At 32.0% G+C, this 144,179-nt stretch overlaps 9 protein-coding genes and 6 long non-coding RNA genes across 21 annotated transcripts; 7 read left to right on the top strand and 8 right to left on the bottom strand.

Moving 5' to 3' along the window:
• The first annotated feature begins 4,218 nt into the window (after nt 1-4,218).
• Nucleotides 4,219-4,752, top strand: LOC146912250 (uncharacterized). The gene has a single exon (XM_085720707.1). It carries the CDS (start codon nt 4,219-4,221, stop codon nt 4,750-4,752), a length of 534 nt encoding a protein of 177 aa, XP_085576833.1.
• Nucleotides 4,753-9,846: 5,094 nt separating this feature from the next.
• Nucleotides 9,847-45,751, bottom strand: LOC146912251 (paired amphipathic helix protein Sin3-like 2). 4 transcript variants are annotated; one of them, XM_085720111.1, is made up of 11 exons: nt 38,114-38,175; nt 37,939-37,981; nt 37,068-37,253; nt 12,511-12,691; nt 12,330-12,428; nt 11,895-12,207; nt 11,009-11,145; nt 10,722-10,797; nt 10,606-10,635; nt 10,256-10,457; nt 9,847-10,123 (listed from the first exon to the last, which is right to left on the bottom strand). In XM_085720111.1, exons 2-11 carry the CDS (start codon nt 37,977-37,979, stop codon nt 9,964-9,966), a joined length of 1,425 nt encoding a protein of 474 aa, XP_085576237.1. In that variant the 5' UTR covers nt 37,980-37,981; nt 38,114-38,175; the 3' UTR covers nt 9,847-9,963. The 4 variants fall into 4 exon arrangements, with proteins under 4 accessions (XP_085576237.1, XP_085576236.1, XP_085576235.1 ...); XM_085720110.1 differs by lacking the exon at nt 37,068-37,253 and adding an exon at nt 12,796-12,981 and having other exon boundaries at nt 38,114-38,159; XM_085720109.1 differs by lacking the exons at nt 37,068-37,253; nt 37,939-37,981; nt 38,114-38,175 and adding exons at nt 12,796-12,981; nt 13,582-13,624; nt 13,706-13,738.
• Nucleotides 42,153-43,996, bottom strand: LOC146912252 (uncharacterized). Its single transcript, XR_015016472.1, has 2 exons — nt 43,866-43,996; nt 42,153-42,486 (listed from the first exon to the last, which is right to left on the bottom strand). It is a non-coding gene; the product is annotated as an uncharacterized LOC146912252 (long non-coding RNA).
• Nucleotides 45,752-47,436: 1,685 nt separating the features above from the next.
• LOC146912253 (F-box protein At4g09920-like) lies at nt 47,437-49,405 on the bottom strand. Its single transcript, XM_085720113.1, has 3 exons — nt 48,335-49,405; nt 47,935-48,131; nt 47,437-47,719 (listed from the first exon to the last, which is right to left on the bottom strand). The coding sequence occupies exons 1-3, from the start codon at nt 49,313-49,315 to the stop codon at nt 47,704-47,706; spliced, it is 1,194 nt and encodes a 397-aa protein (XP_085576239.1). The 5' UTR covers nt 49,316-49,405; the 3' UTR covers nt 47,437-47,703.
• A 3,451-nt stretch (nt 49,406-52,856) lies between these two features.
• Nucleotides 52,857-57,495, top strand: LOC146912254 (phosphopantothenate--cysteine ligase 1-like). 2 transcript variants are annotated; one of them, XM_085720115.1, is made up of 10 exons: nt 52,857-53,132; nt 53,842-53,999; nt 54,085-54,208; nt 54,300-54,344; nt 54,443-54,528; nt 54,987-55,039; nt 55,190-55,249; nt 55,528-55,629; nt 56,014-56,133; nt 57,206-57,495. In XM_085720115.1, the coding sequence occupies exons 2-8, from the start codon at nt 53,852-53,854 to the stop codon at nt 55,558-55,560; spliced, it is 549 nt and encodes a 182-aa protein (XP_085576241.1). In that variant the 5' UTR covers nt 52,857-53,132; nt 53,842-53,851; the 3' UTR covers nt 55,561-55,629; nt 56,014-56,133; nt 57,206-57,495. The 2 variants fall into 2 exon arrangements, with proteins under 2 accessions (XP_085576241.1, XP_085576240.1); XM_085720114.1 differs by lacking the exons at nt 52,857-53,132; nt 53,842-53,999; nt 54,085-54,208; ... (3 more) ...; nt 55,190-55,249; nt 57,206-57,495 and adding an exon at nt 56,592-57,190 and having other exon boundaries at nt 55,552-55,629.
• An 11-nt stretch (nt 57,496-57,506) lies between these two features.
• Nucleotides 57,507-58,124, top strand: LOC146912255 (peptidyl-prolyl cis-trans isomerase CYP26-2, chloroplastic-like). Its single transcript, XM_085720117.1, has 2 exons — nt 57,507-57,662; nt 57,833-58,124. The coding sequence occupies exons 1-2, from the start codon at nt 57,595-57,597 to the stop codon at nt 57,933-57,935; spliced, it is 171 nt and encodes a 56-aa protein (XP_085576243.1). The 5' UTR covers nt 57,507-57,594; the 3' UTR covers nt 57,936-58,124.
• Nucleotides 58,013-59,435, bottom strand: LOC146912256 (uncharacterized). The gene is made up of 3 exons (XM_085720116.1): nt 59,290-59,435; nt 58,910-59,109; nt 58,013-58,407 (listed from the first exon to the last, which is right to left on the bottom strand). The coding sequence occupies exons 1-3, from the start codon at nt 59,405-59,407 to the stop codon at nt 58,306-58,308; spliced, it is 420 nt and encodes a 139-aa protein (XP_085576242.1). The 5' UTR covers nt 59,408-59,435; the 3' UTR covers nt 58,013-58,305.
• Nucleotides 59,436-60,704: 1,269 nt separating this feature from the next.
• On the bottom strand, nt 60,705-67,745 carry LOC146912257 (ABC transporter B family member 15-like). Its single transcript, XM_085720239.1, has 7 exons — nt 67,498-67,745; nt 67,147-67,201; nt 66,879-67,057; nt 65,875-66,332; nt 64,681-65,221; nt 63,019-63,966; nt 60,705-62,353 (listed from the first exon to the last, which is right to left on the bottom strand). Exons 1-7 carry the CDS (start codon nt 67,735-67,737, stop codon nt 60,950-60,952), a joined length of 3,825 nt encoding a protein of 1,274 aa, XP_085576365.1. The 5' UTR covers nt 67,738-67,745; the 3' UTR covers nt 60,705-60,949.
• A 2,363-nt stretch (nt 67,746-70,108) lies between these two features.
• LOC146912258 (uncharacterized) lies at nt 70,109-71,282 on the top strand. Of its 2 annotated transcripts, none has more exons than XR_015016222.1 (4): nt 70,109-70,429; nt 70,532-70,602; nt 70,907-70,991; nt 71,097-71,282. It is a non-coding gene; the product is annotated as an uncharacterized LOC146912258 (long non-coding RNA). The 2 variants fall into 2 exon arrangements; XR_015016223.1 differs by having other exon boundaries at nt 70,111-70,429; nt 71,112-71,282.
• A 1,326-nt stretch (nt 71,283-72,608) lies between these two features.
• LOC146912259 (uncharacterized) lies at nt 72,609-79,105 on the top strand. 2 transcript variants are annotated; one of them, XR_015016220.1, is made up of 5 exons: nt 72,609-76,723; nt 76,826-76,899; nt 77,204-77,288; nt 77,394-77,579; nt 78,906-79,105. It is a non-coding gene; the product is annotated as an uncharacterized LOC146912259 (long non-coding RNA). The 2 variants fall into 2 exon arrangements; XR_015016221.1 differs by having other exon boundaries at nt 77,409-77,579.
• Nucleotides 79,106-83,859: 4,754 nt separating this feature from the next.
• LOC146912260 (uncharacterized) lies at nt 83,860-85,332 on the bottom strand. The gene is made up of 3 exons (XR_015014328.1): nt 85,000-85,332; nt 84,806-84,905; nt 83,860-84,119 (listed from the first exon to the last, which is right to left on the bottom strand). It is a non-coding gene; the product is annotated as an uncharacterized LOC146912260 (long non-coding RNA).
• Nucleotides 85,333-88,795: 3,463 nt separating this feature from the next.
• On the bottom strand, nt 88,796-91,364 carry LOC146912261 (uncharacterized). Its single transcript, XR_015016240.1, has 4 exons — nt 91,123-91,364; nt 90,963-91,047; nt 90,221-90,416; nt 88,796-88,964 (listed from the first exon to the last, which is right to left on the bottom strand). It is a non-coding gene; the product is annotated as an uncharacterized LOC146912261 (long non-coding RNA).
• Nucleotides 91,365-93,987: 2,623 nt separating this feature from the next.
• LOC146912262 (ABC transporter B family member 15-like) lies at nt 93,988-110,532 on the top strand. Its single transcript, XM_085720154.1, has 7 exons — nt 93,988-94,321; nt 94,692-94,746; nt 95,117-95,295; nt 96,439-96,896; nt 97,355-97,895; nt 107,007-107,942; nt 108,688-110,532. Exons 1-7 carry the CDS (start codon nt 94,079-94,081, stop codon nt 110,089-110,091), a joined length of 3,816 nt encoding a protein of 1,271 aa, XP_085576280.1. The 5' UTR covers nt 93,988-94,078; the 3' UTR covers nt 110,092-110,532.
• Nucleotides 101,063-102,355, bottom strand: LOC146912263 (uncharacterized). The gene is made up of 3 exons (XR_015016241.1): nt 102,214-102,355; nt 102,018-102,106; nt 101,063-101,465 (listed from the first exon to the last, which is right to left on the bottom strand). It is a non-coding gene; the product is annotated as an uncharacterized LOC146912263 (long non-coding RNA).
• Nucleotides 110,533-132,378: 21,846 nt separating the features above from the next.
• Nucleotides 132,379-141,651, top strand: LOC146912264 (ABC transporter B family member 15-like). The gene is made up of 7 exons (XM_085720240.1): nt 132,379-132,761; nt 134,116-134,170; nt 134,727-134,905; nt 135,735-136,192; nt 136,825-137,365; nt 138,224-139,123; nt 140,010-141,651. Exons 1-7 carry the CDS (start codon nt 132,519-132,521, stop codon nt 141,411-141,413), a joined length of 3,780 nt encoding a protein of 1,259 aa, XP_085576366.1. The 5' UTR covers nt 132,379-132,518; the 3' UTR covers nt 141,414-141,651.
• Nucleotides 141,652-144,179: the final 2,528 nt, after the last annotated feature.

The following is a 144,179-nucleotide window of genomic DNA, read 5'->3' on the forward strand; positions in this document are numbered from 1 at the left end:
TTAAAATTCTGGAAAATATTAAAAAAAAAATCGAAATTTTCATTAGTATTTTTCGAAATTTTCATTAGTATATATGTCGACCTTAGGTTTTTTCAGTGTATAAATATACAAAAATTCCCGGTTTATAAAAACACAAAAGTTCCCGGAAAAAATACTAATGAAAATTTCGAAATTTCGAAAAATAAACAAAAAACCTAAGCTCGGTTTATAAATACACATATTTTTTCCCTTATTCTCGGTTTATAAATACACAAAAATACACTGAATTTTTTTTGGAAATAAATACACAAAAAACCTAAGCTCGGTTTATAAATACACATATTTTTTCCCTTATTCTCAGTTTATAAATACACAAAAATACACTTAAATTTTTTTGGAAATAAATACACAAAAAACCTAAGCTCGGTTTATAAATACACATATTTTTTCCCTTATTCTCGGTTTATAAATACACAAAAATACACTTAAATTTTTTTGGAAATAAATACACTGAAAAAACCTAAGCTCGGTTTATAAATACACATGATTAATCTTTTTAATTTTTTTAAAAATTTTGAAATTTTTTAATATTTTTTTCAATTTTTTTATTAATTTTTCATTTTTCCAGAATTTTTTAATCTTTTTTATTTTTTTCAGAATTTTTCATTATTTTTCATTTTATTAGATTATTTTATTTTTTAATCATTTTTTATTTTTATTAATTTTTCGAGAATTTTTAATTTTTTTCCGTATTTTTTAAGATTTTTTTTATTTTTCTAGAATTTTTAAATTTTTTCCGTATTTTTTCATTTTTATTAATTTTTCATTTTTTCAGAATTTTTTAATATTTTTTTTCAATTTTTTAATTAATTTTTCCAGATTTTTTTAATATTTTCAGAATTTTTTTCAATTTTTTTATTAATTTTTCAATTTTCCTAATTTTTTAAATGATTTTAATTATATTTTTCATTTATTTAATTAAAAAATGATTTTTTATTTATTTTTAATTTAATAATTACCCATGTGGCATGCCACATGGGCGTTGACCAGTCAAAATTGAAAAAAAGGACCAAATATGCAAAGGGGCTAAAACATAGGGGACCAAAATTGTAGTTTTCAAACTTAAGGGGCCAAAATCGCAACTTTTTGAAAGATAGGGGGCCAAAGTTGCAGTTTAGCCTATTTTATATTAGGTTTTAGATCGATTCAATTGAATAGAAAAATTAAGTTGTTGATAAGGAAATTTTTTTTTTTTTGACTAAACTTACCAATTGCGATATTATATGTTTAAATAATTGTTTAACAATACTTGTTTTTTCTTCCTTAAAAAAAAGAGTTTAATTAGAATACTCTGACAGTGTAAAATCATTTTACACTATTAACCAATTAAAATGATTGAATTAGCTTCTCTCTCTAAAAAAAAACTAGGACAAACTTGGAACGAAAGACTTATAAATATGTGATGTGATATTGTATATGTTAGAAAATTGAATTTATTTTATAGAAAAAGATCTGTCTTTGAATGATTTATTTCTTTATGCTAAATAAAAAATAGGTAATCGATAAGGAAAAGTAATAAGACATCGACAAAGAAAAGTTTTTAAAAATTGATGAGACTTATCTTTATGATATTGTAGTCTAGGATTTTTTATTTTTTTTAAAGTATCGTAGCGGCTATAAATTTACTTTAAGGTCAATAAATAGAGAATTCAGAGTTTGAAATCTAAGCTCTACAAGTATTATATGATGTTTTTACCAATTGAAATTTGTTCACGGGTATGGACACAAAGGTTTGAACTCTGACACAATCTACCAATTGTGTCAGAGGTTTGAACTCTAATCCCTACATCTAATATGCAATATCTCTATTAAGTGTCAACTGAACTAAACTCACGGCAAAAACATATTTAAGTATTCTACGACTTTTAATATCAAATGCTTTTTTATTTATTTTTTGATATATTACACGAGATCTCTTCATTCCCGATTAAAAACATTGTTTGAGAGTTTACAATCTCATGAAATTCAGAGCCTACTTTTTAAAGGCCCCCCTCCCCCACTTCTCCCTAAACTTTTTTTTTGACAGGTTCTCCCTACAACTTTGTTTGTGTGCTTGAGAAACAACTAGAAAATTCAGCAACAATTTACTCCAACGTGGAAGGACTCGTTTGGTTTCAAAAGGTAGTGTATAGTTCCATGATGATTAATTGTATCCAAATCTCTCACATGGTACTCGTAAAATAAAGGATGATATTGGTCATATCCTTCAATCTGAGTCAATGATCATCTACTACCTTACTCTATTATGAATAGAAGTCCTTAATAATTTTTCGTTTATCAAATTTTTTGGTGAATTGCAATTAATATTTTTAATCTCATAAGTCATAATATTATATGTGCAATTTAGTTTGGAACTTTGGAAGAAATATTTGTTTTGTTTTTTAAATGGTCTATTTTGAAAAGTTGTTCTAATAGAGAAAGAACTACTATTCGTAAGTACAATTCATATAGTAAACAGAACTCACAACACCTCTCTTTTCTACATTGTTTTTGGTTACACTCTCTTTTCTACATTTTATGTGTGAGTTTGATTATTAGCCTTTTTTTTTGAAAGGATTGTTAGACTCTTTAAAAAAAGTACAAATAAGAGTTATTAAAAAATAAATTTATATTAATTGAGAAAATAGAAGATCCAATTCATATATTAATTGGCATATTATTTAAACATATCAAAATAAATATTATTTAATTATTTTGTAAATACACATTGCTTAATTATTATCTCTTTTTCCATCTTTTTTTAAAAATGTAAATATTCTCATATATTATGTCTAAATATATTTTTTTTAAAAGAAATATTGTATCAAAATAGTTATGATCATCATCTCAGACTTTGTTTTATGCTCTATTACTTGGGACACTATCCCCTTCAATCTACCCAATTTTTTTTTCAATAACATTAACACCTCTTCTTGGATCACTCTAGGTGGTTCGTAAACAAAGATTTTTTTTAAAGGATCATAAAAAAAGAAGTTATATTTGTTACTACATTGGAGTATATTTTTTGAAATTCCTTTCACTTGGATAAGACCATTTTCCTTGCTTTCATCACCAGTCCTTATCCAATGTTCATTTTGGAGTAGTTATTTTTCAAAGATATATATATATATATTTTTTTAAATTATAGCAACTAGCAACAGTCAAGAGATGATGAAGTCATTATTTTTTACCCAAGATGAGCTTTACTTTGACATGTTCTTGTTAAGGTTTCTGAGCTAAGTAACCAAACATACAAATAATTGTATAATATAGTACAGATGTTGTACTAATGTCGTAACAATAGAATATTAAACCATATTGAAGAACACTCACTGATTTGTACCACAATAACCTCAATGATGAATTTTTTGTACATATATACATTTACTAGGCACACGATTTATACACAAATTGACATGTTACCAACAACTACAAGCTGTGTACTTTTTGAGAAGAGCAATAAACAGCAACCAAGCCTTATCGCCCACTAAGTGGGGTCATCTTATTTTTCACCGCATCCAGACGACGATGCAACAACCCTTGCTCATTTGACAATGTACCCGAGCTATACAACGCGTTGCTTCCAGACAACGGTCCAACATTCACACTATTTCGTATTTGAACCATATCATATAGATTCCACAAAGTTTTATGTTGGTTGTCGATGTCTAACACAACCATCTCTTTTTACACGGACTTGAGACCGGCCTTGGCAAGATTATGTAATTTGAGAAGACCAATAAGCTATCTAATTAGAACTGAAAATTAACTAATCAAATTAATTAGTAGAATTGGTCATGATGTTGGGCCATGATTACGGGCCAACCTGTTTAATTATTGAAAATTGCTTTTTTGACATAGAATATTTCCTATTGACACAAGTAAATGACCAAATTATCCTCAACGGTAATTAACTACCGTTGGTTAAAGCGCCAGTAGTTAACTGCCGCTGGACTCAGCGGTAGTTAACTACCGCTGGAAATTGTTTTCTTTACTATCCCACTTGCTTTCCTTTACTCTGCCACTTTTTGACTTTTCCAGTTTTCCACTTTTTGGTGGCCCAACCTTGCCTCCATCTTCTTCAACCCTTCAACTTAGTACCAATTCCAACAGCTTCAATTACTTCAATGACAGTAAAAATGGAGGACTAATTGCTGGCATGGCTCAAATGTCGGCAACTGCTTTACTACAACAGCACAAATGGGTGCTACTGCAAGCAATAGTGGGAACTCTTCCATGATGCAGAAAAGCTTTGTTAGTAGCATGGTTAGTCCTAATCATGTTTCTGGTTCCATCATGATGCATCATAACCAAAATCAACCCTCTTATGAACACTTTAATCCACTACAGCATGATTTATCCAACATGGCTGGTGTTAGTGGTGGAGGAGCATTTACTAACCAATTGTTTCAAAAAGAACAACAAGAAATTTCATTATTGTTTGATAACAATACCAATGTGTCTACAATGAATAATGAGATTGGAATGTTTAGCCATGGATTGATGAAGAATGTTGCACAAGAGGTTAGTAATTGTTCAAATTTGATACATGGAAGTGATGTGGCAACAGTCCATGATTTCTTGGGAATTAGAGGTTCAAGCTCAAGTTTGCATGAACCACAGCAACAAAGATTGGAAGCATTAAGTCAACAGAGGTTGGAAATTATGAATAATTTTCATCATCATCTTCCACATGAGGATTCAGCAATGGAGAAATCAATTTGGGATGTTTGAGTGGTGAAGAAAAATCATGTTATGAATTTTTTTAACAGAAACAACCCATTTTCCAGAAACAAGTGGAAAACTGGAAAAGTGAAAAAGTGGCAGAGTAAAGGAAAGCAAGTGGGATAGTAAAGAAAACAATTTCCAGCGGTAGTTAACTACCGCTGAGTCCAACGGCAGTTAACTACCGGCGCTTTAACCAACGGTAGTTAATTACCGCTCGAGGTAATTTAGTCATTTACTTGTGTCAATAGGAAGTATTCTATGTCAAAAAAGCAATTTTCTTAATTATTTGGGCTTAGATGGTGGCCCATTTGTATCTCCAGATCTTCCTAAATCCTGTCACTGAAAGCTCTTATTCTTAGTTCCATGTCAAAATCAGCTAGAAAAAGGTAACATTGCCATGTGGTTCTTAAAATATATCCATAAGCTCTTAAAAGCAGCTTTGACAATGAGATGCATGCAGCATAATTGATGCCTGGTCTATTCATGGCAATAAAAACAAGTTTGGGTTAAACAATTTAAATATGAGCTTAATTTCTCGATATGAAGCACGGATATATACATATATGAACACGATACAGATACTGACATGTCAACAACGATAATAATTTAATAAAATCACATAATTCAGTAGAATCATATGTGTTATGTCGGTTATGTCGGTGTCAGACACAGTGTGTCCGACACCGGACACACCTAGAAATATCCGAGAAGTTAGGGTTAAGCAATTTGAATATCAGTATCATTCGCCTTATAGAAACATCCGAGAAGTGTAAAAGTGTATCGAAACAAAGAAAAAAAAAGATTTGTTGTGACACATGACGTACGACTGACGTATAAGTGTCGGCCACTGACATGTATTAGAGACCAGAACACACTTAATGTCAGAGATGTCTGTACTTCATAGAAAACGAACTTATTCAATAAGCTATTGAGAGGGTTTAGTTAATTACTTATGGGCATTTGATAAATTATTTTCGTTTACATAAACACTTGTAAGATTGTTTGAGACTTATTTAATCAAATTCTCTATAATAGAATAGCTTGTGAAAAGTCCCCTTGAGCATAGCTTAATTGATAGGGACATGCATTTTATATGCATGGGCCGGGGTTCGAACCCCGGACACCCCACTTATTCACCTTGAAAAAAGTGAATTCTAACCACTAGGCTACTTGACAAAAAAAATGGAATAGCTTGTGAAAATAATTTATTCCTCAACTCAAGGTATTCTAATTCTTTCATACCAAGCTTTCGAGGTTCTTTTGGCAATGTATTCTTCACCTTCATCCTCTTCATATCCATCACCTTCCTTCAATTGTTCATCCTCATAATCATTGTAATCCTCGTATACCTGAAGAAAACAAATGGGACACAAAAACACTACAAAATATGAGGATGATTGATGAGTGTTGGAGCTGATGAGTAGAGGTGTTTGGACATGATGATGAATTTCTGGGCAGCCACTTTAAAAGTGTTTTATTTCAATTTTCCTTTTTTGTTTTTTTTAAAGGACTTTTTATTTGTTTTATTGAATAATGTTTTTATCTAATTTAGATAATTTTTAGTTTCATATATTTAATTTAAATGATATTTTTTTTAAGAAACTAAATTAGCGCACTCAAATTGGCACTGTGGAGAATCAGACCCCAGGACTTTGAGGAGAAACACACTCCAAGATTTCAAGTCAACACCACCAGACCAACTCAAATGGATTTATTTAAATGATATTTTAAACATTTGGCATGTCACACCATTAAACGAGTCTATGCGGCATTCAAGTGGCTCGTCTAAATGGCAACTCGGTTTATCTAGTCATCAACAATTTATATTAGAAACCATACCTACAAACGTAGGCAACTCCGTTTATCTAGTCATCAACAATTTATATTAGAAACCATACCTACAAACGTAAAAAAAACGTTGAGAATGAAAAATATAATAAAAATGGATTGAAAAGCATTAGTCATTCTTGATTGCGCTTCTAGTAGTGGGTTGCAAGAATTTGATATTTGTCCGACCAAACTCTACAAATTGATTAGTGATAATGTAAAAGGAGTCTTTACTTCTCGTTTAATTGTTACTTTTAATTTTCTTTTCCTTCGAGCATAGACCCTCTTGCACAAAAAAAAAAAAAAAAAACTTATATAATTTCTGCAATACAAACAAATAAAAAAACACCCTAGTTCCTTAAAAAAAAAAAAAACATCCTAGTAAAATGTATCAACTTAAACTAGATGTATCTACACATGCTTTTAAAATGTTGATTCAACAAACATCATCTCCATCTTCGTCTTCTTTTTTATTTAAGTTGTTGTAGCATTCTCCAACACAGATTGTCTCGTTTAATTGTTACTTTTAGTTTTCTTTTCCTTGGAGTTTAGACCCTCTTGCACACCAAAAAAAAAATATCTTATATAATTTCCGCAATACAAACGCATAAAAAACATCATGGTAAAATGTATCAACTTAAACTTAACGTATCTACACATGCTTTAAAATGTTTATTCAACAAACATCATCTCCATCTTGGTCTTCTCTTTATTTAAGGATTGTCCAACATAGATTTTCTCTTCGTGAGAATGATTTTGGGATATATTTTTACTAAAGATAAACTCATCTTCTTTGCTTTTGATAGATTAACTTGGCCGTGTACAGGACAATCTAACTTCAAAGAAAACTAAAGGCAAGATTTGGTCTATGTTGTTTGAGACAGTGGTAGACCATCTTTAGTGTAGGACTTTTTTTTATTGGTTTTGTATAAGTTTTCTTAACTGTAAATATTCAAATATATAACATTGTTACTCGTTAAATATTGACATTTTTTTTCAGTTGAGATTCGAACAAGAGTTCATCACATTGTTAAAGACTAATCTTTTCCACCAAACTCAAGCTCTCTTGGAACAACTCCAACGTCAACTTTTTTGGTTGCATCAGCTAGCGTGTCACATGAAAAAAAGAGAATTTCGCAAAGAAAATTGTTGGAGTCCGCCAAGGTGCCATAACAGTGCGTTGGTTTTCTACAAGTTTTGTTAACGGTAAATATTCAAATTTAAAACATCGTCGATCGTTAAATATTGACATTTTTTAAGTTGCAATTCGAACAACAATTCATCATATTGTTAAAGACTAATATTTTCCACTAAATTCGAACTCTCTCAAAGCAACTTCAATGACTTTTTTGGTTGCATCCGCCAGCGTGTCACATGAAAAAGAGAATTTTGCGAAAAAAAATAAAAAACTGTTAGTCTACCAAGATGTAATAATCGCGCGTTCACAGACGAACAACATTTTGTGGGGCCCAATGTCAATAAAATGTTTACTTAAGTTGTAGTAATTTCAATTAAAGAAATGATATTTTGACAACCACTTTTTGACAACTTTTGGACAACTTTCTCTCTCATACTCACATGATGTTGTTATCATCTCTCTTCTTTTTTCTCTCTCCATTGTTTTTGACCAATAAGAAGTGAGAAAAACAAGGTTGTCAATAAAGTTGTCATCAAATGGATGTCAAAATATCATTACTCTTTCAATTATCAATAAAATAATGACATGTGAGGTAAATTTATAGGATTCAATGTGAGTTTTTTTAAGTTGCACCGTTAACCTAAAATATGGGTAGGATGCATCAAGATGATGTGGCTTCAATGGAGCCTGCAAAATATCAATGATCGAGTTCACCATTAAATGTACTCTTAGTACTATATGTTTATTATATTTAGGATAAGAAAATAACATATTTAACTTATAAATATGACCGTAAAACTATCAAATAAAGTGAAGATAATAAAAGTCATGAAATATGGACACTTTTTTAGTTTTTAGTTGTTTATTTTCAAGATTGGAAATATTAGCCTCACAATAGTGGCTATAGTTTCACGTTTTGAGACTGCCCCTCTTTGTTGGAGTTGGATCAGACTATTATATTGTATATACATATATTTTCTGGGAATTTAAAAAAATTGATTTTGTTACGGACAAGCAATGTACTCCATTAGAATTGAAAAACTAACTAATCACATTAATTAATTTTTTCTAATGTCTGAAATCTCATATTCTTAGTTCCATGCCAACATCAACAAGAAAAAGGTAACATTGACATGTTGTTCTCCAAATATATCTATTAGCTCTTAAAAGCAGCTTTGACAATGAGATGTATGCAGCATAATTGATACCTGGCCTACTTATGGCAAAAAGGACGTGTTTGGGTTAAACAATTTAAATATGAGCTAATTCAATAAGCTATTTGAGAGAGTTTAATTAGGTACTTATTCTTCAGTTGAAAACAACTTATGAGCATTTGATAAATTAGTTGAGTTTACCCACTGACATAAACATTCATAATACTGTTTTAGACATTTTTTGACAAGTTCTCCATAATAGAATATAGCTTATGAAGCAATTTATAAAAATAACTTATATACTATAAACGTTGAAATAAGTTATTTATCCACACAATCCTAAATAGGATACTAATAGCTAGTAATATAAGTGCTTATGTCATTAGTCCTTAAGGATTGAAGCTATTTCTTAAGAGATTTCCCTAGATTCCCAAAATGACTACAATGACCAATATCATGATACTAAAGTATAAATAATATATATTTTGAAGCTAGCCATGGCCTATGGGCCGGTTTGAATTGACTTATTTAAGCTTATAAAAAATAGTTTATGCAAATAAATAAGCTTTTATGTTAATTCATAATTTCTCACTAACAAAAATTGTAAATTCATAAGCTGTTTTTTCATAAACTATCTCGACAAACTTATGAATAATATATAAAAACTTATTTATTTGCATGACCTGTTTTGCATAAGCTTAAAATTATGTCAATCCAAACAGACCCTAAGCAAGGCAAAAAGTACTTATGTAGGAAGTGTTTAGTAACAAAGTCATTAAATAAGAGCTCATTTCCTTCTTTTCTTTATGTGCAACCTTAAGTATTATCTATCTATTTCTTTTAGGATGATCATGCAATAAGAATGTTAAATTAATCTCAAGATTCTTAAACTATTTAATAATTTTTAAATAGAAATTTAATTTAAAAAAAAAACTAAAAGTTGTAATCAACAGCTAATCAAGGTTGATGTGGACCGGGCCATGACATGTCAACCAAAGCTTATATAGATGTCTACTTAATTTCCACATCATTATATCATTTAAATTATTAATTTACTAAATCCCTGATATCTTAAAAAAACTAAACTCTAATACTTGTTCAAAAAATTAAAATTAAATAAAAGAAAAATAAATAGATAATAATTAGAAGACCAATCCATGCGCACTGCCTCCACAGTGATTGCTGGCTACGACCGCTGCAACCTGCGACGGCTGACTTGTCACCGCGCGCAATGTGTATAACAATGTCCAGCTTAGGCCTACATCAGAAATAACAATGTCATCACACCTAAATGCATGTCAACACATTTCATTTTAAGACAAAACAATGGTTCCAAAATGAACATTCAGGAGGCAGGACAGTTGATAGAAGCTGATAACGCAAGTTTTACCTGTCGTCAGTAGGTAGAAGCTGGTAGCCCGGAGAACAATGTTTGCCGACGCTAAGGTCAAGTTCTTGAATGGATTTTCCCATGTATTTCTCCTTGTATGTTTCTTTCTCTTCACATCCATCCATCTCACGCTTGGGTTCTTTGTCTTCGTCGTCCTCCACCTTGGATGATTCCGATAAATGACCATCAGTAGCGAGTGGCTCTGAAATCAATCGATTTGAAACATTAGAATCAACCAAATAGATGAAAAGTGAATTGTAAATTACGCAGTTAATTCAACATCATATCATTTGAATGACTCTTTAAACGAAGTAAAAAATTGCAATGATATTTATGGTACGTCGACATACTTTCACTCGCGACACCAGCAAGAAACCCGTCTGCAAAAACAAATACGCAGAATGAAACCTCAAGGCATGAGAAAATTCGAAAATAACGTTAAACAAAAGAGTTGCAAAACAATTACCAGTATTTTCACAACGCTCCAAATAATCATTGAATTCGCTCATGAGATCAGAATGCTTTCCAAGTAAATCAGTCACCTGAAATATATATTTCGAAAGTATATAAATTAAACTAGACCGCAATAGAACTCGCAAGGTAATGCTTCCGAGATAGTGAGACCTATTTCAATGAATCGGACCTTGATAAAAATAACATTGCATTAGAATACAACTGAAAACGCCAAAATGGAATACTACATAGCACTAATGATCCAAAGTCAGCAAAGATACACGAAAAGGAAGCACATACCATATTTTGTAAATCATTCTTTTTTATTATTCCATTGCTAAAATCATGAAGGCACTTCAAGAATGTTTGGTAGTCCTCAGCGCTGCTCAACCTCTCCTTAACTTTCGCACATAAACTTAACGCTTGACTATACATGACTGACACGAATACGGAAATTAAATAAATAACAAATTTTAGAATTGGTCAATATTATCTCAAATAAAAGAAGAAAGCTAACAATCAAGAAAGATGTTAACAGGACAAAGGAATACTAATAAAGAAACTTCAAGAAATCGAAATGGCTACACTTAATGATGCATACATTTTTTAACTTCAAATATGAAATTAACATTCAACATTGGTCCTAATAGTTAAGTTTTATGCATCTAAAATGATATAACGGTAATATAAATAGTTGAGTCAAATTCGATTGTTTTATAACAATTGATCTACGTACGCTAATCCTCCACTATAGTTCTCTTGTTAAACGAGCTTCTTCAACTGTGATAGAAACTGAATACAAAGAGAATGAATCTCTATTCTATATTCTGTAACTCAAAAGTTATTTGTGATCCAAGTATTGTGTATTTATAATCAAAAATCACTATTGACTTCTAGAGAATGGAATTCATATTCAATCTCTCTGTATCTAGTATCTACAATTTGAGTGTTTGAGAATACAGATAACTAGTTATAGTTTCATTTCCTCTTCTTAATTTTTTACGTGTTGGCACAAGTACCGACAATCATACTACTTTATGACATAGAACTAGATAAAAATCTACAGCATATTGAAAACGTGATGGTTTACACGCAAACTGAAATAACAGTAAGAACCTAAAATGTAATAAAAATAGATCACATGTTCAAGCAACATATTCATCCAAAGCATAGTATGATAGCTTACTCTTTAACACATCTTTATCATCATGAGAAGCTAAGTCAGAAGACAATCCATTAGCTTCAGCCTTCTTAACAGATTTCTTTTTGTTAGGAGAGCGTAGTGAGTTCAAATCATGTTTCCTTATATCCCTGATCTCACGTTTCCTTTGCTCCTTGCACAAGTTCATTGTTTCGTCGTCATCCAGATCAGGATGTTCAACACTCAGATCACGATGACCAAATGAAGCATGTTGAGTGGAAGGTTCTAGTGAATTATCCGGTAAGAATCTAGTGAACTCCTCAAGCAAATCACTATGGTCCTTAAAAAGGGTAGCAACCTAGAGATTTTTATGTAAAAAAGTTAAAATAAAAAGAGTAAACATTTCAACCAAAACATTTTTTAAAGAAAATTAGAAAAATACAACAAAGTGCTGAAAGTATATAGGACAAACCATATTACCTCACTGTAAACCTCAGTAATGGTCTTGTGTTCTTTGCGATACATATTCAAAATGTCCAAGAATGATTTGTAAACATGCTCGTCATTTTGGAATTGTTGCTGTAGAAAACAAATTTACCAATTACAGCTAGGAATTAACGATATCCGTAAACTCGCTTAGTAACTGAAAAAAGCACATTACCTTTATCTTGCCCACAAAACTAATAGCATCTTCAAATTCAACCTTTTTCTTTTGAGGAGTTTCATCCTCATCAAGTCTTATCTCATGTCCTTTTGGTAGGTAAGCGTTGAATCCATAAATCAAATTGCTGTGACCTTTGAATAGTTCCTTGACAGCAGCTATGACACCATGAGTGTCCGTCCTGGAAACAATCGCCACACAAAATACTGAGATCCCTTGATTGTAAGTACAATGTTCCCCGTTTCAAACTCATCACAAAACGTAAAAATAAGGTTAAGAACCTACTTTTGAGCCTTGAAATCTTTCATGACCTGAAGGAACATGTCATACTTTTCTTTTTGATCCGGAAACGTGTTTTTCACTTCCTTCAAATAAGATAAAGCATCAATGGTTGTCAGCTTCCTGGGAGTACTTGCACCTCCACCGCCATTAACAACTCCACCTTCACCACTGCCACCTCCATTTTCAGAGCTTCGTAGACAAAATGCAATGACAATTTCAGATATCCGGAATATCAACAACGAACAAGACATCTATTTCTCCAATATCAAAATTGATAATATTCCAGGGTTCAAAAATCTTAGTCCACAAATACATGCAAAGACATAGTTCTTCAAAACGCGACGAAAATTTCAGATATCCAAAATATCAACAAACTAACAAGAGTTCATAATATTCTAGGTTCAAAAATATTAGTCCACAAATACATGCAAACGCAGAGTTCTTCAATCCAAATTGTGTTAATTTCAACATTAGTCGTATTACTTGGCTAGTAAGTTTCATACACAAAAATAATGCAAATCAATATGATTTGGCCCCTCGGATTAGTCGGTTCTAGAGCCGGATACCGAGTTTTTTAAAAAAAAAAAAAAAAAACTCAAATCAAACACAGCCCTAATGAAACTCAATAAAAATTGAACACTATCAGTGAAAAAGGTATATATATGAATTCAAATTCAACGGTGCATGCAAAATTAGGGCACATCCAAAAACAGTGAAACAAAAAATTAGCTAAAAAAAAAAAAATCAAATTTACAAATTCAAATAATGATAATAATAAAGAAAACATACGAATCAGCACGTGATGAACCTACGGGACGTTTGAATTTCATCCCTGCAAAATCAAATCCAAAAAATGAACAATTCAATTGATCAATAACATTGAATTGAAAGTGAAAAGGGAAAAAAATTATACTTTATGAATTTCACAGGAAAACTGTATTGTGCTGAGAAAACAACTTGAGAGAGAGGGGTTATTGCTATGTTATATGGGTCGGGTCAAAACAATCAACCAGTTCAAATCCATTTTTTTTATTTTAAATATTTTAATTTAAGGCTAAATTACATTTTTTATTTATTTTTCTTTTTGACTAAAAATGAATGATATTGTCTTTATGGGCTTAACCCAGTTGATAGGGACAATGCATAATATATGCAAGGTTTGCGATTTGAATCTCGGACACAACAAAAAAGTACATCGTTAAAAACTAAAGTGATGAATTTGCGAACAAACTCACATCATCCAATTTTTAGCAAGATAAACAACGCAGCACAAAACAGCGAACAAAACAACGTCGCACTAAGATTGTGAACAAACTCACATCATCCAAATTTTAGCAAGACAAACAACGCTGCACAAAACGACGAACAAAACAACGTCGCACTAAGACGATGAAATCACGAAAGAAAAAACGAAATAGATGTGAAAATCACTTATTTCAATAAAAAGGGAAAGAGAAAAACGAGCTAGAGGGGTGATTTTGCGTCAAAAATTGACCATAGATCAGTCCTCTTTGGTGAATGATGAAGAAGAAACTAGGGGTTTGGTGACGACTTACAAGAGAAGTGGAAGAGATAAGAATGTAGTTAAATTACATGATGTCCTTAACTAATTATAAGTTTCATGTTGGTCTCCATAATTAATTTTCGTTTCAATTTGGTTCAAGTTTCCTCCGTCTACCAAATAAATTCATTCCATCTGTTTAATTCAAAAAAGGTTACCTTGGCATATGTGGACGCTGACATGTCAAGATTAGGTTGGGGATAGGGTTTTAAGGTGGCATAATCGAGAGGTACACGACTTTAAGAGAGATTTCTAGAGAGAAAAACTATCATTTCTTCACCTTTCTCTCTGAAACAAAAACACGAATGGAGGAAAGAAGAGGAGATGAATCGTTGAAGTTGGCTTGTACTCACGATTGCTAGTAAAGGACGACGATTAAGGATTGTTCATTTTTCTTCTTATGTTATTTACAATTTTTTTCAATTATCAATTTTTTTTTGTTTTTTTACAAAAGTTTTTTTTTATTATTCTCTTTTCTAAAATTTTACTACATTTTTTTCTCATCTCTTTTAAAAAAGTAAAAAAAAATGACTCGTTATTTAAATCAACAAAAAAACGTGATATATAATAGTTCCAGTTTCCAGCTTTTTTCCACCAAAACCTTCATTTTTGTTAGATCTAGAGAGTTAGCGAAAAACAACTCTTTGTCGTCGTTCTTCAGATTTCTCAGCAACTATGATGGCTTATCATAATTCTAGTCCGTTGATCTATCTTAATCTTTGATTATCAAATTTGTTTTAATTTTGTGATTTTGTACATTAATTTTCCCTTTCTTGCGTGATTTTTAGATTCGGTTACAAATGGATATGAATTTTCCCTTGCTGTTTCGTTTTCGTTTTTTAACCCTAATTTTCAACTTTTGTATAAATTTTGTAATTCTATTTAATCGATCGATGATAATATTGTTATTTGAATGTTTAATAAATTTTCCTGATTAAGTTTTGTGATTGATTACAAAGGTGATCTTAATCTTGGTTCTCCTTCACTTGTAAACCTAGCTGCACCCTCCCTTATATTTCTTCACTCTCCCTTTTCTTGTAAATCTAGCCACATCCTCCCTTTAGTTTCTTCATCAATCACTCTTCCTTATGTTTTTTTTCCTCATCTCTCTCTCATTTTTGTTTTTGACAAAAACACTTTTTTTTTATTCTTCAATTCTCCAAAAATAAAATTTACTACCATTTTTCCTATCTCTTTTAAAAAAGTAAAAAAAAAAAAAAACCTCCTGTTAAAATCAACAAAACATATATAGTCAGTTTTCCCGCTTTTTTCCACGAAAGCATTCATTTCTTCCTGTTACCGGAAAACCATTGAATTGTGAATGACAATGGTATTTTTTGTACCATCCATTTTAAATTGAGATAGGGGTAGTTGCTATTACTTTCATATTCTTCATCAATCACCGTTATCTCATTCTTCTTTTTGTTTTTCACCATAAAAAAAATCCTCAAATAGCCATATATCTTCTTCCCCACCCCTTTATTGCATCCATTCCATACCGTTTTCTTCCTTTTTATGACGTTGTTTGATCTTGTTTGTAACCAAACTATCAAAGAAATGGATCAAATGAAGTTCTCAGATTGAATTGGATTGGTGAATAAATGGGATTCTCAAATTTTGTTTTTCTATTTTGATCTTCTGTGTTGATTTGGTACTTTGTGCTTATTTTGACTTATTTTGTTAGTGTTGTTTGTTATTGTTATGCATTTAGCTATGATGTATAAATTAATTCTTTTTACTATAATTAATCATAATTGATAGCAAGGTTTTACAACTCAAGAGTTTACTTCAATTCGTTTTACATAGGTAAATTCACGTATACTAGTACAAGTTTATCTAAACTTAAAATAATATAAAAATTATTATATACATGACATATAAAAGTTAATATAATATTTATTTTGAGGGAAAAACTAATATAATATTGCAAATAGGTCAATAATGTAAAATATGACTTAATTATAAAGGAAAAGTATACTCAATCACCAAAATAAAAGTTTTGCTCAACTTAACATCAAAATACAAAATTAACTCGCAAAATTATAAGTTTCATAAGTTTTTAAATCATCCAAAAAAAGCAAGTTTTATAAGTTTCTTAACCTGTTCATAGAAAACAAAAATTGAGTGGGCTGGGCTTGGAAAAAATTGACCCAGGAAAAAATGAGTTAACAATGAGTTAACTTGCTTAAACATGCTGCATATTTCACTTTTAACAAAAAAACGCTTTTACATCAAAGTTAACTCGAATTTGGGACCTAAACTCGTAAACTCGGTCCGAGTTTACAAGTTAGCACGTGATTCGTGGAACATTGCTTGATAGTAAATATCATTTTCAGTTCTATAAAAATTGAATCAATTATTAAGAACATATTATGCAAATAAATAAGCATTTACGTATTATATATAAACTCCTTTAAAAAAATGTATTATTCACAAGCTAGTCAATGTAGTTTATGAAAAAAAAAACTTATGAAAATAAAATTTTCATTAGTGAAAACTTGTGAAAATTAGCAAATCAAAATGGGCCCTTAATGTTGTTGATGTTTTCTGTTGAATTTTAGTATCGTAACTGATGTAATTTACTAATAAAATAATATAACGTTAAAAAGTTTTACATGTGCTTAATTTAAATAGTTATTTGATAGATAATAGCTACATAATAGATAAATATAATGGAGGTTAAAATTTACAATCAATTTGTATTTCTAACATATATAATATTCATTCATTCTCACATGAGATGCTTGACATAAAGAGTCATATTTAATTAATGAAAAATGAAAAGATATGCATGCAAGATAAATTATTTCACTGAAGTAGTTGATTGTGTTATTTGTGATTGAAATACATGACTTCAAGGGATCTTGATCCTCTCCTGCCCTGCTCTCTCCTGCCATCCTTCCTGCTCTATTATCAGCTGTTTGATCAATCCATTGGTTGAAGGAGAGTTAATAAGAAAAGACCTATGGAAAAGTTCAATTAAGTCTTCGTACAAGATTTCATCTCCACTTCACCACGCACGGCGGCGGTAACAGATGACGGTCTTCAAACAATTTAACATCAACCCAGATCAGTATCAAGAAATAATTTATGCTTTATATCTCTATTCTTGATGTTTTTTGAAAGCAGTATACTTACAAAACATTATAAGAATGGTGAAAGGATAAATTATAAAATTATTTATCAAATTAGATTGTATATGTTGTATTCGGATATGCAAAACAGCCACTTTAAATGGTTCAGTGCATTGTTGTGTTGAGTGTTCTTAATTGGGATGTGAACATTTGAAACCGTAAATAGAACAAACCATAAAATATTGTAATCCTTTTATTTATTATGACAACAATGATGTAGTTGTTTAGAGAAAGAACATAAAGATGAGAATTGTTTTAGAGAAAGAACATAAAGATGAGAATTGTTAGAGATGAAAGAGAAGAGTTGATAGCAAATAGGTTATGAGTAGCAGCAGGGCGGTGAGCGTGAAGAAGAAAACAAAACTGCAAACAATTCTCTCTCCTAATTTGCTTTGCTTTGAAATTATTTTTGCCTTTTATTATTCATCCGTTGGATTGATCCAACAGCTGAAAATAAAGCAGGAGGGATGGCAGGAGAGACCAAGGCAGGAGGGGATCCAGTCCCGACTTCAAGAGTCATGCTTACTTAATGATAATGATAGAAAATTAATTGCGTGTGATTTATCTAATATATTCAAAGAATGATTTTTTTAATTTAAAATTTATAATAAATTACTATATTTTATAGTTTTTTAATTAATAAATCATGCTTTCAACGAAGTCTAATATGTTGCTAAATTTCTCGTCATTGTTATTTGATTCAAACAAGTTGAGAATATATTAACAATACTAACTTTTGTAGTTGCTGTTTTTTTTTGGTGGTGGCCGGGGTTTGAACCCCGGACCTTGCATATATTATGCATTGTCCCTACCAACTGAGCTAAACTCACGAGAACTTTGTAGTTGCTATTTGTTAAAATGATTTAAGTTACTTACTTTTTAGATCATTCAATATAATTTTTTTTTGTTTATTAGGATTGATGCTTAATCAATTTAGAGAAAAATAATTTGTATTAATCATAGTTTTAAAAATCAGATCGGTCGTCAACTTGGTAAGGTGACTGCGCCACTGGTTCAACCACTGAACAAGGGCGGATCTGGACATAAAAAATCAGTGAGGCTAATTTTTTTCACCCAATTACTAAGAGAGATCATAAACCATTCAATTTCAGTTTCAATCTAAATGTTTCAGAGCAAAATGGTGGTGAAATTATCTTTTGACCATGTCGGTGTCCAAACGGAAGAAAAAAAAAGTGTGAGGCTGTGTTGGGAGAGGAAAACGATAAAACTTGGCTGAGAGGAGAGGTGAGGGTGAGAGAAATCTAATAGAAAATTGAGAAGATTGAAAGAAAACGTAGGGTGTTGGTAGTATTGGGCTGACTGAGAGTGTTTTTGATTAAAAATAGATAATATTTTTAAAAACATTGGGCTGGGCTGTGGACTGGTGTGGCTATTGCCACACCCTGCCTTAAGCAGATCCGCCCCTGCCACTGAATTATTGGTTGAACTGCATGACTGAACCGAATTAAACCACTGAATCATTGGTTGAACCGCATGGCTGAACCGAATTAAACCGAATAACTCATATAAAATTCGGTCTCTATAAAAATGTGTGTGTATTAAACTGAGTTGGATCATATTGAATTAGATCACTCAATCTCAAAAAATAAAAATAAAAAACTCATAAAACCTTGTCAAAACTCATCAAAATTAACCATAATAAGTGCATTGTATACCTACACAAAATCATACCATATTTAATTAAATATTAAAATTTATTTCAATTTTAATGCATATATTTAGAAAGATACAATTATATTAAAAATATGTATTTTAATTATATATATTATAATAAATTAGAAACATTAAAATTACATAATATAATTTAAGGTAAGAGTTAAATCAACAAATAGACTCATGTGAGCAATGACCTAGTGGTTGTGTTGTCATGATGGAATGTTTTTTTTTAATTTTTTTTATCAAAAAATAAAATAAATAAATAAATTACAACTTTTTTTTAATCAAAATAAATGAACAAGCATAAATAATAAGTGAAATGTATTTTTTTGCTTAATATGTACATGCTTATGGTATATGGTTTGTAGAATAACTCTATATATTGTTAATGTTTGGGGAATGGTTTCTGGACTAACTCTTCTTGCTCTTAATTGTACTGCATAAACACTATCACAAACATATCATTACAACACAGACATGTGGAGTATTAATGGACAAAAATAAAGAGCATGAAGGTAAGTAAGAAATTTGAAAATTAATACTTTGATCATTAGTGGTACATTGGTATTATTAATGAGAGAAAAAAAAATTAAGAATCTTAAACAGGACTGAGTACTATTGCTCAATATTTTTGTTTTGCCCTTATTTTTCACAAACGAAGATTGCTTCAGTCATTTTTTATAATTAATATGTTGCTATGTCCCCGTGAGATTAACTCAGTTGATATGAACATTACATAATATATGTAGGGGCTGAGATTCAAACCCGAAATACACTACTTCTTCATATTTAATATGTGTGAGCTCCAGACTAGACTACGTGACAACAAATTATTATTAATGTCATCAAATGCAACAACTATAATATGGATTGTGATTCAATGATTTTAATATGGAACGATCATTGTAGTTTTGCGTCTATCTTGTTCCAACCTTTATCTTAATCCTTATTGGTTGAAAATATGGGACCACTATTTTGTGCTCTCGTGGACCAATCATTGGTGGAAAAAATGTTTTTTTAAATCAAAATGTAAATTTTGACGAGTAAACCATCAAATTGGTCCATGTCTTTGTACCGAATTCTCAAATTAGTCACTGACTCTATTAATAACTTAAAATGGTCTCTGTCTTTGTCAAACGTTTTTCAGGTTGGTCCCTGACTCAATTAGTTGTTTTGCATTTTAAGTCATTAACGTACCAAATAAGATCCAAAAGGCACTATGCCATTAACCACTAAAAATATTCAAGACATTGAGCCATTAACATTCAAAATACAAAACAACTAATAGAGTCTGAGACCAATCCGAGAAACGTTTGACAAAGACAGAGACCATTTTGAGTTATTAATAGAGTTAGGGACAAAATTGAGAATTTAGTACAAAGACAGAGACCAATTTGATGTATCAATCAACGAAGTATATAATATAATTAATACAAAGAACACATCAGCTGACTTGAAAAATAACATGTGCACAAATATTGTCAAAAAAAGAAGAAGACTTCTTTGGTAAGTATCATCTTCCTATCCCCTTATTTTGAAGGTGGAAGCCAAGATTTTAATCATATATATGATATATAGACCAAAGACTAAACATAGTAAAAAAAGATATCTAATAGTTTCGTCCTCTCTTTTGAAGCGAGCTATATTTAACTACCGCTAAATTCTTTTGGTCATTTTAATGTGTTTTTAAACAACTTCTTATGTGGGAAAAACAATGTTCATTATGATATGTTTGAAAAACCATCAACTTTTATGTTTGTTCAAATGAAAATCTTTTTAAGCTAAGGGACAAACAATTTTTCTAAGAACATCTCAATTTTCTTTACAATTTTACCTATTACCTATTACCAATTTTTAATTGACTATCAAGTGCACTTGTTGCTTCATCCAAAAGTAACACCTTTAGATTCTTCAGTATAGCTCTAGCTATCACAATCCTTTGTTTTTCACCACGACTAATTTGAACTCCTCTGTCACCACATAATGCCTCATAACTATCTTCTAAACTTGATATGAAATCATGAATATTTGCAGCCTTTGATGCCTCAATAATCTCACTCTCATCATCTTTATCATCATATGCCCCATAAGTAATATTTTCCCTTATGGTACCACCAAACAATGTTGGCTCTTGACCATCAATTGTCACTATCACTTTAATTGGATCATAGAATCTCTCAATTAGTTCTATGATTGTCGATTTTCCAGAATCACTTTCACTGACCAAAGCCGTTGATTATTCAACAGTAATTTTAATCGAGAATCCTTGAAAGATCATCACAATAGGTCTAGCCGCATATGCAAAATCTACATCATGAAGTTCACTATTTCCTATTAATTTTTCTCGGCTTTGTAACCTTCTAATTAAAGGGGCTATTCACAATTAGTGATCAAATAAAATAGAAAGACTTGGGGTTCGAAACCCGTACACCCTACTTATTCATTTATAACCTCTAGGCTACTTGACAAAAATAAAATAAAATAAAAGTCTCGCGAAAAAAGCTAATTGGATTTTTATTTGAATAATTAATTATTTAATTAGCTGATATATTGAAACCTAATGACCGCTCAAAACAATTATTTATTCTGTATTGTTGCTTGAGAGACTACCATTCCTAATATCTTGATAAAAGTAGTATGATTATGATTTTAATCTTTATAGAGCACGTCTTTGTATTGATATTTATGTTTTTTTTAGTGGGATAGATCACTATGTTTTATACATGTCTTAATTTTTTATTCGAGTTTTGTTTTTGAATGAAACATATATTCTTTTCCAATTTCGCATCAACCCTATTTTAAAATTGCAGATTATAAAATTTGGATTGTCATGTTCTTTTATATACCGAAACTTTTATATTTGGTTTCGGTGTTCATCGTTATATGTATATATCTGTAAATTGAAAATTCATGTATGTTATGTATATTTGAAGTCTCATGCATAAAGTTTTGTTAAATAAGAATTTATATTGGAGTTGAATTTAATTATGATTCAAGTGATTTTCAGTTTTATTTTCAAAATAAATCGTTCAGTATAAAGATTACCTTCAAACACTTATCTCTTCGTTTGCACTGCACTTTGAAATTCATCTCTTCATTTACATTGATAATGGCGTCAGCTTCATGTTCGTCACGTTTTTCTGTTACATACCTTATGATTCTTCATTGATTCATACACGCTTTATTGATATTTCTACGATTGTTCTTGTGTTTAATCGAATTTTTCTCTGTAATGTAATGAATTCAGACCGATTCAAACCCTAGAAATTCATTCAGGTTCACTACATGTTTCATGGATTTGGTTAACACCAAGTCTTGTATGCTTCATATGTCTTCGTTCCAAGTCGATTCACATTGATTCACACACATTTTCTTGATGCTTTTATGATTAATCTTGTGTTTAAATAAACTTTTTCTCTGTAATTTAGTGAATTCAAACCCTAGAAATTCAAACCAATTAACTACATGATTCACAAATTTAGTCAACAACGATTCTTGTATGTCTTTGGTCCACACCGATTTACATTGATTCACACACGTTTTTTTTATTTTTTTTATTTTTTTTTTTATGCTTTTACGGTGATTCTTATGCTAATAGAATAGAATTTTTCTCTATAATTTAGTGAATTCACTTTAAGCAAAACTTCAAACTGATTCACTAACATGATTCACATATTCAGGTCAACACGGATTCAATTGATATGTCTTCATTCCACGTCGATTCACAGATTCATACATTGTTTGATTTTTTATGTATATATAGACAAAATTCTTGAATGTTTCATGCGACTTCGTTCCACATATTTAGATTTTTGGTTTACACATGATTCACATATATGGTTCACACACATTTTTCTGAATTGACTTAGAATAAAGTAAACACATGACTAAATTTTTGTAACTCTAGTGAATTCAGTTTTATACTTTCTAATTCACAGACTTTTATAGTAACTTTTTTTTTTTTTTCATGAGAAATGAGGATTTATTTATTGATTTTTTTTGGGTATGATTTTTCATTTTCTTATGATGTTTTATTGATTTCATTATTGCTCAGGAAAGTGAAAGGCTGAAATGAATAAGGAGACACTCTCTTGGATGACACAATTCTTGAAATGGCTATTTTGTTGCACTATTATGCACATAAGGATCACATTGCAGATATTGCTTATTTTGATGATATTGATGATGATGATGATGATAATGATTTGGTTCTTTTGGATATAACATGTAGCAGGATGAATTTGTCTAGGCAAGGGTACATGGATGAAGTAAAAAAAATTGCTGCTAAACTCATGGATTTTGTAGGCTGGAATGAAGTGATGGAAGAATATGGTTTTGTTGATAGTGACAAAAAAGGGTTTAGGAAGATTTTGAACCTCATGTGTGCCATTAAAGAGGAGAAGATCCAGAAGGAAAGGGAATCCTCAAAGATGGCATGCAAATAGGTATACTTTTATTAGATCTTTCTAACGAGTGCCTTTAGGACACTCTCGTTAGCAAGACCCTACTTTTATTAGATCTTTGAAATAAACATAATTAATCACTTATTGTTCTATGCTTTTACTCTCTTTGTTGTTCATGTTTCCCTTTTGAAAGAGATATTACTGTTGCATAGAAGTTACCTAGTGTGGTGTTTTAGAATTTTTCATTGATATTACACTTATTTTGTCATCAAATAGAACAAAAGTATTACTTTAAAACAACCATGAAAAAAATGATTTGGCTGTTGTGTAAATTTCATTAGCAAATAGTATGAAACTCATAATAAACAGACCATGCAGTTACCTCTAACGAGTTTTCCTCAAAGCTTAATCTACCGAATTTATTATCTCTTATCCATATTTTGTGGATCATTTGAAACATATATATTTTTTTGTTCAATACAATTTTTTTTACTAAAATTTATCAACTAATTTGTATGGTTGAAATCCATTATGATTGACAAATCCTTCATAAGTTTTTTGCTTCTTCTTTTTTTACGATAGAAACCCTTCATAAGTTTATATCCTTTACTAGAAAAAGAGGAATGAATTAGAGAAATGAAAAATCAGTGTCGATTTTCTTCTCTATAATTATGGTGAAAGAACAATGAGCCTTATATATGACTATTGGAAGAAACTCTAAAATTATGGTGAAATTACAATGAGCATTATTCACGAACAAAATATAAAATGGAAGGCGATAGATTCACGATAATATCTGGGCAATACAATTAAATTCTTTACACATAAATTAAATTGTTTAATAAATGATTAATAAATTTAGACAAATAATAAACCAAGAAAAAATATATTTTATTTATAAATATTGTGACGTTGCAGTGGAAGACTGTTATGTTGAGTATACAGATAATAAATGTATCAGAAGATAGAAGATAGTAAGTCTACTTTTTACTATTAATTACAATTTGAACTTCCTTCGTTAATAGTGGTTGGAAGTAATGTAATGATAAAGATATATGATACTTTTCTTTCTTTTTCCAAGCAATGAGTACATTTTTCTACCCACATGTTATATGACAAATGCTAACTTGTACACGAAACTCATTGTAGAAATACATATATGAAAAGTGTCATTGTAGAAATACATATATTAAAAGTTGTGCATTTAACATCTTAAAAGCTGATATATTATGTTCCAATACAAAGTAGTTATTTTTTTAGGTTGTTTAACATGCATCCTAAGGATACAAATTAACATGACCGTTGTTATATATAGTTTGAAGTAACTTCTTCTTCTTATGGTTTTGTTTGATCTTGTTTGTAACCAATCAAATACAATCCGAATTGGATTGGTGAACTTATGGTTCTTAAATTTTGTTTTCTTGTTTTGATCTTCTGCGTTGATTTGGCAATAGGTGAATTTTTTGTGCTTATTTTGACTTATTTATTAGTTTATGTCTCGATCAATTATTTTTTTTACCGTAATTAATCATAATTGATGCAAGATTTTATAACTAAGAGTTTACCTCAACTGGTTCTTTCTAGGTAAACTCGACACGAGTTTACCTAAAATTAAAATTATATAAAAATTATTATATACATGACATACAGAAGTTAATATGATATTGTAAATAGGTCAATAATGTAAAATATGACTTAATTATAAAGGTAAAGTATACTCGATCATTAAAATAAAGTGTTATGCTCATCTTAGCATAAAAATACAAAATTAACTAGTAAAATTATAAGTTTCATAAGTTTCTAAACTATCCAAGAAAGCAAGTTTCATAAGTTTATAAACTTGTTAATAGAAAACAAAATTTTTTCCTTCAAAAAAAAAAAAAGAAAACAAAAATTTAGCGGGTTGGACTTAAATAAATTGATCGAGAAAAAAAAATGTTGCTTAAAAAAGATGATTTATTAAAAGGTAAAATCGTTAAACTCGGACGAGTTTACAATGAGTTAACTCGCTTAAACTCGTTGCTGATTTCAATTTTAACAAAAAACGCTTTTACATCGTAAATAACTCAAATTTGGCACACATAAACTCGGAAACTCGTCTGACTTTACGAGTTAGCACATGATTTGTGAAACATTGATAGATAGTAAATATCATTTCACCTCTATAAAAATTGAATCAATTATTAATGACATATTATGGTAATAAATATGCTTTCATGTATTATTCATAACTAGTCAATATAGTTCATGAAAAAAAACTTATGAAGATAAAATTTTCGTAAGTGAGATTTTTTGAATTAACATAAAGGATTATTTACTTGTATAAGTTATTTTTAATAAGCTAAAAAATTAGCTAATCTAATCAGGCCCCTAATGTTGTTGATGTTCTTTGTCTAATTTTAATATGGTAATTAATGTAGTTTACTAATAAAATAATATAACGTCACAAAATTTTATATGCAGTTAATTTAAATAGTTATTTGATAGATAATATATACATAGTAGATAAATGCAATGCAGGTTAAAATTTAGAATCGTTTTGTATTTCCAACATATATAATATTCATTCATTCTCATATGAGATGCATGACCCGAAAGTCATATTTTAATTGATAAAAATGAAAAGACATGTATGCAAGATGTATTAGTGGTTCATGCAAGTATTGTTGTGTTGTTTATGATTGAAATACATGACTTCAAGAATCTTGCTTACGTAATGATAATGAGAGATTACATGTGATTTATCTAACATTCAAGATTGATTTTCTAATTTAAAATATATGATAAATTACTATGTTTTTATAGTTTTTTTTATTTAAAATCATGCTTTCAACGAAGTCTAATATGTTGCTACATTTCTTGTCATTGTTAATTGATTCAAATAAGTTGATAATCAATTTACAAAACTAACTTTTGTAATTATTTTTTCAAATGATTTAAGTTACTTACTTTTTAGATTGTACCTGAAATCTATAATTCAACTTTTGAGTGAAAGACTATAAGACAACGTACCTGAAATCTATTACTTGGAAAAGAGCTTGTGCCTTCTAATCATACTAATTCAACTTTAAGGTGTATGAATATCTTCAATTGTGTGTCTGTGTCAGACTTGGGTTCTTCTAGGAATTTCATAATTTTGTAGAAAGTAAGGTCATCAATTTTGTCAAACTTGGGTTATGTTGCAGGCTACGAGGCTTGTTTGTTTTATCTTAGTTTTATTCTTGCTATGTTCGCGATGGAATGATTTATGTTCTTTGTATTTCATTCTTTCTTTCTTTTTTCATATTTTGATCATGTTTTTCAAAGTGATGTTGAATACGACTCATATATAGACAATGAAGAGAGGTAGGGCGGGGAGTGTTGTTCAAACAAGTGAAAATATGATTGTTGATGTTAAAAATGAGTGCTTAGTTAAACTTGAATAACCCGAGTTCCTTATGCAATATCCATTATACATGGTCTAGTATTAATTGTATTAACAAGTAACTGTTGCATTATTAAAGAATGTGATAGGAAGGGTGCTGAAATAGGTGTAATAGCATACTCAATTGCAATATGTTTATCGGATTAGTTTTTTTAAGAATGGTGGATTTTTTTTATGGAAGTGTTATTGGTATGCAAACAATGGAATGTTAGAGGGTTCAGTATGAGTTAGACAATGATTTTATCCCCTCCTGTTTTGGTTTCTGATTGTTAATGTTCTCAAATTCGGTTTGGTTGCAATGCAATGTAATGAAATAAGGAAACTTTTTGTTTATTTGATTTGTTAGCCAGACTTGAATATATTCACATTTTTAGCCAATGCAATAGAATCAGCTTTGAAAACATCTTGATGTTGGTTACTGTGTTAGTTATATGCTATTTCTCTTTCTAAATTTGCTCTTACTTGAGTTTGTCTTGTCTATGATAGATCTAAGCATTCTGTTTTTGTCTTTGGTCTGTTATCAGCTGCAGAAACAAATGTTATTGTCAAACACTTAAATTTTGCACCTTTTATTTGGTTGAATTTTGAATAAAATTTTACTTTACTCTATACATTGATGTGAATCTATTTTCTGTTTTTGGCCGTGGTTAGCGGTTACTTTGATTTGATATGCTAGTTCTTTATACTCTAAAATATTGTCCTGGCTTTGATCTGAAATCATTTAATTGTTGCCATCATAGGTTAGATAGTCATTCTTTTCTGATGGCTAAACCAAAGGGTCCCAAACTAAATATGTTGTTCAAACAGGCTCCCTCAAAAAAAAAAAATGTTGTTCAAACAGGCTATCATTAACATGTTGGTAGTTTTGAGGATAAGGTGAGAAAGATTCACTCCCTGACTCATGTTTGTAATTTACGTCAATGGTCTATACCAGTATGCCAATGCTGCTGTGGTATTTGTTGAGAAACTGGGAGCTGAAAATACCAGAACCATAGTAAAGAAAAAAAGTGTAGTGATATCTAGTTGAATATTTATTCTGAGTAATGAATACTATCAATAGTAATCATAATATTATAAGAATAACAGTATCATTATATACATGCTAGAACACATTAGATTCTGCACACAATTATGGTTTGGTAGGCCCAATATCTAGATTCTGCACATTAGTTTTTTTTTTTTTTTAATTTATCGTGTTATTTTTCATCTGATACATAATATACACATAATTCTAAGAAGTGTTTGGATTTATTGAATGAAAAACATGAATAATAAATACAACTTTCTGATTTAGTTCCTACCAATATCGTCTTAATTATATGTAAGAATCATGGATCATTGGCATGCAACAAGGATTGTGAAAAGCATTTCCACAAGAAAACCATTTTTCAACATATGTAGCAAACAAAAAAATACTTCAATAAAATGATCGATGATTTGTACACTTATAGTTACTGTTTTGACTTGATTTAAAAGAAATACTCTAGCGTGTTCTAGCATGTATATTGGAAAAGTAATGTTGTCACATAACTTTGTACATTTCTATTGCAAGTTGCTCAGAAGATTGGTATAGAAGTCAAGTCTTCGAGATTTTTTGGAAAAACTCTGGTTGTGGTTCTGTGTCTATCATTGTCTACGGGGATCACGACAAACCAACTTTGATCACTTATACAGATTTAGCACTAAACCGTAAGTGAACTATGACCCATTGGATAAATAGTTATGTAGTGCAACTGATCTTGTATGAAGTATACTGTTGAATTTATAAATAGCTTGCTACGAAATCTCTTGAGAGATTTTTGGGTTTTATAAGCCTTATTGACTCATAAATAAGGTGCAGAGCTCACGGCTCGACTCTCTCCTGTTTTATCCATTGGATAAGAGTTGGATATCAAATAAATCTATAACTAAGGAGGAGTACATTAGATGGGTTTTAAGTTTTCTGAATTTTACATTTTCTAACTCATCCGAAAAAGGAAATTTTTTTTTGCCCCTGCAAAAAATGTATCAATTACTACAAGCGTTCTTGGATGGATGTCTATGAACACGTAATCAATCATGGCTTTCTAAAAGGTTATATTCATTGGATCTTTCATGGCGAGTACTCTATATATTGTTAAGATGAAAATTATTATATTTATTATATACATGACATATAGAAGTTAATATGATATTGTAAATAGGTCAATAATGTAAAATATGACTTAATTATAAAGGCAAAGTATACTCGATCATTAAAATAAAGTATTATGTTCATCTTAGCATAAAAATACAAAATTAACTCGTAAAATGTAAAATTATAAGTTTCATAAGTTTATAAACTTTCTAATAGAAAACAAAAATTTAGTGGGTTGGGCTTGAAAAAAAATTGATCCAGAAAAAAAATGTCGCACAAAAAAGATGTTTTGTTAAAAGGTAAAATCGTTAAACTCGGACAAGTTTACATCGTGCTAACTCGCTTAAACTCGTCGTTGATTCCAATTTTAACAAAAAACGCTTTTACATCGTAGATAACTCAAATTTGGCACACATAAACTCATAAACTTGTCTGAGTTTACGAGTTAACACATGGTTTGTGGAACATTGATAGATAGTAAATATCATTTCTCCTCTATAATAATTGAATCAATTATTAAGGACATATTATGCTAATAAAAAAAGCTTTCATGTATTATTCATAAGCTAGTCAATGTAGTCTATGAAAAAGAAACTTATGAAGATAAATTTTTGTTAGGGATAACTTTTGAATTAACATAAAAGATTATTTACTTGTATAAGTTATTTTTCATAAGCTAAAAAATTAGCCAATCTAAACAGGCCCCTAATGTTGTTGATGTTCTTTGTCTAATTTTAATATGGTAATTAATGTAATTTACTAATAAAATAATATAACCTCACAAAATTTTATATGCAGTTAATTTAAATAGTTATTTGATAGATAATAGATACAAAATAGATAAATGCAATTAAGGTTAAAATTTAGAATCACTTTGTATTTCTAACATATATAATATTCATTCATTTTCATATGAGATGCATGACCCGAAAGTCATATTTTAATTGATAAAAATGAAAAGACATGTATGCAAGATGTATTAGTGGTTCATGCAAGTATTGTTGTGTTGTTTGTGATTGAAATACATGACTTCAAGAATCATGCTTACTTAATGATAATGAGAGATTACGTGTGATTTATCTAACATTCAAGATTGATTTTCTAATTTAAAATATATGATAAATTACTATGTTTTTATAGTTTTTTTATTATTTAAAATCATGCTTTCAACGAAGTCTAATATGTTGCTAAATTTCTTGTCATTGTTAATTGATTCAAAAAGTTGATAATCAATTTACAAAACTAACCTTTGTAATTGCTTTCTCAAATGATTTAAGTTACTTACTTTTTAGATCATTCAATATCAACAAAAAAGAAAGAAAAAGAATTTGGTTGTTTATTAGGATTGATGCTTGGTCAATTTCAAGAAAAATAATTTGTATTAATATATTGTGTTATTTGTCGTGATATTTGTTAGATTTATTTGCTAGATTTTGTTAGATTTATTTGTCTGATATACAATGATGTGTCTTTCTTTATATTGATTGGTTGTACATGTATCTCTGCTAGACTATTTTTTTGATTTATAACTTAAATAATATTTTTATCTTCACTTAATATGATAAAGAGAGATACAACATTATTTTAGTCAACGTGGTTACAAAAAATCTCAAGAGCACTGCTGTCTGCTATCTAGTGCATAGTTTCTAGACTACCTCTTCCTACTCTTGATAGTAATGTATAAATAATAAGTGAAATGTATTTTTTTCCATGAAAACAACTTTTTTTATATCTTTTGTTATTGAAATAGCTTATACATGAGCACTTATATGATTAGTGTTCATGTTTGTTTTGTTTTTACAGTAATAAGCACTCATATATAAGCGATATTTAGTTAAGTTGTTTATCCAAACAAAGCCTTAATACTCCACCTTATGTATTCAATAATGAATTTAAGCAAAAAGAAATCTCGTAGACTAACCATAACGAGGTTCGACTCTTTGGATTCTTGCTGAGAAGGCCAAGGTTTCTCTTCACATTATGGATCTTTAGAGTACATAACGAGGATCATTTTATAAAAATAATTTGACTTTTTTTATATCTTTTGTTATTGAAATAGCTTATACATGAGCACTAACGAGGTCCAACTCCTTGAATTCTTGGCGAGAAGGCCAAGGTTTCTCTAACAATCATTTCTCCAATTATTTGAAGATCATTTTGATCCACATAAGCTGCAGTTCTTTGGGGGAGTACTAATTTAAATAAGACTCACTAGATATAAGGATCTTCACATTATGGATCTTTAGAGTACTAATTATTATTATACAAAAAGCTGGTTGAAGCCTTTGACATTATTGCCACCACCATCATCTTCTAAATGTATTGTTCTATCCATCCGCTGCATTAAACCTTGCACCAACACTTGCTTACACCCTTTAGTCTTCTAATTTCATCTGAGTAGAATAAGTTTTTAACAGACGTAAATTACTTTTCAATTTCAACTTCAATCAAGCAAAAAATACATTGAAAATTTTGTAAGATTCCATTCCTACAACATGATACTTATCATGATTAAACCAAAATGGGACATTGGAAAACTCTTGACCACCAATAATGACGCATAATCAAGATTTTCTTCATCCATCCATAAATTCCTACTAGAGAAAATCAAATAATATAGGTAACTGGTTTACCATAGACAATATATAACAATAAACATAAACAATATATATATATATATATATATATATATATATATATATATATATATATATATATATATATATATATATATATATATATATATATATAAGACATATTAAGTGAGAATGTATTTTTTTATGTGAGAATGGTAAGAATGCTTGTCAACCCTTGGATAAAAAATAGATGATTAAAATTAAAAAGACTCACATGTGCCTTTCTCTAGTCTACAATCTAAAAAAAAATTAAAAACAAATTCGAATGAGAAGTTGTTAAAAGTATCTTCTCAAAAAATAGATATTTTTTTGGAGGAGAAAGAAAGTAAATGTCAAAAGATTGAACCATTTTTGTAACAAAAAATCACTTTAATATAGTTGAATCTAAATAAATTAAATTATTAAAAAAAATAAGTTTCACTACTATAAACAAATGCAAAATAGATTCAAATTTTCTATAAAATCTCCGAAGCCCGAAGAGTAATATCTAAATTATTCAATATCAAAATCGCTTATATTTTAATCTGTAACTAGGCATGGCAACAAAACTCATACTTGTGGTTACCCGCCCAACCAAACCCAATTTGACGGGTTTTCCCCGTTTCGATTGGGTTTGATTGGGTTTGCGTTTTCCCCGATTTCAAAACACGGGTATGAGACGGGTAACGAGTATATAGGCACCCACCCCGAACCAATACTCAAATCCGTCCTGAATGCAAAAAATTACTTTATGTTGATATGCCATGTTATTTTGTTTGATAATTGCCGTGTTATAAAAACTACCATATTGATATTTAAATGAGAAACTAAATCAATCGATCTAACAAATGTTAAAATGAGCAAGCTCTTGATGAACCTATGGGACGTTTGAATTTCATCCCTGCATAATCAAAATCACAAATTCAAATCCAAAAATTAAAATTTAATTGATTAGTTTAATTCAATAAAAAAAATGAAAAATTCAATTGATCAATAACATTGAATTGAAAGTGAAAAGGGAAAAAAATTATACTTTATGATTTTCACAGGAAAATTGTATTGTGCTGAGAAAACAACTTGAGAGAGAGGGGTTATTGCTATGTTATATGGATCGGGTCAAAACAATCAACCAATTCAAATCCTTTTTTATTTTTTATTTTTATATATTTTAATTTAAGGCTAAATTACATTTTTTTTATTTTTCCGACTAAAAATGAATGATATTCATATTGATACAATGTCCTCGTGGGCTTAGTTCAGTTGGTAGGGACAATGCATGATATATGCAAGGTCCGCGGTTCGAATCCCGGACACCACACAAAAAAGTACATCGATACAATGCAAATTTGTTAAAAATTAAAGTGATGAATCTGCGAACAAACTCACATCATCCAATTTTTAGCAAGACAAACAACGCTGCACAAAATGACGAACAAAACAACGTCACACTAAGACAATGAAATCACGAAAGAAAAAATGAAATAGATGTGAAAATCACTTATTTCAATAAAAAGAGAAAGTGAAAAACGAGCTAGAGGGGTGATTTTGCGTCAAAAATTGACCATAGATCAGCCCTCTTTGGTGAATGATGAAGAAGAAACTAGTGTTTTGGTGACGGCTTACAAGAGAAATGGAAGAGATAAGAATGTAGTTAAATTACATGACGCCCTTAACTAATTATAAGTTTCATGTTGGTCTCCATAATTAATTTTCGTTTTAATTTGGTTCAAGTTTTCTCCGTCGACCAAATAAATTCATTCCATTTGTTTAATTCAAAAAATGTTACCTTGGCATATGTGGACGCTAGCTGACATGTCAAGATTAGGTTGGGGATAGGGTTTTAAGGTGGCATAATCGTGAGGTACACGCCTTTAAGATAGATTTCTAGAGAGAAAAATTATCATTTCTTCACCTTTCTCTGTGAAACAAAAACACGAATGGAGAAAAGAAGAGGAGATGAATCGTTGAAGTTGGGTTGTACTCAGGATTGCTAGTAAAGGACGACGATTAAGGATTGTTCATTTTTCTTCTTATGTTATTTACAATTTTTTTCAATTTTCAATTTTTTTTTTATTTTTTTACAAAAGTTTTTTTTATTATTCTCTTTTTTAAAATTTTACTAGATTTTTTTCTTATCTCTTTTAAAAAAAGTAAAAAAAAATTTTTGCGTTATTTAAATCAACTAAAAAAAACGTGATATATATATGATAGTTCAGTTTCCCCTTTTTTTTCCACCAAAACCTTCATTTTTGTTAGATCTAGAGAGTTAGCGAAAAACAGCTCTTTGTTGTCGTTCTTCAGATTTCTCAACAACTACGATGGTTGATCATAATTATAGTCTGTTGATCTATCTTATTCTTTGATTATCAAATTTGTTTTAGTTTTGTGATTTTGTACATTAATATTCCATTTCTTGCGTGATTTTCAGATTCGGTTACAAATGGATATCGTTTTCGTTTTTTCAACCCTAATTTTCAATTTTTGTATAAATTTTGTAATGATATTTAATCGATCAATGATAATGTTGTTATTTGAATGTTTAATAAATTTTCCTGATTATGTTCAGATTTTGTGATTGATTGTAGAGGTGATCTTAATCTTGGTTAGATATTCCGCTTTCGTTGCAATGTTGTCCTTCTCCTTCACTTGTAAACCTAGCTGCACCCTCCCTTATATTTCTTCACTCTCTCTTCTCTTGTAAATCTAGCCACATCCTCCCTTCAATTTCTTCATCAATCACCTTTATCTCACTCTTCCTTATGTTTTTTTTCCTCATCTCTTTCTCATTTTTGTTTTTGACAAAAAGTTTTTTTTTGTTCTTCAATTCTCCAAAAATAATATTTACTACCATTTTTCCTATCTCTTTTAAAAAAGTAAAAAAAAAAAGAAAAAGAAAATCAACCTCTTAAAATCAACAAAACATATATAGTCAGTTTTCCCGCTTTTTTCCACGAAAGCGTTTATTTCTGCAACACCCCGTTTTTCCAATATATAAATATTATAAAATAAACCAGAGTTCATCACAAACAGGATGTCACATTTCGTTCTTAAAAATATCATTAAATATAAACAGAGTTAAAATCCACTCTTTATTTAAAACAACTGCTGTCAATAATTTCAAATATGCCGCAACGGAAAAATTATTAAATGTTCAAACAATACTTGACACTAAAGGCCTCAACGTCATCAACATAATTAATTCCATCTAATTAAAAATGGTCCAACAATAAATTTATAAAAAGAATACGTAACAATGGAAAATCAAATACAATTAATCCCCTCACGTTACGTATCAGAGCGACTCCTAAGACGACGCGAGGAATCAACTCACATCCGCGATTACTCCTGGTTTTCTGCACGTTACCCACGTAGAGGCAACATTCAAACAGAAGGGGTGAGATTTCACATTCAATAATAATAAGCATATAATTCATTAAAAAAATTTAACAACATAAATCAACAAAAGTACATCAGCAACATTACTTCACATAACTTCAACAACAATTCATCAGCAAAAACTTCGCTCAACAACGCGACAACAATGCAACAACAACAACTCAACAAATGCAGTATGCACGTGGTACCATCAAAGCATCAAGCTCTCCTCGCTAATGTCGTAATTCGGCTTGACAGGCTACAACCCCCTTCGCTTAAAATTAACAGAGCTACAACTCCCTTCGCTAATGTCATAATTCGACATGTCAGGCTACAACCCCCTTCACTTAAAATGATTATGTATTGACGCAACCAATGCAACAACAACAACAACAACAACGACGACTTCGCATTATGACTTCATAATTCATCAATCATGAACAACATCATATAACATCATATTCATCACCTAACAATCATTCACATATCTTCATTTAATCATATTCAACTATCCACAAAAGATTTGCCAAGTATTTGGTTTTAAAGATCATTTTTGACAAAGTTCGTCTCATAATATCATTTTACAAAACCAAGTTAGATTCATCACATCATAGGTTAAATACTCTTAAACACCTTAATTGAACTCCTAACACACAAGTTTTGGAGTTTGGAAACAAACCATAGGGTTTCGGGTTGACTTGGAAATAATTATGCTAAGTTTCCTTAAAATTTCTCCAAGACCTACTTGGAGTGTTTCCATCATAACTCAAAATCTAAAAATCATTTTCTCGTCAAACCAAAGCCATTGAAAATCTAACAAAATTATCTAAAACTTCCATGTTTACACCAAAAGCCAATTCAAAACATAAATGTGTGAAAAAGACGCAAGAATGCGAAACAGGGCATGTTGTCGGACAGGTAGTTCTCGGGAAAACTCCATTTTTCACCCCAAAATCCCAATTTTGAATCCCCTAAGCCCAAATTTGGTCCCAAAGTTTGTTTAAACGTTTCTAAACATGAAAGGACACTCAAATCCATATAAAACTTGAACCAAAACAACCTTTCAACAAAAATCACCATTTGACCCGTTTTTCATGAAAATCTTCAAGAACAACACAAATTCATAGCAAACTCTATGATTATGATTACCTATGGCATCAATCATCAACAACAACATCGCATACCAACAACAGCAGCAGTTAATCATGAATTCATTGAATTATCTACTTTTTCAACAATCAATTCCAAATCAAAACCTAATTTCTCTATTCATCAAAATCAGACAACAACAACCATGTTAAACCCTATTTTAGAATTATAAACCCATTATTAGAGAAGCTAGTCCCACCCTAACCTTAGATTGGTTGAATTCCGACTCTACAAGCTTGCTCCTCTTCTCTTCTCTGACTCCTCACTTTCTCCCTTTTTCTCCCAAAAGCAGTTTCTACGTATTCTGTATTCTGACTTTCTAATTTTCTATTCTTAACTTAGTTTTTCTCCCTTATTTCCATTCTACCAGCCCCTCAGCCTCTATATTCTATTTTAATTAATAATTCATCCACTAAATAAAGCTCATAATAGCTACTAATAAATACCAACATATAACATATCACAAATATTCAAATAATTTATATTAAAAGACACTAAAACTCAATAAAATAAATAAATAATAAATCAGGGCGTTACAACTCTCCCCCGCTTAGAATATTTTCGTCCTCGAAAATGCACCTCATTCAAATAACTCTGGATACGACTCCAACATCTTACTCTCCAACTCCCACGTCAAACTTTCACCAGCCGCTCCTTCCCAAACGACTTTCACAAGAGGTATCTCCTTGCCTCTCAGCTTCTTCACCTCACGACCTTCAATCCTCACGGGTAAGGTCTCAATCGTAAGAACCTTGATTGTAAGCACAATGTTCCACATTTCAAAATAATTACAAAACGTAAAAATAAGGTTCAGAACCTACTTTTGAGCCTTGAAATCTTTCATGACCTGAAGGAACATATCATATTTTTCTTTTTGATCCGGAAACGTGTTTTTCACTTCCTTCAAATAAGATAAAGCATCAATGGTTGTCAGCTTCCTGGGAGAACTTGCACCTCCACCGCCATTAACAACTCCACTTTCACCATTGCCACCTCCATTTTCAGAGCTTCGTAGACAAAATGCAATGACAATTTCAGATATCCGGAATATCAACAATGAACAAGACATCTATTTCTCCAATATCAAAATCAAAATTCATAATATTCCAGGGTTCAAAAATCTTAGTCCACAAATACATGCAAAGACATAGTTGTTCAAAGCCCGACAAAAATTTCAGATATCCAAAATATCAACAAACTAACAAGAGTTCATAATATTCCAGGTTCAAAAATATTCGTCCACAAATACATGCAAATGCAGAGTTCTTCAATCCAAATTATGTTAATTTCAACATTACTCGTATTACTTGGCTGGTAAGTTTCATACACAAAAATAATGCAAATCAATATGATTTAGCCCCTCAGATTAGTAGGTTCTAGAGCCGGATACCGAGTTTTCAAATCGAAAAAAATAAATAAAACCTAGGTTTGGTCCACTCGGATTAGTCCGTTCAGCAGGATATCGAGTTTAAAAATAAAAAATCTCCACAATCAATTTAAACTCAAATCAAACATAACCCTAATGAAATTCAACAACAATTGAACACTACAAGTGAAAAGGTATATATGAATTCAAATTCAACAGTGAAACACAAAATTAGGACAAATCCAAAAAGGAGTGAAACACAAAATAGGTCAAAAAAAAAATCAAATTTTCAAATTAAAATAATGACAATAACAAAGAAAACATACGATTCAGCTCTTGATGAACCTATGGGACGTTTGAATTTCATCCCTGCATAATCAAAATCACAAATTCAAATCCAAAAATTAAAATTTAATTGATTAGTTTAATTTAATAAAAAAAATGAAAAATTCAATTGATCAATAACATTGAATTGAAAGTGAAAAGGGAAAAGAATTATACTTTATGATTTTCACATGAAAATTGTATTGTGCTGAGAAAACAACTTGAGAGAGAGGGGTTATTGCTATGTTATATGGATCGGGTCAAAACAATCAACCAATTCAAATCCTTTTTTTTTTTAATTTTTTTTTATATATTTTAATTTAAGGCTAAATTACATTTTTTTTATTTTTCTTTGACTAAAAATGAAGAATCCTGCTCTTTACCCAAATGGTTTTGCTCACTCCCAAAGTAAAAGTCCATACTGCCCCTACGCATGTTAACTCACGTAGCGTGAGTTAACTTACGCAGTTATAAGGTGAACGTGACTTTAGTCACGCTACGTGACTTAAGTCACGCTAGTTATAAGTTGGTCGTGACTTAACTATCGCAATTTTTATTCTAATTTCCTTTATTTGAATTTATTAATTCAATACGCAATCGTAAAATAAATATAAAATAAAATAAAATAAAATAAAATAAAACAATGAACAAAAATAAAGAAACAAAAATAATAAATATAAAATATCATTTTATTAATATAATGCTTATTACATTTACAATGGGGTAAAACTAAAACTACGAAAAAATAAAAACCACCAGAAAACCTATCTTCCTGTGGTAAAACTAAAAATAAACCACAAGAAAACCAACCTTCCTGGGGTAAAACTAAATCTGCACATTTAGTTTTACCCAATGTGGTTTTTTGCCCAAGAAAGCTGCTCACTACTTATATTTTCCCCAGCATACCCACTACTTATCATTCTTTCTCTTTTTACACCAAAATAAAAAAGGAAAAAAAGAAGGAAAGGAAGAAGATTCATAGGGGGAGAGAGTGAGAATGAGAGATGGTGTGAGGAAATGAGGAAGTTTAGGAGTGTATTTATAGGGGGAGATTGTAACATAGGTTATATCTACCATAAATAGGGTCAAAAAACGTGTAAAAACTTAACAAAAAACGTGTAAAATCAATTAAATTCCATTGAACAAAGTCAAAAAAACGTGTTCTTGACTTGAGTCCAGGATTTACACTAGCGTGAGTTAACTCACGCCCAGGATTTACACTAGCATGAGTTAACTCACGCACAGGTTAACACTAGCGTGAGTTAACTCATGCTAGTTAGGCCGGTGGTCACAACTCAAGAACACGTTTCTTGGACTTTGGTCGGTTATTCAACCATGGTTTTATTGTGTTTTACACGTTTTTTTTTTACTGTTTTTGACTGAATTTAGTGCATATAAAACTATGCACTAAACAATTTTCAATTAGGCCTTCATTTTTTTTTTTGGTTACATTTAAGGCCTATATTCTAAATTAATTTATTAACTTTATTCTAAAATATTTTGTTTACATTAATCTAAATTATTTTCTTAACTTTATACTAAATTATTTTATTAACATTATTCTGAAATATTTTCTTAACATTATTGTAAATTAGTTTGTGCACATTAATCTAAATTAATTTATTAACTTTATTCTAAATTATTTTGTTTACATTAATCTAAATTATTTTATTAACATTATTCCGAAATTATTTTGTTAAAATTATTCTAAATTATTGATTCCATATTATTCTTTAAATAAATACAAATATAAATAAAAGTAAATGGACTAAATTAATAAAAGCAAATGGACTAAATATAAATAAAAGCAAATGGACTAAATATAAATAAATGTAAATATAACAATATCTTATTTTATTAATAATTCGTACATTACAACAATTGTCATACAATAATGTTGAACTTATTCACTAAATCTACTTATTTTCTCCTTTTTGGGGTAAAAAGTAATCAATCTTCATGGGGTAAAATAGTGAGCAGCCTTCTTGGGGAAAATACATCATCAACCCTTGGGCTAAATTTAAATATGGTTTTTTTTACCACAAGAAGTTCTTTTTACCCACAGTAAAAAGTTTATGTGGTTAAAAAAGCAGATTTAAAATTATCCCAAGGGTCGATCACTTCCCCAAGTCGGTACTCACTATTTTACCCCAACGAATTTTGATCACTTTTTACCCCCAAAGAGAATATTGAAAAAAAAAACAAAGAAAGAAGAGAATTAGAGTGAGAGAGTGGGAGGAGATAATGTGTGGAATATGGGAAGTATGTGAGGGTATTTATAGGTAGAAATGTGAACCTAGGTTGTATCTAACATAAATGTGGTCAAAAAAAACGTGTGAAAGTGGTAAAAAACGTGTACATTGAATGTTGAAAAGCTGACCAAAGTTGGAAAAACGTTTGTTCTTCACCGGCCAACTAGTGTGAGTTAACTTGCGCTGTGCTAAGTGGTACGTAACTTAAGTCACGTTCATACTACACGAACGCATGTTAAGTCACGTAGCGTGACTTAACATACACTCATAATACACTAACGCATGTTAACATGCATAGGGGCATTTTGGACTTTTACTTTGGGAATGAGCAGAACCATTTGGGTAAAGAGCAGTATTCAAAAATGAATGATGTCCATATTGATACAATGTCCTCGTGGGCTTAGTTCAGTTGGTAGGGATGATATATGCAAAGTCTGCGGTTCGAATCCCGGACACCACACAAAAAAGTACATCGATACAATGCAAATTTGTTAAAAATTAAAGTGATGAATCTGCGAACAAACTCACATCATCCAATTTTTAGCAAGACAAACAACGCTGCACAAAACGACGAACAAAACAACGTCGCACTAAGACAATGAAATCACGAAAGAAAAAATGAAATAGATGTGAAAATCATTTATTTCAATAAAAAGAGAAAAAGAGAAAGAGAAAAACGAGCTAGAGGGGTGATTTTGCGTCAAAAATTAGATTAGCCCTCTTTGGTGAATGATGAAGAAGAAACTAGTGTTTTGGTGACGGCTTACAAGAGAAGTGGAAGAGATAAGAATGTAGTTAAATTACATGATGCCCTTAACTAATTATAAGTTTCATGTTGGTCTCCATAATTAATTTTCGTTTCAATTTGGTTCAAGTTTCCTCCGTCTACCAAATAAATTCATTCCATTTGTTTAATTCAAAAAAGGTTACCTTGGCATATGTGGATGCTGACATGTCAAGATTAGGTTGGGGATAGGGTTTTAAGGTGGCATAATCGTGAGGTACACGACTTTAAGATAGATTTCTAAAGAGAAAAATTATCATTTCTTCACCTTTCTCTCTGAAACAAAAACACGAATGGAGAAGAGAAGAGGAGATGTATCGTTGAAGTTGCCTTGTACTCAGGATTGCTAGTAAAGGACGACGATTAAGGATAGTTCATTTTTCTTCTTATGTTATTTACAATTTTTTTCAATTTTCAATTTTTTTTTTGTTTTTTTACAAAAGTTTTTTTTTTATTATTCTCTTTTTTTAAATTTTAGTAGATTTTTTTTCTTATCTCTTTTAAAAAAAGTAAAAAAAAAATGACGCGTTATTTAAATCAACTAAAGAAAACGCGATATATATATATATATATATATATATATATATATATATATATATATATATATATATATATATATGATAGTTCTAGTTTCCCGTTTTTTTCCACCAAAACCTTCATTTTTGTTAGATCTAGAAAGTTAGCGAAAAACAGCTCTTTGTCGTCGTTCTTCAGATTTCTCAGCAACTACGATGGTTGATCATAATTATCGTCGTTCTTCAGATTTCTCAGCAACTACGATGATTGATCATAATTATAGTCTGTTGATCTATCTTATTCTTTGATTATCAAATTTGTTTTAGTTTTGTGATTTTGTACATTAATATTCCCTTTCTTGCGTGATTTTCAGATTCGGTTACAAATGGATACCGTTTTCGTTTTTTCAACCCTAATTTTCAATTTTTGTATAAATTTTGTAATGTTATTTAATCGATCAATGATAATGTTGTTATTTGAATGTTTAATAAATTTTCCTGATTATGTTCAGATTTTGTGATTGATTCCAGAGGTGATCTTAATATTGGTTAGATATTTCGCTTTTGTTGCAATGTTGTCCTTCTCCTTCACTTGTAAACCTAGCTGCACCCTCCCTTGTATTTCTTCACTCTCTCTTCTCTTGTAAATCTAACCACATCCAGAGTTCATCACAAACAGGATGTCACATTTCGTTCTTCAAAATATCATTAAATATAAATAGAGTTAAAATCCACTCTTTATTTAAAACAACTGCTGTCAATAATTTCAAATATGCCGCAGCGGAAAAATTATTAAATGTTTAAACAATACTTGGCAATAAAGGCATCAACGTCATCAACATAATTAATTCCATCTAAAAATGGTCCAACAATAAATTTATAAAAAGAATACGTAACAATGGAAAATCAAATACAATTAATCCCCATCCCGTTACGTATCAGAGCGACTCCTAAGACGACACGAGGAATCAACTCACATCTGCGGTTACTCCTGGTTATCTGCACGTTACCCACATAGAGGCAACATTCAAACAGAAGGGGTGAGATTTCACATTCAATAATAATAAGCATATAATTCATTAAAATAATTTAACAACATAAATCAACAACAGTACATCAGAAACATTACTTCACATAACTTCAACAACAATTCATCAGCAAAAACTTCGCTCAACAACGCGACAACAATGCAACAACAACGACTCAACAATGCAACAATAACAACTCAACAAATGCAGTATGCACGTACCATCAAAGCATCAAGCTCTCATCGCTAATGTCGTAATTCGACTTGACAGGCTACAACCCCCTTCGCTTAAAATTAACAGAGCTACAACTTCCTTCGCTAATGTCATAATTCGACATGTCAGGCTACAACCCCATTCGCTTAAAATGATTATGTATTGACGCAACCAATACAAGAACAACAACAATGACGACTTCACATTATGACTTCATAATTCATCAATCATGAACAATCATTCACATATCTTCATTTAGTCATATTCAACTATCCACAAAAGATTTTCCAAATATTTGATTTTAAAGATCATTTTCGACAAAGTTCGTCTCATAATATCATTTTACAAAACCAATTTACTTTCAAAACAAAACCAAGTTTGATTCATCACATCATAGGTTAAATACTCTTAAACACCTTAATTGAACTCCTAACACACAAGTTTTGGAGTTTGGAAACAAACCATAGGGTTTCAGGTTGACTTGGAAATAGTTATGCTAAGTTTCCTTAAAATTTCTCCAAGACCTACTTGGAGTGTTTCCATCATAACTCAAAATCTAAAAATCATTTTCTCGTCAAACCAAAACCATTGAAAATATAACAAAATTATCTAAAACTTTCATGTTTACACCAAAAGCCAATTTAAAACATAAATGTGTGAAAAAGACGCAAGAATGCGAAACAGGGCATGCTGTCGGACATGTAGCTCTCGGGAAAACTCCATTTTTCACCCCAAAATCCCAATTTTGAATCCCCTAAGCCCAAATTTGGTCCCAAAGCTTGTTTAAACGTTTCTAAACATGAAAGGACACTCAAATCCATATAAAACTTGAACCAAAACAACCTTTCAACAAAAATCACCATTTGACCCATTTTTCAAGAAAATCTTCAAGAACAACACAAATTCATAGCAAATTCTATGATTATGATTACCCATGACATCAATCATCAACAACAACATCGCATAACAACAACAGCATCAATTAATCATGAATTCATTGAATTATCTACTTTTTCAACAATCAATTCCAAATCAAAACCTAATTTCTCTAATCATCGAAATCAGACAACAACAACCATGATAAACCCTATTTCAGAATTATAAACCCATTATTAGAGAAGCTAGTCTCACCCTTACCTTAGATTGGTTGAATTCGGACTCTACAAGCTTGCTCCTCTTCTCTTCTCTGACTCCTCACTTTCTCCCTTTTTCTCCCAAAAGCAATTTCTACGTATTCTGTATTCTGACTTTCTAATTTTCTATTCTTAACTTAGTTTTTCTCCCTTATTCCCATTCTGCCCCTCAGCCTCTATATTCTATTTTAATTAATAAATTCCTCCACTAAATAAAGCTCGTAATAGCTATTAATAAATACCAACATATAACATATCACAAATATTCAAATAAATTATATTAAAAGACACTAAAACTCAATAAAATAAATAAATAACAAATTAGGGCGTTACAACTCTCCCCACTTAGAATATTTTCGTCCTCGAAAATGCACCTCATTCAAATAACTCTGGATACGACTCCAGCATCTTACTCTCCAACTCCCACGTCAAACTTTCACCAATCGCTCCTTCCCAAACGACTTTCACAAGAGGTATCTCCTTGCCTCTCAGCTTCTTCACCTCACGACCTTCAATCCTCACGGGTAAGGTCTCAATCGTAAGATTGTCTCTCACTTGCACATCATCTCTTGGAATCACATGAGATGGATCCGCAACATACTTCCGAAGTTGTGACACATGAAACACATCATGTAAGTTCGAAAGATGCGGTGGTAAACCCACTTTATACGCAACCGTCCCAACAACCTTTATCTTGCCCACGAAACTAATAGCATCTTCAAATTCAACCTTTTTCTTTTGAGGAGCTTCATCCTCATCAAGTCTTATCTCATATCCCTTTGGTAGGTAAGCGTTGAATTCATAAATCAAATTGTTGTGACCTTTGAACAGTTCCTTGACAGCAGCTATGACACCATGAGTGTCAGTCCTAGAAACAATCACCACAAAAAATATTGAGATCCCTTGATTGTAAGCACAATGTTCCACATTTCAAAATAATTACAAAACGTAAAAGTAAGGTTAAGAACTTACTTTTGAGCCTTGAAATCTTTCATGACCTGAAGGAACATGTCATATTTTTCTTTTTGATCCGGAAACGTGTTTTTCACTTCCTTCAAATAAGACAAAGCATCAATGGTTGTCAGCTTCCTGGGAGTACTTGCACCTCCACCGCCATTAACAACTCCACCTCCACCACTGCCACCTCCATTTTCAAAGCTTCATAGACAAAATGCAATGACAATTTCAGATATCCGAAATATCAACAACTAACAAGACATCTATTTCTCCAATATCAAAATCAAAATTCATAATATTCGAGGGTTCAAAAATCTTTGTCCACAAATACATGCAAAGACATAGTTCTTCAAAGCTCGACAAAAATTTCAGATATCCAAAATATCAACAAACTAACAAGAGTTCATAATATTGCAGGTTCAAAAATACTAGTCCACAAATACATGCAGACACATAGTTCTTTAATCCAAATTATGTTAATTTCAACATTACTCGTATTACTTGGCTAGTAATTTTCATAAACAAAAATAATGCAAATCAATATGATTTGGCCCCTCGGATTAGTCGGTTCTAGAGCCGGATACCGAGTTTGTAAATAGAAAGAAAAAAATAAAACCTCCCGGTAGATCCCCTGGGATGGCCCCCTTGGATTAGTTTGTTCAAGATATCGAGTTCAAAAAAAAAAAAACTACACAATCAATTTAAACTCAAATCAAACATAACCCTAATGAAATTGAACAACAATTGAAGACTACAAGTGAAAAGGTATATATGAATTCAAATTCAACAATGAAACACAAAATTAGGGCAAATCCAAAAAGAGTGAAACACAAAATAGGTCAAAAAAAAAATCAAATTTTCAAATTAAAATAATGACAGTAACAAAGAAAACATACGAATCAGCACTTGGTGAACCCATGCACCGTTTGAATTTCATCCCTGCATAATCAAAATCACATAATCAAATCCAAAAATTAAAATTTAATTGATTAATTTAATTCAATCAAAAAAATGAACAATTCAGTTGATCAATAATTTAAATAAACCAATTTAAATCCATCAAAAAAGGGAAAGAATTATACTTTATGAATTTCACAGGAAAATTGTATTGAGCTGAATTCAGTTAAAAAGAAAAGAATTATACTTTATGAATTTCACAGGAAAATTGTATTGAGCTGAGAAGAACAACTTGAGAGAGGGAGGGGTTATTACTATGTTGTATGGGTCGGGTCAAAAAATCAACCAATTTAAATCCATGTTTTTTTTCCAAGGCTAAACAAAATATGCCCTTAACTAATTATAAGTTTCATGTTGGTTTCATAATTAATTTTCATTTTAATCTTTATCTTTATTATAAACATTTACCTATCAAATAAAAAGTACACATGTCATATTCACATTGTCTATTGCATTTAATGTTTTTTATCAACCAATCAGAATTGATCATGACTCATAATTTTTTCTTAGCCAATCAAAATAGAACATGATTCATTTATTTTTTATGAGCCAATCAAAATTGATCATGACATTTTTTTTTTCCTATATGTTTATAGAAGGAAAAAAAGCTAAGGAATAAATTTAGGGATGTTTCCTAAAAAAAAGTTTAGGGATGTTGCATCACAATAACAGAGAGAGGAGGACAAATCAAAAGTTCGATGACACGGTGTCTTTTACTTTTATTAATATTACTTGAAATATTTGAGTCCGTTTGTTATAGCTTCTTTTTTAAAATAGATTTTTGTAGTGCAACATATTTTTGTTAAAGTTTTTTTAACAAAGAAATTTTTATAGAAAGCTTTAAATAAAAAATCGGTTTGAATAGATCTTAAAATGTCATTCTAGATATTTCATCATTTTGTTATAATTTTTTTGCATACTAAAATTTTGAAAAAATCTCTAAAAAAAAAGCTATTTCAAATAGCTTTTCATAAAAATCATTTTTGAAATATATCATTTTGAAAAAATATGCGATTTTTACTATGTAAATATGCGATTTTTACTATGTAAAATCTCGAACAATGAATATTTAGGTTAGTAAATGTCAAAATATCTTTTTTAACTATAACAAATGAGTTTGAAATAACTAATTTTGAGTAAATTTTTAAAAAATCTATTTTTAAAAATACAAAGGAAATCTATTTTTTTAGAATCTATAAAAAACGGGCCCAAAGTGATTTCTCTTAAAGTCATTTTTTCCACATGGAGAATACCGAATAAAATGATTCCATTTAAAAAAAAAAATATTTGCATCAAATTTTCCTTCATACGGTACAAAAATATATTTACTGTCCATCAATATATTTTTAGCAACAATCTTCTGAAAGTACAAAATAAATTTTAAAAAAATCTTTTATATTTTTAGCAACAATCTTCTACATCCATCAAATTTTAAGTCAATTTCAACACGATGCTTTTTTATTAAATGAGCATGACAAAGAGTTCTTATCTAGGAAGTACTTTTAGGATGGTGACACGATAAGAATGCTATTGACCGATAATCTCCATCTCCTCTTCAACTATTTCCAGTTTCACATGAGTGTACATTATAATGTTAAAAGGGATTAGAAAATTCTGTGTGCCTTCTAACTAATTTACCAAAGAATGAGGTATGCAAATCATTTGCAACAGAATTGATACTAACTTGGTTATCATAGGAGAAAGAAAGTTTTACATTAAGATGTTAGGAAATATTCTACTTCAAGTTGTTCTACATCCCATAGCTAATCAAGTACAAAAAGCTTATACTGAAAGAAATAATTGTTATAAATATTACTATTATACAAAAAGCTGGCTGAAGCCTTTGACATTATTGCCACCACGTACAATCGTCTTCAAAATGTATTGTTCTATCCATCCGACCTTGCATCAACACTTGCTTACACCTTTTAGTCTTCTAATTTCCTGTGAATAGAATAAGTAACATAAACTACTTTTCAATTTCAACTTCAATCAAGCAAAAAATACATTGAAAATTTTGTAAGATTCTATTCCTACAACATGATACTTATCATTATTAAACCAAAATGGGACATTGGAAAACCCTTCACCATCCACCTAATAGACTTGGTAGGAGTGAGAGAGAGAATAAATGAAATATATTTAGTAAAATTCAATACCTGAAAGTTAAGCCTGCCTTCATAATGATATCAACTCTAGCATGAAGAGACTTTTGAAGTAGATTAGTTACCATTTCTCTTACCTTTCCTCTTATCATCTCATCAAATATCATTGAATCAGATTCCAATTCCACTTCTAATGACTTCAGTCTAACAAAGCAAGGAAGTCTATCACTCGTAAATAATTTGTTTAGAGCCTGCATAATTGGATACATTCAAATGAATATTGTGACATACAAGATTGTTTGCTTATATTTCCTCAACAATGTTGTTAATTTTACTTACTACCAAGGAAGTGCTAGACACTTAAAAGTGAGCAATTATGTTCAATTTTTGGAAACAACGAACGAAAATGGCAATAAATAAAGAGGGCCTAAAAGATACTAAAATAACTAATTACCTTATGTATCTCGCAAAAACTCTCGAAACTGAGAGTCATTTTCTTGACATTAGCAAGCAAATGTAACCAACCAATCATGACTAATTCTTCTAACGGTTTATTACAAAATCTGCAGTGAATATTCCCTTCTTCCAGAAAATTTAAATTGCATGTAGAAGGGGTTAGGAAACTATAACAACCCATGATAGTGAGAGAAGTAAGTTTTGGAGTAGATAAAACAACTTCGTAAGAGTGATCTCCCTTAATCGTGCAGTCACTAGCTACGTTCAAACTAGAAACGTTAGAATTAAATATGCAGAGGGCTTGTGCATCTTCCTCTAAACAAAACTTAATAATGACCAAAGTACTCAGCATCTTACATGTTGAAAAGGGCTCAGCACAACCATTTTCACTTGTAAAGAAAGTGAGAAAAGAAAGATACAAGGCTTTCAATGCCGGCAAGTTCAAAGACTTTGGAAACATTATCTTACTACGGCCACATGAATATGGATGCCCAAAGTCAAGCTTAAGAGATGTCAAAGAATGACAATGAAAGATGGAATGAGGCAATTCAAAATCCTTTATGAGCCATGGGCCAGCATAGGTTGTGAGTTCCTCGACATTATGTGAAGCAGCATATTTCATGACCTCTAGGAGTGTAGTTTTGGAAGAATTTGAGGAATCTTGAAGAAAATATCTTATTTTCTTTTTCGATATTAGTGGAAAATATATTAACTTATGAAGCGGAAGAGAGTCGTCACGTCCAGACAGAATATGAGATACAAACTTGTTGTATGTACCAGATCTGTCTCTAGAGTGATGAAACGTGAGATTAGTGAGACTTTTCCAAAGGTCCTTCCAACGTTTAGACAAAACACAAGTCTGAATAGAACATTTTATATTCATAAATTCAAATATATGCAGAAGAAGATGGTCCGGCAGATCACTGAGTCTGTCTTTGTTGTTAACGTCTTGTATATCTGTTTCACTTTGCCTTTTCATCTTCAACAATACTCCTTTGTTTCTTTGTCTTCAGTAACACTTGATTGACATAACAAAGTTAAACAAATATATATTTCTTAAAGCCATTGCTTAGAACAATCATTAACCATATATCATCCAAAACCGCGTGCATGCACTATAGAACCTATAAAGTTTGCATCATTCTCATAGTTAAACACCATCAAACATGGAATGAAAGCAAGGAACAACAAACAATTCCATTCAACCAATAGCTTAGTGCATGTATGCAAGACAAAAACAAAAACAAAATCACTTCAAACCCAAACGAAACGCAAGGGGTAAAGAAACTCAAGTAATATGACATCAATATTAATAATATAAAAGCAAAATCACACCATAAGTAACACTATCCAGCTAAGTTGTATCGGTGTTTAAAAATAGACTAAAGAACAAATATTTGAGTGTAACCAAACCCAACAATTATGATTAAGTCACTTCTAGGGTTTTGAATCGGCGGAGAAATAAAAATTTAGGGTTGTTTGGTGTGCATGATAAGATAGATAGGAAATAGAATAAGAAGTTTGATAAGGATACGATATGATAGTGACATGATAGGAACCTAGTATTAAACAAACGCACAAACTTATATCTTCCATTGGAATTTTTTTTTTTTGTTCTTCTGTTGATTGAACAAATTAAACGTAGTATTACAAGAAAGAAAAATTGAATGGTTACAAACATAGGAATTTGTCCTTCAATCAACATGTTTTTTCCCTTTCAATTAACAAATTCAATTTTTTTTATCATACAATTTTTCAATCAAACATTCAATCGTGCAACACACAAATTATGATAAAAAAAAAGGAACAAACAGAAGAATAATGCAGTAATTTATGAAAAAAGCCTACCTGAAGGTTGAGAGAGGGAGAACTGAGAGTTGGAGGGTTGACCGTAGAGAGGAGGAACTGAGAGAGAAAGTGGACGGTTTCAAAAGAATGAAAGGTTTGTAATTTTATAAGCCCAACCCAATAACCCACACATAAAACCCTATCTCCTCTTCAAACCCTAGCCTCCAGCCTCTCTCACTCACTCTCTCATTCATTTTGCGTTTCTTCATCCTCTCTCTAACAACCACCAATTTCTCTCTAAATCTCAACAAAATTCAACCATCACAAACCAAAAATAAAACCACCATCATTTTCCTCTCATCCTTCTCAACAAAACTCATTTGTTTATTTTAAGTTAGTTTTGAGGAGATGAAATTTAGGGTCTTCACATCTTCTCTCCTAGTTTCCTTTCATCGTGTGCAATTTTTTCAAAAGCCAAACCGGTTATGATATTCCTATAGACTTCTGCAGTAAAACCCATCAAAAAAAAGAGGATGAAAGTAACTTTGATGATTTTCGCAGTGGCAGAAATTGTCTCAGTTGTATGTTTTAATTTTCTTATTTAATTTTCTTATTGGTAGTATTAAGTTTTAATAAAAAAAAAAACCTAAATTTTGTAGAGAAAAGCAACATATAAATTAAGTGGACTAATAAAACCTAAATGTTGGTGTATTTCTGGTGATGAACAGACTCATTAAATAAATTAAGTGGACTTAAATTCTGTACTCTACTCATCTGGCCTTTAAGCTCTGTTTGTGCTAATTTTTTATAATCACAACAGATTGCTACTTCTTTTCCTATTGTTCTTTAACTTTCATGATGATGTTCATTGTTTTTTGTTTCTTTCAAGAACACAAGTATTCGAAGAAGACAAAACTTTCATACAAAACTTTATTATCATTTAGATATGAATGTTGTTTGCAATAATACTATGAAGTATAGTTTGTTAAGTTAGGACAGAAAAAAAAAAGGAAGAAGACAAAGTTGAAGGAAAAAAAAAAGAGTTGTTTAGTATTCTTTATCAATTCTTGATCAATAAAAAGGAAAACATATTCTGCAAAAACATAAAATGAAGATTAGAAAAGTATAGTAGATGATGAAACATAAGAAAAAGTGAGAGAAAGAAGAAGAAAAATGAAAGAAGATAATGATAATAGTAGTGGATCTTATAGAGAATACTAAGAGAGGGAATATAAAGTGAATAAATTTTGAAATTTGAAAATTGAAAATTGAAATTTGAAAATTTTGAATAGTTAAAAGCAGGGGTGGGCAAATACGGGTCAACCCGAATGAACCCGACCAATCTGATATAAATTTAGACATTCGGTTCGGGTTAAAACGGATCACGGGTTGATCGGGTGAACTTTACGGGTTATTATGGGTATATTCGGTTCGGTTCGGGTGGCCATTATGGACCCGTTGGAACCCAAACTAACCCGAGTAACCCGAATGAACCATTATTATTACTATTATTTATTATTATTATTATTATTATTATTAGTCTTCCTAAGTAGAAAAAAAAAATTATTATTATTATTAATCTTAGTAGTAGTTTTTCCAGGCTTGTTTTTCACTAGGCCTAAAATGGAAAAAAAAGACTTTATTTTAACCCAGCCCAAAACCCACCTTAACCATCATTCATATTCCCATTAATCCTAATTTTATAGTCTATTCTCATCTCACCTTCTGACTTCACACTTCACGCAGCACCGTTCCTCCACTCTTCATCTCATTCACTGGATTTGTTTCTTTTCTCTTCTCTTAGATTCATTCACGTTATTCTGGCCACAGGTAGAAGAAATAAATTGGTTGTTGTTGTGATTGTTTGTGGCTGCTAGCTTTGGATTCGATGGTGGTCCTTGTTGTTGGAAAAAACTAGTTGTTGCTGTGAATTGTACATGGTTGTTGTGTTGTTGTTATTGCTGGGAACTATTAATTTGACATATAGTTAGTTGATTTTTTCTTTTCTCTTCTGGATCTATGGTTTTTACCAGTTTTTTTCCCTCATCTTCACAACCCGGAAATCCGACCTGTTACAACCCGGAACCGAACTACCCGAACCCGAATAACCCGAATCAAAAAATAGGTTCAATAGGGTCATTGTTTATAACCCGTGGGTTGGTTCGGGTTGGGTGTTTGAACCCGAACCCGACCCTACCCGAACCGATGCCCACCCCTAGTTAAAAGGGAGTCTGCCCTTTTCATTGTTGGCAGAAGCATGGGTCTGCTATATTCAATTGAAAAAGTGGTTTTCTGAAACAAAATATCATTTCTACCCTTTGTGTTATAGTTAAAAGTGAGTTTAGGAGAAGGGTATAGAAGTCCGATATTGGTAAAAAACCCAGGATTCTCCCATTTCAATTTTTTTTACAATGTTACCCTTTGATAATTTCAAAATACAGTGCAGTTAAAAATGTAGTGGCAGGGACAGTTGTGAAATTTTGGTAGGCATTTGTTTTCTCATATATATAATAGATTTTATAAAAGTCTTGAATACCACAAGACTTTTTTATAATAAAAAAGTCTTTTAAAATCCCTTGAAATCCCAATCCAGACTAAGCCGAATAAACCGAAACCGAGTAAACCGAGACTAAAATTGGTCGGAATTGGTTTTAGGAACTGCAACTGTGGGCTTCTGCGGTTTCAGGTTTTGAGACCGATTTCCGACCGAAACCGACCGATGTCCAGCCCTATATACTACCTACCTACCCATCGACTCTCCCTTTTCATACTCTACTAGTGATACAAATACAACTTACACCTCCTCATTAGAATTCTAATTACCGAAACTCAAGGTTTTCCTTTTCTTTTCAATATCATATCATTGATGTTAATTGGGTTATGCGCTTCAGATCAAAATTAGCTATTCAGCTTTACAATCAAGTAATGCAATTACCTATATTCTTTATATTAAATCTCACTTTGGTTGCTTCCAATTTGAAAGCTCAGATTTTTTCATCTAATTCCAGGTAACTAATCTAATATATTGCAAATTCCTTATAACAACTTTAGTGACTTCATCTTTCCGTAGATTCATTTAGATGCTCTCGGCAACATTGCTGTCTAAACCTTCTCAAGTTACGACAGATTGGGAGTATTTTCCCGAGTTTTGGAATATTTTTTGGTTAACTGAGTTTTTGCTGCTGTTTAATTATTGGTTCGGTGTAATGAGGTTTCTTTGTGTTGTTATTTGTTGGTGGTCAGCATTAAGCTCTATGTTGAGAGTTAAGTTGAGATCCTTCGTCGCTTTTTGCATTATAGGAAATCCATTGTGCAATTCTCAAGCCATTACATGGCTTTCGATTGGTACTATTACTAATGCTTCAGTAGAATCATTTTTTGATCGGTCTGTTTCGAAGTAGTTATGTTTGTTGGGGCATTGTCCTCTGTAACTATGACATTCTCCTGTTTTTAGCATATCTTATGCTCTGGAATGCAGTTTATTTTAATCAAATTTTCATTTTGCTTCTTCAAAAAAAATGTTATGCTTATGATTTTAACATCAATGTCTTTATTTTCACGTGTAAGATCATAATTATGAACTACAGTTAAGTAATTTTCCCCCGTGGACTTAGGACCTGGATATATCACCGTGGGTACAGTGTGACGAGTCTAGGGGGTTTGCATACAATTTATGATGATGGTTGGACTTGGTGTTTATGGCGAATAAATGTGCAGGTAGATTTTGATGGATGCTGAAAACAGAATGGAAGATATGGGCCAAACCCTTGAAGCACAAGTTAAAGCCTTTTTTGATTCTGCTCCTCCTTTGCACAACAGTCATGAAATAACTCAAGAATTGAATCAATTCATTCAACGTAATTCTTCATCATCAGGTGATTTAGCTTCTCATTCAAATCTGCATATTTCTTTTCGTGTTGCTTCCATTCTAAATGATTTGTGTGGTTTTTGGGACCTCAGAAAATGGGGAAGCTAGGAGAATTGTTTGTGTAACTTCTGGCGGTACCACTGCTCCATTGGAGCAACGGTGCGTCCGCTATGTTGACAACTTCAGTTCAGGTCATAGAGGGGCCACATCCACCGAGTATGATACACTTGCCTTGTTCTCTTTGTAATAAACTAGTAAATTTCAATTCTATTATCTTGAGAGTAACAGGTCGGTGGTTACTTTGCAGGTACTTTCTGAAGGCTGGATATGCTGTTATCTTTCTGTACCGGAGGTAAATTTCTGGTCCTGCGATTAGCCTTTTCTTTAATTTGATTTGTTAATTTTTTTAAAAGCATTTGATGTGTTAATTACCAATGAATATTTATGCAGGGGAAGTTTCCAGCCATTTTGCAGACCCCTTCCTGAGGATCCCTTACTTGAATGCTTCGAGCCCACCAACGACTTAAACATTCAAGGTTTTCAGTTTCTGCTTTCTCCCGTTTCACGCAATAAAAAGATAAAGAGGCCAATGCCTAAAATCATACAAACTATTGTACATATTAGAACAGTATTTACATTAACATTGCACTTGATATCTTGATAGATAATATTTGACAATGCATGTTATTCATGTTGTATGGTATGATGATATTAAGTGTCTCATGAGCAAATATTCTTCTAGAAGAGTCTTACACTTTATGATGTTCCTCAAAGGCTAACCAATATGTGTCTATATACTTTCTTCATACAGTATTATTTTTGTCCTAATCTGATGAAAGACTAGTCAAAGATTTATACTTCATTTGCTATTTTGTGACTTAATCAATATGTCTACTTGATTTTTTTTCCCTTTTTATTTCTATTTATATTTTACAAAATCAACCAGAGTTATCTTGAATTTGCTGAATTGTATTTTTTTGCTTCTTTATTTTAGTTCGGAAGGATTATTCTGAAGCAGTGAAGAGTGCTATCGTGGAATATCATACTGTATGATTTGTAGATTGAATTTTGTGCTTTACATATTTATCTTCTTTTTTGTTTATCTAATTTTATTTTGTCTCCTTTTTATAATTGAACATTAGCTTTAGCTTATTCAAATGTAATTATAGCCTCATTGTGGTTTTCATTCCACTGCAGGCAGTAGCAGGCGGTCACTTGTTAAAACTTCCTTTCAGCACCATATTTGAATATCTTCAGGTTAGCTTAGCCTACGATTGTAAACTGTAAGCCTTGTTTGATGCAACAGATATGGACATTTGAATCTCCTATATTGTATTTAATATTTTTCCCTGTTTATCCGAGTGATTACTACAATCAACCATGGGGGTGGATTAAATTATTGTGCTTTTTATTTCATGTGTTTGTCATATTACAAAATAGAGCTACTTGTTTTATGTAAGTTATAATTGTAGGTATTTAAAATAGTAGATTTTCCTGCACTAATTGGTCAGTGCTAATTGCCTTCTGTTTTGCAGATGTTGCAGATAATTGGAATGTCAACGAGGTGAATTGGCCCACGTGCAATGTTTTATCTTGCTGCTGCAGTATCTGACTACTATGTTCCTTGGAAGGATATGGTATATATATGATATGTTGATTCTTAATTCCATGAAAGTTTTGATGCCATATGACTTTAATCTTGGCTAAAATGAATATTTATCGGTCAAGAGATAAGAGATATGTCATTTGAAGAAATTTTTAGTATTATTTATGTCAGAAATGAAATTAGTGTTTAGACAATATGGCCTTAGTTTCTTGTGTAAATACAGATAATGTCACATAAGTTTATAAGTCTTGCTTCTACTTCAGTAAACATGAAATGAAATGTAAGAATTGTGACTTGTGTTCTGTTTAGTAGTAATACTTGTAATGCAATAGCTTTTTTCTTTTCTGTTGATGAAATGTAATGCAATAGCTTTTATAACTTGCCTCTATTTTCTTGTCGCATGTTAATCTTGCAGGTGGAGCACAAAATTCAGTCAGGAACTCACCTCTTGGACGTAAAGCTTGTTCAAGTGCCAAAAATGTTGTCAGTGCTTAGGAAAGATTGGGCTCCTTTGGCATTCTGCGTATCTTTTAAGGTATTAATGGTATTTGTTAGACACTGAATTCTATATGGACCTTTACCTTTTTGATAGACACTGAATTGCACTTATTAACATAGCAATAATATTTTGATACGGAAATTTGAGAGTTTTGATCAAAGAACATGGCTGAAAATTAGTTCAGTCTGAATCTACTGATGATGACCCACACTTAAAGAAGAATAAACTAAAATACATAGTACTAACTTTCTAAAGGAACTGCATTATCTATGTTTTCCACCAAGGATATTTAGAAATTAACATGAACTATTTGAGATCTAAAATAGCATTCCACACGAGAGGATCAAAATACCTCTCGGTGGTTACCTCTGACAGGTATTCAATTAAGGAGACTAGTTTTTGTTTTGTTTCAATAGTAATCGTTGAAAAATATGAATTCCTGAGTAATATATCCCGACACATAGATAAGAATTGCTTTCCTCCTTTGGTGACAGTTGGAGACAGATTCAAACATTCTTCTAAATAAGGCTAATGCAGCTCTTGAAAAGTACAGCATGCATGCCGTTGTTGCAAATGAACTCTCAACTCGGAAGGAGCAAGTGGTGGTCACCACTGGTGTTGAGAATATTACTGTTCGGCGAGACAATAGTGAGTCTGCTAATGATGTCGAAAAACCCTTGATTAAACTTCTTTCAGAGAGACATGCCATTTATATTGAGGATTCCAGTAGGTGACTCTATGGACTGACTTTGGCTCCAACCTTTGGTTTCTTCTCCTTGTTGCAATTTTCAAGGCATTACAATTTTGGTTGTATGCCCTCTTGCCATTCATTTTTAAGTTGCATTTAAAGTTATAGAATAAGAAATACAATAATGTCTTCATTTGTGTTAAAGCCATAGTTTAATTTCTTAATACTATCAGTTGTTATATCTTTACAATTGTGTCAAAATATTACAATTTTGGTTGTATGCCCTCTTGCCATTCATTTTTAAGTGGCATTTAAAGTTATAGAATAAGAAATACAATAATGTCTTCATTTGTGTTAAAGCCATAGTTTAATTTCTTAATACTATCACTTGTTATATCTTTACAATTGTGTCAAAATAAGGGCATTATTGTTAAAGCTACAGAAGGAAAGAGTTCGTCAAAATCATGCCGAATTACGTCCAACATGGCGGCCTTAGATCCTATGGGGTGGATGCGGAGCTTGCTAACAAAACAGGAAGCAATTTGGCTGCTGAAAAACTTGTTGAGGAATGGGAGAGAATGTATGAGAAATGTCCTGGGACTAAAAATGTGGCTGGTAGTGTAGGAATCATTGTGAGAGACCCATTAAAGCCACCTCCTAAGTTTAAACTGGTTGCAAGACTAGGGAAGCTAGAGATTGATCAAGAAGAAGTTGGAACTGACCCAAATGGGACATAATTTGTCATTGCAACAAAGGATTCGCCGGAACTAGATGCCTCGTCTCTGGTAATTGGAAGGGTGGTAGGAGGAATGGAGGTTGTACAGAAGATTAGTCAGGTAAAAACTGTACAAGAGAACACGAGCTCTCCATATTTTAGGTGAGTATAACACAAGTATTTTCTGCCATTTTAGTCAGTGACAATATCTTTATGTCCAACATGACAAGTTTGAAACAGTTTTTGAGATCTTTCTTTGTTTTCTGTTTCTGCTGCTATCTGCAGTTGAACCCTGTTTATTAATCATTTGTATTTATATTTTTATATAACAGGGTGGCGAAGCTTATAGGAGACAAGAGGGCTGTTGTTGCAGAAAGAGGATTCAACCGCCCTTATTCCAAAGTTGTCATTACAAACTGTGGTGTAATACAGTAGCACAAAATTGTATTTCACTCTTTTCTCTAGTTGAATTTAAGTGTAAGAGAACGTATCAAACACATTCTAGGACAATATCTATCGTTATCCAACTCTATTTGCCGTCTGCCACATGATTGTAAATGGGGAAAAACATATTACAGCTACCCAGAAGCAAAGTAATCATGAATAACATCTAGGTGCAACAAATTACTTTCTTTTTGTTAGGAAAGGGATCCATCCAACATCATCTTAAAAAATACCTATTGGACTATAAGTAAAAAAATTACTGCTTACATGGTTTTCAAATGGAATAACATGTCAAGAAAAATGGCAGTATACAATGGTTTAGGGTTCTTCAATTAATATTTGTCTTACACCTGGATCTAAGCTACCTATGCTCTGCACTTTGGCTCGAAATGTGAGTGAGCTTCCTTCTGCTTGTAGGTGGAGACATGAAAAGCTTTCTGATTGAACCAACAGGGTCATCTACCTGCATACACATGGTATATAGTAAGATGGTGAAACTTCTATGACAACCGATACACAAACAATTGGACATTAGCCCGTGCTCAAAAACACGTCACAATAAAGTTGAGACAACGTGAAATATTAACATAACCAGATTATCATTCTCTTCTGTGGTTTTATGACTCGTATATAATTTAAATTCCCTTTGCATGAAACACAATGTGTTTGGTTCACGTAACATGTTGGGAAAATGAAATCATGATTGTACAAGAGGCTACTAAAGCAAAGGGTTAACCATTTGCAGCAAAAAAGGAAAAAGCAAATGGTTAACCTTGACTTCTTGTTAAACAATTTAAACCTAATATATTTAGCTGTAAGGTTTTTCTTCAAGTATCAATTTGTCAAAGAATAGTCTCCTAGCACTCTCGTCCACGATGTTACAATCCACCATCAATTAACTGCATGTATAATAAATAGCACATTCAACGATAAAACTTAAAAGTAATAAGACATGCAAAAAATACCTTCATAATGGCCATAGATGATGGAGATGTATTTGGAGAATGTGGCAAATGTTCTTTTGGACGATACAGAGCAGATAATGTTTGTTTCCAACCAGGCTCTCCATCGTCTTCTGATGCAATCCAGGGGCAGAAGTGTCTGTGCTGTCTGATTGGATCAAATTCCATTGCTTTACTGGGCAGGGATGGATTCTTAAACTTACCTGGAAAGCAAAGAGAAGAGGATTCTTAAATTTTCCACCCATCATATAAATTCTCAAAACTAGAAACTACCATTCATGCTAAACATGCAACTGCCAATCAGAATGCATGCACACTCTAATTTCACGTTCAAATATTCCACGGCAATTATTTACCAAGGAACTATCAAATATAGTACTTACCTAAACTATTATGTACATCTTCGCGGTTAATGGGATTCTTTGCTCTTTCTTTGACCCCAGAAGTTTCAACATGACTGCCTTCTTTGTTCTTATGTGAAAGTGCTTCATCCTCTGCCATGTCTTTCTGCAAAGCAGTGTTACAGTTAAAAATGGACTTCCAATTCCAAACAATAACTCCTAGCAAGACTACTTATGATCAAGCAAAGGAACATCTGTCTTGTATAAATTAGGCTGCGGTGGAATAGTTTGCAAAATTGTTTGAAATTGGAGAATAGTTATATTGAAATTTAAAAAAAAGAGACTAATATCATTAAAAAGGCGCACCACCGGGGGTACCGGACGCCTACAAGTGTCACACTACACCACTAGGTCGCAGCTAATTGTTTGAAATTTCTTAACTTAGACTGTATATAATGAATATTTTTCGGCCTTATACATATAATGAATATTTTATTTTTAGTCAAAAAACAAAGCTAACCCAACTTGAAATACTTTTTACATGATTAATTTTTTATAAGAAGCAACTTTGCACTACAATAAAACCTGATTCCCAACTCCTTAATGTTGAAAGACGGATAGTTAATGGAAGATTTGACTAGCTTAATCAATTCATCATTGTGCTCATTTTTCACCTTAAAGGTTGCTCTTTGGCACCTTCATATATTCTTTAGCTCTTTGGCAATCCACTTTAATTAACTTCAGGTATGATTTATGCTAGAAATCACTACAAATCACATGACTCATCATATATAGCTTCAATGTGAATTAACGAATCTTTCAAGGAACACTACATCATATATGAAATTTAGTAACACTTAAAAATTGTAACTAAATCAAAAACAAATGTTACTATTTAGATCTTGTAACATTTGATAAACGTTAGGTAAAGTCCATGTTACTAAATGGTTTTAGTAACCCTTGAGAGTCTAATTAGTAACATTTAAAAAATGTAACATTTTTAGTAGGTAATTCGTAGCCAATCTCTAGCAAACAAATTTTGGAGACTCGATCGAACCTGAGACCTTGAAAAAAGAGCACTCCCAAGGTCCCAAACTAACACTACCAGACCAACCCAATGGGTGCTATAAGTGATATTTAGGTATACGTAATAGATATTTTGAAACAAGTTGTGGCCTAAGCAGGACCAAGAGTGCTTATGTAGTGAGTGGTTGTTTCACATGAGTGATAATCTCCATCTCCTCTTCAATTCTTTCTTAGCTTCACATAAGTCTACATTTTAATGTTAGAGAGTGATGTATATATGAAAATCATTTGTAACAGAGGTGGAATAAGACTACTTCAATAAGAGGTAGAACAAGATTACAGTAAGTGTCATCTCCTTAACTCCCATTATTTTCAAGGTGGGAGCCAAGATTTTAATCATATATGATATTGAGAGCAAAGACCATACATAGTAAAAAGAAGATGTAACTATATTACAAAATAACTATATAGTAATTAACATAGGAATTGTCTTATGTTTGAAAAACCAACAGTTTTGATGATTGTACAAATGAAATTTTTTGGAAGCTAAAGGGCAACCAATTTCCCTAAACCTCCTCAATTTTATTTTGAATTTCACCTGTTATCACAGCAAGTACATTATCGATTCTTCTTTGTTGCTTCTCCCTTCAAACATGAAAAACGTAACATTGTTTATTTAGTTGATTTCTTGTGAAGAATCAGAAATTAAATTGTTTGGTCTTCTTTGCAGACTTACTAAAGAGTAATAAGCACCACTTGGCCCTTTTGACAACAAAGATGAATGTGTTCCTTTCTCAACAACACTTCCCTTATCCAAAACAACAATCAAATCACAATTTTGTATAGTACTCAACCTATGCGCCACAACTACACTTGTCCTTCCAACCATAACCCTTTCTAAAGCATTTTGGACTAAGTTCTCTGATTGACTATCAAGTGCACTTGTTGCTTCATCCAAAAGCAACACCTCTGGATTCTTCAATATAGCTCTAGCTATTGCAATTCTTTGTTTTTGACCACCACTAAATTGAACTCCTCTATCACCACACAATGTATCATAACCATCTTTTAAGCTTGATATAAAATCATGAGCACTTGCAGCCTTTGATGCCTCTATAATTTCATTCTCATCAACCTTATCATCATAAGCTCCATATGCAATATTTTCCCTTATGGTACCACTAAACAATGTTGGTTCTTGACTCACAAGTGCAATGTGTCTCCTTAATGACCTTAGATTATAAGTCTTTATGTCTCTACCATCAATTGTCACTATCCCTTTAAGTGGATCGTAGAATCTCTCAATAAGTCCTATGATTGTTGATTTTCCAGAACCACTCTCCCCTACCAAAGCGGTCGATTTTCCAGCATCAATTTTAATCGAGAACCCTTGAAAAATCATCACATTAGGTCTAGCCGGATATGCAAAATGTACATCAAAAAGTTCAATGATTCCTATTAATTTTTCAGCTTTGTAACCTCTCAAGTCATCCGGCTTGATTTTTGTATACCTATCGAGGATTGCGAAAACCGATCCAATGGCATCAGAGCCTTTAGCAAGATCACTCGTCATGCTACCGGCATCAGCAATAACTCTTCCTGTACTTACCAAAATCATAAAAGTCTCAAATAATGCCTTAGCCGAGATATAACCTTGCGACACAAGTTTTCCACCATACCAAAAGTCCAAAGCCCAAGTAGAATAATTGAGACATTGCGAACATGCAAGCCCAATACCTGCAAACCAAGACTGTCTAATATTTTCAAGACTCGGGCCTTGTTGGGCCTTTTCAAGCATTTTGAGAATTCTATCTTGAGATGAAAAAGCATTGATGGTTCTTAGATTTGAAACAGCTTCAGCAGCTATTTTGCTACACTGATCTTGAGCCTTGATGGCTTTGCTTGACATATTCTTAAGAAGGACACGCCTTGTGTAGAAACAACAAATGATAAGTGGTTGAACTGCTATCATAACAATGGCCAGTCTCCATGCAATGATTAGGCCCATTGTGAATGCTATTACCACTGCTGAAATTGTTTGTACTACTAGAGCCAATCTATCACCCACCAATGATCTTACCTGTGTTATTAATTGGAATAAAAAATGTTACATAAAGAATCACAATGCACAAGGTAGACGGGATAATTTGACAGCAACTTCACCTACCCCACATTTCTAAATATATCACTTTATTTTAACTTTATTTTTTCAAATTTTAGTATAGAAAATATTGAAAATTATTTTATTATTTTTATAAATATTTGAAACTTATAATAATGTGATATTTTTGCAATGGTAAACATAAAACATATGTTTTATGCAATTACCAAAAAAAAAATAGAAGCCACCGTAATTCACATAAGGGTGCCCAATATATGTGACACTTCAAAATATCCGCACAGCTTTTGAGTCGACTATGGGACTATGTGACATATTGGACACCCTTATGTGAATTTATATACAAGTACAAAATTGAAAGCATATTACAATTAAAGATAATTAAATTGGTGATACATTATACAAGCTCCATTACTTAAATATATCATGAGCTAACTATTTAACTAAAAAACACATTACTATTATCCATATGTAAACAAACTTTACTACTAAATATATTCCCCCATCTTACTACACTATGGTATTACTTCTTAAGTTAGTGTATTAAGTTCTTAATATATAGTTGTGATATTATATATATCTCTAGTAGAACATGCAAAGTTAAACAAAAATTGAAGAGAACATACCACATTGGCATCTTTGGCAAGTCTAGAGCAAACAGAACCTGTAGAATTTTGATCCTCATCAGACCAACCAACTTCAAAAGTGAGTATCTTGGTAAACATTCTTTCTCTAACCCTCTTAGTCAAGTACTCTCCCATGTAAGCAAAGCTATAATGTTGAAGCACATTAACAACCATTGAGATAACAGCCAACCCTAGGAAACAAAACGCATAGATCCTAATTTGCTTCTTGATCTCATCATGGTCCTCCAGAAAATAAACTGATATAACCGACCCCATTGCAAAAGAATATATAGGTTGAATCGCACCAAATAAAACCGCATTAAAACAACCCAAACATGCTTGCTTCCACTCTGGCCCATTCATGGCCAACAACCTTCGAAACGATGGAACCTCAACCTTCTCCCTTTTCTTATTGTACTTATGATCATTATTATTGTGATCATCAACTACAACATCATTATTAACAACATCTTCAACAACATTGTTATAATTAGCGATATCATCACCAACGTGTGTCATTGAGTTGAAAGAGCTAGAATGACTCACAAGTCTACGACTACTCGTGTTTTGCATGTGATCTCCATTCATGATAGATGGAGTGTCATCACTTTGGTCATTTCTAGTTCGTTGGAAACGAACAAGGGAGGTGTAAAGAGAATTGTCATTTTTCATGAGGCTTTCGTGAGATCCCGTTTCCATGACCAGACCATTTTGAACGACTGCAATAATATCAGCATTTTGGATGGTAGATAAGCGGTGAGCGATGATGATGGTGGTGCGTCCAACTGCAGCTTTGTCTAGAGCTTCTTGGACGACTCGTTCAGATTCAGAATCGAGTGCACTTGTTGCTTCGTCTAACAATAGAATTTTTGGCATTTTTATGATGGCTCTTGCAATTGCAATTCTTTGCTTTTGGCCCCCTGACATTTGAACTCCCCTCTCCCCAACCTGTAGTAGTAAACATACAATTAACATCTTTATTTTAACTTAACACAATAATTATATAATTTAGTAGAATTAGTTTGATTCATGTGAATTCTTACATTACAATTTTTTTTAAGAGATAATTTGTTATGTAGAGTAGAAGTGTTAGCATTAGTCTCTCCATGATATTGCTCGAAATTCATACAAGTCTCTCTTAGTAGTGTAAGCCACATACATTTCATTGAATAGAGATTGTGAAAAAGAGATTGCCAAATAGTGTCTTTCTAATTCTTCAATGATTTTTTATATTATAATTTAAATTATCAATTAAAAAATTACTTAAATTGCAGTAAAATAGGAACAATACACAAAACTAATCTAAAAATGTATTGTGTTTTGGGGTAACACTTTTTTCTTTCAATTTTACCCTTCACTTAGTTATTTTTTTTTTTACCATTTTATTGTTCATTGCAAACCAAAGCAAAAAAAAGACATGTCTTCTTAAAAAAAAAAACGTGCATGTGAGTTCCCATCTCAACGTTAGTGAGATATAATAGAAAGAAGACAAAACAATAGTGCACAAGTAAGACAAATCTTGGATCATGCAAAATTTAGTTTTCAACATTGGACCAATAAATCTCACGATTAAATTATATGAAGGTGTGATGTGACTTATTGATCTAATGGTAAAAAAAAAAAAACACTTGTGCATGTTAGACTTGCACATTTAGCACTAACCTGAGTATCATATCCTTGTGGCAACAATGAAATGAAATTATGAGCATTAGAAGCTTTAGCAGCATCCACAATTTCTTCATATGTAGCATCCTCTCTTCCAAAAAGTATATTCTCCTTAATACTTGTTGCAAATAAAGCAGGTTCTTGACTCACTAAACCCATTTGAGACCTAAGCCACTTAAGTTGGAACTTATGAATAGCAACTCCATCAAGAAGTATCTCTCCACCAATTGGATCATAAAATCTTTGCAAAAGTGATACAACTGTTGATTTTCCTGAACCACTTCCTCCTACTAATGCCACTGTTTTTCCTGATGGAACCTTTAAACAAAAATCATTTAAGACCACAATTTCTGGCCTTGATGGATACACAAATTCAACATGGTTGAACTCAACTTCCCCCAAGACTTCCTCTAGAATTTCACCTTCCATATTTTCAGAATCAATCTTTGGAACTTGTTTTATCATTTCCATTATTCTTTCTCCTGCTGCACTTGCTTCCGAGAAGTACTTCACATTTGATAAACCAGCTCCGAAAGCCCTGTCTCATAAGGAAAATATATAATTAATAAAAAAAGATGCACAAATTAAGCACAAGGTTTTAAATGGCGATCAAGTCAGGATCATTGATATAGTTGAGAATCACAGTAAGATACGACCAATGAGGTCATGGAGACTTAATAACCATGATGGCAAGGCCACACTTGTGATCGGTACATTGAGTTTGGATTGTGTGCAGTGTGACTGCACGCAATAGGTCACATCTTAACCATCTGATTTCAATGCAAATTTTAGTTATTTTATTTTATTTTTAAATTTATAATTTTGAGGTCGAAATTTGGATAGTTGGATCTTGTCCAAATATGGCCAACTACGTGCAGTCGTGGAGTTGTGATTGCACACGACCTAGACCCTTATACCTTAAGCTCACAAAGTAAGAAACGTTTGAGCTGTCAATACTAGAACAAGTTTAATTAGCGACAGAAAATAGAAATGAAAAAATTGAATTAATCAGCGACGAAAAGTTAGCATATAGAAAAACATGAAGTCCGTCTCTATGTGTTTTTTTCAGAAAAAAAAACACAGAGAGACGGACTTAATGTTTTTCTATATGCTAACTTTTCGTCGCTGATTCAACCTTTTCTGAATAGTATTAATTGAATGGAATGAGATAAAGGGTTAAAGTATAATTACAATCCTCCAAGTGTTATTGAAATTCCAACTGAATAAACGGTACCGCCTTTAGCACCATGATACATGACCATTCTGCTACCATAATAGGATATCAAAGACCATACAGCAAAAACAAGACCATTGCTTCCTATGCCTAAGCCTTTAGCTAAGCCTTGTTTCAATCCCAACTTCACTGATCCTTCCAAAGCATTAGAGAAAGCATTTATGGTTTTGCTTTCTCCTGCAAAGGAATAAACCGTTCTAATTGAAGATATTGCTTGTTCTGCTATTGTACCGGCTTTATTGTACTCTTCTCTAATTTTTCTAGCCAACCCCATTGAAATTCTTCCATACATGAAACCAGGAATCACTAGTACTACCAAAAAAGGGAACCCAACAATTGCCAATCTCCATAACAATGCAAATGCTGCTATGTAGCTTCCAAGGAACATAGATGCATTCATCAAAAAATTTGGAACCTATATAAGTTTCAGATTGTAAGAAATTAACTAACTGTTAATGTCATATATATAAGAGAAATGATATTTGTACAACCATTTTTGTACAACTTTCTCTCTCATACTCACATTATCTTCTTATTCTCTCTCTTCCTTTTTCTCTCTCCATTGTTTTTGACCAATGAGAAGAGAGAACAACAAGGTTGTCCCAAAAGTTGTACCAAAATAGTTGTTCAAATATCATTACTCTATATATAATCATATGAAATTTAATGTGAAATAGGCTTTTAAGTATGCTTTCGGGCATAAGTCAGGCCAGACACTTAAAAAATAATTTAGGTCAGGTAATAGACCAGACTCAGGCCTTAGAGTATTATAATAGGTCAGACCTATTTAATCTAAGTATGGTCTGATATAAAAATTGATATGCTACCATAATATTAATAGGTCAAATGAGTTTGTATTTTGTGGTACCTTTTCACTTTTTGATGACATGGCCTGATCTATTTTCATCCCTATATAGAAAACAAAATTGATATAAAGTAAAACAAATTTTACTTTTTATACCTTTTCACTGAGAACATCTTGAATCACTAGGCTGTCGTTAGAGACACTGGTGATGACTTCTGATGTGCTTGTAACATGCAAATCAAAGTATGCTACTTCTTGTCTTAGAACTGCTTTTAAGTACCTAGCTCTCATTCTTGCTGCTTGTCTTTCACCTGTTCTTGTCCAACAATAACCCTCTAAAGAAGGTATAATGTTAATGCTTGTGTATCATACGCAAATTAAAGAGAAGTCAAAACCAAAAACAGTAACAAAACTGAAAACTCACCAAAGAAGCAAGTAACAAAAGAGGCACATGCCAAATATAAAAAAAGAACAGCATTCTGCATCAAAAAGTTAATAAAATTAAACCAACTAAGGCTAATGTTATTTTCATTAATGTTTTCTCTACATGTTTGAAGAAGGGAAAGTATTGAAGAAACTATTATAGAAGTCACATATGTTTTCATCATAGAATGATTCATGCAAAGGTATAACCCCAACAAAAACTACTTTAATGATAAGAGCAATTTCAAGGGAAAGTGCTCTGGTAATCCAGAGTTTAGCCGGAATGCAAGTAAAGTCTGACTAAAGATTGTTCTGATTCGATCAGAGCTAGAGAGAGAGTGAGAGAGAGAACCTTATTGATGTCATGGACAAAATTGTTGCTTGATGTGCCAGAAGCACTACCAATAGAGTTCATAAGTCTGCCTGCAATAAACAACAACAAAGGAACTGATATGCCATCACCAATGGCACCAATCAAACCAAAAACCATGAAAAACCAATCAATAGCATCTGCATGCATGAAAATGGACTTAAAAGAACCATTTTTCTTCTTCTTAGGAATGCAAACATTTTTCTGATCAGCACCACCCATTTGGCTTGTTGTACACTTCTCTTTTCTAAGAAAAACAACTTAGTAAGATTTTTCTGACAACTATATATTAGTGCTTGGTTCTAAGACAAGCTTTCAATATGATCTTGTCTTGTTTGTTATTCAATGCTGTAACATTTTTGTGTGATTCATGATAACACGTGGAGTTGCTTATATAACACGTGGAGTTGTACACTTTTAGTTTTACAAAGCAATATTAATTGCTCATTTTATGATTCTACCCTATAATTAATACTCCCTCCGTCCCATATTACTTGACCTATTTAGAATGTTTGCACTATTCATGTAACATGCTTTGACTCTATTTTTCTACTAATATATAAAAACAAAATATAGCATATAAGATGTTGTTAGATTCGTCTCGATTAATATTTTCAAAATATCAAATTTTTGTAATTTTTTCTACTAGATTATTAAAGAAATTTAAGTTTAAAATTGTGCATTGGCATACGTGACAGAGTCAACTAGGTCAAGTAATATGGGACGGAGGGAGTATTACTTTTGTCTCAACTCAAGTCAACCATAACCCTTTGTAAAGCATCTTGCATTAATTTCTCTGACTATCAAGTTCAATGTGTTTCTTTGATGACCTATATTCTTGTCTCTATTATAAGATAAAGTTTATTTTTTAATTCATTCAATAAATTATGTATTTAGTTTAGGAAAATGCTATGCTGCCCTTAGAACATCATTTAAATATCCAAAAATAGTAACTTTTATATTGAAAGTTTTTTAGTTATGACTTTTACGTATATTTAATTTGTATTTTCAAGATAAAGTTTCTTTTCGTGGGTTCCTTACATCATTTATTTTAAAAACTAGATACATCATTTATTGAATGAATTAAAAAAATAAATTTTCTCTTATAATATAAACTAGAGAGAATATGTATATATATCATACATTGTCAATTATCCCTTTAAATGGATAATAAATCTTTCAAATAAAAAAAACTTTCAAATATTCCTTTCATTGTCATACCCTATGTATATACCATTCATTGTCAATTATTCCTTTATAAGTTGTATTTTGACTTGAGTTGGAGATTGTCATAATAGAATATTATTTTCTTGTCGTTAGTCTTTTGATTTGATCATCCACAATTTTGTTGTACATTAATTTTTTATAAAGTTGGTAATGTGTATCATCCTTTCACTTGCATTTGACTATTTTCATTGCTTTCATCACCACAAGTCCTTATCCAATGTTCATTTTGGAGTAGTTAGTTATTTGTGTCAACGATACTTTTTTTTTTCCTTTCTTTTATGTATATAGCAACTTGTTAGAGTCGTGATTAAGTTGTTATATTTCTGAATCTAGATTTTAATTGGACATTTTTTTTTTTAAAGAAAAGCTTTGGTTAGACATGTTACTTGTTAGAGTTTGTGAGCTAACTTGCAAAACAGAAATTAAAAATTGTATAATATAGTAATAATTACATTAGTGAAAATAAAGATAATTAAACTAGAATCTCAAACCATATTGAAGAAAACATTAATCTCAATGTTTTTTTTTCTTTCTGAGAGAACATTAATCTCAATGTTGATTTTTTTTTTTTTTGTACAAATATTTTCTGGGGACATGATTTATAGTTATACACAAAGTGACCTATTAGGCTGTTACTAAGTAGAACTAAAAAATAACTAATCACATCAACTAGTTTTTTATCAAGTCAAATTAAGGTAGAATAAGATGATGTGAAGTTATCATCATGTTGAGCCTGACATCATCTTACTTGGCCTGGGTTGTTGGACCATATGCATCTCTTGATCTGATTAATTCATGTCACGTACTGAAAACTCTTACTCTTAATTTCAGCTTTCATGTACAAATCAACAAGAAAAAAATTAACATTGACATGTGGGTTTCTCCAAATATCAATTAGCTCCTAAAAGCAGCTTCTAATTAAGTGCTTATTCATAATATGAAAACAACATAGGAAAAGTGTTTTTTTATATATACATCTAAATACTTTTATAAAACAAAGATGAGTCTAAAATTTTAATTAGTAGGGCAAGATTATATATGTGAGCTCCAGCCACTAGATTACTTGATAATATATCATTATTAGTAAGTGTCCCTTGTAGATAATTAAGTTAATGAGCCGAAGGACGTTGAAGAAGCTATAATGTTAGGAGGTTTGTATTTGGCCAGGATTCGGTTGTTTCGGTTTAGACTAAGGACGTTACACTCGGTTCAGATTATATATGTAATATCTCGCTTAACAACACTGTCATTTGTCATTTATTTGTGTCAGCTATTTTTCAAATTATCTATGAGATTTTAAGCAAGGGCAAAATGGGTATTTGCCAACCAAGAGATTGTTTAATAGGAAAATTCTAAAATTTTCCACACAATTCCATCCATTTCTCTCTCTAAAACATTTCCATAATTTCTTCCCCTTCTCTCTCTAAAACCCATCGGCCATCATCTTCTTCAACCCTCTCTATCACAAATTTTTCATTTCTTCATGAAATCATCAAAATTAAGCAACAAATAGGTTCCTTGTGGTGCTATTACAAGTGTTTAGCAAGCAAAATTCATCCTTCCCTCTCCTTGAAGCAAAAACAGCCCCTTCTCCCATTACCATTCATAATCTTCATTTTGGCCCCAATCTCATGGAAATCATCAAATAAGCTAGCTTTTGGAGTACCCATGATGGAATGAACATTAAGTAAGTGTCAAGCTCTTTCTTCTCTTCCTTTTCCATGAAAATCAATCTATCCACCTCACCTCTAATGCTACCTTTGTTAAAATTGTTTAATTCAATGTCTAGGAATGCAATATATGTTGTGGTGGTGGTGGTGAGTTGTTTGATGCATAAGGAGCTTATGAATGACATTCATGGTGAGTTTACTAGTAAGTTGAATTTTTGGAGAAATGGATTGAAAGTAGAAGCATGGAACTTAAGAAAATTATTATGGAAAAGTGATTTAACAACCTTGATAAGTTGTTATTGATGTATTTTGAGTTGTGTTTGTTGCTATAAGTAGTTATAATTGAAATTCATGATTTTGAGACGAATATTCGCATGATCTTCATTGGCTCATATATGCTGTTGTGTAATCCATAATTGAGTAACTTTTGGATTTTTGGATTCTACGCTTAATTCCCTTCAGTTTGGATATAAATTTTGTATGTTTCGGATTAGGAACGAACTCAGAAAATGCGTTTGAAGTTGTGAATTTATGCTGAAAAAAACTATTACGGGTTTGGAACAGGACTCCACTAAAATGGTAAGAACTCTCTCCCTGTAACTCCGAATCAAGTGGTTGTTGTTGCTATGGTTAGCTAACGAAATTTCGGACGTTTTGGCACCCGTTTCACTGATTTTGGTCCAGTATTGAAATCTGTAGATAATTTTGAAGTTGATGGCAGAAGTAGGATTTTGTGCTGAACCGAGATTCAAGTTGGTGATGAATTAAGCGGTTGCAGTTTTGGACTGCTATTCGGATGACCGAATAGAGGCAGTGGCGAAGATGCTCAATTGATGCTTATAATTGTTCCAGAGTTTGGAATAAGATAAGGTGAGTTCCCTTAGATAGAAAAACTTCCCTTTGGGTAGTTATATTATGCCACTAGAATGATAGTTTATGAATTGATATATATTAGAACATAATTTAGTGACAATATGATTTAAGGTTCACACCCTTGCTAGTGTACTCTAAAATAGTTTTTATGTTGATAAATATGCTTATGGTAATGAAGGAGTTAGAGGAAAATTATTATGATAAGTTTTACGTGAGTATGAATAAATATGCAATTTCGGCTAACATTCCGGAAAGTGAGAATTGTTGGATTTTATTACTTATTTCGACTCTTAGCTAATATAAATTATACTTTTAAGGTGATATGATGGTTTGGTTTGGCTAAGACTCTAAATTCTCATTTTTAATGAATATGTGTATATAGCCGAAATTGTATTATGAATATCCTCTGATCCTATACTACCATAGTGTATATTTATTTGTGTAAAAGAATGTTTAGAGTAAATTAGCCATTGGAACAAATCATTCATGAGTAGATTTCCAATCATTGGAAAGAAAAGAATTCTAAGTATGGAAGCTCGACTTAATTAGTCGAATTTAGTTTATCAGGATATGGGGAAAATCTTATAACATTTTATGAATGGCATATGATAACGATATGCCTAGAACCTGAATAGGTTAGTATAAGAGATAATTTTAGAATAAAGACGAAATTACTACGTCTATATTATTAGACTCAGAATGTTATTACTATAAGGAAATCAGTTAAGATAAGTTATTCCTCTCTAGATCCCCGTCAGTAGTGGAGTTGAGGATTAACTCAGTTATCAGAGAATCAGTTCAATTTATAATATTAAATAATTTATAAGTCATGGCTTTCGCTATTCCCGCCAGTTGGATACGAAAGGTTCCCGCCAGTTGGAACGGGCACTATCCGTAAGGATGACCACATGACAATAAGAGGAGTCCGGTATCCCCGTCAGTTGGGTTCCCGCCAGTTGGAAATTAATACCGGTCAGAGTGGAATAAATTCCGGGGTTACTCCACCTGGGTTTATTCCGTAAAATCAACTCAGATAATATTGTTTGTTCAACGCTAACATTTCTAACATAATATGACAGACATTATGATTATAATTATGATTATGAGTTGAGTATTAGTATCAGGATTATATCAGTCTTTTAGATAGCGATCCTAGTTATCCCCCGATCGCTCAGTTATGCATGATAAAACTGCATAAACCCAAAATGGTTGAGTTTAGAGACAAATGGCGATCCTAGGTTCCCTGAGATTGCCTACAGCCTAGGATAGGTGGAACTCACTGAGACATCCCGTCTCACCCCAATCCCTTTTATTTTATTTCAGAGTCACAGGTGGATCGCAAGCAGGGCAGTTCGTGATGAAGTAGAAGAAGAAGCTGGACAATTATATTTACTTGTCATTGCATGTATGTTGTACACGTCAGTGGTACTATTTTAAATGTATAGACAAGTAGTTTTATGATATGTTCAGAAGAAATTTTATTATTGTAATTTTAATGTATCCAATGCCAAGTTTAACGAGCATACTAGATATCCTAGGTAATTTCTAGTATGGGTGTTACAATTTGGTATCAGAGCCTGGTTGATTCAGATCGTGTCTTGGGTCATTAGAATTCAATAAAATGCAGTGGGACCATTGGGTTCCGGATGTTTATTCTAAATGTCATATCTACCTGAGCCTGATCAACTCAATCTAGTATATGACAGTTAGAACGAATGTCTGAGAGCTGAATAGGACCTAGGAGGAATGAAGCATAAGAAGAAGGAAAGTCAGGGTGTTAGGTTTATAGGGAATTTTGCTAAGGAAGTATTCGACGCCAGAGGGTGGCTAATAAACTGTGAAGCTGAAGATTCTTCAAGCACATAAGGGAAATGTTAAGATTAAGACGGAGTACTATGTATTGTTGAACGACACTTTTTATGTGGATACCGTAGAAGTAAGATATTCAGGGTGACTAAGGGATAATTGCAACTTTGACAGGAGCCGCAATATAAGAGGCATAAGTAAGGTATAAAAGAAATGAGTATTTCTAAAGGCGTAACTAGAACTGCGGGATCAGAAGATGAACTTGATATGAGAAAATTATCTGATGAACAATGGAATTCATAAACTCTCGGTGGGTGTAGAGTATGTAAGAAGTGAAAGACTTGAATGCCGAAACGAGCTGGATTTTGATGCTTGAACTGTTAAGTGAACTAATTAAGGAATAAGTAAATTATTTTGGAGCAGACAAGGAAACCCCGATGTGAGCAGTGAATGGACGACGTAAGTTAGATAAACTATGTCGGGTTAGTCAAACCTCCCAAATCTAAAGTGCTAGATTTATGAATTAGAAAGTGAAGATGCTATGCAGCATAAGAGTCAAGAAGGATGAATAAATAGTAGTGGAAAGATCCTTACAGATTAGAACACGAATTGGATGCATTTTTTAGCAAGGAATTGCAGAAAAGTTAAACTAATAAGGATTGTACGCTAAGGAAATTGAATAAGACCTCTTGCATTTATCATGATATTAAGTTGTTCTTCGAACTAAGAAATACAAGTATAACAGTAAGTGGAAAGAGATCCCAGTAATGGTCAGAGACAAGATGTAAATTTTCGATCGGAACGGAAAATAAAGATTTAATAATAATAAGTTGCGGAAGTTCGGTGAACTAATGGACGAATGATGTCAAGTTCTTTCAACGGAATGTCGAGGACAAGAATGTATTAACGCAAGAATACAATAGGTTGATGTGTTAAAGATTAAATCAAGATTTTTGAATTTGAAAATTATTTTAAGGTTCTGCTACAGGAAAAATTGTCGCTAGTGTAAAAGAGTTAAGAATGAAGTAAAGTATTGAGCAATTAAACATTTTTATCTGATGATTTTTCTGATGCAAATGTCTTGAAAACCAAAAGAATGATTTTGTTAACTAGATCGAATTTTGGGAGTCGAAGTTATTACAGAGGAGATCGTAAGTGTAATGTAACTGTCAATACAGACAAGAACAAACTAAATGGAAATAAGCCTCGAATATTCAAGTATGTTTTAGTTCATAAATAATGTGAATGTGAGAATCATTCAAGGAACACTTTGAGAAAACAAGTATGTAGTGCATGTTTAAAGAAAAAATTGCAGTATTTGAAAATGACTCGTCAGTGATTATAAGTCGGTGCTCAAAATAGCAAGAAGTGTAAAGTTAGCCCCATGTTCATAACATGTAGTAATGAGATGGAGAAATTTACAGTATGGTTGGAGTAGTACGCCTAAGCAAAGTGAACTAATAAATCAGAGTAGCGCAGCGAGATATTAATCAGCAAGAAGTAACATAATGTGCAAAAGTTTAAGACTTTGAATGAGACATTCATGGGAAATCTTAAGAGACGAATTAAACAATTTTTCAAACCGCATGATTCAAAGATATAAAAAGTTCAAGTAGTAAGAGTAGGATGAAGGTGTTCCTACCTTATTAAATATAAGAAATTGGAATCACCTATAGTATGTAACCCGGTTAATCGACGCCATGATTTCGTTGAATGACTTAGAAGTATCAGATTAGTTAAAAGGAGTCATGTATGAGGCAAAGATATAAATGTTGTATCTTGAAGATTTTATTTTTATTTTGGTTTGAAATACTATCATGGAATATCAGGTATATTAACGTGTATCTGAGGGAACATATACTATTTAGAATATGAATGCAAATGCTTGAATGCAATTTTAGTCGTGAAGTTCAGGAATCTAAACTCCATATTTTTTTGAGATAAAGAAAAGATTGATATCACACAAGTTAGAAAAATTATGTGAGCTACGGTATGGGACTATGCATGTTCAGGTTATGAGTATGGAATTAAGAAAAAGATGATAAGACATTCCCCAGAGTAACAGCTATAACAATATTGTTCAAGAATGAAATGTATTTTTTGAACATATAAGTTCAAGAGAAGATCTATGATGATACTTTTTACTCATCCTAATATGATCAAGGTGTATCGTGATTGATTTAAATTCTGGTATAGAAGAAGCAAAGTTGAATGACTACAAATATATGTTATGTGTTAAGCTATCAGTTGTACTACCTCGTGTATTGTGTACTCGCCAGTCAGTGCACCATTCTCATATAAGATTTATATATTTAATGTACTCGCCAGTTAGTACACTATGTATTTAAATCTGATTTATGGATTGTACTCGTCAGTTAGTACTTCCAACAGATGTTAGAGGTAGCACAATGTTGAGTTTATTCATATAAAACATAACAGACATCAGAAGTAACATTTACCTATTTATGTATTGATTAACGGAGAAAGTTGGAACAATTCTTACTTTCGATGAAATAAACATGATGTCAGATATTGCTCAGAGTAGGGACGATCTTATACAGAGTATGATATGATTATCATTATAAGACCTCGTTATTTGGGGCATGGTACAGAAATAAAATTTTATTGGGACCAGACATAGCATGAAAGATCGCTCAAAGGTCATATCCGTCCAAGACAAGATAAAAGTTGACGAAGTCGATAGAAGTGTTACTTTAGTAAACGTATGAGATTTTTCAAGAATTCAGTAAAGGTAAACAAGTAGGAGTAACCTAAGACAATTTATAAAGAGTATGTGGAACAAGGAATTTACTCGAAAGATATCAGATGCATCGGTTAGCTTTACAATCCACTATGTTCGGAATGTGTATAATGTATTTCACAAATCACAGATAAGAAGGTTATTATCGAATCTTTTCGACATATGAGATTGGAAAACATGTCAAGGAATCGGTTTAACATATTAATTCAAGTAAGTTGTATCTATGGCTAGGTAGTCGGAAGACTTTATGTAACAAGGGAAACCGATAATTTAGTTGAATAAAGAGAATCAGTTGGTAACAGACATATGTGGAAGTCTAAGATCGAAAGTATTGAGGAATTATTTGTACTTATTATCAGGTAAAATCTAAATTTCGAGGACGAAATTTTCTTAAGGGGGGTAGAGTGTAATATCTCGCTTAACAACACTGTCATTTGTCATTTATTTGTGTCAGCTATTTTTCAAATTATCTATGAGATTTTAAGCAAGGGCAAAATGGGTATTTGCCAACCAAGAGATTGTTTAATAGGAAAATTCTAAAATTTTCCACACAATTCCATCCATTTCTCTCTCTAAAACATTTCCATAATTTCTTCCCCTTCTCTCTCTAAAACCCATCGGCCATCATCTTCTTCAACCCTCTCTATCACAAATTTTTCATTTCTTCATGAAATCATCAAAATTAAGCAACAAATAGGTTCCTTGTGGTGCTATTACAAGTGTTTAGCAAGCAAAATTCATCCTTCCCTCTCCTTGAAGCAAAAACAGCCCCTTCTCCCATTACCATTCATAATCTTCATTTTGGCCCCAATCTCATGGAAATCATCAAATAAGCTAGCTTTTGGAGTACCCATGATGGAATGAACATTAAGTAAGTGTCAAGCTCTTTCTTCTCTTCCTTTTCCATGAAAATCAATCTATCCACCTCACCTCTAATGCTGCCTTTGTTAAAATTGTTTAATTCAATGTCTAGGAATGCAATATATGTTGTGGTGGTGGTGGTGGTGAGTTGTTTGATGCATAAGGAGCTTATGAATGACATTCATGGTGAGTTTACTAGTAAGTTGAATTTTTGGAGAAATGGATTGAAAGTAGAAGCATGGAACTTAAGAAAATTATTATGGAAAAGTGATTTAACAACCTTGATAAGTTGTTATTGATGTATTTTGAGTTGTGTTTGTTGCTATAAGTAGTTATAATTGAAATTCATGATTTTGAGACGAATATTCGCATGATCTTCATTGGCTCATATATGCTGTTGTGTAATCCATAATTGAGTAACTTTTGGATTTTTGGATTCTACGCTTAATTCCCTTCAGTTTGGATATAAATTTTGTATGTTTCGGATTAGGAACGAACTCAGAAAATGCGTTTGAAGTTGTGAATTTATGCTGAAAAAAACTATTACGGGTTTGGAACAGGACTCCACTAAAATGGTAAGAACTCTCTCCCTGTAACTCCGAATCAAGTGGTTGTTGTTGCTATGGTTAGCTAACGAAATTTCGGACGTTTTGGCACCCGTTTCACTGATTTTGGTCCAGTATTGAAATCTGTAGATAATTTTGAAGTTGATGGCAGAAGTAGGATTTTGTGCTGAACCGAGATTCAAGTTGGTGATGAATTAAGCGGTTGCAGTTTTGGACTGCTATTCGGATGACCGAATAGAGGCAGTGGCGAAGATGCTCAATTGATGCTTATAATTGTTCCAGAGTTTGGAATAAGATAAGGTGAGTTCCCTTAGATAGAAAAACTTCCCTTTGGGTAGTTATATTATGCCACTAGAATGATAGTTTATGAATTGATATATATTAGAACATAATTTAGTGACAATATGATTTAAGGTTCACACCCTTGCTAGTGTACTCTAAAATAGTTTTTATGTTGATAAATATGCTTATGGTAATGAAGGAGTTAGAGGAAAATTATTATGATAAGTTTTACGTGAGTATGAATAAATATGCAATTTCGGCTAACATTCCGGAAAGTGAGAATTGTTGGATTTTATTACTTATTTCGACTCTTAGCTAATATAAATTATACTTTTAAGGTGATATGATGGTTTGGTTTGGCTAAGACTCTAAATTCTCATTTTTAATGAATATGTGTATATAGCCGAAATTGTATTATGAATATCCTCTGATCCTATACTACCATAGTGTATATTTATTTGTGTAAAAGAATGTTTAGAGTAAATTAGCCATTGGAACAAATCATTCATGAGTAGATTTCCAATCATTGGAAAGAAAAGAATTCTAAGTATGGAAGCTCGACTTAATTAGTCGAATTTAGTTTATCAGGATATGGGGAAAATCTTATAACATTTTATGAATGGCATATGATAACGATATGCCTAGAACCTGAATAGGTTAGTATAAGAGATAATTTTAGAATAAAGACGAAATTACTACGTCTATATTATTAGACTCAGAATGTTATTACTATAAGGAAATCAGTTAAGATAAGTTATTCCTCTCTAGATCCCCGTCAGTAGTGGAGTTGAGGATTAACTCAGTTATCAGAGAATCAGTTCAATTTATAATATTAAATAATTTATAAGTCATGGCTTTCGCTATTCCCGCCAGTTGGATACGAAAGGTTCCTGCCAGTTGGAACGGGCACTATCCGTAAGGATGACCACATGACAATAAGAGGAGTCCGGTATCCCCGTCAGTTGGGTTCCCGCCAGTTGGAAATTAATACCGGTCAGAGTGGAATAAATTCCGGGGTTACTCCACCTGGGTTTATTCCGTAAAATCAACTCAGATAATATTGTTTGTTCAACGCTAACATTTCTAACATAATATGACAGACATTATGATTATAATTATGATTATGAGTTGAGTATTAGTATCAGGATTATATCAGTCTTTTAGATAGCGATCCTAGTTATCCCCCGATCGCTCAGTTATGCATGATAAAACTGCATAAACCCAAAATGGTTGAGTTTAGAGACAAATGGCGATCCTAGGTTCCCTGAGATTGCCTACAGCCTAGGATAGGTGGAACTCACTGAGACATCCCGTCTCACCCCAATCCCTTTTATTTTATTTCAGAGTCACAGGTGGATCGCAAGCAGGGCAGTTCGTGATGAAGTAGAAGAAGAAGCTGGACAATTATATTTACTTGTCATTGCATGTATGTTGTACACGTCAGTGGTACTATTTTAAATGTATAGACAAGTAGTTTTATGATATGTTCAGAAGAAATTTTATTATTGTAATTTTAATGTATCCAATGCCAAGTTTAACGAGCATACTAGATATCCTAGGTAATTTCTAGTATGGGTGTTACAATATATTTTCTCGGTTTCATTTAGTCAAATCACTGTCTATTTCAAAAGGAAAATGCTATGTTTCCCGACAAATAACTTCCCGAAGCTATCACGATAGGGTAAATTAACCGTGTGGACCACCTTTTGTGCTTTCCATCAACCCATGTATTGTTGTAAATAACCAAATCCAACGATTACCATACATTCATTCCTTCGCTAGAAATAGCATCACTGATTTCAAAAACATAACATGTTGATTTTAATAAATAATACCAACTTTGGGTATACTTTAGTTAAATCACAAGAGTAGAATTGTGCGTAATTAGAGATGTACATCAACAATGTTATGTTAGATGTTTTTATGAGGTCGAATCAACTAGCCATTTGTTCGCATCTTGTCCAAAGACATAAAAAATTTGAAGTTTGGTTTTCAAGTGGTTGGACTTGCATTTATCTGGGTAGGGATGTGAAGTGTTAAACAATTTCCTTCTCTTCAATTCTATCCGTAGAAGTAAGAAAGGCGAAAAGGTGTCTCATCTAGCGTGGTTGACGACAACGGCTTGGTGTTTTTTGTTAGAAAGAAATGACATACTTTTCAATGGGAAAGTGGGTGATCCATTGTAGGTGACAATATTGGCTACATGCTTTTATGCTTACAGTGGGAGACAGTTCTGGCTACCTTTGATAAGTGACTTAGACTGCACTTTTTGGAGTTGTTTTTCATGTTTGTAGTGTTTATATACCTTTACATTTGTAATAGTAGTTGTACTTGTTAACTTTTATGCAGCTTTGCACAACTTATGCTTTAGCTTGTTGATTAATAAAATTCTTGATTATAGGAAGGAAAAAAGGATTGTGAGCAATTCCTTTGTTATAATAGAAAAATACATTCTTTGTGAAAACCCAATTTCTGGTCTTGAAAATTTTGATATTATACATGCATAAAATTGTTTAGAAGTATATTTTTAGAGTTGTAACTTTTTGCAAGCATTTTGTTGTATATAGAGTTCGGTATGGTTTGATGTCCATGGACCGGCTCTTTTAACCCGTATCTGGTGTGAAAGGAATTATACCCTACACGTCAACAATTATACCTTTACCTTTACAAACCATAAAAAAATACCAATTCTAACCTTTTAAGAAATCTCACCCATTCACCCTATCATGCTTTGATCCCATCAAATTGATGTGTGAGGTGGAGAGGTTGAGAAGATGTGATGAATGGGTCTCCAACATGAGTTCAACTTGAACCTTAGAACTTCAAGGTGAGAAAAGTAAGTATTACGATGAATCTGGTGCTTTTCCAGAAATCTTCCAACTAGGTTTCTGTGGGGTGAATTGGTGAGATTTTGTAAAAGGTTAAAATTGGTATTTGTGATGGTTTGTAGGGGTAAATGTATAATTGTTGGAGTGTAGGGTATATTTTTCCGTGTGGAATTAAGACCAATTTTATGGTCTATTATATTTTGGTTCGTGTGAGTTGGACCGTTTAGACCTTGGGTCATACAATTTAAATTTGTAGATTCCCAGGTTAGCTTGTGACCTGTATAACATTTTTTGATTTCTAGATTTAAATTTAGCCCAAGGGTTGATGACGTATTTTCTCTAAGAAGGCTGATCATTATTTTACCCCAAGAAGGCTGGTCATTTTTTATCCCAAGAGGGTAAAAAGAAAATAAGTAGATTTAGTGAATTCAAATAAATTATTGTATCAATTATTGTATTGTATGAATTCTATTAATAAAATGAGATATTGTTATATGCCTCAATTTTGTTCATTCATTTTTATTTATTTTTGCTTTTATTTTCTAATTTTGTATTTAATGAATAAATATTAATTTATTTCATTTCCTTTTATTTATATTTGCATTAATGCAATGAATAAATCGAATCAATATTTATTTTAAGTTCATAAATAAATTAGAATAAAGTAAATACGTAAATAAATTAATTTTAATAAATAAATTAGAATAAAGTAAATATGTAAATAAAATAATTTTAATAAAGTAAATAAATTAGAATAAAGTGAACAAATAAATTAAAAAATAAATAAATTAGAATAAAGTGAAAAAATAAATTAGAATAAATAAAATAAAATAATTTGAATATAGTAAATAAATTAAAAAGAAGCGAGTTAAGTTACGCAACGTAACTTAACTGGCACAACTTTTTACACGTGCGTTAGTTAATTAATGCAGGGGTAGTTTGGGCATTTCAGCTGAGCGCGAGCGAAACTTGCTAGGGGAAGAGCAGAAATCACATTTTTTTTTATATATAAGAGCAGTGTTAACAACAACTAGACTTTTGACCCGTGCATCGCACGGGTTTTCTCGACTATAATAAAGACCAATAAATAATCTTTAACCCGTAAGATCATTGATATGGTAGAAAATATAATATTTTCTTCAAAAAAAAAGGCAAGCGGATAGGAATGAAATTGGTGTGCAATGCATTTTTTTAGATGGAATTTGTTAGGTTAAATAATTGCAAACCTAATAAAGCAAATGAGCGGGAAAAAATTAGGTTAAGTTGCTGCAGACGTAACAAAATTAATAAATAAGGATAAGGATGTCAAAAACAAAAGGCATGAAATTAAAAAAAAAATCCAAAAAAAAAGTATAAAATTCTTGACCAAAAAAAAAAGTATAAAATAGAAGGATCATACGTGATCATTGATATGGTAGAAAATATTTTCTTCAAAAAAAAAAGGCAAGAGGATAGGAATGAAATTGGTGTGCAATGCATTTTTTTAGATGGAATTTGTTAGGTTAAATAATTGCAAACCTAATAAAGCAAATGAGCGGGAAAAAATTAGGTTAAGTTGCTGCAGATGTAACAAAATTAATAAATAAAGATGTCAAAAACAAAAGGCATGAAATTAAAAAAAAAAGTGTAAAATTCTTGACCAAAAAAAAAAAGTATAAAATAGAAGGATCATAGGTGATCGTTGATATGGTAGAAAATATTTTCTTCAACAAAAAAGGGCAAGAGGATATGAATGAAATTGGTGTGCAATGCATTTTTTTAGATAGAATTTGTTAGGTTAAATAATTGCAAACCTAATAAAGCAAATGAGCGGGAAAAAATTAGGTTAAGTTGCTGCAGATGTAACAAAATTAATAAATAAGGATGTCAAAAACAAAAGACATGAAATTAAAATAAAAACCCAAAAAAAAAGAGTAAAATTCTTGACCAAAAAAAAGTATAAAATAGAAGAATCATACGTGATCATTGATATGGTAGAAAATATTTTCTTCAAAAAAAAAAAAAAAGGCAAGAGGATAGGAATGAAATTGGTTTGCAATGCATTTTTTTAGATGGAATTTGTTAGGTTAAATAATTGCAAAACTAATAAAGTAAATGAGCGGGAAAAAATTAGGTTAAGTTGCTGCAGACGTAACAAAATTAATAAATAAGGATCTCTTTTGAACACTCTCTACAACATTCCCTCTTTTATTGATTTAAATCAATGTGGATCTACACTATAGAAATAGAACCCACAAAAAATAGTGTGACATACAATAATTTTATCCAATAAAAAAGTATTGTTAGCATTCCTCTTTTATATAATACATATCTTATGAATTATAATTTGGTCCATGATTTACTATCCCAAAAGAAAAGTTTAAACTCATATTGACTACGTAGAGAAGGTAAATAAAATCATAATTTTTTTATGGTTTTTTTAGCAAACTTGTTACTTACAACTTTTAACATAATATTATGAACAATAGTAACTTTTTTAGCTTTTAAAAAATCAGATTTTTATAATGCCAACTTTTTAGTTTTTATTTTTATTTTTTATGGTCCAACCCATTTTACTCGTGGACCAAGCGGGTCCAACATTGACCGACATGTTACAACTAGTTATATAATTAAGTGATGGATCAACACAGTCTCTCTATGAATGATAAAATCGGGTGGACCTGTCGGGTTGACCCCTTTAACCGATCTTCTTTAGCGAAGTGAGTTGAGTTTTTGAACCTACTACTATTAGGTTGTCCGCTCCTCTTAATCCGCTAAAAAACAAGGAGTCTTGTTGATTTATTATACCCCTCCGTCCCAAGTTATACATTTTTTTTACCCTTTCACACAAATTAAAGAATGTAATTAATTTTGTATGTGAAAGAAAAATTACAGATTAGTTTACAAAATTATCTTTCATTAATATACGAGAAAGATAAATTGAAGAATTAAAATAAGAGAGAATAATAAATAGTTAAAAGTACTCTCTATTATCCTATTTGTAAAAGACATTTGAGTCAACAAAAGTTTATGTGTCTGATTCAAAATTTAGATCAAAATTCATTTAATTTTGTTGACTCAAATATCTCGTATAAATAAGTCTGTTGAGAGCATAAAAAGAAAAATAACAGTAATATTTTTTTGTGTTAACCCTCCGGTTTTCAGGAGGTCGAGTAATCCAATAATTGTTTAACCCGGAAATTGAACATGGATTCTTTTTTTTGCACAAACAAAAATGATGTATATTAACAACAACAGTGATACACCCCGCTAGAGCTGTCAAAACGGGCGGCCCGGCCCGTTTAGGCCCGGCCCGACCGGGTAACGGGCTTTTTAGGGCCGGGCTAAAAAGCCCGGTTTGAATATGGGCTGGAAATATAGAGCCCGAGCCCGGCCCTTTACGGGCTCCCGGGCTAACGGGCCAGCCCAGGCCCGTTTTTTCCTCTTTTTTTTTTCTTTTTTTTTCATTCTTTAAAGTTTGAACATATTAATTAACATAAATATACACAAGAAAATACCAATTATCCATAGTAACATTAACAAAAGTCACCAATTATCCCAGATGACTAAGATTCTAAATTCAAAATACTAATTATCCATAATAACATAACAAAAGTTTTAATGATTCAAAAAGTCACTCCCAACAAAGTCACTTAATCTTCAATAAGGTTCACAACATCCACACTGTTTGATGCTTGTCTACTTCCATGAGTTTCTTCTTCTTGAACATCACTGTTGTCCTCATATAATTCTACAAATTAAGAAAGACATAAGAATAACAAAATTGGTTGAAGACTAAAACATGCCATAAACAAAAAATAGGCCATAAACATACACAGCAACAATGGCAACATATCAGATGATAAAATTAGTCATTATATTTGTAATCTAAATTAGTCTTAAGGATACTCATGAATCAAATTAGTCATTTTTTTTTTAAGACTAAAACAGGAAGGCAAACCAAAACAAATTAGTCATGAATCAAATTAGTCCTACTTCCTCTAATAAGACTAAAACAGAAAGGCAAACCAAAACAATGTCCAAAACAGCACCTAACCACAAATAGAAAAACATCAACCAAAACTGCAAAGAAAAACTAAAACAAAATCCCTCACTAGACCCCTGCTGCCGCAACTGAGACTGGCCGGACAGCAAGGCACCAACAGCACCTAAACCAGCTGAAAACAGCAAAACAACAGGTTTATAATAACAGACTGTCACCTTCCAAACGTGGTTTTTTTTTACAAAATAAGCTGAACAAACAGACTTGTCTGATAATCACTTCAATTATTCATAACAAACAGGCCCTTAATATTAAACAAATCCATAACTACTTTAATTTCTTTAATCATTATCAGTTTTATGTGTTCGTGATTCATAGCATATATAATTGATTAACAATTTCAATATACACCAACAAAAAAGAAAGAAATATACCTAGAGAATTAACCACCATAAGACAAATGAGTAATAGCAACGTCATCAAGAAGAATATTGAAATCCTTGGCCCTTCTCACAAGACTATCCCTAACAAGAGCTGAAACGTGAGGCCGGTCTGTAAGAAGTTGATCCGCAATAACACAAATAGAATGAAGAAGAAACAAAATCAGTAAAACAAAGAAGAAACGAACCTGGAAAACGATGAAGAAGAAGAAGAACAAATCGAGTTGTTGAAGGAGAAGAATATGTGCAATACAGAGAAAAGAGAGAGAATGAGATCTGAGGCCGCCGTTCAACTGAAGCATACGTGAGTGAGTGAGTGTTTTTTAGGGTTTCTATCTTTGATTTTTGGGCCGGATCTTAATATTAATTGGGCTGTCCAGTGATCCAGTCCAGTGAAATAATCCAATGCAATTTTTTTGCGGGCTGCCGGGCCGCCCGAAGCCCGGCCGGGCTAGCCCTAACGGGCCCCGGGCTTTTTCGGGCCGGGCTAAAAAGCCCTGAAACGATTCGGGCTCCAAATTTTCGGCCCAGGCCCTGCATTTAATTTGGGCTTTCGGGCCGGCCCGTTGGGCCCGGCCCGTTTTGACAGCTCTACACCCCGCACAAGGCGTGCAAAAAGTGAATCACCGATCCAAGATTACAAAGTCATATCAATTGTTGGTGAACACCTATACAAAACAACGGATGTGTCCACCAATCATAATAACAATAACTGAAATTAGGGTGTTTTGCCTTTACCCACAAAAAAGAGTGTAACTTAACTTTCTCAAAAAGAGCATAAGATTCATCATTGATGAAGCTCATTAACTACTTGAGCCCAAGTGCTTGATTAAATAACAATAATATTTTATTAGTATCGTAAAATAATTTATTTGGGATATTTTTTTTCCAAAACAACTTTTAATTTAAGATGGAGGGAGTACTTTTAAAACATTGATCAGGAGAGGGAGAGGGAGAAGGAGAGGGAGGGAGGGAGTGAGGGAGAGAGAGAGAGAGAGAGAGAGAGAGAGAGAAAGCAATGGATAAATCCATTTTTTGTTCTTATACGTTCCTAGTTACGGTACCTCTCTACTCTAGTAGAGAGGTAGGGAGGGAGGGAGTGAGGGGTTAAAGAGTGTCTTATATGTTCCTAGTTACGGTACCTCTCTACTCTATTTCTTGAATTTATCTATCCAAAGCATTTGAAATATTTATGAGCGTTTAAAGAGAGGTACGAAGTGAAAGATATACGAGGGAGAACGCCATCGTAATGGTGTACTTCACATTATTAAACTTAAAAATTATCTTGACTAAACAAATATGTATAATTAAACTTAAAAATTATCTTGACTAAACAAATATGTATAATTAATTTTCGTCAAAAAAAGTATAATTAATACTCATTCTCTCGTTAATTATAAGACTATTTTAAAAAATTTGTTTCTCTAAATATAAGATTGTCTATAAAATTTTAAATTTATTAATTAATTTTTTTCTTCAAAAATACATCTTATTAATGTTATAAAAAAGTAGTATAGTAATAATCATACATATTTTTAGAAATTTTATTAAAGGCAGCAATTTGTTTAGAAAAATTGTAGTGTCTCAAATACAAGTTTTTTTTTTTTGGTTGAAAAAAGATAATTATAGTAAATGTGAATATCATAACTATAATCAAGAAAGTGCAATGCAAATTCACTTGGGTTGGTATAATGATGTTGGCTTCAGACTTGTGTGTTTATATCAAGATCTCATATTTAATTCTCTCTTATACCAATTTCGATGATAAGAGTCTTCTTGAGCAATTCAAATTTACTTTCCTATGTTCCAAAGTATAAACTACGCCCTCCGTTCCAAAATACAAGTCTCAGTTTACCATTGTACACATGTCAATACCCAACTTTGATCATTAATATCTTTAATTATATATAATAAAAAATTATAAAAATTTAATATTTTAAAAATATTTATCTAGACAAATCAAACAACATCTTACATGCTAACATTTGTATTTATATATTAGTTAAAAGATATGGTCAAAGTAAGCCATCTGAATAGTACATATTGTAAAATTGTGACATGTATTTTGAAACGAAGGGAATAATAAAAGAAACGGTTGATTGGTTTGATTTGAGAAATGATTTTTGTACAACCATTTTATTACAATTTTTTGACAACTTTCTCTCTCATACTCACATTATATTCTTATTCTCTCTCTTTCTTTTTATCTCTCTATTGTTTTTGACCAATGAGAAGAGAGAAAATAAAAGTTGTCATCAATGTTGTCACAAATGGTTGTACATATTTCCTCAAAAAAACAAATGGTTGTACATATATCATTACAATTGTTTGATTTTACCCAAATTACTGAACACCCCTAAAGAGGACAATACAACTTCTTTTCGAGCAAACCCAGATACTGCACTTTTATTTCACCGTAAGATAGAAAATTGATTTAGTATTTAAAAAATTTAAAATGAATAATAATACCCTCAAAGCACATATAGGTAAAAAAAATACATCAATCCTCATCTCAAAAGTACAACTAATATACTCCCTCCGTCCCGGAATAACTGACCCATTTTCTAAAAAAAAGTGTCCCAAAATAACTGACCCATTTCAATTTTCAATACAACTTTCATCATTCCCAATACAATATAACACTAAATAATACTACTTTTATCATTCCTAATACAATATATTCCACTTTCCCCTTTATTTATACATTTTTCTTAATATGTGTGAAAAACAAAATTGTGTCAATTAAATTGGGACGGAGGTAGCAGTATTTACAACAAAAAAATAACTATGGACTCCTTGTATCTAGAGTTGGGATTTGAGCGAGCTCCATTTAAACCCAATCATTTCAAGTCTACTCGTTAAACGACTAAACAAATCAAAGAAAATATAACAAATTGTGATACGTTGGTTGAAGTCTGCCTTATTTTGATTTAATATTACTAAATTTTAAAATGAATGATAATGCCCTCAAAGCATAAATAGGTAAAGAAATAACACATCAAACCTTATCTTATAAGTACAATTAATATAGTAAAAGACTCCATAAACATTTGATAATCTTTGGAAAAGAAAAAAAAACTATCGATCCCTTATATCTAGAGTTGGGATTTAATTTGGTTCACTCCGTTTAACCCAATATTTTTTAAGAACTAATCAAGAAAAATGATAACGAGTCGTGATACGCTGGTTTTTTATTTTTTTGGTGGCCGGAGTTCGAACCCCGGACCTTGCATATATTATACATTGTTCATACCAACTGAGCTAAGCTCACGAAGACGATGTGTTGGTTTGAGTCTGCCTCATGTTGATTTACTATTGCTTAATTTTAAAATGCATAATAATACCCACAAAGCATAGGGTTGGGATTAATATTACTAAATTTCAAAAGGAATAATAATAATAATAATAATACCTTAAAACTACTTTTCATTTATAAACTTATTACTCAGAACTATTTGATGTAACTTTGTTTTGCCTCTTTAGGCACTCTTTGTGCTAGATAGCAAAACTATTTGTTGTTAATATATATATCTCAATTTGGCTTGTTAAAAAAATAATAATACCTTAAAAAAAACCATTGACCCCATATAGCTAAGGTTGAGATTTGAGATAGTCCGCTCCATTTAACCCAATCTTTCAAAGCTCACGTGTTAAACGAGTAAACAAGCCAAACTTTATGAATACGAGTTGTGATATGTAGTCCTCGATCCGTCATATACCAAACCCTACTTATAGTAGGTACACTATTGAGTTCCATGTTAGGCCGAGTTTACATTAACTTATTAAGTGATGTCAATTAAGTGATGTCATTATTTATAAAAATAATAATAAGAACTATTAGAGTATCTTTGATGGCGTGAACTAACGTGGGTAAACTATGTTAATTTTTGTGGGGTCAAATTTCTATGTATGATGTAACACCCATACTAAATTTATCTAGAATATTTAGCATGTGCGTTAAACTTAGTATTGGATACATTAAAATTACAATAAATAAAAATTTCTCCAAATAAATTATAGAATTACTTGTCTTATACATCTGAAAGAGTATCAATGACGTTTACAAAATACATGCAATGACAAGTAAACATAATTTTCCAGCTTCTTCTGCTACTTCATCACGAAATGTTCAGCTTGCGCACCACCTGAGAATCTGAAATAAAATAAAAGGGATTGGGGTGAGACAGGATGTCTCAGTGAGTTCCACCTATCCTAGGTTGTAGGCAATCACAGGGAACCTAGGATCGCCATCTGTCTCTAAACTTAACCCATTCCGGGTTTATACTATTTTATCATGCATACTGAGCGATCGGGGGATAACTAGGATCGCTATCTGAATTACTAATATAATTCTAATACTAATGACAAAATCATAAACATAATCATAATGTCTGTCATATTATGTTAGAAATGTTAGCGTTGAACAAACAATATTATCTGAGTTGATTTTACGGAATAAACCCAGGTGGAGTAACCCCGGAATTTATTCCACTCTGACCGGTATTAATTTCCAACTGGCGGGAACCCAACTGACGGGGATACCGGACTCCTCTTATTGTCATGGGGTCATCCTTACGGATAGTGCCCGTTCCAACTGGCGGGAACCTTTCGTATCCAACTGGCGGGAATAGCGAAAGCCATGACTTATAAATTATTTAATATTATAAATTGAACTGATTCTCTGATAACTGAGTTAATCCTCAACTCCACTACTGACGGGGAGATAGAGAGGAATAACTTATCTTAACTGATTTCTTTTAATGTTAATATTTTTGAAACTGATAATAAAGACGTAGTGATCTCGTCTTCATCCTGACTTAGGATAATCCCATTCATAAGGGTTAGTAACCTACCCATAAATATTCATTCGTAAATATACATATATTATTCTTAATATGTCTCTCTCTCTCGTCAGTGTATGATTTTCTACGTATAGACACTAATGTTGGAAAATGCATGGCATTCCATTAACAAATTTTATAGGAACAAAAGTTCAGGCCTTGGCCACATAAAAATCAATTCCATACGATAACAACCCCTTGCTATAGGGTCTGCAATGTTTAAACAAGTTTGCTTGAAGAAATAAAGGTTCTAAACTATGGCCATATAGCAACCAAGTATCATGATAACAAATCGATTAATACGTAACTTGACCCTATTTAAATAAAGTTATGAAAAGAAGGAAAATTAACACGACTACATAATTTTGGGTTTTCAAAATTATCATGATGTAGTAACATGATTCGAATGCACAATGACCATTTTTCCAACATTAGTCCTAACATAGCACATACACTAACATAAGGGGTAACACTAGTACTTATATATATATTTATTCTAAATCAATTGTTATCTCACAATATAAGCAATTAATCTACCCAAAGGTGGGTTCTATCTAAAGGAACTCACCGTGAATCACTCCCGGAAATGGAAAAATAGCTTATCCACAATCTGCGGCTTTTGCTAACTCCAAAACCCAATAATCACTTTCGAAAATAGCTTATGCCTTGACTTATAGGTCTTGCCTTTTCTGAAACAGTCCAACCCACTTGTCACATACTCCTACTTCATCAACCAGCATATAGAAATATTCTTATTTCAGTTCCTGCACCAGAAGTTCACCATTTGGCTATTTAAGCACTTCTAAAACAGCTTAATTACCATTTAAGCATTTTTACTATTACTAAAACAACTTATCATTTTTCCATTACCCATATACCAGTTTAACATATCTCTTCTAATCTGGTAATTACAAAATAATACCTGAAACAGTTCAAATTCCAACTTAAGCTATTATCTAAATGGCTTAACTAGTAACTTATGGCTTCTATCATATCAATTTTGATCCAAACTTTCATACAACAGTTCCAACGTGGATAATACACCCTATGAGTCTCTTATACAGAAGTTTAAAACACAACTTAATCATTTAAAGCAAAATCCCCAAAACAGCTTAACTGACAGCTTATGACCTTTAGACAATTCAATTTCAATTCAAATTTTCCAGAATCAAACCAAACATGTATATACATCTCCTAAGCCAATTATACAAAATTTCCAACATGTTTAACTCAATAATCAATTATGGTAGCTTTAGAAGCAACTTATGGCAACTTAATCACAACTCAAGCTATTTATAACTTATACTTACACTTCAATTTCAACATTCAGCTCTTTCCTCAATGTTGACACTTCTCCTTGCTTCCAACTTTGAGTTTCTACTTCAAAACTTGAACCTATCATCCAAAAACACCACCACCATGAACATCATCTCTTATATTCCATATCTCTTACTTGCAATAAAAGCTTACCTAAGGTCCCAAAGGGTGGGGAGGTGCTGCTATGGCTGATTAGAGGGAGAGAAAATAATTCTTGAAGCTTGTTCCTTGATTGAATTTCTATAAGGAATCTATTGGAGCAATTCTCATGATGAAAAGGTGAAAATTTGATGAGGTTTAGGCTTAAGGGGAGAGAGAGGCGAGAGAGAGCTCAAGGGAGAAGGGAAATATTTGTTTTTTCTGATTTTTGGAGTGAAAGAAAATGGTAGAAATGTGTAGAAATTTCACATGTTTTGTCCTATAAAAATATCATGAGTGGAAATGACCTTTTTGCCCCATTTTTTCTACACCATTCCTCAAACCAAAAATATCCTATAAAAATGTCGTAATAGTTTTAAGCGGCATATTTCATTTTCCGTAGACCATTGAAATAATATAATTTGGTCGTGTAAAGTCGTATGCATAATTACCATTTTGCCCTTCTCTTAAAAATTCCTAAGATAAAATAACTGATACTGATTTTTGTTACATCTAAGGTATTACATATGATTTAACCAATCTATAGTTGATCTAAGTAGTTTTTATTTAATGGTGGTTGTTTATAAAGAACTCAAACTCGACCCTAAATATTTATATTTTATTACTTGTAATTAGTTTTTATTCAAAACTAATATTAGTTTAACTATTTTAATTAAAATCCTTAAAAATATTAATTATTAAAGTTGTAGAAAAATTATTTTCATAAACTTTACTAAAACAAATTGTAAACAATAATAAACATATAAATTATAAAATTAAAAGTGATACAAAGCACACAACAATAATGCATAAAAACTATATTTTTAATGGTATAATTATAGAAGATTGAAAGAAAACAAAAGAATAAAATTATAGATGGTGAAATTGTATGTAGAAAAACACAAGTCTGGGCATAGTGCATCATGCACTAAAGTTTCTCATACTAAGGAGTTGATCACTCTCAAGTCCTACTCTCAAGTAGAACTGACAATAAACCGAACCAACTCGAGAAGAGTTTGAGACTCACTCGACAATTGATTCATTGAATTTGGTTCATAAATCAAACGGGTTGAACTTGAATTGAAAATTAAGTTCGGTAATTAAATAAGCCGAACTTAAGCTACATATAGTTCGACTCGTTTGGTTTATAAATTGACTCGATTATATAATTTTTTAATTTATATAATTGATTTTATGTATTCATTCAAATAATTTTGTTTGATGGAATACATTCAAATAATTTATGTTGAGTTTGTTTTCAAAACTTCTCAGTCCCACATCGGTCATGTTAGTGGAAAGTTGAGAAGGAACTGTCTATATAATCAACAAAGTGTGATGAAGTTCGGCAGGTTTAGAGTTGAAGTTAAACAACATTATTAAGCATTTAATGCAATGTGTTCTCAACCAATTTTCTTATTGACACTAGCTCAAGTTCCAATTACTTGACTATTGGTCAAATTTTGAATTTTGAATTATTATTACTTAGAACTCAAAAAAAGATTTAAAACGAACTCGAGTCAAGTTTTAAACTAAGTAAATTCTTAATGAGTCGAGTCAAACTCAATAAAATTTGACTCAATTCAACTCATTTTTAGCTATACTATCAAGGTCGTGAGTTCAACTTTTGTCAATGTGACAACCTCTTTGGTGGTGGATGATTTATAAGTAGGGGTGGGAATAGGCCAGGTCAGGCTAAGCTTTGATAGGTCTGAGCCTGACCTACGAAAATTTTTACAAGTCTAAGCCTGGCCTATGGCTTATCATAGACCATTTTTCTTGGTCTGACCTGACCTATTTAAAAGCTTGGACTGGCCTGAAAGCCTACTTCCAGGCTTACTTTACATTATGGTCATCAAATAGTCATTTGGCCTACTAAATAGGCTAAACAGGCCTTAAAGCCTACTTAAAAGCCTATTTCACTACAAGTAAGTTTTAACTAGATTAAAGCCTACTTAAAAACATATAACACCAAAGCCTATTAAGGGACTAATAGATAGAGAAAAAGGTGTTTATATTTTTAATGTATGCAATTACTCCATCCATTTCAAAATATAAGCAAAATTCACTTTTTAGGTTCATTCATTTAATGATGTATGTGGTCCATATTATGAACCACATTCATCATTAAATGAATGAACCTAAAAAGTGAATTTTGATTATATTTTGAAACGGCGGGAGTATTTTAATATAAAAAACATTTTTTAATAAATAGGTATTAATAGGCCGACCTATTAGGCTTAACAGGCTTTTCTGAAAGCCTAAGCCTGACCTATTTAACTAAACAGGCTTTCTAAAAAGCCTAAGCCTAGGCCTATCTACTAAACAGGCCAGGCCAAAACAGGCCAGACCGTAGACCCCTATAGGCCGGCCTGGCCTATTCCCAACCCTATTTGTAAGTACTTTTTAATTGCTCTTTTAGGGAAAAACAAATAAGGGTCTTGTTAACCAATACCTTTGCAATCCATAAATAGAAATTTTGTCTTAAAAATATAAGTTGTTACTTTTGATCAAGTAATAATTTCACCACCTTTTTATATAAAAACTTAGGGTAGTGCTAACTTGTGCCCTTAAGACACAAGTTAAGAAACTCAAAAGAAGAAATATTATCTAAAATTTTGTTCATTCAATTCATTAAAAAGTTTTCTATATTTGATTCATTAACACGTGCCTTAAGGGCACAATCTTACTTTTGATCAAGTTATTTGTTTTGGTTTTTCAAAAGTTATTTGTTTTAGATGCTTAACAAGTGTTTCTAGAACACTTTTTGATGTTTTCCAAAAAAAATAAAATAAAAGATTCATTATTAATATTATAAAGTCCAAGACTCAATAAACAAGATTTACTATATATATAGCTGTCAGAAAAATCTTACTCACCCTTAAAAAATAAGAAAAATCATACTCTATTTGGTTGCTTTTTCTTATCATCACAGTACTACAGTAGTAAGAATACTTTATTGTTGTGGTGGCAAATGGGTGGTGGTGATGAGAAAAATGTTTCCATTAATGTTAAGAAAAAGAAGAATGGTTCTTTTAAGTCCATTTTCATGCATGCTGATGTTCTAGATTGGTTTTTCATGGTTTTTGGTTTGATTGGTGCCATTGGTGATGGACTAATGACCCCTTTGCTTCTGTTTTTCTTAAGCAGAATTATGAACTCTATTGGTTCTATTTCCGGCCCATCAAGCAACAATTTTGTCCATAACATCAATGAGGTTCTCTCTCCCTCTCCCTCCTCTCTCTCTTAATATAATCTCAAATGTTCGATTAATCTAATCGGGTTCCTCTCCGAGTAGAGACTATATATCTTTTTCGTTTTTCAAAAGAAATAGAAGACTTTTTTACAAAAAAATAGAAGACTATTATTATAAAATCTAGTGACATACTTGGCTTTTATAAAATCAAACTATAGTAACAGATGCCTTCATTTTTAAAATAAAATAAAATTGACATACTGTTTTAATAATATTTTATAACAGTTTATTCATGAGAGAACATTAAAGAAAACAATATAGTAGCTTATTTTAATTTGACTTTTTTTTTTGAGGGATATTTTAATTTGACTTTATTAACTTTGTGATGCAGAATGCTATTGTATTGTTATATTTGGCATGTGCCTCTTCTGTTGCTTGCTTCCTAGGTGAGTTTTCAGTTTTGTTACTATTTTGGTTTTTACTTCTCTATAATTTAATTTCTAAATGATATATAAATATTAATAGGTAGTACCTTCCCTCAAAAAAATATATTAATAGGTAGTACCTAAAAGTATATACAAATTGTCCGGGACAAAAAAAAAAAAAAGAATAAGAGTAACCACAAGAAAAAAAATAAAAATTGTCACCACAGATATTAAGATGTTAATATATATTATTTCATATACAACTTAATATATGGCATATGGCCTATATTGGAGAGAAAGTGATATCCAACCAAATTGATAATTTATTCATTAAATATGATACACAAGTATTAACATTGTACCCTTTTTTTTACTTTGTGAGGAACTTCAGAGGGTTATTGTTGGACAAGAACAGGTGAAAGACAAGCAGCAAGAATGAGAGCTAGGTACTTAAAAGCAGTTCTAAGACAAGAAGTAGCATACTTTGATTTGCATGTTACAAGCACATCAGAAGTCATCACAAGTGTCTCTAACGACATCCTAGTAATTCAAGATGTTCTTAGTGAAAAGGTATAAAAAGTAAAATTTGTTTTACTTTATAATCAATTTTTATTTCTATATAGGGATGAAAATACGAAGTCACGTCAAGCCAGACTTTGATTATGTTGAATATGAAAGAAAACTGTGTGATTGAATAACATTACAGAAGATCTATAATATAAGGGATTATACACTTAACTACAAATGAAATATTCTACATAATTTTCTAGCTTCAGTAACTTCTAGAGTAAGCTAGAATATAATTACAATGTAAATATAAACTCTTTACTATTTATCAAAATATCAACAAATATCATAGATTAAATAGGTCCGACCTGTTATAAAAGTCCAAGTCCTTTATCTATTTATTACTTGACACAAGCTATTTTTAAAGAGAACTTCTTTTTCTACCCCCGACGTTTCAAAAATCTACACGTGTCTGAAAGTATACTTATGGAGGGTAAAATAACCGTGTTTCTGTCGGGAAGTATAGTTCCGTATAACTGAAAAAGGAAAATGTTAATTATTTTTCCAATGATACTAGCTAAAGAAGCGAATATGAATATAATAAAGATATCTTGGAACTTGCGTAAACAAACTTTTACTCCCTCCGTTTCATAATACTTGTCCATTTTAGAGAATAATTTTGTTTCACAATACTTGTCTCTTTCAAGTTTCAATACAACATTAATTATTGTCTTGTCAATAATACCCTTACATATTTATTGTCGAGAGAGAAAAAATAGAATGAAATAATAAATGGTTAAGGGTATTATAGAAAACATACACATAATTTCATCAAAAATAACAAAACTTATTTGGTTTCTTGGTTACTGCAATTTCTCCAAAATGGACATGTATTTTGAAACGGAGGGAGTAAAAGTCTAAAAAATGCTCTTTTCAATACAGATCTTTTTTCTTTTGTTTCCTTAACTAGTACCCTGAGAACACTAGCAAACATGCCCTTAACAAAACAAAAGTCTATTTTTTTTCATAATTACTTACGAAGTGACTTGGAGGGAGGGAATGAATGTTCCTTTTTAAGGGTTTGACCTGGCCATTTTTAAGCCTAGAGAAGTCTATTTAAAGACCTAGTTTATATTAAATTTTCTTTAATATATATTTTGTGACCGTAACATTTAGTTAATTTCTTGTTACTTGAAAACTACATAGGTTCCGGATTTTTTGATGAATACATCTAATTTCATTGGAGGATACATAGTGGCATTTGCATTGTTATGGAGATTAGCAATTGTTGGGTTCCCTTTTGTAGTACTACTTGTGATTCCTGGTTTCATGTATGGGAGGGTTTCGATGGGATTGGCTAGAAAAATTAGAGAAGAGTATAATCAAGCTGGTACAATAGCAGAAAAAGCAATATCTTCAATCAGAACTATTTATTCCTTTGCAGAAGAAAGCAAAACCATAAATGCTTTCTCTGAAGCTTTGGAAGGATCAGTGAAGTTGGGATTGAAACAAGGCTTAGCTAAGGGCTTGGCAATAGGAAGCAATGGTATTAATTTTGCTATATGGTCTTTTATGGCATATTATGGTAGCAAAATGGTTATGTATCATGGTGCTAAAGGTGGTACCGTTTATTCAGTTGGATTTTCATTAGCAATTGGTGGATCGTAAGTATACCTTTACCCTTCATCTTATTTTTATAGTTTTCTCAGTTCAAAAGTTTCATACTTTGTGGGATTAAAGTTTAAGCAGGGTTTTGAAAAACGGTTTTCTATCACGATTATGGTCGTGTTATCATAGTTTTAAAGTCTCCGTGATAATAATGAGACCTCGTCGGTCATATTTTCCTGTGATTCTCAAAGTATCAAGGATCCTTACGTGATCACGATTTAAAACCTTGTGCTTAAGTGGTGCCTTTTTTAGTTAATATGTGAAGCACAAACACTTACACGAAAATAACACAGACAAATCGACACACATAATCAATTTGAGAAAATGAATCATTTTAAAGTAATCACATGTGTCGGTGTCGACAGTGACACGTGACGGACACTGGACACACCTTTAATCAGAAGTGTCGGTTCTACAAAGTTGTTAATTATATATTTTTTTTCTTATGTGGTAGGGCTTTAGGAGCTGGTATGTCAAATGTGAAGTACTTCTCAGAAGCAAGTGCAGCAGGCGAAAGAATAATGGAAGTGATAGAAAGAGTTCCAAAGATTGATTCTGAAAATATGGAAGGTGAAATTCTAGAGAAAGTGTCGGGGGAAGTTGAATTCAACCATGTTGAATTTGCGTATCCATCAAGACCAGAAAGTGTGATCTTAAATGATTTTTGCTTAAAGGTTCCATCAGGGAAAACAGTTGCATTAGTAGGAGGAAGTGGTTCAGGAAAATCAACAGTTGTATCACTTTTGCAAAGATTTTATGATCCAATTGGTGGAGAGATTCTTCTTGATGGAGTTGCTATTCATAAGTTGCAATTAAAGTGGCTTAGGTCTCAAATGGGTTTAGTGAGTCAAGAACCTGCTTTGTTCGCAACAAGTATCAAGGAGAATATACTTTTTGGAAGAGAGGATGCTACATTTGAAGATGTTGTGGATGCTGCTAAAGCTTCTAATGCTCATAATTTCATTTCAATGTTGCCACAAGGATATGATACTCAGGTTAGTGTTGATTGCTTTTGTAAATATGCTATAAACCAATTATGATTAACTGGAATTATGTTACTGATGGTCGAATTAGACAAGTGTACCAAATCGTTTACCAAGTAATAAAGTGATAAGTATAATATCTTATCCACAATTATTGTCATTTCTTCTAAACAATCTGCGTTACTTATGTGAGAACAAAATAATATAAAAGAGTTAAGAGTGTAGAGATTTTCAATTTTAATATGTTTGCAACAGAGCAAGTTACCCGTCTTGGTTGCAGAAATGTTACTAGTGGTTAGGATTCTTTGAATCCCCCTATACATTTGTTGGAATTAAATAACAGTCGAGTCGCGTTCAGTTATCTAAGTGATGATTCCGTCGGGACGTTCTAACCTAATCGGTTTGTCAAGTTACACCTACATGTCGCACGGTGATCCTTACATGCGAGGTCTTCCTCTCTCGGTTGATTTCGGTCTATCCCTCCGCCTGTTGAGTTGCACCTGTTGGTCACAGTGATTTTTACGTGGGGGTCTTAATCCCTTAAGGGTAATTGAAGCATAAACTTAAGTTGGCGTTCCTAAATTTCCTAAGGTATGGTGGCCAGTGTTCCTAAATGTTTTCTCTTCTATGAATCTTAGGAGTACATAGCACACTCTCCCTCTCGGTAGTTCTACAAACGGGAAGCCCTATCAGCGTCTACCTTACCAAAGTGCAAGGAGAATGAAGTTACTGGGCTTATTTAAGTCATAAAGTCACTTGTTTCCTTAATTACTAACTAGTTACATCCTGGTTTCAGCAGATTTTACTGAATATTACTAATGTCACCTCCTAAGTACTTACTACCAGGGTCCACTCACTTTCAGTATCTTTCGCTAGTTACTAACTAACTACTTCCCAAATAGACATATATAAATATCAAGCTCTAACCATCAATATTAAGCCATGTCACTACCTAAGTGCCTAAACTAGGGTAGCACTTCAGAGGAGACAAATCATACGCACCATAGTAAAACTAAATAGCAACAGAAAATAATTGAATAAATGACATTAAATTAAATAATTATCCAACAAATAAAATAGAGTTTCATCTTAGAACTCTAGCCTAAAAAGATTTAGTTACCCATGGTAACAAAAAACAAATTACAAAAAGAAATAACTCCTCCTTGAAAGCTCCTAGTGTTGTCTTTCTCTTGAACTGCCATAGTTCTGAATGAAAAATTATGGATCAGGAATGCAGTATTTATAGGGAGAGTTTCCACCTGAAGTTGGGCCAAAAAATCGGGCTTTTCCCACAAAAGTAGGAAAAACCAGTTTTGGCCCGCACTACTCAGTGCTTGGGACGCACACCTCTTGCCCGAGGCATATGAGGGTGCATTGCAACCATTCCCTAGGCGCATGGATCATGCCCTAGGCGCGTGGCATGCCCTAGGCGCATGAATCATGCATTAGGCGCATGAGTGTGCTTTTCGGGCCCTAATTCTCCATTTTTCCGTCCTTTTGGGTGTTTGTTTCCTTATAAGATGTCTTGGGACCTGGGAACATAATTTATCCCTTTGTAAAGTCTTCTGAGACCTCTTGAATCTCCATTCTTGATCTTCCCAAGGTCTTCACTAATCTTCGAATGTTCTTGCTTTACCGATTTGCATGATTTCTTCGTAAATTATATCAAAAACACCCAAGAATTGCCATGTTTTGGGAAGAATGGAATTACAGACTCAAATATAGAAAACATTACAAATGTCTTGAAATCATAGACAATTGTTCTAATACTCATCTTTTATGCTGGTAAAACCTACTAAAAATGACTGAAAAACATGCTAAGAACAACGTAAGATGACCTGCCATTAGTTACTAACCAAGTATGAGTAATTAGTGGAATTTTCCTAGGATATTATCCTACTTGCCAAATATTTACGAGTAAGTGGAATTTTCCTATTAAAAAAAGGTATATTTTAGTTGTCGAAATTCTAAAAATCGGTCAATTTAGCCCTCAAATTTATGAAATTATCATTTAGGTTCTTAAATTGAAAAATATCAATCAAAGGCTAAAATGTCTATTTACCTTTTCTAAAAGATGAACAGGTAAAAAGGTAGTTCAAAATCATAGACCTGGTTGCTGGTGAACCTTAATATCATGAAAGAAACTGTCGAAAAATGTGGCTGATGCAGGAACAATTGGTTTTTCTTTGAATGAAAAAGATTATATATATATAAAAGGAGTAAGTGAGCGAATATACAAAGTTGGACAAGCCACCTAAACTAGAAAAACAAGTTAACCACCAAGAAACCAAAACCAAAAGAAAACACCAGCGAGTCAAGGAAAAAAATCAACTAAAACAACACTTCAAACTCCACCAAGAACCCAACACAATGGGGAAATGAACCAAGCCTACTATGGGCTGCCTACTTCACCAAAGGGAGGAGGTACAAAAAACAAGGAAAAAACCCAAGAGACCTCGCTCAAAGGCACCCAAAGAAAGCCCCCGCATAGAAGGGCTACAGACTCCAACAGAGGACTTCTTCGACTACCCACTCATAATAAGAACAAGCTGAGCCAGAGTGTATGCAAAAAAAATAAAAAATAATCAGTAGCACGAGGAAAATTGGATTTTATCAACCAATTCTCTCTCATCAAAAGGTTTACCTGAAAACAAAATAGCATTACGGGTTGTCCAAATATACAACTAAATGTCGGATTAACAAGCACACTACTAGAAAAATTGAGAATAGAGACGGGCGAAATCTGTCTCTAAAACAAGAAAAATCTGTCTCTAAATAAGTCTGAGACGGAATCAGAGACGGAACTAGGCCTGTCTCTATTTTAGTGGTCGCTAAAGCCATTAGAGACGGAATTATAGTTTCCGCCTCTGTTAGAGACGGAATATATCTGTCTCTAATATCTAAATTTCGTCGCCAAGAGTTGAATAAATTGAGGTATTTCCGTCGCAAATAGAGACGGAAATCACCGTCTCGAATTGGCAAAATTCCGTCTCTAAATTCTGGAGCAAAATTAATGAATTCCGTCTCTGTTCAAATAAAATTCCGTCTCTACAGAGACGGATAAAAATTCCGTCTCTAAAAATGATTTTTTTTTTATACAAATTCAGCCTCAATATTTCAAATGTTTAGTGCTAAAATAATGTTTAAGATATTCATTATGTCTATCTAACTATCAAAAATGTCACAATTATATTTTGATAAACATCAAATTTGCAAAAGTGACATGAAAGTACACTCATACAACAAAACATCACCACATGATATTAAAATACAAAGTTTATCATCAATTTATCATGTAATTTTACCAATATAAAATTGTCCAAAATGTAAAATGATCATGATATATGTTTGATCTAACAAAAAATATATAAACAAAAGTAACCAAACTAAAGTTCATCCATATCCCTATTACCATTATCACCCTCTCCTTCCTGTTGAATTGAAGAGTTTATAATAGGCATCAAATTCCCAAACATTCGCTCCTAGAGCTCCATAATAGCAACTTTTCAACGCCAAAGACCACCTACTATTACATCTCTTTTTAATAATAGCTCCATCATTTACAAGCAACTTGAATTTAGCCTACAAACAAAAAAATCATGAAGTTGTGTATTTTGAAAATAACAATCAACTTTCAACCTAAGTAACAATGAAGCTTGATGTTTCATATCATATAAAGAAAATAGTATATCCCTTAAATAACTATATCTCCCTATTTATGTAACTGCCACTATTTGTAACAATTGTTTCAACCATTTTCCATTTCAACTTTTCATCCTAAGTAACAACAATATGGAAGGTTCATATTTCATATCATATAAAGAAAATAGGTTCAGAGAGAAACAATTGCAACTGGACCATATTTTACATGTAAATAACTACATTTTGCCATAGATGGTAGGCGGCCAAAAACAACAGACTGGCCGCAACACAACAAACAACCATTAAACAAAGTCAAAAAGACAGTTCATAGAGATAAAACTGTCTAGCAACACAACTAAATCAACACTGCTGACTGCAAACAATAAAACCAATCAAAACTGAAACAAAAAGTGTTGTCACGCCCTCTAAACAACCGCACGAAACCTATGCTACCAGATAATAAATTTTAAGCACCTTATATCATAAAAGTACCTTGAAATCCTTTGGGTTTGTTTGAGAAGATGTGATATGTTGATGAGTTGTAATTATTCTTTTACCTCTTCCGCTGCCTCTACCTCTACCTAACATTCGTGAACAATACAAAGTAAAAAAATCAAGTCGAGTTTAATTAAAATATAAATAACATAAGTCATGCAAGAATAAGCGGGTAGAAAATTCAATAAATTACCTAGTCAAAATATGTTTCATCATCCTCATCATCATCATCATCTTCTTCTTCGGCACTGTCTTCTACTTCTACTTCAATATCTTTCTTCGGCACTGTTTTAAGGTACGAATAAACCTAATAAAATATCTTGAAGACATTAATACAATTATGAGTGCATAGTGATTACTAAAATAAGATAAGTTTAAGTGACTAACATGAATAGTAAGCATATAATTGGTTAAATCACATTTAATCAAAACTAAACAGACAAGTAGTGACTACCATGAATAGTAAGCATAATGATCAAATTGGTTGAATCAAAAATCAAAAACATAAAACTGTAAAAAAAAAGTAGTAAATAGGAACATAATACTTAGCAGATAATTTCCATCTTTCATAAAACAATAGTATGATCAAAACTAGGTCCGAAAAAGGTGCTAGTTTAACTGACACTAAAAATTGAATCAAAATCAATGAAAAGTAATTTGATATTAGATACGGAAGAAAAGAATTGTGCGGTGTGGTTCTCATTCTATGGCAGTGAACTCTGCATCTTTTGTGATATGAAATTTAATAAAAAGGACCATTATACAAAAGGCTTAACAAAATATACAATTCAGACTTAATGACTCTGGATGTCTCAAAAGGGGCAATTCGAAGATTTTTTATTGATTAATCTCATATGTAGTTTATAAGACTCAGGAAGGTATAAAGAACACTAAAATTCCTCTAAACCTGCACCTGTTCATCCTTTAACATACGAAGATAATGGAAAATACCTTGAGACATAATTCTTTTAAGTTATAATCAGGTAATGAGCATTTTTTTTATTGAATGATCATTAGCATTTGGTTTCATCTTAATTTTAAGGTGAAAATCAGGTAATCCACATCCAGTAAAACATGGATGCTGCAATCTAATAACAAATAAAATCTCATTTAAGGTTCATAACCTGTTTGAAAAGAATGACAGGCTCTTATGGCTCAGATCTGACAAGCTCCTCAATAGAACTTGTGTAATTGGAAATCAAATCTCTGAAATAGAAGAAAACAACATGTATTTAGAATCTATGAACATAACCAAACAGAAATATCTAATACAAGACTTAACTTTTTAACGGTTCAAGGACAATCACATTGAGAAAACTGAGAGCAGACAAATCATTCTTCTTATTAATAATTTACCGAATTCTCCCGCATAGCAACTACAGAACGCTGCCTTCACTGCTTTGATTCCAAAGTGTTTCCAAGCTGCTCCGAGCCAAAATTATCACATCCAACAAAGGAGAAACACACGTGCATATCGAGACTGTCCAACATCAAACAAAGGGAATAAAATAAGGTTAGAGACCAAACTAAATTTTTTTAACAGCTAAACAAATATAGGAATTTGTTAAATAGGCAGTGAGGTTTTTCACATTGAAGGATAAAGAGGAATTGGTGTTTTTAAACGAAAACTGGTGCTATAAAGTTCAAACATGAGATATGAGTAAGATTAAAGTTTAAACATCAAGTAAGTGAACTTCTGATTATTAAAAACATTAATTTGATCCAAAACAACTCAATGTAGTGTTCTTTAAAATGAAATGCAAGCTATCTAATTCATCAGTTACATACTAAAATCATCTCTTAACTATATGCAATAACGTAAACTTCTCACTTAACCAATTTCGAATCTTAGCTTCTAAATCAACTTCAAATTAAACTTATCAAAAGCAACAAACACTAGTTAATCAATGACCCTTCTTCAATTTTATTTTGATATTCTGAACCTGAAGTAGGACAATCTTTATTACTGATATTAATCTAAGTCTACATTTTTTAAAATAGCATCAAAACTACAATCTACATCAAACACCATAAAATAATTCTCATCACTTACAACTCCAATCAACTTTCTTAATTCTAAAGGTTCTTTGGCAAGGAAACATGGGTTCACAACTCCAAACACACCTCAGTAATTAAAAGAATGCGATAATAAGTTAGAACAAGCATCAATGATCATAAAAATTAATTATGGAAGATCAACAACCAGCAACAATATATATGAATAGAAAAACACTTGACCAATGGAGGAGATTTTAATGGTGGTGGCAACACAGCCATATGGCTGTGTTGCCACCACCATTAAAATCCTCCCTTGTTTCTCTATACACTCCACTATTTTATTATCTAGATTAGAGATGTTGGAAATTTTGAACCGCCACCTTCTCTCTTGCTTTCCGGCTACTGTGAGCGGCCATTTGAAAAACTAAACCGACCACCTTCTTCCTCATGATGCCCACAACAAAAACCCTATGTTTATTTCATAATCGGAGCAACTTCACCGGCGAGACCACCGTGCCGGAAATTGCCGCAACCGTGTCGGAAAATGTTGCTGCTGCACCATAGTTGAAGAGTGCGGCCACCATTTCTCCTTTTCCTCCTTGGGTGAGATTTATTCCACTAACTCTTCTCTAATTTCAGTTTTCCCCTAAATCTCCTTGTTTCTTTCGATTCTGAACAGGAATAATTTTTGGATTACAATATTTATATGACGTTAACTTATTTTAATGGTGGTGGCAACACAACCATACGGCTCTAGATAGCGACGCTACAGTGCTTTTGAGGTGGTGGGGCGATGATGTTCCAATGGAGGAGGAGCTTCTCTGGTTTGTTTCATTTGTGAGAGAGAGAAACAAATTAATAAATGAGAAGAGGAAGAAGAAACGTGTATGCATAGAGAGAAGAAAATAAGTGAATATCTCTTTCCCTTATAATAATAATAATAATAATGAGTAGTAGTAGTTGTCCCATTGTATATACTCACAATTTATAAATGATATTCTACATTTTAAAATAAAATAAAATCAAATATCTTCGAATCAAAAGGATTAAAACGGAAAAGTTTTTGAACTAAAATACTCAAAAAATAATTTGGTGAGATACTCTCTACTAAAAATTAAGATCTCTAATTACATTAAAAATGTATCACAAAAGACACAACTAAAAACATAGACAAATAATAATAATACTAATAATAATAATAATAAAATAAGTAGTTAAATATCAGGACGTTACAATCTCCAATTGGTATTTGGTTTGTCTTTGTAACTCGAAATTGGAATTAGAGTTTGGAATTGGGAATAAGATAAATTGATGGAAGTAAGCTGTTGGTAATTGAGGACAAGGATGAAATGGGGCTGTTGGTAATAAGATGAATTGATGGAGGTGAGCTGTTGGAAGGAAGGATCGATGGAGGTGATATGGTGGTGAGAACTGTGAAAGAGCAAAGGGAAGAAAGAGAACGTGAATGTAAAAGAGTGGTGAAAGTGAAGTGTGAATAAGGAGATAAGCTTTGTTATTGTTATTGTTATTGTTATTCTTCTTATTATTATTATTATTATTATTATTATTATTATTATTATAATATATATTTATATTTTTTTTGAAGCAATTGTTTATATTATTATATTATATTATTAAAGAAAAAGAGCAAACCGAAATTCTGGGCGCGGGCCTTTATGAAAATTGGGCGGGCAATGAAATAATTTGGTGGAAAAATGAAAACTTTCAATTTCAGAGCCGGAATTCAGAGACGGAAATAGTCAAAGACGGAAACTTTCCGTCTCTACCAGAAGTTTGACTATTTCAATAACTACTTGACCATTTAGAGACGGGCACAGAGACGGAGTACCTTAGATACGGAAAAAAATCGTCTCTAATTTCCGTCTCTGAATTACCTTTTATAGGACAAATCATAAATCTAGCTATGTCGAGACGGATTTAGAGACGGAGATATTTTGAGACGGAAACTTCTATCTCTAAATCCGTCACAAAAACATTAATTATAATTTCCGTCTCTAAATGCTTTTTTCCGTCTCCAATTCCGTGTCCATTAGAGACAAAAATAATTCTGTCTCTAAATTCCGTCAGTATTTCAGCTTTTTCTAGTAGTCACATATAATCTTTCCCCACTCAACCAACCATAAAGACACCTCAAAAATACCTTATGCGACAATAATTGTTGTTGCAATGTCGTTGGAAAAATCTCTAAAATCTTTATCTTGTGGCCATAACATGAGTGCGATTGTAGAGGGCAATTTAGAACTACGGTAAAGAGTTATAAATAAACTAACATATTTAAATTCCACTGGAGGTGCCATGGAACTATAAAACTTAAAATATATTGACTTTTGTGTTTGGTCAAGTAGACTAGTGTCTAGAAATTTACCTCTTAAAATATGTTGACGTTTAACCGATTTGCTAATGGAATAAAACACAACGACATTGAGGCATAAGTAGCACGAATACTTCCCCATTTTTTTCCAAGTATTTTAGTAACTTACTATAAATTCAAAAATTTGTGTTTTTTTTTTGAAACAGAAAAAAAAGTGATTATTATATTCCTTGACCGGTAAGTTCTTGGCACAAATCAAATTATAAAGAAGTGATTCAAGGAGACGTAAGTAGACTTTCTCTAAATAAATTATTACAAACAATGGCTACTCGGTCAGACCTAATTATCCATCGGTAGTTTATGCAAGAATTTTCCTATCCTTTCTCAAATTAGAGAAATTCTAATTGGGCACAACTCCAAATCAATTTTAATCACGTACACACTCACAAATAAAAAAAATTAAAAGATAAAAGATTTAAATAATGCAAATAAATCATTTCTCTTTTAATTTTTTACATTTGTGTGTGCCCGAATAAATTTGAATTGAGTTTGTGCCTAAGTAAAAATTGCTCCTCAAATTAACTTATTCACATTAAAAATTCTTTTATTCCTACTTGATGGCTGACACATTATTAGCTGCATCTTTACTACTACAGGTTGGGGAGAGAGGAGTTCAAATGTCAGGGGGGCAAAAGCAAAGGATTGCCATTGCAAGAGCTATAATGAAAATGCCAAAAATTCTATTGCTAGATGAAGCAACAAGTGCACTCGATTCTGAATCCGAAAGAGTTGTCCAAGAAGCTCTAGACAAAGCCACCGTTGGACGCACCACCATCATCATCGCTCACCGCCTATCCACCATCCAAAATGCAGACATCATTGCAGTTGTTCAAAATGGTAAGATTATGGAAAGAGGATCTCACGAAAGCCTCGTGCAAGATGAAAATTCTCTTTATGCCTCCCTTGTTCGTCTTCAACAAACAAAAAAGGACCAAACCAACGACACCCCATCTATCATGAATAAAGATCACATGCAAAACACGAGTACTTGTAGACTCGTGAGTCCTTCTAGCTCTTTTAAGTCAACAACGCGAGGTAGTGATGATGTTTTTAACTATAACAATGTCGTTGAAGATGTTGTTACTAAATTTGTAGTTGATGATGAGGATAAGGATAATAGTAAAAACGAGAAGAAGGTTGAGGCTCCTTCCTTTCAAAGATTGTTGGCAATGAATGGACCAGAGTGGAAGCAAACATGTTTGGGTTGTATAAATGCGGTTTTATTCGGTGCAATTCAACCTGTGTATTCGTTTGGATTGGGGTCGGTCATATCGGTTTATTTTTTGGAGGACCATGATGAGATCAAGAGGCAAATTAGGATTTATGCACTTTGTTTTCTAGGGTTGGCTGTTATCTCAATGGTTGTTAATGTGCTTCAACATTATAGCTTTGCTTACATGGGAGAGTACTTGACTAAGAGGGTTAGAGAAAAAATGTTTTCCAAGATACTTACTTTTGAAGTTGGTTGGTTTGATGAAGATCAAAATTCTACCGGTTCTGTTTGCTCTAGACTTGCCAAAGAAGCCAATGTGGTATGTCTCCTCAGTTTTATTTTATTTTATTTTAAATATTTGTTTTATGTTAGAGATATATAATATAAAAAATTACAAGGGTAGTCAACTTTCAAATTTGCATTTAATTTTAAAAATGAGAATTAAATAAGAAAAATAAATTCTTCACAAGTTGAAAGTAAAAAGGAATAGAGGGATTATTTGCTTTAAATTTTGTATTTTGGTATAAAACATAAATGTATTTACTTACTTCCCCAATTAGACAAGCATCTTTCAATAACCTAGTTCTTTTTTCTGTCACTAATTGTTATTGTTCGTCATTTTGAAGGGTGTATTTTTTTAGAGCATTTTGAGAAATGTATAGTGACATATGATATTATTATTTGTTAGAAAAGAGGACATTCATTGTCAGTGTAAACTAATATATACAGACGTCTAATAAGATTTAAACAATTTATGTTTATTTTTAAGGAAAAATATTGATAGTAACCCAAAAACCCTTTGACACCTTCAAAGAGAAAGAGATAGAGAGACTGATGTGATATGTTATTGATGTGATAAGAAGATAAAGATAGAGAGAAAATAAAGTGTTGAATAAGCGTATTAAGTTAAAGGCTGTTCAAATATAAAAGTTGAATTTTTAAATCATGTTTATAGAGTGAGCTTACATGATAATATCATGAGTTCTCAATGGATGACGATGTAAAACTATATAACATTAATAATGTGCATCCCTACTAAATTGTTATTTTTAACACTTACACAGGTAAGATCTTTGGTGGGTGATAGATTGGCTCTAGTGGTACAAACAATTTCAGCAGTAGTAATAGCATTCACAATGGGACTAATCATTGCATGGAGACTAGCCATTGTTATGATAGCAGTTCAACCAGTTATCATATGTTGTTTCTATACAAGGTGTGTCCTTCTCAAGAAAATGTCAAGCAAAGCCATCAAGGCCCAAGATGAATGTAGCAAAATAGCTGCTGAAGCTGTTTCAAATCTTAGAACCATAAATTCTTTTTCATCTCAAGAGAGAATTCTCAAAATGCTTGAAAAATCCCAACAAGGCCCAAGTCATGAAAGTATTAGACAATCTTGGTTTGCTGGCATTGGACTTGCATGTGCACAAAGTATCAAATTATGTAGTTATGCTTTGAGCTTTTGGTATGGTGGGAAACTTGTGTCGCAAGGTTATATCTCAGCTAAGGGGTTATTTAAGACTTTTATAATTTTGGTAAGTACCGGAAAAGTTATTGCTGATGCTGGTAGCATGACGAATGATCTTTCTAAAGGTTCTGATGCCATTGCGTCGGTTTTCACAATCCTTGATAGGTATACGAAAATCGAGCCTGCTGAAATAGAAGGTTACAAAGCTAAAAAGTTAATAGGAAAAATTGAATTTTGTGATGTATATTTTGCATATCCGTCTAGACCAAATGTGATGATTTTTGAAGGATTCTCGATTAAAATTAATGCTGGAAAATCGACAGCTTTGGTAGGGGAAAGTGGTTCTGGGAAATCAACGATCATAGGACTAATTGAGAGGTTCTATGATCCACTTGAAGGGATAGTGACAATTGATGGTAGGGACATAAAAACTTATAATCTAAGGTCACTAAGGAAACACATTGCACTTGTGAGTCAAGAACCAACATTGTTTAGTGGTACCATAAAAGAAAATATTGCATATGGATCATATGATGATATGGTCGATGAAAGTGAAATTATAGAGGCATCAAAGGCTGCAAATGCTCATGATTTCATATCAAGCTTAAAAGATGGATATGATACATTGTGTGGTGATAGAGGAGTTCAACTTAGTGGTGGTCAAAAACAAAGACTTGCAATAGCTAGAGCTATATTGAAGAACCCAGAGGTGTTGCTTTTGGATGAAGCAACAAGTGCACTTGATAGTCAATCAGAGAAATTAGTCCAAGATACTTTAGAAAGGGTCATGGTTGGAAGGACAAGCGTGGTTGTAGCGCATAGGTTGAGTACTATACAAAATTGTGATTTGATTGCTGTTTTGGATAAGGGAAGTGTTGTTGAGAAAGGAACACATTCATCTTTGTTGTCTAAAGGGCCAAGTGGAGCATATTACTCTTTGATAAGTCTACAAAGAAGACCAACCAACATAATTGTTGATTCTTCACATGAAATCAACTAAATAAACAATATGAAATTTTTAATGTTTGAAGGGAGAAGCAACAAAGATGAGTTGATGATGTAGTTGTTGTGGTAATAGGTGAAAATGAAAAGAAAATTGAGAAGAGGTTCAAGGAAATTGGTTTTACCTTAGCTTCCAAAAAAATTCATTTCTATAATCATCAAAATTGTAGGTTTTTCTATCATAACACAATTCCTATGATAATTACTATATGGTTATAATGTAATATAGTTAAATCCTTAAACCTACCAGGTATAATCTTTGCTCTATCTATCTCTATATCATATCATATATGAATAAAACCATGACTAGCTTCCACCTATAAAATAAGCGGAGTTAGGGAGATGACACTTATTGAAGTAGTCTTGTTAAACCTCTTATTTGAAAATTGTATTGATATTGTTAATGTCAATTTTGATTTAATGCATATGTACTTGATTACCCAGCGATGTAGAAAACTTGAGGTAGAATATTTCCTAATAACTTAATGTAAAAATTTCTTACTCCTATGATATATAACCAAGTTGGTATCAATTATGTTTCAAATGATTTTCATACCTCACACTTTGGAAATTTAGTTAGATGACACAAATAACTTTCCAATCAATATCTATCAATATAATGTACACTCATGTGAAACCAAGAAAGAGTTGAAGATTAGATGGGGATTATCAGTCAATTACATTCTTATCGCATGACCATCCTAAAAGTACTTATGGGATTTTACTCTTATTTGATGATTTTGTTAGCATGAAACAACCACTTCCTGCATAAGCACTTTTTGTCATTCTTTGGCCATGACTTGTATGCTTAATATCACCTCAATGTTTATCCTTTCCACCAACGATTGAATATGGGTAAAAGTTGCCTAAAAAAGATGGGACGTTTTCCAAGCTTCTTCGATGCGAGCGTTTATCTAAGGCGACGTTTTTTCTTAATTTTTGGCACTTTTTGTGTGGCATCTAAAGCAATGGTTTTTAATTATTGTCATAGGTGGCTACAATTATTACTTGTTGCCCTAAATATGAATCAGTAGGAACACTTAAAATGTGTAGTCATAGCTTATAGGCAACTTTTATAGTTTCATATTAAAATATACAATTTAGCAATTATTTTGTAAATATAGTCGATTATAACCAGGTTCAAAAAAATTTGTCAATCATATTTTAAACAAGATCTAATTTAACCACACACATCGACAAAAGTTGTATTATAATAAATTTAAGTTCAACATTAATTTAACATATAGTAGTAAATAAAATGTCTAACATTATTTAATACTAGGTTTAATACTTTGAAGTACAAGCCTAGCAAAATAACAAAAAATATAGTTTGTTCAAGTTTAATGCTTTCAACTACAATAAATAAAAATGGCTTTTAAGTTAGTCCTTTATGTTTTAAAAATTTTAAGTTGGTCCAAAACGTTACTCACATTAAAATAAGTTAGTCCCTTCTGTCACTTGGCCGTTTAGAGATATATGTTGCGAATATGAGTGTTGGAATTTAAATTACTTACAAAATCAGTTTTAAAACATTTTTAATTTATTTTAGTTTTTTAAAACTCAATATTATGTTGCGTGAATAACGTTTTGGACCAACCTGGAACTATTAAAACATAAGGGACAAATTTGAAACTTTTAAAACACAAGAGACCAACATGGAACCTAAAATAAACATAAGGACCAAACATGCAATTAAGCTTATATTTTACTATTATGTTATTAAATAGTTTTCTCTAATGGAAGTGAGTTAGTAAGCTGCACATTATCCCCATTCTTTTTGTAAAATAGTCCCCTATAAATTGGAGTTGATAAATATCTTTCATTCCCATCTTAGATAATAGAATGTGAAATGACTGAGGCAACAAATATTTGGTGAAAAAAAAATCAATTAATTGATCCTAGGAAGAGACAGGGAGAATCTTCATGTTCCAAACTTGTAGTTTCACTCTAACCAGGTGATTGTGTATGTATAAGTGTTTGGTTCTTTTGGGAAAGTTGGGATTTGCTGCAATGTGTAGATCTCTTTCACTCATATTTGAACCTATAAATCATACAGTAAGTATACCAACCATTTCAACTCACATTTGAAGCTTCCAAGGCACGATATTTTGCCTATGTAGAAGATTTAGACACTGAATTGTTTCTTAGTTCTCCATGAAATGACAGACTTACCAAGAAAGAAATATAAATCTCAAACGGATCTTCTAGAATTCATACATCCTGCCCAATCCACATCAAAAAAAATATATTTTCTTTCATATGCAAAACCATTTTAACATTTTCTTTTACAAAAGTTTAACCAATATAATGGAATGTAAAAAAATTTACCATGTGTTTCTTCGACGTTTGGGAGGCTTCTGAAAGTGGACACATGTACTTTTAGCATAGTAAGGTTTGATTTTGCACGTATTTTAATCTCTACTACTACTATATGGATGTTCTTCATTTGGTGGAACTGTTGGTTGATGAAAAACAAGTTAAAATCAATGTTTGTGGAAGAAACATATTTCGGTCTCGTAGAAGATGCTTGTTTAGAGGAAGAAGGGACTGAAAATGTTGTTTTTCGGTCGGAGCATAATTGAGTGCTTAATCAGTAAAATACTGGTTCAGATTCGAGAGTGAAGGGGGATGTAAGCAAATCAGAACAAATGATCCGCAAGAGATTTGTTGGATATAGAAAGGTTTAACGTGGAAAAGAATATGTTTTGTGAACAACATAAAAGGGATATTTTTATTGAATGATAACCATCATATTTATACATAAAGAAAAGCCTGCAATATATGTGTTGTATCTTGTTGTTCCATATGTAAATCTGCCATGAGTTTTCTAATCCAAAGAGCTTGATTTATAGTAGCGGTTGCAGCTACATACTCTCCTTCTGCAGTGGATTGAGCAATCACTTCCTGTTTTTTTGAATGCCATGAAAATATTCCAAAACCAAAGCTAAAGTGATAACCAAAAGTACTTCTTTTATCATCAACACATCTAGCCCAATCACTATCAGAATAGCCAATAAGATTGAAATCTTTAACATAGTGATATCTTATTCCAAAATCAATTGTGCCCTTAACATATATATCTAAGAATTCTTTTTGCTGCCTGAAAATGAATTTTACTAGCACAGTGTAAATATCTTGATAATAAACTTATTGCATGCAAGATGTCAGGCCTAGTTGCGCTTAAATACATTAGACAGCCTATAAGGCTTATGTACAACTTTTCATCCACTTTTTCAGCTCCATCTTCTTTGAGAAACTTCTCCTTTTGATTCATTAGCGTTGCATCAGGTTTGCTATCTTCCATGTTGAATTTCTTAAGAACTTCATTTGCATATTTTTCTTGGCAAATAAATATTTCATTTTGTTTTTGATATACCTATATACCAAGAAAAAATGTCATCATTCCAAGGTCTATCATTTCAAAAATAATTTTCATTTCTTCCTTGAACTTATCATTTTGCTCCTCTTTGCTTCCCAAAACCAGTAGATCATCAACATAGAGAGACACAACAAGTATTTCACCATCAATTTTCTTCACATATAAAGTAAATTCACTTAAACTTTTTATAAAGCCCAATTTCACCAAATGTGCATTAATTGTGTTATACCATGAGCGCGGCGCTTGCTTTAAACCGCACAAAGCTTTCCTTAGTCGATATACTTCCTCTTCCTGCCCTTGAACAGCAAACCCTTCAGGATGCTCAATAAAGATCTCTTCTTCCAAATGTCCATTTAAAAAGGCCGATTTCACATCCATTTGATGTATAATCCAACCTTTTTGTGCAGCCAGAGCCAACAACATCCTTATCGTTTCTAGCCTTGCAACCGGGGCAAAAGTCTCAGAAAAATCAATCTCAAACACCTGAGCATATCCTTTTTTTGTGTTTCGTTTCTATGTTAAATTTCACTCAACTTTTTCTCATGTCAAATTTATCGAAAGATGTAAATGACTTTTTCTTAGATTGAAAAGTGTTTCAATTCACTTTGCCAACTAAAACAATGTATGCCATGGATATTATGAAATTTGTCAAACTTGAAGATTGTTATCCGAATGTAGCAATTGCTTATAGAGTTTTACTGAATGTGGCAATGACTGTAGCCCGATAGAAAGAAGTTTTTCAAAACTGTTGCGAGTTCGATGAGAAAACTCACACCAATAACAACTTGATGTGTGGAGCAAGGGATAATAAAGCAACCAATAATCAAAGTGAATAGAACAGTTATAATCACAAGCCAAAAGTAGAAAACAACACAGCAAGAGAAAAGAAGAAGAGAGAACACAAAGAATCTGTTTACCCAGTTCGGTCCAAATTGACCTAGTCTGGGGGAGAGAGCAGCCCTCCGTTCCACTATATGATGAGTAACGTTACAAAAGAGATGGATTACAAGAATAAGTCTCCCGCCTAATTCTACCCAAATCCCAGCCTCTTCCCGTAACCAAGAGACTCAATCCTAATAGTGTTTCCCAAGGTGAATCAACCCTCAAAACCTAGTGTTTGTTCCAAAGAGACAAACTCTATACAAACCCTAGTTTTGTTGTTGCCTTTCTAAACCCTTGTTTCAGCCCCCTCTATCTCAAGGTTTACACTGATACAATGCCTATATTTATAGTAAAAGAAACTCCCATAAAATTGTACCAAATCTGGCCCAAAAATACGTTTCTGAAAAATAACAGCACACAAAATCGGGCCCCGATTTTTACCATTCGGGCGCCGATTTTTCCAGTACCAAACTGCTCCCAAAGACAGCCAAAATCGGGCCCCGATTTTTGCCATTCGGGCCCCGATTTGTACTTTCAGCAAACATCAATTTTTGGCCTCCAAACTCCAATTTTGAGTCACTTTCACAACAATCTCCACCTTGACTCCAAATTAGTGATGATGCCCATTTAACATCAACACCTTGCTGCTCTTTCCCTTGCTTCCCACTACACCAAGTAGCTCCACAAGTTTGCACCCTAATCCCTTCAGCCATCGGAATGTCTTCCGCCTTCTCGAAGGTACTTGCAGTCCAACTACGCCAGGAATTTTAGGTAGTTCCACAAGCCTTTACCATAACCTCTTCAACACGAGACATCTCCCGCTTCCTTGAAGATCTACTTGTTCCCAATCACCCTTGGCTTTTAGAGTAATCCACAAGTATACACCTCCCATCCCTTCAGCCCTCGGAATGTCTTCCGCCTTCTCGAAGGTCCTTGCAGTCTAACTACGCTAGGTATTTTAGGTAGTCCCACAAGCATTCACCATGACATCTTCAACACAGGACATCTCCCGCTTCCTTGAAGGTCTCCTTGCAACCAATCACCCTTGGCCTTTTTTTAGGGTAATCCCGCAAGCTGTGCAGTACATTCTTCAACCTTATGAAGAAATCCCTTGCTCACCATAGAGCATAGCACCCAAGGTCCTCCATAGCCGTACCATTACCGGTGTGTTCAACTCCACCTCAAGCTGAGCGTACTTTACCTCAACTAGCAAATGCGTACATCCCATTATGTCTTCAACCTTGAAACTCCACCTCAACAGGTAGATCATGAGTATTGTTGCCTCCGCCTCTCCAGACTGATCATGAGTATTCTTACCACCGCCTCTCCAGGCTGATGTTGAGTGTTTAACGTCTCTCCAGACGAACACCGCTCCACTAGGCATCAATCCCAAGGTGACCAACATCACCTTCATCCTCCAAACAACACCACACCATCAGAGCACTCGCATCCTCATGACGTACCTTAATGTTCTCCAAATCACCAATGATTTTGTTGAACTCCACAAGTAGCTCCATGACGGCCTTTAACTTTACCATCCTGAATAAGTAAAGTTGTTGCTTTAGGAATTGCCGACGAGCCAAAGACTTTGTCATATACAAATATTCGAACTTTGACCACATCGATGCCGCGGTTGTATCCTTTGTTGCTTCTCTCAAAACTTTATCTCCGAGGCACAAGACAATGGCACTCCTGGCCTTGTCCACCATCTCGGTCTTCTCCGCTCGTGACATGGTGACCGGTAACGCACCTTCACCCTTCAAAGCTTTCTCACACTTTTGCTGTATTAATACCGCTTCCATCTTTACCTTCCATAACCCAAAATCGTTATCTCTGGTAAACTTCTCAATATCCCACTTCGAACCCATGGTACTAGATTATCCTTTGACCCTTGCCCCACGGTGGGCGCCAATTGTTGCGGATTCGATGAGAAAACTCACACCAATAACAACTTGATGTGTGGAGCAAGGGATAATAAAGCAACCAATAATCAAAGTGAATAGAACAGTTATAATCACAAGCCAAAAGTAGAAAACAACACAGCAAGAGAAAAGAAGAAGAGAGAACACAAAGAATCTGTTTACCCAGTTCGGTCCAAATTGACCTAGTCTGGGGGAGAGAGCAGCCCTCCGTTCCACTATATGATGAGTAACGTTACAAAAGAGATGGATTACAAGAATAAGTCTCCCGCCTAATTCTACCCAAATCCTAGCCTCTTCCCGTAACCAAGAGACTCAATCCTAATAGTGTTTCCCAAGGTGAATCAACCCTCAAAACCTAGTGTTTGTTCCAAAGAGACAAACTCTATACAAACCCTAGTTTTGTTGTTGCCTTTCTAAACCCTTGTTTCAGCCCCCTCTATCTCAAGGTTTACACTGATACAATGCCTATATTTATAGTAAAAGAAACTCCCATAAAATTGTACCAAATCTGGCCCAAAAATACGTTTCTGAAAAATAACAGCACACAAAATCGGGCCCCGATTTTTACCATTCGGGCGCCGATTTTTCCAGTACCAAACTGCTCCCAAAGACAGCCAAAATCGGGCCCCGATTTTTGCCATTCGGGCCCCGATTTGTACTTTCAGCAAACATCAATTTTTGGCCTCCAAACTCCAATTTTGAGTCACTTTCACAACAAAAACTGAAGTTGATTAAAACTTACTTGAGATCATCAATGTCATAAGAGAGACTGAATAATTTGGTTATTTTGCCAATTGAGAAGGATATGTTGGAGAACATTATTGTTAATGTCATTTAAAGAGTTCAAAAGAAGTTCAAACCAGTTTTTTAAATTAAGTTTGGTTAATTGAATTGGTTTAAATTTGTGGTACGTTAACCACATTTTAAAGGTAATTAATTAAGATTTTTGAATTAATTTTTTCAGACATGTTTAGAGTATAATACAAATCTCTCCAACCAAAATTTATAATTCGTTTAACAACTGATGAAATAAATATGAAATTTTAAACGTCGAAAACTTAAAAAACTCATATGATCGATATTCATCTGTTGTTAAAAAAAATTAAACTTCTGATTTATATAATATATTAAACATGTCTGCAATAAATAATTCAAAAACATTGAAAGGTGCACAAGAGTTTACATAAACACATAGACAAAAAAATACTAATTCAAAATATTTGAAGGACCGTTTTTTGAAATAAGTTTTAAAGACATTAAATACGAAATTTGATATATTTGCAAGTAGCGAAAACTTAGAGTAATGTTTTTTTGAGGGAGCTTTTGACACATTATTTTCACCATTTTCAAAATGATTTCCACATAAAATGGTGTCATCCAGGTGTATTTTTTTTAAATAAGAGATTGAGTGTTTAAAATAGTATGTTAAAATACGTGTTCTAAGGTCCCCGTGAGCTTAGTTCAGTTAATAAGGACAATGCATAATATCTGCAGGGTTCGGGTTCAAACCTCAGACACCACAAAAAGATATATGTGGTTCGAACAAAATTTGTGTTCTAATCATTTATTTAGCCGTATTTTCTTTTGCTTTTCCTTCTCATTCGCTTGTTTATTCTTCTCATTTGGTTGTTTCAATCAATGGAGCAGTACTCCAAAATTAGTTCTTTGATCTATTATAAGAGTCCAATTATGTTTTGTTTATTGAAGATTCCAATTATTTACATACACGTTTAATACCAGACTGTCACAAACGTGTTTAATCCAAATCCAATCTCATTTAATCTTATTTAATCCAATAACATTGTAATAATGAATTTCAGTGTATATTCAAATATTTCTTGAAGAAGACATTCAAACTAGGATGGGTCATAACAATCTCCTCCAATACAGAGAGTAGTTTCTTTCACACTTTGTCATGATACAACTCCTACGCAAAAGTAAACGAGTAGTTACTTCAAATTCATATTTTAGTAGTTTGCAATGTAAACGAGTTTCATTCTTATTGTTGTTTATTTCATTATGAACACTAATTATATTGAATAATCGTCCATCTCAATGAATTAGGGCATTGCAGGGTTAATATAATAATATGTATCAAGAATATTATTTAATATGATAGTTATTGTTAATTTGACATGTGGGTACGTATCTCAAAGTTTTGATAAATAATTTAGGTCCGTGATCTTTTTCTCATTGAAAAACTAATTCGTATATCACATCTATCTAAGTTGTATTTGAAAGTTATTGCTAAAAATAATCACATATAGTAACACGTGGGCATTGTAAACTATATCCAAGAGTTAGAGAAATAAATAAAGGATTTATGCGAAGATCAAGCATGGTTCCTTCATTGTAGATATACACGATGGGTGTAGTACCTAGCTAGAGTGGTAATTTTTTTTTTTTTATCAAAATTTGTATATTTATTGTATTGGAAATTAAAAAATTTGAATTTTTAAAAAAATATTTTTTTATTAAGAATCCTTAAATAGTGCTCGTAGTACTTGTTAGCAAAACCCTAAAAGGAATGATGACAAAGAAATAAGAGGGAAATGAATGGGAACAGATTCACCATAGGGGCAATGGGGTCATCCAGCCCCACTTGCTTATTGTATTTTTAACCCAAAATTAAATATTTATGTGTTTGACCCCATTTGTATAGTATTATTGTCTTCACATAATCTATTCGTAACACTATAAAATATTATAAAATATTTTGCAGACTTACACGTTTATATAGTTTTATACAAATTTTTACGATATAACTTTGACCCCACTTATTAACATTTATGAATCCTGGAAATGAAGGACTGTAACATTCACATCGGGACTGCATCCATCATGTATGTCTTCAATGAAGGAAACATGCTTGATCTTCGCGTAAATCCTTTGTTTATTTTTCTCAATCTTGGATATAGTTTACAATACCCACGTCTTTGGTTCAAGTTTAGTTTTGGGCTTTTTTGGTGTTCTTTCGGTGGACCGGAGGTTGAGAGGTGGTGGAAGCTGATTGATCTTTAGAAAAGGGGTTATTTCGGACGTGGCTCAGCTTTGCTGATGAGGACCGGGTGTTTCTTTTAGAAGGGTGTTCTTTTGGAGTGAGTAGTGACGATGGGTGGTTATGGATATTGGTTTTCAGTGGTCGGTTCGTGAAGGAGTCTGTTTTAGGTGATTATGTTTATTTTGGTGGGTGTTGTCCTTATGGGTGTTGAAGGTAGGGTTTGGTTAGGTGTTGTGTGTAGGGGTATCTTTGTTGGTGTTTATTTTTGGGTGTTCCGCCTATATATGCTTTAGCAGTACTCCCAAATTAGTTCTTTGATCAATTATAAGAGTCCAATTATGTTTTTTTTTTTAGGTAAGAGTACAATTATGTTTTGTTTACTGAAGATTCCAATTAATTACATATACACGTTTAATACCAGACTGTCACAAACGTGTTTAATCCAAAACCAATCTCTTTCAATCTTTTTTTTTTGAGAGGCAAATCTCTTTAATCTTTTTTTTTTTTAAGGAATCATCTTCTTTATTTTCTACTTTATTTCCTTCAAAAGAAATCATCTTCTTTAATTCGCTTAGTATTTATATACTTGTTCAAATGAATCTTCAAGTATTCTTTAATTAAACATTGTTATAATGAATTTCAGTGTATATTCAAATATTTTTTGAAGAAGACATTCAAACTAGGATATGGGTCATAACTCATAACAATCTCCTCCAATATAGAGACTAGTTTTTTCACACTTTGTCATGATACAACTCCTATGCAAAAGTAAACGAGTAGTTACTTCAAATTCATATTTTAGTAGTTTGCAATGTAAACGAGTTTCATTCTTATTATTGTTTATTTCATTATGAACACTAATTATATTGAATAATCGTCCATCTCAATGAATTAGGGCATTGCATCAAGAATATTATTTTTATTTCATTATGAACACTTATGATAGTTATTGATAATTTGACATGTGGATACGTATCTCAATGTTTTGATAAATAATTTAGGTCCGTGATCTTTTTCTCGTTGAAAAACTAATTCGTATCACATCTATCTAAGTTGTATTTGAAAGTTATTACTAAAAATAATCACATATAGTAAGACGTGGGCAATGTAAACTATATCCAAGAGTTGGAAAAATAAATAAAGGATTTATGCGAAGATCAAGCATGGTTTCCTTCCTTCAAAAAAGAATCAAGCATGGTTCCTTCATTGTAGATATACATGATGGATGGTACCTAGCTAGAGTGGTAAAATTTTATTAAAATTTTTGTATTTATTGCATTGGAAATTAAAATCATTGACTTTTTTAAAAAATATTTTTTTATTAAGAATCCTTAAATAGCGCTTCTAGTACTTGTTAGCAAAACCCTAAAAATAATGATGACAAAGAAATAAGAGGGAAATGAACATGCACATATTCACCATGGGGCAATGGATTCATCCGGCCCCACTTGCCTCTACTTGCTTACTGTATTTTTAACCCAAAATTAGATATTGATGTTGTTTGACGTCAATTATATAGTATTATTGTCTTCACATAGTTTATTCGTAACACTATAAAATATTACAAAACTATGAAGCAACCTAATGAGCAGAGCCGTTCCTACGAATCCGGAGACTCGACTCTATAAGTGAAAAGAGGTCTGTAATAAAATAAAAACGTATTTTTTTTTAAAGAACAATGTTCTATTTAAATTTTTTAAATGATAAATACAAGGTGTCGTATATATGCGATACACCCAAAGATGAAAATCACTACCGTATACATGAGAACCTCAAACCATCCACCCAAAAAAAACACCCACCTAACACCAAAGGCAAGAGGACCCAATTCTAATAGGCCTAAAACAAGACAACAGAAGAGGAAAAGGAAATCAAATCGGGGAAGAAGAAAAGGAAAGTCTGATGGAGTGATGGTGATGGAACGCGTTGTATAGAGAGAAAGAGAATAAGGAATTTTTGTTTTTATTAGTGGGGTAGTACTACTGGACTATCAAGTTTTTTTTTAGACCCATCTCCGTTGAGCTCCTTGCACACCCCAAATCCGACAGTGTTCACATCAGGACTGCATCCATTAAGTATATCTCCAATGAAGGAGCCATGCTTGATCTTCGCATAAGTCCTTTATTTATAATTTTTCTCAATCTTGGATATAGTTTACAATGCCCACGTCTTACTATATGTGATTATTTTTAGTAATAACTTTCAAATACAACATAGATAGATGTGATACGAATTAGTTTTTCAATGAGAAAAAGATCTTCTTAAATAATCTAAATTATTTATCAAAACTTTGAGATACGTATCCACATGTCAAATTAACAATGACCATCATATTAAATAATATTCTTCTTGATACAAATATTCAAATCATTATCATCTATAGACTTAAAGAATTGAGGTGTGGAAAAAAATTATGGTTGGGGTTAGCTAAAGGGATCTAGCTTTTATAAGAAGAGATGTGTGCATTTAATGCGTGTTAAAGGGATGAAAGGTCAAATATGAGCATTTAATGCGTGGCAAAGGAAGAACGCAAATTAGGACTAAATAATAGATAGGTATCCCCGAATATGGTCATTTATTCTTGCAGAAAAAAAAAATCAATTTTGTGAACCTATAAGCAAGAATCGTAGTCAACTATAAGTTGTATAATATGATTGTGATTTTTGATTGCGTGAGAAAACACGTATTAAATGTTGCATTTATGGTTTATTTCAACGGATTATTAAAAATGCAATATTAGATATGCATGGCAGATTTTAATGATATATTTCATGGTGCGTTCATGGTTTATTTCAATGGATTACAAAAAGGCAGTAATAGATAGGAATCCCTGAATTCAATTTTTCAAGGTAATTACAAGATTAATTTAGGGGTAAATAAGTCATTAAAAATTGCAAAAGAGTTTAAGGAGGAAAATTTTAGGTTTGAGATCAAGGGCTGAGATTAAGTTTTGATCCGTCCAACCGGCATTCATTGGCGCCAAAAGCTATTAGGTTTAGGGTTTGGAAGTGTGGAAGTATTGCCGATTAAGATTAGAAATAAGAATTCTGCTCTTCCCCCTGCACTTTTCGCTCTCTCCCTGCAGCCATGCCAAAAATGCCCTTGCGTTATTTAACTAACGCAAGTGTTAAACTCTGCGTTACTTAACTAACGCTGCGTGAGTTAACTAGCGCAGCGTTAGTTAACTCACACTACGTGCTGTCTTAAACAAGGCAGAACACCTCATTTCCTCATTTCTCATCTAAAATCTAAAAAATCTCAAAAACCTCTCTCAAACCACCCAAAACCAAAATTCCATCAAGTTCAAATCAAACAACACTCCAATAACAAGTAAGTTTTCATAATCAAACATCATTAACCTTTTATGTTTATATGTTAGATTTTTTTCTCTTAAATTAGAAATTTTTTAGATTTAGGGTTTGTTTAAATTTTGGTTTTTTTGGCAAGAAATTATGCAAGGTTTACATGAAAATGACTTGTGTTGCTTAAATGTTTATATGTTTGCATGTTTATGTTGTAGTTTTGAGTTTTAGAGAATTTTTTTCGATTTAGGGTTTGTTTAAATTTTGATTTTGCTTACAAGAAATGATACAATGTTAGATGTAAATGATTAATTGTGGTTAGATGTTTGCATGTTAATGTTGTAGTTATCATTTTTAGGGTTTATGTATAATTTGCACTCCAAGTGTTTAATGAAATGTTTGAATGAGTTTTTCATTGATTGTTTTTAATTTCTTATTGTGTAGATTTGAAGCTGTAACAGCCCAGGTGGATCCCGGCTAGGCACTGTACCCCCCGGCACTGTTACTCACAAGCTGAATCACTACCCCCCCTATAGTAGTGTTTTTGCCTCCCGTGGGAATCGAACCTAGTACCTGTGGTTAAGTACTAGTTCAATGCATTCCCACTACGTAGCTCAATTGGTAGTGGGAATGCATTGAACTAGTACTTAACCACAGGTACTAGGTTCGATTCCCACGGGAGGCAAAAACACTACTATAGGGGGGGTAGTGATTCAGCTTGTGAGTAACAGTGCCGGGGGGTACAGTGCCTAGCCGGGACCCACCTGGGCTGTTACAGAAGCAATGGGCTAGTGGATCGACGTTCATGCACAATTCAACGGCGGAGAACCTCATATGTTGAAGGTTTGGTGTCTTGGTGTAACGTTAAGATGTCTCAAGGATGAACTGGATGAATTCAACCAAGGAGTCAACCTCGGAGACACAAGGAGGGTGGAATGCGTTTGGTATAAACGTCCAAGGCTCGACGAGTGGAGAGTATCATTCACTTGGGTGGAATTAAAGAACGACGAAAATGTGACGAGCATGTTTTGGGAGCACAGCTTGTTCCAGTGGATCGATATGCGTGTAAAGTTGCTGAGATCAACTGAAGATATCATCAAAAGTTTGATTCTGCCAGTAGATCGTGATTAGGTAGGGAATGCACCTTCCAACTACAACAATTGTCTTCCTTTGAATGGGGTAATTCAAACTTGTCAAACGGCGGGACTCCAACATTTACCCGGCATTCCCATTGTTCCTTTCAAAAGATTAAATTCTTGTTAGGCTGGTTTAGATGAAGGTATTGAAGTGTCAAGGAATGGACCTCATTCTTTTGACACTTGAATACCATCATTTAAACCAAGCATAACAATAATTTAATCTTTTGAATGGAACAATAGGAATGTCAAACATATGTTTGAGTCCTGTTGTTTGGTAAGTTTGAATTTACCCCATTCAAATGTAAGACAATTGTTGTAGTTGGAATGCACCTTCCAACTACAACAATTGTTGTAACAACCCGTTTTCCCAACTTAAAAATTTCATAATAAAATCAGAGTAATTCATCGTAAACGGAATGTCACATTTCATAAAAATCACAAGTGGATTAAATAAATATTTATCCTTCAAAAATATCACAACGTTATCTTTAAAATCTCGCAGCGGAATTATTTCAACATCATAAATAGTCTTTGGCCCCAAGTCCTCATCATAAAAGTCTCAGAAATAGTCTAAAACATAATAATTAGTTCAATCCAACAACTTCATTATAAATCTCATAAAACAATACATAAGGAATAGAAAACAAAGTCAAAACTCCCATCTCGTTACGTATCAGAGCACCTAAGACACACACTTGTAAGGAGTCCACTCACGACCAACTAATCTTGGTTTCCTGCAAGTTACTCATACGAAGAGTAACATTTTCAAGCAGAAGGGGTGAGATTTCACAAACAACAACATTAAGCATATAATTCATCAATCACATTTAACAACTTAAACTTCATTAACTAGTATCATTAATCTTCCTACATTAGTCATAAACTTCATCTTATATTATCATAATAAATAATCATAAACATCATATATCATCTTAATCATAACATCATATATACCATCATAAATATCACAAACATCATCACATATCATCATTGGTAAACATGTAGCATCTTATCATAAACACTTCATAATCAATCATCATAAGCAACTTCATAATCAATCATCATAAACATCATAATCATTCATCATCTTAAGCATCATAATCAGTCATAAAGCACTTCATTAATAGCTCATCAACTTGACATCTTAACATCTTAACATCCTGACAACTCGACAACTTGACATGTTAACATCTTAACATCTTAACAACTCGACAACTTGACATCTTAACATCTTAACAACTTCGATTCGACTACGCAACTTCAACTTCTCAACTCATCTTGACAAATGCAAATGCATGTGGTACCATTCTAGGGCATAAGCCCTCATCGTTGTTGAGCATAAATATACTCCTAGGGCATAAGCCCTCATCGTCGTTGAGCAAAAGCTCCTAGGGCATGAGCCCTCATCGTCGTTGAGCAAAAGCTCCTAGGGCATGAGCCCTCATCGTCGTTGAGCAAAAGCTCCTATGGCATGAGCCCTCATCTTTAAATGAGTATGCATGGACTCAACATCTTACGTCTTAGAAACTTCATGAACATCTTACAACTCTTTGACTTAGACCGACATTTACAACTTTATGACATTAATGGTCAACAACAGCAAAACAGTAACATATGCAGCATATAAACAATTCTTATATATCATATCAACATTAAAGAATGAATCACATCATCATAAGCATCGTAAACAATACATAAAGTGCATATATAACAATATCTCATTACTAATAATCTCATTTCCAAAAATTCACCTAATCTCATGGTTCTAACCTCAAAACTGATTCTAATTATCATCCTAATGATTATCTAAGGTCTGTACATAATTTCTACATCAATTCAACAAGTTTTCATCATCTAATCATCAAATCTCTCTCAAAACCCTAATTCTCAAAGCCTCACAAACTCAACCTACAACATGTTAAATCTAATTATCAGAATTACAGACTTAATATTACTGAGAGTTAGTCTCACCCTTACCTTAGAATTATCGATTGGCAGCCCTTCTCTTGGTTCTTCTCTCCTCTTGTTCTCTTCTCTCTAAACCTTGTTTTCTCCAAATTCTTGTTTTTGCATATGTTAGTCTTTCAACCTAATATCTCCTCTATTTATAATACTAACTTCTCTTCTTTCTATTTCAGCCCCCAAATCTACTTATTCTAATAATTATATTTCTCCAATAAATATATTCTTCCACTAAATATATTCTCTCCCTAAATATATTAATACACCAAATAACACATAATAGCATATTTCGTCAAAATATATATGTATATAATATTTTAACACCAAAATAACAAATATATTTCTACACCAGATAACATATATATTTCTACACAAAATAACAAATATATTTCTACACCAAACTTTCTAAATTCACAAAACAGCCCCACAACTCAATATTTATTTTATTTTCAAATCTTATTTTATTAAATAATAAAATAAGTCACAACATCTCATAAAATTCTCTAAAATCACATAATTCATATAAATCACATAAATCACATCGATTATATAAATATAATCTAAAAACTCATATAAATCACGTCAATCATATAAATATATCTTAAAACTCATTTAAAATAATTAAATAATCGAAATGGGCGTTAAATAATCGAAATTTATTCTAATTCACGCTGAATTTATTCTAATTCATTTATTTACTTTATTTGAATTTATATTTACCATAAATAGGGTCAAAAAACGTGAAAAAACTTAACAACAACGTGCAAAACCAATTAAAATGCATTGAACAAAGTCAAAAAAACGTGTGTTCTCCACCGGCCAACTTACGTGAGTTAACTCGCGCACATGCCAGTGGTGCGTGACTTAACTCACGCAAAGATTATAAGGTGCGTTAGTTAAGTCAAGCAGCGTGACTTAACTAACGCAAGGGCATTATTGGATTTTCAGCTGGGTGTGAGCGAAAAGTCCAGGGGGAAGAGCATAACATAATTCTAGAAATAAAATAGATTTTATTTTGAAACCTTGGTGTTACCGCAAATTAGAACACAGTTCTGCAAATACTTTCTATTGAATTTAATTAAAGGTTCCAACTTTTTTTCCTTTATTTATTTCTTTGCATCGCTGCCTTAGCTTTTGCTACTTAATTCCATTCCCATGTTAATTTGATGGTGTCGTACTATATATTTATATTCCATATTCCTGTGTGGCATTTTGATTGCATTCCAAATTGCTTTCAATTAACACCGTGCGGTGCCAATCTATTCAAATCGATCTGCATGATGTCTGAATAGTTTTATTTGAGCCCAAAACGAGGTTCATGCCCCTTTTATTGTAACGAGAATTTAAATATCTGTTTAGAAAGATTCTGTTTTGCAATTTAAAAAGTCTACTACAAAAGTAGAGATAGTGAGAAATCGTTTACGCATTGAAAGAGCGAAAACGATATACAACTTCGAAAAATTCAGATTTTTAATTGAAAAGGTTAAAGCAAAAGCACTTCTTTTCTTTTAATTAAGAATTTATAGAATTAAAAAAAGGGAACGTACTGTGAAAGCAAACGAAGTCTCTTGTTCAATATTTTATACAAAAGTTTTATTTCTCTCGTTACTATTTAACTAGCTCAAAATTACTCGAGTAACGGAAGTCGACGGAAACCATCGTTTTGGTCTCTACCCGTCAATTAATTAATTAAAATCTATTTTTATTTTTCGCGCAATACCAAATTATCTTGAATTTTGCCTTAGATAATGATGAAGTAATTTTGCATCAAACAAGATAAGTATTTGTGTATCGTCTCCACATGGAATAGTGCGTTATCAAGGACATTTCAACATCAATTATCATTCCAAGTATTAAGAGTACTTGTTTGTTTGAATTGTAACTAGCTAAACTAAATTGCAAAAAATAAAAGATGAGATTAATAAGGATTGAAACTTGTTAGGAGTAGAGTTCCTCAACCAAGCGTCACACATAACCTAATGATCCATACGAATTCTAGCTTTATAACCAAAATTATCACAATCAATTCTACACTATCCTTCGTGTCCAAAGCGATATAATTAACTCTAAGGTATCGTTTAAACATTCGTGTCCAAATCCCTTAAACGATAACAAAGTCGATCGGATAACTTAATCGACCGTGTCCAGCCTGATTAAGTATCCGAAAGCATTAAACTCTTGATTATGGTGATTATCAAAGATTAACAAACTTGTCAAGAATGATATAACCTAAGATAGATTGCTACTCTAGCTCTAGATTCAAGAGTTCGTGTCCAAAGCATCTTGAATCTCATTGAAAGCATTAAGAACAAGAACAACAACAATATTGAATATAAATTGCTAGAACCATATATTGCAAGATCAAAAGATTACATGTTTAGCAAGGATCAAGTACCTCTCATCCCAACAAAGGGTATTTAGCTACACATCATCATGGAAGCCTTGCAAGGATGAATTGAAAAGGAAAGATTCATTACCCTTGTGATGTCTCAACAAAGGAATAAGAATCCAACTTCCAAAATCACTCTCACTCTATATGATCTACCCTATTTTCTCTATAAGATATTACAAGGAAAAGCTAAGAAAAACTCAGAGAAAAGGCTCCTCAAAATATCTAAGATATTTCTACATAAAAAATCTTCAAGGAATAGCAAATGGGCTATTTATAGAGGTATGCTCTGCCTGAGCTCGCAGCTGCGAGCTACTCCACTCGCAATTGCGAGTTGAGAAAATACAAAGGTCTCCAGAGAGATACGCTATTGGCGTATCTGATCAAACCGCCCTTACTCGCAGTTGCGAGTAAATGAGCTCGCAGTTGCGAGCACACACTTCCTCCTGGATCAGCTTCTGCCATTTGCACTTTTTCATGATTTTTGGTCTTTGCTCAGTGTCTTGGGGTAAATTCCTGCATAAAAGGATAGAGTAAGATATATAAAGCGTAATAAGGCATTTAACACTTATTTCTCGGCTTTTCCGTCAATAACTTGCAAAACAAGTAACAAAAAGTGCATAAAATACAACATGAAATTAACACTTCTTGGCATTTATCAAATAAACATAGAAACAACAAGAAGTGGTACTTGTTTATATTAAAACCGACATAGTCGTACACTTCTGGCATGTTAATAAAAACACAATATAACTTTTTTTCTTAATTATTTCAGAGCACTTGTAATTTTGGGCACATAGTTGTCGTATAAAATAGCAACGTTTAACAACAAACATTATAATTATTCTCTCAAACAATATAAAGGTTTTTTCTCTTATAAAAAAAATACATATTTTTATTAGGGTCCTATCTTTTTTACGAGAGTCGGACCTCCATTTTCATAGGAACGGCCTGCTCGGTGGCTTCAAACCAACAACACAATAATATACTCTAAATCTAGCTTCTTATTGAATCTTGTTGAGTTCTAATTTAATCATAACCCCACTTACTTTTCAGATATGGGCCTTCTAAAAGCAGATATTTTAATCAAATTTAAGGTTTTCTTTGTTTTGCAATTCTATGTTTAGATATTATTTTATGGTTTATTTGCATGTTTGATCTTTATTTTAGGTTTTAAGTTGTTTTCTTATGTTTTAAAAGTTTCAAGTTGGTCCCTTACGTTTTAAAGGTTTTAAGTTGGTCCAAAACGTTACTCACGTTTGAATAAGTTAGTCCTTTCCGCGACATGATATTGAGTTTAATAAAACAAAAATATTTAGAAAAAATGTTTTAAAACTAATTTTCGAAATAAGTTAAATTTCATCACCCATATTTTAAATCCGAATTTTAAACAGTCAAGTAATGGAAATGACTAACTTATTCTAAGGTGAGTAACGTTTTGAACCAACTTGAAACCCTTAAAACATAAGGCACCAACTTGAAACTTTTAAAATATAAAGTATCAACTTGAAACCTAAAATAAACGTATGAGACTAAAGGTATAATTAATCCTTTCTTTATTTATTTTAATCCCATCAAATGGCTCTGCAACATGAGTTCAACTTGAACCATAAAACTTCAAGGTGAGAAAACTATAGAGTAAATAATCAATTAAATAAAAAAGGGCAACCCGGTGCACTGAAGCTCCCGCATATGCAGGGTCTGGGAAGGGGTCCCACTATTTGGTGTATTGTACGCAAACTTACCCTCTTTTTACACAAGAGGCTGTTTCCAGGACTTGAAACCTTACAGTCACATGACAACAACTTTACCAGTTGCGCCAAGGTTACCCCTAGAGTAAATAATCAATTACTCTCCAAAATTATAACTTTCGTCAAAAAATTCTTAGAATTTTGCGAAACTTCAAAAACACCTCAAAAATTATCAAACGCATGTCAAATAGCCCCCTCCGTTAAATACCCTGCTCCGTTAATTTTCTCTGTCTAACACGCTGACATGGCAGTTAACTGTTAATTGTCCGCATGACACTGCCACGTGGATAGAAAAGTTATGTCACGTCATAGGGGGTTAACTATATTTTTTATTTTTAAAAATGTGGTTTTTTTCTTCTTCTTATCTTTTCAAAATTAACATTTGTGCACACGCTCCGACCAAGCGGGTCTAACATTAACCAACGTGTTACAACTAGTTATAATTTAGGGATGGATCAACACATTGTCAATAAGAATGATAAAACCTGGTGGGATGGCCCGATGGGTTGAAATTTTTTTTTAAAAAAAAAATTAATCTTTTTCGTTTTTATTTATTTATAAGTCACGATCAATTTTTTAATTTTCTCTTATATAGAATAGAGATAAAAAAATTATTTAACTTAATCATTTTTGTTTTTATGATTTTAGCCTCATTTCTTTCGAAAGTTAGTCGATTAGTAACTTATGAAGTTTTTACTTATTATGTCTTGTTGATTTATTATGTCCGTCCATCCCAAATTATGTCATGTTGACCCTTTCACATAAATTAAAAAATGTAATTAATTTTGTATGTGAAAGAGAAATTACAGGTTGGTTTACAAAATTATCTTTCATTAATTTACAAGAAAGATAAATTGAACAATTAAAATAAGAAAGAATAATAAATAGTTAAAAGTACTTTCTAATATTTTATTTGTAATACTCCATCCATCCCTAATTACAAGACTAATTAAAAAAAATGTTTGTCCCTTTATAAGACTATCTACAAATTTTTAAATACATTTATACATCAAGGGTAATTTAGTAATACTAACACACTTTTAAGACAAATTAATTACTCCAACAACTTTTTTTAATACCCGTAATTTTTATAAAGTATTCTTATATTAAAGAACGGAGGGAGTATTTTTTTTTTTTCAATTCTTTTGCGTTAACCCTCCGGTTTCTAGGAGGCCTAGTAATTCAATAGTCTGATCAATAATTGTTCCATCCAAGAATCGAATCTAAGTTCTTTCAAAAGATTCGTTTTTGGTTAAGTTCATTAATCACTTGAGTCAAATTGCTCGGTTAAATAACGATAATATTAGTATAGCAAAAAAATTTTTTTGGGATAATTCTTGTTACTGCGGTAGCTATGAAATTGAAATTGCCTAAAACAAGAATTCTTGTTACTATGGCCATTTCCTTTATTTCAAGTGGCGGCTACATAATTTATATCTAAATTGCTGCCTTTACTTTGATTTCAATCGTGGATTTCAATTGAATCGTAGCTGTTCGGTGCCGTACTTTGATTTTTCAGTCGTGGATTCCAATTATTGCTTGTTCGGCAAGAAGAGCTGTCATGCCGCAACATATATTGTTTTAATTTTGAGTGTTTCCTAGTATTGAGTGAAGTGTGAATAGCATTTTTCTATTATTACTTTAATTTAGAGAATCCATCAATTGACAGGTTTTATTCTTTTACTTGATTTTTACTATGAATTCATCAAAGATAAATTTAGAAATGTTATTTTATCATGTCTGAGTAGTCTTACTTGAGTCTAAAACGAGGAGACCGTTGTACCGACGGACCTCATGTAGTTGCACGCCTTTTTAACTGTAACTAGAATAAAAAGTATTTGTTTTGAAACTTCTATTTTGCAATTTAAAAAAAGTCTACTACGAAAGCAGAGACATAAAGATATCGTTTACGTGCCGAAAGAGCGAAAACAATATCCAACCTAAAAAATTCAAATTTTTAATTGAATAGGTTAAAACGAAAGCATTTATTTTCTTTTAATTAAAAATTATTGAATTAAGAAAAGAGAATTATTTTTTTAATTAAAAGTCTACTATTTGGTTGCTTTTTCTTTTTTCTTTTTTGAAAGGTTGCTTTTTCCTTAACATGGCCAATGGGTGGCGGTGATGAGAAAAATGTTTTCTTATCATCATAGACCACCCTTTTTGAAAAATGTTTTCCTTATAAAAATGCTTTTTTCTTATCATCCACGTGTTGTCATGAATCATTCAAACCCTTTTTCTTTACTTTTTTTTCTTCATGACTCCACCACCACTCCACACCCTCCTTCCCACTCTCCCTTTAAGAAAACACTTGGATAACATTCGAGTATAAATATCATGTGACATTTTTTTTTTTGAGGGGAAATATCATGTGACATTAGTCAATCACAATGTCATAAGTATATAAAAGGATAAAAAAAATTTAAATAATTTTTTGTCTTTTTATACCCTTGTAACATTATGGTTGATCAATGTCACATGACATTGACACCCTAATGTAATCCACGTGCTACCCCTCTCTTTACCTATAAAATCACACAAAAACATTAGAACATAGCATATAACAAACAAAACAATTTAAAGCTTGGTTTTGGAACCAAGTACAAATATATAATATAGTTGTCAGAAAAATCTTACTCTATTTGGTTGCTTTTTCTTGTCATCACAATAGAAAGAGTACTTGTTGTTGTTGTTGCAAATGGGTGGTGGTGATGAGAAAAATGTTTCCATTAATGTTAAGAAAAAGAAGAATGGTTCTTTTAAGTCCATTTTCATGCATGCTGATGTTCTTGATTGTTTTTTCATGGTTTTTGGTTTGATTGGTGCCATTGGTGATGGACTAATGACCCCTTTGCTTCTGCTTTTCTTAAGCAGAATTATGAACTCTATTGGTGCTAATTCTGGCCCATCAAAGAACAATTTTGTCCATAGCATCAATGAGGTTCTCTCTCTCCTTCTCCCTCTCCCTCCTCTCTCTCTCTCTCTCTCTCTTAATAAAATCTCAATTGTTTTTTTTTTATTGAAAGAAAAAATCTCAATTGTTTGATTAATCTAATCGGGTCCCTCTCCGAGTAGAGACTATATATTTTTTTCTTTTCTCAAAAGAAATAGAAGTTTTTTTTTTTTTTTTTACAAAAAATAGAAGACTATTATTATCATATATTCTAGTGTATAAAATTGTATACTTTCAAATCTAGTGACACATACTTGGCTCCTTTGTCAAAAAAAACATACTTGGCTCTTATAAATCAAACTATAGTCTTTCAAAAAATAAATAAATCAAACTATAGTAACATATGCCTTCATTTTTAAAATAAAATAAAATTGAGAAGATGTTAACTCACGGTTTATTTTCTCTAGCAAAATCTCAATTTTTAGATAATCCAACGACCTAGTCAAAATGGAGAAAACTTGAGAGAATTTTCAATAGAGAGAATCTAAATCCCCGGTCATTGGATTCATTTAAATCCATTGCTTAGATTTTTCTTAACAAACATATGCATGTGGGGAAAAGACAAAAACCTAGTAAAAGAATGAAGTGTTTGTTGGGGTCACACCATGATTGATTCTATGATGAAAACATGTGTGACCTTTTAATTACTCCCTCCTTCTCATATAAAATTTCATTTTTTAGTTTTGCTTGGTTATTAAGAAAATGACTAATGGTGTTGATTTCAATCGTCATACATTTGCATGATTGATTTTATGATGAAAACAAGTGTGACCTTTTAATTACATAAATTCTAGGTTAAATAAGCTTTTGGTCCATATAAATATAATCAATTTTATTTTTAGTCCTAATAAAAAAAGTGACATCCCTTATAAAAAATTTTAACACATAATTTTAGTCCTTGTAAAATTAAAATTTGTTTAATTATGCTTAATATTTTCAATTTTTGAATGATTTTTTACATATTTATTTAGAACATTATAGAATGTTCATCCACGAAAAAATTAGCTCAAAATTTGAATTTTAGGTCCAAATATTTATTACTTTTATCTTAAAATTTTGGCGCTTGAAAAAATTCACATTTAATCCATAACATGTTAAAAAATTATAATTTTTCATAAAAGAGTTTCTTACGCGCACTACAACTTTGCACTGAAATTTTTATAGCGATCAAAACATGTCATTTTTTTATGAGGACTTGCAAAATTAACTATATATTTATAGGAAGAAAAACTTATAAAAAACTTATTTAACCCTAAATTTTATAACAGTTTCTTCATGAGAGAACATTAACGAAAACAATAGTAGCTCATTTTAATTTGACTTTATTAACTTTGTGATGCAGAATGCTACTGTTTTGTTATATTTGGCATGTGCCTCTTCTGTTGCTTGCTTCCTAGGTGAGTTTTCAGTTTTGTTACTATTTTGGTTTTTACTTCTCTATAATTTAATTTCTAAATGATATTTAAATATTAATAGGTAGTGCCTAAAAGTATATACAAATTGTCAGTAACAAAAAAAAGAGAATAAGAGTAACCAAAAGAAAAAAAATAAAATTTGTCACCACATATACTAAGATGTTAAAGACTAACATGATGGGTTGAAATAATAAATTTCATATACAACTTAATATACGTCATGGCTTATATCGGAGAGAAAGTGATATTTTATTGGGTCTTGTTAACGAGTGCTTTCGGGGCACTCTTTAAGGATTTCAAAAGAAGAAATTATTTTATAAAAAAGTCAAATATTTCGATTTCTGATGCATTGATTACACATATTTTCATTGCCATTTAAACGTCTTAACCAGTGCCCGGGAGCACTTAACCAGTGCCCGGGAGCACTGGTTAACATTTTCCTATTTTATTTTATAGACTAAATTGATAATTTATTCATTAAATATGATACACAAGTATTAACATTGTACCCTTTTTTTTACTTTGTGAGGAACTTCAGAGGGTTATTGTTGGACAAGAACAGGTGAAAGACAAGCAGCAAGAATGAGAGCTAGGTATCTAAAAGCAGTTCTAAGACAAGAAATAGCATACTTTGATTTGCATGTTACAAGCACAACAGAAGTAATCATAAGTGTCTCTAACGACATCCTAGTAATTCAAGATGTTCTTAGTGAAAAGGTATAAAAAGTGATATTTGTTTTACTTTATATATCAATTTTTATTTCTATATAGGGATGTAAATACGAAGTCACGCACACCAGACTTTGATTATGTTGAATAAGATAGAAAACTGTGTGATTGAATAACACTACATAATATCTATTATATAGGGGATTATACACTTAATTACAAACAGAATATTCTACATAATGTTTTATCTTTAGTAACTTCTAGAGTAAGTGAGAATATATTTACGACGTAAATATAAACTATTTACTATTTATCTAAATATCATAGATTAAAAAGGTCCGACAAGTTATAAAAGTCCAAGGTCTTTATCTAGTCTATTACTTGACACAAACTATTTTTAAAGAGAACTTCTTTTTCTACCCTCGACGTTTCAAAAATCTACATGTGTATGGAGGGTAAAATAACTGTGTTTCTGCCGGGAAGTATAGTTTCGTATAACTAAAAAAAGGAGAATGTTAATTAGTGTTCTTATGACACTAGTTAAAGAAACAAATATAATAAAGATATCTTGAAACTTGCGTAAACAAACTTTTAAAAGTCTAAGAAATGCTTTGTTCAATACAAATCTTTTTTTTTTTTGTTTCCTTAACTAGAATCTTGAGAGCACTAGTTAGCATGCCTTTAATAAAAAGTTTCTATTTTTTTTCATAATTACCTTCCGAAGTGACTTCGAAGGAGGGAAAGAATGTTCCTTTTTAAGGGTTTGACTTGGCCATTTTTAAGTCTATTTAAAGACCTAGTTTATATTAAATTTTCTTTAATTATATTTTGTGACCATAACTTTTAGTTAATTTCTTGTTACTTGAAAACTACATAGGTTCCAAATTTTGTGATGAATACATCTATTTTCATTGGAAGCTACATAGTGGCATTTGCATTGTTATGGAGATTGGCAATTGTTGGGTTCCCTTTTGTGGTACTACTTGTGATTCCTGGTATCATGTATGGAAGAATTTCGATGGGATTGGCTAGAAAAATGAGAGAAGAGTACAATAAAGCCGGTACAATAGCAGATCAAGCAATATCTTCAATTAGAACTGTTTATTCCTTTGCAGGAGAAAGCAAAACCATAACTGCTTTCTCTAATGCTTTGGAAGGATCAGTGAAGTTGGGATTGAAACAAGGCTTAGCTAAAGGCTTAGGCATAGGAAGCAATGGTCTTGTTTTTGCTGTATGGTCGTTTATGTCCTATTATGGTAGTAGAATGGTCATGTATCATGGTGCTAAAGGTGGTACTGTATTTGCTGTTGGATATTCAATAGCACTTGGTGGATCGTAAGTATACCTTTACCCTTTATCTATCGAGAAATCTTAGCAACACACATTCTAACACACATTTTCCAACACACTCTCTTTGATTGGTTAAAATTCACATGGGTCCCACCAAATCATGTGGGTCTCATATAAATTTTACAAATGCCACGATTGCAGATCAATTTCAATTTTTCCGTCTCTAATTTTTTATCAGTAAGTAAACTTTTTCTACTTTTGTCAGCTCAAAAGTTTCATACTTTGTGGGATTAAAGTTTAAGCAGGGTTTTAAAATATGGTATGCGATGACGATTGTGGCCGTGTTATCATGGTTTTAAAGTCTCTGGCAATTATGGACAACTCGTCGGTCATATTTCATGTAATTCTCAAAGTATCAAGGATCCTTACGTGATCGCAATTTAAAACCATGTGCTTAAGTGGTGACTTTTTTAGTTAATTTGTGAAGTACAAACACTGTCACGAAACTAACACAGACTGATCGATGACACATGTAATCAATTTGAGAGAAAATGAATCATTTTAATGTAATCACATGTGTCAGTGTTGACACTGACACATGACAAACACTGGACACACCTTTAATCAGAAGTGTCGATGCTACAATCTTAATTATATATTTTTTTCTTATGTGGCAGGGCTTTAGGAGCTGGTCTATCAAATGTGAAGTACTTCTCAGAAGCAAGTGTTGCAGGAGAAAGAATAATGGAAATGATAAAAAGAGTTCCAAAAATAGATTCTAAAAACATGGAAGGTGAAATTCTAGAGAAAGTGTCAGGGGAAGTTGAATTCAACCATGTTGAATTTGTGTATCCATCAAGACCAGAAAGTGTGATCTTAAAAGATTTTTGCTTAAAGGTTCCATCAGGAAAAACAGTGGCATTAGTAGGAGGAAGTGGTTCAGGAAAATCAACAGTTGTATCACTTTTGCAAAGATTTTATGATCCAATTGGTGGAGAGATTCTTCTTGATGGAGTTGCCATTCATAAAATGCAATTAAAGTGGCTTAGGTCTCAAATGGGTTTAGTGAGTCAAGAACCTGCTTTGTTTGCAACAAGTATTAAGGAGAATATACTTTTTGGAAGAGAGGATGCTACATTTGAAGATGTTGTGGATGCTGCTAAAGCTTCAAATGCTCATAATTTCATTTCCATGTTGCCAAAAGGATATGATACTCAGGTTAGTGTTGATTGCTTTTGTCAATATGTTATAAACCAAATATGCTTAATTGGAACTATGTTACTAACCAAATATGAGTAATTAGTGAAATTTTCCTAGAATATGATACTCATGTTAGGGCTAGTTTCTTATGATATTATCCTAACGGAATAAATGAAAACAACACTGAGGCATAAGTAGAACGAATAATTCCATTTTTTTTTTTTGTCAAGTATTTTAGTGACTATAAATTCAAAATGTAAGTTCTCAGCACAAATCAAATTATAAAGATGATTTGGGTAGTTGAAGTGATTCAAGGAGACGTCAGTAGTTGACTTTCCCTAAATTAATTAGGGTAATGTTAACCGGTGTCCCTAGTGCACTGGTTAAGAAAGCAAATGTAGTAAGTATTACATTGAAACTTGTGTTGTCAACTCCTCAAAAGCATAAAAAGTGTTATTTTCATTTTAAAATTTCTTTTTTTAGGTTTCTTAACCGGCCGGGGCACCGGTTAACATGACCCAATTAATTATTACAAACAATGGCTACTCTATCAGACTTAATTATCCATTGGTAGTTTATGCAAGAATATTCCCATCCTTTCTCAAATTATAGAAATTCTAATTTGGGCACAACCCCAAATCAATTTTTTTTTTAAGTACACATTTACAAATGAAAAAAATTGAAAGATAAGAGATTTAAATAATGCAACTAAATCATTTCTCTTTTAATTTTTTACATTTGTGTGTGCCTAAATAAATTTTATTTGAGTTTCTATCTAAGTAAAAATTGCTCCTCAAATTAACTTATTCACAATTAAAATTCTTTTATTCCTACTTGATGGCTGACACATTATTAGCTGCATCTTTACTACTACAGGTTGGGGAGAGAGGAGTTCAAATGTCAGGGGGGCAAAAGCAAAGGATTGCCATTGCAAGAGCTATAATAAAAATGCCAAAAATTCTATTGCTAGATGAAGCAACAAGTGCACTCGATTCTGAATCCGAAAGAGTTGTCCAACAAGCTTTAGACAAAGCCACCGTTGGACGCACCACCATCATCATTGCTCACCGCTTATCCACCATCCAAAATGCAGACATCATTGCGGTTGTTCAAAATGGTATGATCATGGAAACAGGATCGCATGAAAGCCTTATGCAAAATGACAATTCTCTTTACGCCTCCCTTGTTCGTCTCCAACAAACAAAAAAGGACCAAACCGATGAAAGCCTCATGAATAAAGATCACATGCAAAAAATGAGTAGTTGTAGACTCGTGAGTCCATCTAACTCTTTCAACTCAACAACGCGAGATGTTGTTGAAGATGTTGTTACTAAATTTGTAGTTGATGATGATAATAATGATAATAGTAAAAACAAGAAGGTTGAGGTTCCTTCCTTTCGAAGGTTGTTGGAAATGAATGTGCTTGAATGGAAGCAAGCATGTTTGGGTTGTATAAATGCGGTTTTATTCGGTGCAGTTCAACCTATGTTTTCATTTGGAATAGGGTCGGTTATATCGGTTTATTTTTTGAAGGATCATGATGAGATCAAGAAGCAAATTAGGATTTATGCACTTTGTTTTCTAGGTTTGGCTGTTATCTCAATGGTTGTTAATGTGCTTCAACATTATAGCTTTGCTTACATGGGAGAGTACTTGACTAAGAGGGTTAGAGAAAAGATGTTTTCTAAGATACTCACTTTTGAAGTTGGTTGGTTTGATGAAGATCAAAATTCTACAGGTTCTGTTTGCTCTAGACTTGCCAAAGAAGCCAATGTGGTATGTCTTCTCAGTTTTATTTTATTTTAAATTTTTATTTTATGTTAGAGACATATAATATAAAAATTACAAGGGTAATCAACATTCAAATTAGCATTGAATTTTAAAAATGAGAATTAAATAAGAAAAATGCTATTTCTCTAGAAAAATAAATATACTCGATATATGTGATTGAGTTTGCAAAACATGTTGGACCTAATAATGTGTGTGATATCAACATATAACAAACAATGCATTTGACACAAATTTAAAAATTGCTCTTTTATCTTTTCATATCAATGTATTTACCACTGAAATCACAAATTTTAAAAATGGATTTTAGATTTTGGATTAGCTTTTCATATTAGCTTCATTGTATTTGCCCCAATTAGACAACCATCTTTCCATAAAGTAGTTCTTTTTTCTGTCACTAATAATTGTTACTGTTCGTCATTTTGAAGGGTGTATTTTTTTAGAGCATTTTGAGAAATGTATAGTTACATATGATATTATTATTTGTTAGAAAAGAGGACATGCATTGTCGGTGTAAACTATTATATATAGACGTCTAATAAGAATTAAACAATTTATGGTTATTTTTAAGGAAAAACATTGATAGTAACTCAAAAACCCTTTGACACCTTGAGAGAGAAAGAGATAGAGAGACTGATGTGACATATGTAATACGTTGTTGATGTGATAAAAAGAGAAAGATAGATAAAAAATAAAGTATTGAATAGGCGTATAAAGTTAAAGGGTGTTCAAATATAAAATTTGAATTTTTCAATAGTGATTACAGAGTGAACTTTCATGATAATATCATGAGTTCTCAATAGATGACGACGTAAAACTATTTTACATTAATAGTGTGCATCCCTATTAAATTCTTTTTTTAACACTTACACAGGTAAGATCTTTGGTGGGTGATAGATTGTCTCTAGTGATACAAACAATTTCAGCAGTTGTAATAGCATTCACAATGGGCCTACTTATTGCATGGAGATTAGCCATTGTTATGATAGCAGCTCAGCCAATTATCATATATTGTTTCTACACGAGGTTTGTCCTTCTTAAGAATATGTCAAACAAAGCCGTCAAGGCCCAAGATGAATGTAGCAAAATAGCTGCTGAAGCTGTTTCAAATCTAAGAACCATCAATGCTTTTTCATCTCAAGATATAATTCTCAAAATGCTTGAAAAATCCCAACAAGGCCCAAGTCATGAAAGTATTAGACAATCTTGGTTTGCTGGCATTGGACTTGCATGTGCACAAAGTATCAAATTATGTAGTTATGCTTTGAGCTTTTGGTATGGTGGGAAACTTGTGTCGCAAGGTTATATCTCAGCTAAGGCGTTATTTAAGACTTTCTTAATTTTGGTAAGTACCGGAAAAGTTATCGCTGATGCTGGTAGCATGACGAATGATCTTGCCAAAGGTTACGATGCCATTGGGTCGGTTTTCACAATCCTTGATAGGTATACGAAAATCAAGCCTGATGAAATAGAAGGTTACAAAGCTAAAAACTTAATAGGAAAAATTGAATTTTGTGATGTATATTTTGCATATCCGTCAAGACCTAATGTGATGATTTTTCAAGGATTCTCGATTAAAATTGATGCTGGAAAATCGACAGCTCTGGTTGGGAAAAGTGGTTCTGGGAAATCAACGATCATAGGACTAATTGAGAGGTTCTATGATCCACTTGAAGGGATAGTGACAATTGATGGCAGAGACATAAAAACTTATAATCTAAGGTCATTAAGGAAACACATTGCACTTGTGAGTCAAGAACCAACATTGTTTGGTGGTACCATAAAAGAAAATATTGCATATGGATCATATGGTGATAAGGTTGATGAGAGTGAAATTATAGAGGCATCAAAGGCTGCAAATGCTCATGATTTCATATCAAGCTTAAAAGATGGTTATGATACACTGTGTGGTGATAGAGGAGTTCAACTTAGTGGTGGTCAAAAACAAAGAATTGCAATAGCTAGAGCTATATTAAAGAATCCAGACGTGTTGCTTTTGGATGAAGCAACAAGTGCACTCGATAGTCAATCAGAGAAATTAGTCCAAGACACTTTAGATAAGGTCATGGTTGGAAGGACAAGTGTGGTTGTAGCACATAGATTGAGTACTATCCAAAACTGTGATTTTATTGCTGTTTTGGATAAGGGAAGTGTTGTTGAGAATGGAACACATTCATCTTTGTTGTCTAAAGGGCCAAGTGGAGCATATTACTCTTTGATAAGTATACAAAGAAGACCAACCAACATAATTGTTGATTCTTCACATGAAATCAACTGAATAAACAATATCCTGTTTTTCATGTTTGAAGGGAGAAGTGACAAAGATGAGTTGGTGAAATTGAAAAGAAAATTGAGAAGAAGTTTAGGGTTTCACCTTAGCTTCCAAAAAAGTTCATTTCTACAATCATCAAAATTGTAGGTTTTTCTAACATAACACAATTTCTATGCTAATTACTATATGTTTATATTGTAATATAGTTAAATCATTTTTTCCACTATTTATAATCTTTATTCTATATATCTCTCTATCATATCATATATGAATAAAACCATGACGCACCTAAAAAAAAGTGGAGTTAAGGAGATGACACTTATTGAAGTAGTCTTGTTCAATCTCTTATTTGAAAATATTATTAATATTGTTAAATGCCAATTTGATTTATTATCAGTCAATTATATTCTTATCGCATTGTCAACCTAAAAGTACTAATGACATTGGACTATTATTTGATGATTTTGTTGGCATGAAACAACCACTTCCGGCATAAGCATTCTTTGTCATTCTTTGTCCATGACTTATATACTTAATATCAACTCAACATTTATCCTTTCCACCAACAATTGAATATGGGTAAAAGTTGCCTAAAAAATGGGATGTTTTTCAAGCATCTTCGATGCGAGCGTTTGTCTAAGGAGACATTTTTTCTTGATCTTTGGGAACATTTTTGTGGCAGATAAAAAAACGTTTTTTAATTATTGTCATAGGTGGCTACAATTATTACTTGTTTCCCTAAATATGAATCAATCGGAACACTTAAAATGTGTAGTCATAGTTTATAGGCAACACTTTTATAGTGTCATATTAAAATATACAATTTAGCAATTATTTTGTAAATATAGTCGATTATAACCGGCTTAAAAAAAATCAATCATATCTCAAACAAGATCTAATTTAACCACACATCCACAAAAGTTGTATTGCAATAAAGTTAAGTTCAAACATTAATTTAACACATAGTAGTAAACAAAATGTTTAACATTATTTAATACTAGGTTTAATACTTTGAAGTGCAAACCTAGCAAAACAAAAAAAAAATATAGTTCGTTCAAGTTTAATGCTTTCAACTACAATAAAAAAAATGTCTTCTAAGTTTGTCCTTTATGTTTTAAAAGTTTTAAGTTGATCTCTTATGTTTTAAAAGTTTCAAGTTGGTTCAAAACGTTACTCATATTAAAATAAGTTAGTCCCTTCTGTCACTTGGCTGTTTAGAGATATAGGTTGCGAATATGAGTGTTGGAATTTAAATTGCTTACAAAATCAGTTTTAAAACATTTTAATTTTTTGTTTTTTTAAACTCAATATTATGTAGCAAAAGAGATTAACTTATTTGAGCGTGAATAACGTTTTGGACCAATCTGAAACTATTGAAACATACAGGACAAACTTGAAATTTATAAAACATAAGGGACCAACTTAAAACCTAAAATAAACATAATGACCAAACATGCAATTAAACCTATTTTGACTATTATGTTATTAAGTAGTTTTCTCTAATGGAAGTGAGTTAGTAAGTTGCACATCATCTCCATTCTTTATGTATATAATAGTCCCCTATAAATTGGAGTTGATAAATGTCTTTCATACCCATCTTAGATAATAGAATGTGAAATGACTAAGGCAACAAATATTTGGTGAAAAAAAAAAGTCATTAATTGATCATGGGAAGAGACAGGGAGAAACAGTGACGGATCCAGAAATTTCAATAAGTGGGGTCAATATTGTTTATCATAAATATTTATACAAAAATATATAAATCCTTAACAAATAAAATAGTGACATCATTATCGTTAAGAAAAACTAGAGATTACAAGAAATTGGTCATCATATATCAGTCTCTATAAATATTATCATAAATCAGAGATTACCAGATATATCGGTGTCTATGAATGTTACCAAACAATAATTCAAATATGGGAAATGCTAACAAGTGACCTAAGGGCACTTGATAAGAAACTTAAAGTAGTAACTTTATCTTGGAAATTGTGCATTCAACTTATTGAAATAGTAAAAAGCAACTTTTTCTACATGAAATTTCACAATTATTTCCTTTTTTGATTCATTAACCATTGCCCTAAGGGCATTGGTTAGCAAAACCCAATGATTCATATCCATACAGTTACACATTCGATTTGTTTTCACAAAATACGTGGCAAAGAAACTCCTTTCAACAATTATAGTCATTACATACAATAATAATGTTTGAGTACTTTTTGTCCTCGTTTTTAGTAATGCTAACTTTAAAAGTAAATATAACGTCCTTAAAAAAAGGTAAATATGATGTTGGGTAAAAAATGTTTTCTAGTTTCTAAAAACTTTTTTGAGAGATTAATCCTTTCATCTAAATTAAAAAAGTGTTCAAAAGATCGAATTTCCAATTTTTCTAGTAAGCAATTTAAAAATAAATTCAATTTTAGACTTGGATTTGTAAATCCAATTTAAAAATAAATCCACGTACTATCTTAATTTTCTTTTTATCCTTTTGGGAGCATTTTCTTATTGTTTTAATGAAAAATCAATCATTTTTTGAAAGTTAAAACTTAAATGCCAATGTTTTGTAGTAGAAAGTTTGAGTTATACTACATCATATGGTCACTATTATAAACAAAACCTTGCATTCTAGATTCATTCAATTAATAACGAATATGGTCTTTATTATAGACCACATAAATCATTTAATGAATAAATATTATTGATTTTACTTATAATAGTGATCGGACGGTGTACAATTTTAACAAATATAATTTAAAATGAAATTACAAATAT

The sequence above is a fragment of the Medicago sativa genome, chromosome 6 (genome assembly GCF_051527215.1).
Source record: "Medicago sativa cultivar Bolivia chromosome 6, Bolivia_mono, whole genome shotgun sequence".
Lineage (NCBI taxonomy): Eukaryota > Viridiplantae > Streptophyta > Magnoliopsida > Fabales > Fabaceae > Medicago > Medicago sativa.

What these genes read in the sequence shown, in the direction of transcription:
- LOC146912250 (XM_085720707.1), top strand. Translation starts at nt 4,219, where the DNA reads ATGGGTGCTACTGCAAGCAATAGTGGGAACTCTTCCATGATGCAGAAA.
- LOC146912251 (XM_085720111.1), bottom strand. Translation starts at nt 37,979, where the DNA reads ATGAAATTCAAACGTCCCATAGGTTCATCAAGAGCTGAATC. An exon ending in TGATAAAGATGTGTTAAAGA is followed by an intron (nt 11,146 to 11,894) that starts GTAAGCTATCAT and finishes TATTCGTGTCAG; the next exon opens with TCATGTATAGTCAAGCGTTA. An exon ending in CTTCTACCTACTGACGACAG is followed by an intron (nt 10,124 to 10,255) that starts GTAAAACTTGCG and finishes TTTCTGATGTAG; the next exon opens with GCCTAAGCTGGACATTGTTA.
- LOC146912253 (XM_085720113.1), bottom strand. Translation starts at nt 49,315, where the DNA reads ATGAAAAGGCAAAGTGAAACAGATATACAAGACGTTAACAACAAAGAC. An exon ending in GTTTTTGCGAGATACATAAG is followed by an intron (nt 48,132 to 48,334) that starts GTAATTAGTTAT and finishes CCAATTATGCAG; the next exon opens with GCTCTAAACAAATTATTTAC.
- LOC146912254 (XM_085720115.1), top strand. Translation starts at nt 53,852, where the DNA reads ATGGATGCTGAAAACAGAATGGAAGATATGGGCCAAACCCTTGAAGCA. An exon ending in ACGTAATTCTTCATCATCAG is followed by an intron (nt 54,000 to 54,084) that starts GTGATTTAGCTT and finishes TTGGGACCTCAG; the next exon opens with AAAATGGGGAAGCTAGGAGA. An exon ending in CAACGACTTAAACATTCAAG is followed by an intron (nt 54,529 to 54,986) that starts GTTTTCAGTTTC and finishes TCTTTATTTTAG; the next exon opens with TTCGGAAGGATTATTCTGAA.
- LOC146912255 (XM_085720117.1), top strand. Translation starts at nt 57,595, where the DNA reads ATGGAGGTTGTACAGAAGATTAGTCAGGTAAAAACTGTACAAGAGAAC. An exon ending in ACGAGCTCTCCATATTTTAG is followed by an intron (nt 57,663 to 57,832) that starts GTGAGTATAACA and finishes TTTATATAACAG; the next exon opens with GGTGGCGAAGCTTATAGGAG.
- LOC146912256 (XM_085720116.1), bottom strand. Translation starts at nt 59,407, where the DNA reads ATGGCAGAGGATGAAGCACTTTCACATAAGAACAAAGAAGGCAGTCAT. An exon ending in AGATGTACATAATAGTTTAG is followed by an intron (nt 59,110 to 59,289) that starts GTAAGTACTATA and finishes TTTGCTTTCCAG; the next exon opens with GTAAGTTTAAGAATCCATCC. An exon ending in CATCTATGGCCATTATGAAG is followed by an intron (nt 58,408 to 58,909) that starts GTATTTTTTGCA and finishes ATGTGTATGCAG; the next exon opens with GTAGATGACCCTGTTGGTTC.
- LOC146912257 (XM_085720239.1), bottom strand. Translation starts at nt 67,737, where the DNA reads ATGGGTGGTGCTGATCAGAAAAATGTTTGCATTCCTAAGAAGAAGAAA. An exon ending in TTGTCCATGACATCAATAAG is followed by an intron (nt 67,202 to 67,497) that starts GTTCTCTCTCTC and finishes TTTTTGATGCAG; the next exon opens with AATGCTGTTCTTTTTTTATA. An exon ending in AAGATGTTCTCAGTGAAAAG is followed by an intron (nt 66,333 to 66,878) that starts GTATAAAAAGTA and finishes AAACTTATATAG; the next exon opens with GTTCCAAATTTTTTGATGAA.
- LOC146912262 (XM_085720154.1), top strand. Translation starts at nt 94,079, where the DNA reads ATGGGTGGTGGTGATGAGAAAAATGTTTCCATTAATGTTAAGAAAAAG. An exon ending in AAGATGTTCTTAGTGAAAAG is followed by an intron (nt 95,296 to 96,438) that starts GTATAAAAAGTA and finishes AAAACTACATAG; the next exon opens with GTTCCGGATTTTTTGATGAA. An exon ending in CACAAGGATATGATACTCAG is followed by an intron (nt 97,896 to 107,006) that starts GTTAGTGTTGAT and finishes TTACTACTACAG; the next exon opens with GTTGGGGAGAGAGGAGTTCA.
- LOC146912264 (XM_085720240.1), top strand. Translation starts at nt 132,519, where the DNA reads ATGGGTGGTGGTGATGAGAAAAATGTTTCCATTAATGTTAAGAAAAAG. An exon ending in AAGATGTTCTTAGTGAAAAG is followed by an intron (nt 134,906 to 135,734) that starts GTATAAAAAGTG and finishes AAAACTACATAG; the next exon opens with GTTCCAAATTTTGTGATGAA. An exon ending in TTGCCAAAGAAGCCAATGTG is followed by an intron (nt 139,124 to 140,009) that starts GTATGTCTTCTC and finishes ACACTTACACAG; the next exon opens with GTAAGATCTTTGGTGGGTGA.